General features: G+C 42.3%; 1 protein-coding gene, 1 long non-coding RNA gene and 1 other non-coding gene across 5 annotated transcripts; 2 read left to right on the forward strand and 1 right to left on the reverse strand.

Moving 5' to 3' along the window:
* Positions 1-20751: 20751 nt before the first annotated feature.
* Positions 20752-55164, reverse strand: LOC100581177. The gene is made up of 4 exons (XR_004026213.1): positions 55088-55164; positions 47159-47223; positions 44419-44545; positions 20752-21107 (listed from the first exon to the last, which is right to left on the reverse strand). It is a non-coding gene; the product is annotated as an uncharacterized LOC100581177 (long non-coding RNA).
* On the forward strand, positions 23410-23472 carry LOC115830717. The gene has a single exon (XR_004026269.1). It is a non-coding gene; the product is annotated as a U7 small nuclear RNA (small nuclear RNA).
* A 282-nt stretch (positions 55165-55446) lies between the features above and the next one.
* HEY1 (hes related family bHLH transcription factor with YRPW motif 1) lies at positions 55447-59274 on the forward strand. 3 transcript variants are annotated; one of them, XM_030795224.1, is made up of 5 exons: positions 55447-55730; positions 56006-56081; positions 56204-56299; positions 56560-56641; positions 57519-59274. In XM_030795224.1, the coding sequence occupies exons 1-5, from the start codon at positions 55642-55644 to the stop codon at positions 58100-58102; spliced, it is 927 nt and encodes a 308-aa protein (XP_030651084.1). In that variant the 5' UTR covers positions 55447-55641; the 3' UTR covers positions 58103-59274. The 3 variants fall into 3 exon arrangements, with proteins under 3 accessions (XP_030651084.1, XP_003269523.1, XP_030651085.1); XM_003269475.4 differs by having other exon boundaries at positions 56204-56287; XM_030795225.1 differs by lacking the exons at positions 55447-55730; positions 56006-56081; positions 56204-56299; positions 56560-56641 and adding an exon at positions 56658-57082.
* The last annotated feature ends 84905 nt before the right edge of the window (positions 59275-144179 follow it).

Consider the following 144179-nt stretch of genomic DNA (forward strand, 5'->3'; position numbering starts at 1 on the left):
ATCACTTGAGCCTGAGGAGGCTGAAGCTGCAGTGAGCTGTGATCGTGCCACTGCACTCTAGCCTAGATGACAGAGTGAGACCTCGTCTCAAAAAAAAAAAAAGGAAAAGAAAAGAAAAAAGTAGCTACCATTGATGCAGGACCCACATGAGCAGAGATTTACATACTTTATCTCAAGCAATTCTTCTGACAACACAATGAAATGGGTACTATTTCCCCCATTTTTCAGATGAGGAACTTAAGGTTTAGAGAGCTTTTTAAAATTTATTTATTTATTTATTTATTTTTGAGACGGAGTCTTGCTCTGTCACCCAGGCTGGAGTGCAGTGGCGCAATCTCAGCGCACTGCGAGCTCCGCTTCCCGGGTTCACGCCATTCTCCTGCCTCAGCCTCTCCGAATAGCTGGGACTACAGGCGCCCGCCACCACGCCCGGCTAATTTTTTTGTATTTTTAGTAGAGACGGGGTTTCACCGTGGTCTCGATCTCCTGACCTCGTGATCCGCCTGCCTCGGCCTCCCAAAGTGCTGGGATTACAAGCGTGAGCCAGCGCACCCGGCCTGGTTTAGAGAGCTTAAGCTCCTTCCTGAGGATTACTTTTCCACCAAGTGCCAGAGAGAACTAGCATTGAAAACCAGATCAGTCTACCTCCAAAGACTATGCTCTTAAATTCTCCATTAGTTAGCTCCTCAGAGCAGTGGGATTTGATGCTTTACCAGAAATATCAAGATCCTAAATACATCTTAAACACAATTTGATTTTCAAAGGTAGAAAAAAAAAAAAAGGAATGAAGTTTTACCAAGTGCTTATTGTATCCAGATAGTATGTCAAGGGATACGACTATGTCATTTGGTAAAAAATTAAATTTTATAAAGTATTCAATTCTTGTGGAATATTTTCAAAATACACTTGTCAGTTAAAGTTAGGTACACACATGCAAATCATCCCTCTCAAGTAGACTCACAAACCAGTCAAAACTTTCCCAGGGCCGGGCGCGGTGGCTCACGCTTGTAATCCCAGCACTTTGGGAGGCCGAGGCGGGCGGATCACGAGGTCAGGAGATGGAGACCACGGTGAAACCCCGTCTCTACTAAAAATACAAAAAAATTAGCCGGGCGTGGTGGCGGGCGCCTGTAGTCCCAGCTACTCGGAGAGGCTGAGGCAGGAGAATGGTGGGAACCTGGGAGGTGGAGCTTGCAGTGAGCCGAGATCGCGCCACTGCACTCCAGCCTGGGCCACAGAGCGAGACTCCGTCTCAAAAAAAAAAAAAACAAAACAAAACTTTCCCAGGGCAGAGGGCAGATACTGCTCCCTATTTTATCCACTTTGTGCATAGAATATTTGTCTTAGGCTGATAAATAATTAATGAATTAGTGCGTAAAAATATGAACCTATTTTGAGGACAGCCATCAGAAAGCCTTATTTCTTAAAATGGAAGTGGCTCACCCTGGCAACCAGACATGGAGATATGGGGATTGCTCAATATACACCCAAAGTAGGTTTTATGCAGAAGACTAAGAAAGATGAGAGCGAAAATAAGACAAGGATATGGAGATATTGTTTTTGAAACTTGAAAAACTATACTTTGTTTTTCTAATGTTTAATTCTTCCTATTCAGATTGGGGAAATTAAAAGCTCTTACTTGTTCAAAGTTTTACCCGATGAACATTACACCGACCTCTTTCAGAAATCTCAGTGAATGAGTCTGTCTGTGATTTTTTTTCAGCACTGTGATCCAAATGATATCCAAACATAACATCCCCCTCCTACCCCAGCCCCCTTAGTGCATGTGTGTTTGGTAAATGTTAATGTGCCTGGGGTCTTTGGTATTGGGAAGTTAACATTCATTTTTTTGGTTGGAAATGCAAATAGTTCATCAAAATGTAATGCTTTTGGTGAACCAGAGATTGAAAGAATGAACCAATTTTGAGGACAGTAATCATGGACTTGATTTGCAGCTTAAGAAAGGTCATTTCTGCTGAGTAGTATCCTGAAGCAAATACTACCAAGGGATGCTACGGACTTTCTAGACTTGATATTCTTAAAACTATGGATAAGCATCCCTCTTGAGAAATGCAGGTATTCACCTGCTTAAAGAGAGGTTCGGTACATATGCTATCTTTTTTTTTTTTTTTTTTTTTTTTTTCTTGAGACAGGGTCTTACTTTATTGCCTAGACTGGAGTATAGTGGCACAGTCATAGCTCACTGCAGCCTCAGCCTCCCTAAGTGTTGGGATTACAGATGTGAGCCACTGCGCCTGGCCTGCCGATGCTATCTTAAGGGTGCTTGCAGGCCTCTGGTGTGGTCAGAGCTCATGGGTTGTAAAGTCATAAATAAGTTAACTGCTCCGTGTTTCTAGCTGAATCTCTGTCTGCCCTTATGTCTTTAGGCAAACAGCAGAGAGCGGTAGCCTTGGGAAGAGGAAATAATCACTGGGTTCAGAGTTCTTCACTGCCTGCTCCACACATTACAATTCAGTATCCCAATTAGATTGTTCCAGGGACACTCCCTCCCTTCTTTCCTTCCTTCCACTGACTCATTCATCATTCATTCAACAAACTGATGGAGCCCCTCCTATGGCCTTATAGCAGCCCCATCCGGTGAGAGGAAACACACAAGTAAGCCCTTAGAGTCTAGTGTGCAATCGAGGGTTAGAGCTGTGCACAGCTTTTGGAAGAGCAGAGTGGAGGGACACCTGACTGTTGGCAGTCAGGGGCAAGGAGATTTTCCTAGAGGAAGGGAGCTTGAACTGAGCCTTTAAACTCTTTTTTTTTTTTTTTTTTTGAGACAGATTCTCACTCTGTTGCCCAGACTGGAGTATAGTGGTGCCATCTCGGCTCACCCCAACCTCTGCCTCCCAGGCTCAAGCGATTCTCCTGCCTCAGCCTCCTGAATAATTGGGATTACAGGCATGCACCACTACTACCCAGCTAATTTTTGTATTTTTAGTAGAGACAGGGTTCACCATGTTGGCCAGGGTGGTCTTGAACTCCGACCTCAAATGATCCACCCACCTTGGCTTCCTAAAGTGCTGGGATTACAGGCGTGAGCCACTGCACCCAGCCCAAGCTGAGCCTTTAAGAATACAAGAAAAGTTTGCTAGGAAGAAAAGAAATGGTAAGGCTGTCCAGGCTCTCACACCATGTGTGAAAGCATGGGCATAGGGGTAGAGAGGAGAAGTAGGCAGGGGAAATTGTGGCAGAGGCCAAGAAGGGAAGTAACCCTGCTTGGACTCCAGGTTGTGTGCAGAGCCATGATGGGAGATAAGGTCAGATAAGATTAACAATTGCTAACATTTATTGAACATCTGCTATTTTCCAGGCACTGTTCTAATGGATTTATGTGTTTTGACTTAATCATGGCAACAGCCTTATGAGGTGTATATAAATATTACTACTGTTTTTCAGATTCACAGGGAGATCAAGTATTTTGCCCAAGAGCACACGGCTAGAGAGTGGAGAAGTCTGGATTCAACCCAGACAGATTGACTCCAGAGCGTGTGCTATTCGTGGCTATGCCAGAATGCCCTGATGGCCTCAGGTTTGCCTTGCCAGCTGACAAAGGCGACTCTTTCCTACCCATTGGCTCAGGTTAGAGGTTACAATGACTGTGGAGATAGTTTTCTCGTGCCATTCTCTCCTTCCTTAGACCACAGGGAATGAAGCTGCATGCACCGTTTAATACAGAAAGCCAACACGGAGGGTAGCGACCATATTGATTTTATTCATCAATGTAAATTCAGTACCAAGCCCGGTGCCTGGTACACAGTAAGCACTCACTGAATATTTATGGAGGAAACAACAAATGAATTCATTGATTTTTATCTATTAATTATATGGAAGTCAATTCAGACTTCTTCAGGGTTATGCTTACCTTTACTTTTGAGATGTAAATTAAGAAAAACGAGATTCCACTAAAACCTTGTCACATATATATATTTGGAAATCTGTGAAACGGTCAACCCCAAACCAAAATTTACATAAGATTAACTTATTTCTTTCAAATTTACAACCGATGGATTGTGGTGTGTGTGTGTGTGTGTGTGTGTGTTCCATTTGTAGCATGTGTAGTTGCTTTATCTAATATGTACATTCACTAATTCACAGATGGTTCCAGCTTCCTACCCTTCCAGTTAAAATAAACAAAAAGGAGGGTCCTGAGTGTCTATGATTTTCATAAGATCTATGGAGTTTCTTCTGCAGATGATCAACAGTTGCCTGCCTTGGACTTTGGAGTTCCCAAGAACTAGGTAGGTAATGGAATTGGGTCACACTGACATCCAGGGATGGAATTTGCCAAGTGACATTAATGCATCGATTGCTTCCTATATATTTCAGTGTCATAAACAAAGTTGCTCTTTCCTTTGCAAGAAGAAAAGAGCACGGTGGAAACAGAGAAGTGTGTCTTCTGTTTGGTCAGCAAGGCAGGAAAGGCCTTGTGTGTTCTGTCCGTCAACACTGATAAGCTGTGACATCGGGAGGCTGGGAGGATCCCCAGCTGTTCCACCTACACTGGGTCCCAGGGCGCGTGATCCTGCTCAGGAAGCAAGGGGAGCTCAAACAGGGAAAGATGAGCACCATGAACACAAATAGTCTACTCGGAGTTTCTTAAATTATTTGAGTATCCATATATTTGACTTCAAGAGACCTTTATTTCCTAGGTTTCTTCCTTGTAGCTCAAAGACTATGTGTTTTGAGCATTTCAGTTGGTGCAGCCCCTCTACAAAAGCCTTCCTCCAAAAAGAGTCAAAATCTTAAGGAATCTAGCAAAACTAGAACAAGATGCATCATAATTGGCTTCTATAAATTAAGAAACAATTGATTTTTAATTTCTTAAGTATATTTGTGGTTAAGTATAATGGTATTTGATTTCTTAAGTATATTTGTGGTTAAGTATAATAGTATTTGGTGCATTTTATTCCATTGTGAAGAGTATTAACGATTATAACTAACAAGTTTTATGTGCTTTACGGTTTCAAATGCCTCCTACAAAGTTTATATTTGTTCATTTGGTTCTCTTTAGCCTTCTCTGAAATGAAGAAAACTATCACTATCCTACTTTTAAAGATGAGGAGACTGGAGTTCAGGGAACATACTAGGCTAAGGGTTTTGCCTTAGAGGCAGCCTGTGAAAAGTAAAGGAGTGGGCCGGGCGCGGTGGCTGACGCTTGTAATCCCAGCACTTTGGGAGGCCGAGGTGGGCAGATCACGAGGTCAGGAGATTGAGACCACGGTGAAACCCCGTCTCTACTAAAAATACAAAAAAAAATTAGCCGGGCGTGGTGGCGGGCGCCTGTAGTCCCAGCTACTCGGAGAGGCTGAGGCAAGAGAATGGCGTGAACCCGGGAGGCGGAGCTTGCAATGAGCCGAGATTGCGCCACTGCACTCCAGCCTGGGCGACAGAGCGAGACTCCGTCTCAAAAAAAAAAAAAAAAAAAAAAAAAGTAAAGGAGCAATAACTTGAACCTAGCTCAAGTTCCAAAACCCATTCTCCTCTTATCCACTCAATGGATAAATCAAGAAAAGTGAGAAACTTATTCTTGAATGTCCAACACAGGCTAGGTAATTTTATACGTATGATTTCATTTAGAAACTACAGGTTGGGTACTATTATCAGGGATAAAGAAATTAAGATTCCAAGAGGACCAATAACTTAGCAAATGCTTGGTAAATGAGCTCTTTTAGTAAAAAATAACAGGTAATTCTAGGAAAAAAGATGTTCTTGAACTATATCAGCTTATTGAAATTTGTTAGGAGTGCAAACCTAGGCAGAATATCTCACAAAAGGAAGCTTATTTGTAAAAAGTGGAGATCTGTTGGCTTTTTTTTTTTTTTTTTTCCTGTTCTGAGGAATATTTTCTTTTCCTTTTCAGAAAATCCAGGTCAGGAACTGTATCTTTGCCCAGCCACCTGCAAACAGACTTGAGAACAATGTAAACCACCCTCTGCAGGATATTGATTCTGATGGAGTAAATGTTGATTAAGCAGAATGGTGTGTTTTTTTTAACTGGAGGAATTCCAGATCTTTCCTTAGGCCCCTCTCTCCAGGGAAATAAGCTCTACCCTCAAAAATCTACAGAAAACCTGAGTAAGAATGAAGATTTATGATGGGAGACGCTGGGCAGAAGACGGCTGGCTATCTGGTGGGCTATCTAGAAGCTCATCTTTGTGTTATTAGAGAAACACTCCCGCTCTTGACAGGATATGGTCTGCTTATCACATAATCTTCTCAAGTTTCATTCCCATTCTGCTTACAAATGCCCCAAATATAAAGAGATGCATTTCATCAAGACAGCCTTTTAAAAGGCAGTTGATCCCAGCTGTTGCCGTCTATCTTAAACACCTACCTTTTCACCCTAGTGTGGAGTTTACATGTCGATAAGGGATGTAAAAAAGGGAACTTGAGAAATCTCAGCAGAGGAAAAACACCGAGGCTGTCTCTGGGGATTGGAGTAGGAGTAAAGAGCTCAGGAAGCTCTAAGTTCCAGAACACTCCTCCTTTTCAGAGAGGAGCCCTGGGGCGATGCTGGCCTGCCCCAGGCCTTGAGCTGATCTCAAATACCAGCGACTGGAAACCCTTTTCCAGGCACATAAGCTGAGGGATTCATTGCCTGCTACTTTGGCATTTTCTTGTCAAGAGCTGGTGGTAAAATAGAAGTGAGAGATGCAGGTAGGAACAGGAGAGCCAGACCTGGAAGGTTTTGGCTCACCCATGGACCCTCCGTCCTGGCATTGTCCATGCTCATCCGTGATGAATTCTCAATACCTGATTTCATGACACACATATGTAGACTTGGGATGCATTCCCAGACGGCCAAGTGGGATATGCTGGCAAATGACCTGCAAGTTTTCTCTCACTCCTGAGTCTGCAAGCTCAGAAAGCCAGGGGCTCTTGGAGGTTGCTAGGTCCGGAAGACTTTTATACGGAATACCGAGGGGGGAGGTTAGAATTAAGTATTAAGTGGGCAAAACAGGAGGGGTCATTTCAGAGTCCTGCTTGAGTCCTGGTGCAGCCCGTTGTAGCTGATAGGGGTGGAGGCGGGGAGGTATCTCCTTTGTTGAAGAAATAAACCTGTGACTGTGAATCCAGTCTGCTCCCTCCTAACGACTGGGCTGCAGTGTTTGAAGTCGGGACTGGTGTGTTTCGGGAAGCTGGCTGCATCAGGTTCCCATTAGCCCAGGCGGCCGCACCAGTGGGTTCACACCGCGACATGGTAACAATTAAGCCTTCTGCTACTGGTCCTTACCCTGGGGTGAGGCTTTTTTCTTTTTTACCAATGTGACTTAAAGTTGCCCTGGTTTCCTTGTGGCTCGATTTCCTGCAGATTCCCGTTACTTCATGTCTAATCTTCTGAGACCACTCATTAGACCACACAAATTGTAACAATTGTCTCCAGCACACAGCTCCTGTTCCAGACCCTCAGTGTACCTAGGAAAAAGACTATCTCTCTGAAACGTGAGAGTTACTTCCTGTGTAAATAGACAAATTACAAAAAATCAGAGGCAAAAATATTAGGGAAAATAAATTATACGCCCATACCCTGAGGCATTCTAAAATTATTTTCTTCCTTTAAAAAAAAAAAAAAACAGTGGGTTAGAACAATTATTTCCATTTTCAGTGATGAGAGAGATAATACATGTACAAATGACTGTAGTATGAAGCAGAAAAACAAAAAGATATCATTAAATTCTATGGTTTTTCCAAGCAAGAAAAATATTTCTTTATAGAGAATAAACCCGATCAGAGAAATTGCCATTTGAGCTGAAACTTGAAAAATAGGTGGAATTTGGACACATGGAAGTTGGCGGAAAAAAGAAAGAAGCATTTAGGAGAGGGAACAAAAGCAACAAAAACGTGGGCATTTTCATAGGACTTACTGTAGCTTAAGCACTGATAGACGCTATGGGAAGTAAAATAATGTATAGATGCCTCTCGATTTACAACGAAGTTACGTCCTGATAAGTCTATGGTAAGATGAAAATATTGTAAGATGAAAATGCATTTAGGGGACGGGCACAGTGGTTCATGCCTGTAATCCCAGCACTTTGGGAGGCTGAGGGAGGCAGATCACCTGAGGTCAGGAGTTCAAGACCAGCCTGGCCAATATGGTGAAACCCCGTCTCTGCTAAAAATACAAAAATTAGCTGGGTGTGGTGGCATGTGCTTGTAATCCCAGCTACTCAGGAGGCTGAGGCAGGAGAATCGCTTGAACCTGGGAGGTGGAGGTTGCAGTGAGCTGAGATCGCGCCACTGACTCTAGCCTGAGCTACAGAGCAAGACTCCGTCTCAAAAAAACCCAAAAAACAGAAAACAAAAACAAAAAGAATGCATTTAATATACCTACTCTACTGAACATTGTAGCTTAGCCTAGCCTACCTTAAACATGTTCAGAACACTTCCAGTAGCCCATAGTTGGGCAAAATCATCTGGCAACGCAGTGCACTGTAGAGTGTCAGTTGTTTACCCTCGTGATCCTGTGGCTGCCTGGCAGCTGTGGCTCACTGCCCAGCATCAAGAAAGAGAATCACACTGCTTTCTACTGAATGTATATTCCTTTTGTACCATTGTAAAGTTGAAAAATCTTAAGTTGAACCATTGTAAGTTGGGGACTATCTATAAGACATAGGTCCTGCCTTCAAGAGGCCTTCATTTGAATTGAAGTGATAAAACAAACACAGGATAGAAATAACTTACAGAACAATGTAAGACACCTATGACCTTAAATCACTGCAGACCTAGGTAACATTTAATTGTGGTATGAAGGTGATAATAAATATGATTTCAAGTAGGGAGTTGTCAAAGTTTGGTGAAATAGCAAGACCAGATTTGAGGGGGGTGATGTTTAGTTAGATGCTTAGGGCTGAAGGAAAGTCATTAAAAGAAAGGAGAAAGTGAATGAACTGAGAATAAGGCAGGCTGCATGCTGCAGACTAGTGGTTCTCCAGCTTCAGTGTGCATCAGACTCATCCAGAGAACTCGTTAATAACAGACATGTCCCTGAGCTCTACAGCACACTTTTTGATTTCGTAGGTCTGGTATGAGGTGTGATGAGTTGCATTCTGGCAAGCTCCCTAGTGATGCTGGTGCACCTGGTCTGGAAACTCACACTTTGAGAACTGCTGTGGACAGATCAGCATGCCCAGAGCACGAGCATTTACTTGGGGGAAATAGTGGGAAATCAAACTGTACAAGGGAAGTCCACCAGAGAAGTATTAAAAATCAGTTTGCTGTTAACTCTCTTCATTTTCCTGATAGTTGATTCCTCATCTGAACAAAACCATAAACACTCTTGACTTTTTCTATTCCCACATGGCTTCTTGGTTTAGCATGAATTACTGAGAAAGAAGAAAATCATGGTTTTATGCCTCCAGAAGAAACTACCATGGTTAAAGCTGGATATCATTTCAGAAGACAGGTTCCATGAACCCCTCTGCAAGACGCATATTCTTAAATAGCTTTACCTCTTCCAGGAAGTGTGATCCGTTATGGGATTGGTGTTAAGGAGCTTTACACATTGAACAGACACTGTCAGAGCCAACCCCCTTAAAACCCAAGTATTAAAAACACCAACCAAAGAGACGTAGCAAAATGATGCGCTATTTCATTGCTTTCCTAAGAGATCCACATCACTTACTATCTCAAATGTTTTATAAATAGCAGTTATAACCCTTATTACATTATCTTTTTGCTTTTGCATATTTAAATAAAAACTTATCATTGTTTCCCCCTATTTTTACAGAAAAAAGAAGTAATCCGACGGGGGAAAGATGTCCAAACTTGAAAACTTTTTTTAAATGTCTTTATCCTGTTTGAAGTAAAACAGTCTCATAATCTTCTTTCTACTCCGTGGGGTTTTTAAAATGAGTTTCTCCTGGAGTTTGTTATATTGATGGAGGTGGACATGTTTTCCTGTAGACAGTTTCTTACAAGTGTTTAAAGATCAAGCTGTAATATGGTATAGTCTGTAGACAGAAATGTGTAGTGCACTCTCCAAAATTTTCTTCAGTCCTTTGACTATTGAAGATAAGAGTTGCATAGTATGCAAATGACAGTGATTAGAGAATATCACAATACACACAGTTAATGATTCATATTTATGAAGTACTAATTTCATATAAATACCAAAAATATATACTGATTATACTGTTCAATTTTGAATTGAGCAAATAAACTAGGAAGAGAATTTATTTTATAACAATGAACCATATTTATCATTTATTATCTTTTCTCATGATTTAAAGGGTGAAGGATAACTAAAGTAAATAACTTTTAAGGTATTTCTTTATGTAGAAATAAATGACATATTTCAGTTCCATAATGAAATTAGGGACTGATATGGTTTGGCTGTGTCCCCACCCAAATCTCATCTTGAATCATAGTTCCCGTAATCACCACATGTCATAGGAGGGACCCAGTGGGAGGTAATTGAATCGGGGGGCAGTTTTTCCCATGCTGTTCTTGAGACAGTGAATAAGTCTCATGAGAGCGGGTGGTTTTATAAAGGGCAGTTCTCCTGCACATGCTCTCTTGCCTGCTGCCATGTAAGAAGTGCCTTTGCTCCTCTTTTGCCTTCAGCTATGATTGTGAGACCTCCCCAGCCATGTGGAACTGTGAGTCCATTAAACCTCTTTTTCTTTATAAATTACCAAGTCTTGGGTGTTTCTTCCTGACAGTATGAACATGAACTAATACAGGGACTAAAGGTGCTCATTGCAGTGCTTAGAAAGGGAATTTTGTGGCACAGGTGAGAGGTAAGAAATGATTACATGCATTGAGAGCTGGACAGGAACTTTCAGGGGCTGGGTTGATTGTGGCACCTGCTTGGAAACCCATAGTTGCTTAATGACAGGGTGAGGCCAGAATCCCAGATTTGTCAGAAGTGCTGACTCCTTCACTGGGACCCTCTCTAGACTATACTAAGGAGCAGCTTCTTTTTAGAAGAGAAATTTTTTTGCTAAATTTATCTCAGATTTATTACCTACTGACATTTATTACCTCCCTTACACATTAAGCATCTTAGTAAAAATAACATCTTGAGTGAAAATAAATTGAATACAATAAAGAAAATTTGATTTATCCTCTAACCCAATATCAAAGATGATGTTTTGCCGGGTGCGGTGGCTCACGCCTGTAATCCCAGCACTTTGGGAGGCCGAGGTGGGTGGATCACCTGAGGTTGGGAGTTGGAGACCACCCTGACCAACATGGAGAAACCCCATCTCTGCTAAAAATACAAAATTACCCGGGTGTGGTGGCACATGCCTGTAATCCCAGCTACTCGGGAGGCTGAGGCAGGAGAATGGCTTGAACCTGGGAGGCGGAGCTTGCGGTAAGCCGGAGATCGCACCACTGTACTCCAGCCTGACAACAAGAGCGAAACTCCATCTCAAAAACAAAAACAAACAAACAAAAAAACAAAGATGATGTTTTAATTTTGTTTTCCTTGGCCATGTGTATTTTTCTGTGAAGAAAATTTATTAAATTGAGATTGTTTCCTTTTTTTTTTGAGATTGTTTCCTTTATATTTTTGGTAAAGACAGGATTTTGCCACATTGGCCAGGCTGGTCTCGAACTCCTGGCCTCAAGTGATCCACTTGCCTCGGCCTACCAAAGTGCTGGGATTTTAGGCATAAGCCACTGCACCCAGCAGTGTTTCTTGACTTTTTAATAATTGCCATTCTGAGTGGCATGAAATGGCATCTCATTGTGGTTTTGATTTGCATTTCTCTAATGATCAGTGATGTTGAACTTTTTTTCATGTGTTTCTTGGCCACATGAATGTCTTCTTTTGAGAATTGTCTGTTCATGTCCTTTGCCCACTTTTAATGTTTTTTTTTTTTTTTTTCTCTTGTAAATTTGTTTAAGTTCGTTGTAGGTTCTGGATACTAGATCTTTGTCAGTTGGATAGATTGCAAAAATTTTCTCCCACTCTGTAGGTTGCCTGTTTGCTCTGATGATACTTTCTTTTGCTGTGCAGAAGCTCCTTAGTTTAATTAGATCCCATTTATCAATTTTTGCTTTTGTTGCAATTGCTTTTGGCAATTTTGTCATGAAACCTTAGCCCATGCCTATATCCTGAATGGTATGGCCTAGATTTTCCTCTAGGGTTTCTATAGTTTTGGGTTTTGCATTTAAGTCTTTAATCCATCTTGAGTTAATTTTTGTATAAGGTGTAGTAGGGAAGGGGTCCAGTTTCAATTTTCTGCATATGGCTAGCCAGTTTTCCCAACACCATTTATTAAATAGGGAATCCCTTCCTCATTGTTTTCTGTTAAAAGAAAAACGTCAGCCGAATCAAACAATGCTTACTGGTTTTTGTTTTTTCCCAAAAATCAAATCCATCAACTTCAAATCCACACAGAAAGAATAATGATAGGCTGGCTGGGTGTGCTGGCTCTTGCCTGTAATCCCAGCACTTTGAGAGGCCGAGGTGGGTAGATTACTTGAGGCCAGAAGTTTGAGACCAGCCTGGCCAACATGGCAAAAACCTATCCTCTACTAAAAATACAAGTGTTAGCAGGGTATGGTGGCATGGGCCTGTAGTCCCAGCTATTAGGGAGGCTGAGGTGGGAAGATCACCTGAGCCTGCGAGGTGGAGGTTGTAGTGAGCTGAGATCATGCCACTGCGCTCCATCCTGGGTGACAGAGTGAGACTCTGTCCAAAAAAAAAAAAAAAACGAAAGAAAGAATGATGATATGGCACAACTGAGGAGATGTGAAGGAAAGTGCCAAGAGAAGATAAAAAAAATATTGGGGATAACAGCTGCATCCTTGAGGAGATGTAGCCTCCCAAGAAGACTCTAAGGAATAAATATGGCCTCCCAAGAAGAACTTACATGTTGGCCACATAAGTTCTGGTGCTTGTGTAAAAAGGTACATTCCCTACTAGTCACGCCTTGTCCATGATGTCTTCTCATGGGCTGATCATGAATGTTGCCACAGAACAAAATTCTGCCCATGCTTCATTTGCTTAGAAGTCTTCATTTAAAGTATCTGAGGCCAGGTGTGGTGGTTCACGCCTGTAATCCCGGCACGTTGGGAGACCAAGGAGCGTGGATAGCTTGAGCCCAGGAGTTTGAGAACAGCCTGGGCAACACAGCAAAACCCTGTCTCTACAAAAAATACAAAAATTAGCTGGGTGTGGTGATGGTGTGTGCCTGTCATCTCAGCTACTCAAGAGGCTGAAGTGGGAGGATTAATTGAGCCTGGGAGGTCAAGGCTGTGATGAACAGTGGTCTTTTCACTGCACTCCAGCCTGGGTGACAGAAGGAGACTCTGTCTCAAACAAAAATAAATAAATATCAAAAATCAGAGCCTGGGCAACATAGTGAGCTCCTGTCGCTAAAAAAAAAAAAAAAAAAAAAAAAAAAAAAAAAAATTAGCCAGACATGGTGGCATGCACCTCTAGTTCTACCTACTGAGGAGGCTGAAACGGGAGGATCACTCAAGCCCAGGAGCCCAGGTTACAGTGATTTATGATCTTGCCTGTGAAGAGCCACTGCACTGCAGCCTGGGCAACAGAGCACGAGCCCCGTCTCTAAAAAATGTATAAATATTTTAAAAAATCTATACAAAAAGATAAAAAGGAATGCTCTAGTAAGGAACTGACATGGCTATTGGAATGGGATCCTTCTCAGTCCTAGAAACCCTCCCTGTTTCTCCTAAGCCTTCACTTCCTTACTCTATTCACGTCCCTAGCCTGGTTCTCCCGCTCAGTCCCTTCAACATCTCTCCTAACTCTTGGTTTTCTGATCTCCTTGACTTTGCCCCACACCCAGCCCCCGCTGATTCCCGTGACCAGCTGCCTTCTCCACCCCCCACCTCTGCTGTGGAGCTTTCCTGGACGGAACTGTGCTGTGTGTAGGTGGTGACTCTTCTGCTGTCATTTTCTTGTCCTTAGTATCTCTCCAAATCCCCAAACTTCACAACTATCCTCAGGTCTCCCACTCTGCTGCCTCCGCTTGCATTGCATGTCACAGAAAGAAATAAACATTAAAAAAAAAAAAGAAGGAAAAAGAAAACAAAACAAATAAAACAAAACAAGGCCTGCGGCCTTGGGTCCTGCGGCACCTGCATCTCCTAATCTCTTCCCTTTAGCCCTCCTACACATTCACATCCGAAGGCGTCCCGCATTCTTTCCAACGCTGACCTCACTGCCCCAAACTCTCCCCGCCCTGAGCAGGCACTAAATCCTAGGCCTCTACTCTCCTCCACGACCTTTCTTTGCCAACTATCTTCTTTCCTATCTTCACTATTTTCCTCCTTCCTCCCTTTGACCTACTTATAATTTCTTTTCTTTTTTCTTTCTTTCTTTCTTTCTTTCTTTCTTTCTTTCTTTCTTTCTTTCTTTCTTTCTTTCTTTCTTTCTTTCTTTCTTTCTTTTTTCTTTCTTCTTTCTTCTTTCTTCTTTCTTTCCTTTCTTTCTTTCCTTCCTTCCTTCCTTCTTTCTCTTTCTTTCTCTCTCTCTTTCTTCTTTCTTTTCTTTCTTTCTTTTCTTTCTCTTTTCTTTTCTTTTCTTTTTCTGTTTGAGATGGAGTCTTACTCTGTCACCCAGGCTGGAGGGCAGTGGCACAATCTTGGCTCACTGCAACCTCTCCCTCCCAGGTTCAAGCAATTCCCTGCCTCAGCCTCCTGAGTAGCTGGAATTATGGGCACCTGCCACCACGCCCGGCTAATTTTTGTATTTTTAGTAGGGACGGGATTTCACCATCTTGGCCAGGCTGGTCTTGAACTCCTGACCTCATGTTCCACCCCCCTCGGCCTCCGGAAGTGCTGGCATTACAGGTGTGAGTCACCGTGCCTGACCTTCGCTTGCAATTTCTAATCTTCCCCCTTTTCAAAGATAAAAACAACTTCCTTCACCTTCACTTTCTTCTCAGGCTGCTGTGCTAGTTCTGTCCTTTCGATTCTGCCTATGTGTCTTGAAGAAGGAGCTGCACTTGCATCTTGTGCACCGTTTGCTCCACACAGCCTCAATCTATGTCCACCTGTTGCTTGACCACACTTGGTCTCAGTTACAGGATCAATGAGGGAGAACCACCCGGGCGTGCATCTGGCTGTCCACCTTGCTAGATGTACAGCCTTGGACAAGGCTCCTCTGTGCCCCAGCCTCCTCATCTGAAGAATGGGAATAATGATACTTTTGCTCCTTAATAAACATAATAATGAAATAATAACAGAATGATAGTTTGATTAGATTCTGGTAAGGTTAATACATAAGAGGAGGTGCAAAGAGAGTGAACTAATAATAGACAAAAATAAAAGAGGATTCATTCCATCTCTCTGGAATGCCCTTATCTCCCATCTGATACCCAGTAGGTCCCAGTGAGTCATTCTCATCCCAGTTTACAATCAGCTTCTTCCTCAGATCTCTCCTGACTGTCCACCTCCACCCATGCGAATGGACTCTTTATCCCTGGTACTTCGGGAATTTAACCTTAGTGCTTCTCACGTGGTGCTGTCTTTGCCCTATCTTGCTTGGCAGTTAGTCATAAGCGTGTCCCATGTCCTCCACATCCCTGTGACATCTCGCAGGCCAAGGGTCTGTTTTACTTGTATAGTAGTGTGCTAGAGCAGCCATCACAAAGGACCACAGGCTGGGTGGCAAAAATTAATTTTTTCACAGTTCTGGAGGCTATAAATCTGAGATTAAGGTGTTGGCAGGGCTGTTTTCTCCTGTGGCCTCTCTCCTTGGCTATAGATGGCTGTCTTCTCCCTGTGTCTTCACATCATCTTCCCTTTGTGTTTGCCTGTGTCCTAATCGCCTCTTCTTATAAGCACACAGTCAGACGGGATTAGGGCACACCTGTATGACCTCGTTTTCACTAAACTATCTTTTTTTTTTTTTTTTTTTTTTTTGTGACAGAGTCTGGCTCTGTTGCCCAGGGTGGAGTGCAGTGGTGTGATCTTGGCTTGCTGCAACCTCCACCTCCTGAGTTCAAGTGATTCTCCTGCCTCAGCCTCCCAAGAAGCTGGGATTATAGGTGCCAGCCACCATGCCCAGCTAATTTTTGTATTTTTAGTAGAGACAGGGTTTCCCCATGTTGGCCAGGTTGGTCTCAAACTCCTGACCTCAGGTGATCTGCCCGCCTCGGCCTCCCAAAGTGCTGGGAATACAGGGGTGAGCCACTGCGCCCGATCTTACTTAACTATCTTTTTAAAGACTCTTTTTGGCTAGGCTCGGTGGCTCACGCCTGTAATCCCAGCACTTTGGGAGGACGAAGCGGGCAGATCACGAGGTCAGGAGTTCAAGAAAAGCCTGGCCAGCATGGTGAAACCTCATCTCTACTACAAATACAAAAATTAGCTGGGCATGGTGGCACACGCCTGTAATCCCAGCTACTCAGGAGGCTGAGGCAGGAGAATCGCTTGAACCTGGGAAGCGAAGGTTGCAGTGAGCCAAGATCACGCCACTGTACTCCAGCTTGGGTGACAGAGCGAGACTCTGTATCAAAAAACAAACAACCAAAAACAAAAACGAAAAAACTCTTTTTCCCAAATACAGTCACATTCTGAGGTACTAGGAGGTTAGGACATTGGCAGATGAATTTGCTGGGGGTGGTGTCACAGTTCAGCCCATGACACTTATTTTTGATAGCACACAGTATGTAACATGGTGCCAGCCACATTTGTATCCTTAATTAATTAAACAACCTGGGAAGAAACCAGGGAAGGGGAAACAAGTCAGGAAGTAGAGAAAACTAATTCCTAAAATCTGTTTCCCATACGATCTTGGGGAAATAGTGGAGAAAGCAAGAGAGGTTATTCATCACCTCCAATGTTTTCCTTTCAATCACACATCCTCATACGAGAGGATTATTTCATTAGACTTGGGTTTCCTTCTGCTTGCAAAATGATACCCCTGGGAAGGATGACATAATAAAAAGACAAACTGGAGCAAGGCAGATTCTGCTTTTGTTGCTCACAACGATGAAACCTTTGTGGCCTGGCACACAGTACATGTTAGTGATTGCTGGTTTTACTCTTATTGCTATTACCATGACCATGATTATTATGGATTCTAAGTTCTATGAAGACAATGATATTTATTTTTTCATTGATGTACTCTCTGCCCTCACACAGTACTTAGCAAAAAGTAGAAGCTCAACATATTTGTTAAATAAATGGACATAACCTCTGAGGTTCTCTTTCCTCATCTCTAAAAAGAACAAATATTTATTGAGCAATTACTATATGTGAGGCTTTGTGCTACCTGTTTTAGATGGATTATTTTATTTAATCCTTACAGCAATCGTGCGAGGTAAGTACTGTTTTTATTCCCAGTTTTCAGATGAAGAAAGTGAGGCAAAGAGAGTTAAGTAACTGGTCAAGTTCACACAATTAACAAGCTGTGAGCTCTGACTTTGTTGTATTCAAACCTGAAGTACTAACCAATATATTATATTGCCTCCTTCATTTCTATAAAGAGGATAAAAATTCCCACCTCACAGGCTTGTTGAGAGGAATTAATGGGAATTTGTAAAGTGTCTGATATGCGTAGGAGCTCAATCAATATCAAACCCTCTGCTTCACTCTGCACAGCTTATGTTACTGTGTAGACAAGTGCTATGGGATCTGTCCTCTAACTAAAAACTCTCCCCAAATCCTCTATTAACCCAAACACCCTGCAGCTGCTGCCCCATTTTTCTTGCTTCCCTTCATAGTGAAATTACTCTGTACTGAAGAGATGTCTGTACTTCCTTTCCTCATCTCCCGTTTGGTCTTGATCCCACAAAAATGAGACTTCTGCTTCTCCTCTCTTCTGAAACTGCTCTTAGCAAGATAACCAAATACATCCAACAAGTTCAATCCAACAGCTCTTTCCTGTTTCATTTTTTTTCAACCTCATAGCATGATTCAACAGAGCCAATCACTCCCTCTTTCTTAAAGCTTCTTCTCAAAACTCCCTGATTTTGTTTCACTTCCCTGGATACTCCTTCTTTGTCCCCTTTTCTAGTTCTGTCACCTCTCTTCTAAGTCTAAATGTTGAAGTATCAAAGTATCTCAGGCCTCAACATTTTTTTTTTTTTTTTTTTGAGACAGGTTCTTGCTCTGTCTCCTGGGCTGGAAGGTAGTGGTATGATCATGGCTCATTGCAGCCTTGAACTCCTGGGCTCAAGCTCTCCTCCTGCCTCAGCCTCCCGAGTAGCTGGGACTACAGGTATGCACCACCACACCCAGCTAATTATTATTTATTTTTTGTAGAGACAGCATCTCACTATGTTGCCCAGGCTGGTCTCCAGCTGCTGGCTTCAAGCAGTCCTCCCCACTCAGCCTCCCAAAGTGCTGGGATTACAGGAGTGAGCCATTGCACCTGGCCTCAACTTCTTTATCTATATTCTGCAGCCGGGAAATCACATCCAGACCAGTGACTTAAATGGCATCTGTATGTGGATGGTTCCAAATGTCTGTCTCCAGCCCTCATTTCTCCCTGGAGCTTCAGATTCATGTATCCAGCTTCCCATATGACACTGCCACTTGCAATTGTAATGGGCATCTCAAACGTCACATAAAATACAATTGATTCAGCATTCCCTTCCTTTTCCCAACCCGGACCTCCTACATTCTTCCCCACTCATGCAGTGGCTCCATCTTCCACACAGTTGTTCAGAACAAAGATCCAGGAGTCACCTGTATCTCCCTTATTCTACATTTGCTCCATCAGTGAGTCCTGTTGAAGGGTTTACTGCCAAAACATATCTCAAATCTATCTATCTCAAATCTCCTCCTTGGTATTAAAATAAAATTCAGAGTTTTGGGTAGGTGTAGAGGGTTCCCCAAGGTCTATCCCCCACCCTCTAGGGCCTCCACCATGGTTGAAATCCCCTCATTCATGGTGCTTCAGGCACATCTTCTCTGTTCCTTGAACATGGCTGACCTATTTCTGTCTAAGGGCCTTCGCACTTGCTATTCTTTGTGCCTGAAATTCTTTTCCCCAGATCTTTACATGGCTGGCTCCTTTTTATCATTTAGTTCTCAACTAAAACGTCATCTCCTCAGAGAAGACTTCCATAATCACATTGGTTAAAGTAGCTTTTTTTTTTTCTTTTGAGTTAGAGGCTCACTCTGTCGCCCAGGCTGGAGTGCAATGGCGTGGTCTCGGCTCACTGCAACCTCTGCCTCCCAGGTTCAAGCAATTCTCCTGCCTCAGCCTCCTGAGTAGCTGGGATTACAGGCACCTGCCACCACGCCCAGCTAATTTTTTTTTTTTTTTTTGAGATGGAGGCTCGCTCTGTCGCCCAGGCTGGAGTGCTGTGGCGCAATGTCGGCTCACTGCAAGCTCCGCCTCCCGGGTTCACGCCATTCTCCTGCCTCAGCCTCTCCGAGTAGCTGGGACTACAGGCGCCCGCCACCACGCCCGGCTAATTTTTTTGTATTTTTATTAGAGACGGGGTTTCACCGTGGTCTCGATCTCCTGACCTCGTGATCTGCCCACCTCGGCCTCCCAAAGTGCTGGATCCGGACCCTCCGCCACTTTTTTTTTCAGCGATTCACAGCTGGCAGTGTCTCCTCCTGTTATCTGCCCTCACCCCAAGTGCTGGGATTACAGGCGTGAGGCACCATGACCAGCCTAAAGTGGCTTCTGACCCACAACTGTACATCTCTCTAGTAGTTAGTAAAGTGTTTGGCTGCAAATAAGAACAAACTTAACGAAGGCCTAAATGGATGGAGCTTTATTTGTCTCACACTGATAAAGATGTCCAGGGTAGTTAGGTGAAGGCTCTGCAGGGCTCAATAGTGACAGCGGGGATGCAGCCTCCTTCTTGCTTCCTAATCTGCAGTAGTCATCAACATCATGACACTCTTCCATGTGATGATCACTCCATGATTGCAAGATGGCTGCTGTGCCTCTGGGCATTATATCTTTGTTTCAAACAAGGAGAAGGGAGAGTTTAAAGGATCAAAGTCTTTTCTTTTGTGGCTCTGGGTCTGCATTTTATTGGGCAGGAAAGTGCTCCTCAGGGTATTTTGTTTGGAGCCATGGATTTGTGTCAGGCTGCTACTCCCTTAGCAGTAAGGGAGGTTGGGGAAACAAGCATTTCACCTTTCTGGCATGTACTCTAGAAACTGCAAGGGACAAGGGGGATGTGAATGACCTAGGCCAGCAAATCCCAGCCACCTTTTGTGTCAGATTGTTCTGTGTAATTTTTTTCATAAAATTTATTTTTTATAATTTTTTCATAAAATTTAGCTTTTAATTTTTTTTTTTGAGACAGGATCTTGCTCTGTTGCCCAGGCTGGAGTGCATTGGCACCATCTTAGCTTCACCTCCTGGGATCAAGCAATAACCTTCACCTTCACCTTCACCTCCTGGGCTCATAACTTTCACCTCCCAGGCTCAAGCAATCCTCCCGCCTCAGCCTCCAGAGTAGCTGGGACTACAGGTGTGCACCACCATTCTTAGCTAATTTTTTCATTTTTGTCGTTGGGGGTGTCTCACTATGTTGCCAGGGCTTGTCTTGAACTCCCAGGCTCAAGTGGTCCTCCCATTTTGGTCTCCCAAGTGCTGGGATTACAAGCATGAGTCACCACATCAGGCCCAAAGTTATGATTATGTGAAATTATCTTACTATTTAACTGTTTTCTTACCTATGGAATGCTCTTATTTATGGTAAGCTACAGAAGAATAGAATACAAAAGAATCTCTTTTGTTTGAGGCTGTGACCAGAAATCCCTGGCACATAGTAGGCATTCTATAACCATTTGTTGATTTTCAGATAAGTGAACAAACAAAAGAGAAAATTTGCCTCCATGTTGCAAATAGATTTCTATAATACACAATACATCCACAAAGCACTAGATAATCAAAGTTCAATTATGAACATCCTATGCAAATTGCTGGCATGCCATGAGGACGCTGTTGAATGAGCTGTCCTTTTGATCTAAGGAATAATAGTGGTCCTATTCACCACAGTTGCATTGGTAAGAGTGATGATAGTATCTTCTGTGAGGTCCACACTGTCTCTTCAAGTTATCTTTGTGACAGAGAGCTTGACTAGCAGAATGTTCATGGGTCAGAGAGAAACACAGTGTCTTCCCACAGGATTTAGCCACTGGCCATGTCTGCATTCATGGTCGAATTCACTAGACTTCCTGGACACATACAAGCTCTAGAATATGACATAAAATACCAATGACATATACACAGGCTTGGTCAGGTACATGCCAAATTTCTATGCCAACCCAAAGCTCTATTTATAAGAAAGGATTTTGTAGTGGCTTTGAAGCTCAAGGTTGAACATGGTCACTGTTAGAATCTAGACAGCCTGGTAATGGTTAGTGGGCTAAGAGAGTAGACTCCTTTGCAGAGGGCACTGAATAGCCTCATGGGAGTGCCTCAGCCTAAGGAAGAGCTGGCCTACTAAGTTCAGCTAATCTGAATGTCTTGATGTCCAGCAGGGAGGAAGGAGAGAGTCTGAATATTACTCCTTGTCCTCAGATGAGCTCTTCCTGTACTCATGTCTGGATCCAGAGGAAATAAGACATGTAAGTAAATATGGGAAGTATTTTCGTTACAAAACCTCCAACTACAAAGCACAGTGTCATACTGCTTTGGAGCCTGTGTGACAAGAGGTTATACACAGCGAGAAGGAGGTGTTCTTTCCCTTTCTTCATGGCTTACAGCCATGGCTGTGATGCACAGAGGGCTTCGGAGAACACAGAACCTCCTCAGCTTGTTGAGGTTTCCAGTGCATTAGCCACATCTTCAGGACTTGTTCCTGAGCACACCGAAAACATCTCCAGGAATGCTCAGAAACAAGCAGGAGAGACCTGGAGGGGATGGAGGTCCTACAACAGTGGGTAGGAAGGAGAGCTTGAGATGTTGGTTTCATTATTTGTAATAGGAACCCATTTTAAACATTAGCTCCCATCCCCATCTCAGCCTAATGAAACCCATAGAAAATGGGCTCATACATTTGTTGAACAAATATTTATTGCTGGGCACTGTACTAGATGCTGAAGGTAGAGCGAGGAACAAAATAGATGAAGTTCCTTACTTTCATAGAACTTACGTTATACAGAGAGAGTCTTAGTCTATTTGGGCTGCTATAGCAAAATACCGTAACCCGGATTACTCATAAACAATATGAATTTATTTTTCCCTGTTCTGAGGCTGGGAAGTTCAAGATCAAAGGGCTGGCAGATTCAGTGCCTGGTGAGGACCCTCCTTCCTGGTTCATCGACACTGTCTTTTCTGTATCCTCACACGGGAGAAGAGGCGAGGGTCTCTTGGGGGCCTTTTTTATAATGGCACTAAATCAATTTGTGAGGACTCTACCTTCATGACCTGATCACCTCTTAAAGACCCCACCTCCTCATACCATTATACTTGGGGTTTAGGATTTTAACAAATGAATTTTGGGGAGACACAACATTCAGCCCACAGCAAGGAGAGATAGAAAATTAACAGACTTTGACGATAAAATTGCTGGAAGGACTAAGAATTGGATATAAAAAAGAAAAATTCATTGGGAATATTTCATCAAGAGTCAAAAGAAAAGTTTGGGGAGAATTAATCATAGGAGGAAGATATCAACTATTCTCCATCTGCACTTAAATGACTGCAAGTCTTAACCAGCCTTTCTGTGAGCTACACCAGACCTTCCAATGCCAACCCTCTTTGTCCCCTCTCTGCACACCTAGAGTCTCATGGCCTTTGCCGCACATGTGGCCTGGCATTGTGATTTATGAGTGTGTTGTCTCTGTGGCGGAACTGTGAGCTCTGCAGCACCTCGTGCAATGACAAGCCCATTACAGGAGCTCCAGAAATATCTGGTGACCGTCACTCTGGTGACAGAGTGAATGAATGGAGTCACGTTGCAACAGGTGAGGTTTAGGTCAGACGTAAATGCTTCTTGTCAGGCACATGAAATGCTGAAACAGCTGTGAGGGGGAGGTTGTGGTTCACCCCACGTCAGGCTTCAGCTCAGGGAGGATTAACCCCTTGGCTGCAGAAAGTTGCTGGGAGTGGGTCATCCTCAGCCACTGCACATACTGGAGGGTTGTGAGGTCAGTCCAGCTCACTGTCCACAGAGGACCTGTGCAAATACACAGGGTTTTAGAAGCCTAGCAATAGAGGGTGTTACGATGCATGGGACTCTGATGAATTTCAGGCCAAATCCAGAAAACCAGTTACTACCTTGACCAGAAAAAGAAAAGGTGTGAGTGATCAGTTTGTTAAGTTCTGCAAAATGGGTGGAATTTTCATGAATGACTCTCATTTTACCCAGGCTGTTCTCATCCTAAAAAGTAATATATGCCTTGCAATCACCCCTTCAAGGCAGGTAAAACCCTGATGAATATGCAGAGGCCATTTGGTATCTTTGGGTAATATGAATGCAAGGGAATGAGAATGAAGCACACTGTTTATTTGGCAGCACTGAAAAAGAAGAGTTAAAAAAAAAAAAAAAGAAGGGTTAACAACTCTTGTAGAATTTGTCCAGCAGGCTTTCCAGTTTTTGCTGGAACGCCTCATTGAAAAAAATAAAAAAGAAAGAGAGGACTAAATAATGTGAGCACACCCTAGCCATTGTTTGTCTACTTTGACCAAGAGCATAGTAGAAATGCATTGTGTATTATGATAGATACGATATGATATGATACAGCCCACAGTAATGATGCATCACCTACCTACCTGCCTGAACTATTTGATAAAACAATACTTCATGATGTGCAATGAACTCTAATATTTTCTGTTATACCCTTTTCTTATTTTTAGAAAACACTGGTCATTTCCTATTAAATTGAGTGGGCAGTGGCTGTCAATTTGCAATACATTGCCCCAGGTGACCTTAGAATGATTTAGTGATATGGTTAATTGGAATTGAAATTGCATTCTGTAATGTGGGTTGCTGGAACATCTCAGAGCTTCAGCCGGTGCAGAGAATGTTGATGTTTGTTTTTGTACTGCTCCAGGCAGGTTTAGGAGCCTGTTAACCCGGCACGCCCAAGCCACCTTTGGTGAAAGGTCAAGAGTCTGCGTGAGCAGAGTCACCTCCTGCAAGTCCCTCAGCCTCAAGGAGTCTTCCCTGTCTCCACCCACGAAATAGAAATCCGTCAAAATCTCATTGATTCAGACTCTGTGACAGAATGAAATTTATAATTTATTTAGGGGTTATTACAAATGCTTGTCTCAGAAATGCAAATTTAGTCAAGTAATCATTTTGAATTCCTACACAGAAAATTTCAGAATCTTCCCTCTGTACTCTAAAGTGCTAACTGAGGTTCGGGCATTAAGAAAATGAAACTCCCCCCACCCCCACCACTACTCTTACCTCCCTCTGTCAGGCAGAAGCTGAATCCAAAGAATTTGTAGTGGCCATTCCTTGGGTTATTTAGAGAGTGAACACGAAGTGTTTGAGGCTAGGGGCCTCAAACTATCCGGAAGAAGCCCACCGCACCCCCATGTAAGAAGGGCAGGGCTAATATATAAAAAAATTCTTTTACCAGTAACATTAAGCTGAGAAAAAGGAATGTTTTGAGTGTTAGATATCGGTGTTAATGTTGTCAAGGCAGAGATGCCCTTAAGATCCACTTGGCCGGGCGCGGTGGCTCACGCTTGTAATCCCAGCACTTTGGGAGGCCGAGGCGGGCGGATCACGAGGTCAGGAGATCGAGACCACGGTGAAACCCCGTCTCTACTAAAAATACAAAAAATTAGCCGGGCGTGGTGGCGGGCGCCTGTAGTCCCAGCTACTCGGAGAGGCTGAGGCAGGAGAATGGCGTGAACCTGGGAGGCGGAGCTTGCAGTGAGCCGAGATCGCGCCACTGCACTCCAGCCTGGGCGACAGAGCGAGACTCCGTCTCAAAAAAAAAAAAAAAAAAAAGATCCACTAGTGAGGAAACAGGAGGTCTGGATCTCTTTTGGTGAGAAGCTTAAACCCAAATGGAAGGATTCATCCTCACCTTTGCTCTGGGACCTGGGCAGGCAGGACCTCTTTTTGTTCACCAGTGTGTACTTAGTTATACTTAGTCATGAGGATCTGGCTTAGTCTGCGTACTTAAAAAGCAGATATGGGACAAATGACCGAGATATGTTGGAGTCAATCCCTTCCTGGGAGGTCTGTGCCTTGTAGCTTTCTCTTTATGTGGCGTGAGGGCAGGTGATAGGAGCCAGAAGGTCTACGCTGTCCTTTGACACTGTGATTCTCCCCCCAGATGGTGCCAGCTCCCCAGCATTGGGCTTTGTGTGCACACTTGCCAGGCCATGTGGTGGTCAAGGGTGGCCAGGGCAAGGGGCAAATGTGTGCCCAACCTCTTTCTTTCCAGCCTCTGGTGTGGGCTCTGACACGGAATGCCCTGGAATCCTCCAACTAGAGTGCAGAGATTGAATAGAGAAAGACTCAGCCCTTTGATAGCACCAGGGCTCAGCAAAGGCACCCTTTGAGGAAGGAAGATGGGGTGCAGTAACACCTGCGTTATGATAATGCTGAGGCTTCGGCAAGATCTGCTCTTAGTCGTATGGCTATTCGGCTGATTTTTACTTCCAGTCTGGTATAATTATCTTTAGGCACCCATTCATCTACTGCCTTAAAGATAGAAAAACTCGCGGATTTTTTAAATAGCATTTCCACTCTTGAAGTTTTTTTGTTTTTGTTATTTCCCCCTGAAATGCTGGCTGTGCTTTCAGGAAATTAGACCTTATTTAAAGCCCCAATATGTCTAGTTCTTTATGTTAGGGAAGACATGATGTTTGGAACATATGTAGGAGATTGGCTGAGATTTATATCTGTTTGTATCTATAAGATCAATGCCTGCTGCCTGGAGTATAGCTCCTACAGGGCCGGGCCATGCTTTCTACCTGTGAACTACATGAGGGTCAGCAATTGTGCACAATACAATACATTGAACTACAGAATAGACTGACAGATCTTGTTTATGGGGTAGAGTCACTGTAAATCAGACGAGGCTTCTTACTGCTAGGACTTATGTAATTACCAGGAATCTAAAATGAAACAGTCATGCAGTGTTAAGAGTAAAACCAACTATATCTTCTCAATAAGAGATTATAGTAAATGGATGGCCCTATTTTCTGCAGATTTACAAGATCATTAATAGGCATAAGGCCTATAAGAAGTCTAACCATATATTCACTTTATAGAGGATTTCAGTGTCAAAACTGTTAATAAAGTGAAAATGAAATAATTTCCATGACTATAAATGCCTTTTTTTTTTTTCTTGAAACAGAGTCTTGCTCGTCTCCTAGGGTGGAGTGCAATGGCACAATCTGGGTTCGCTGCAACCTCTGCCTCCTCGGTTCACATGATTCTCCTGCCTCAGTCCCCGAGTAGCTGGGACTACAGGCACATGCCGCCATGCCTAGCTAATTTTTGTATTTTTAGTAGAGATGAGGTTTCACCATGTTGGCCAGGATGGTCTCGAACTCCTGACCTCAGGTGATCCACTCACCTTGGCCTCCCAAAGTGCTGGGATTATAGGCGTGAGCACTGCACCCCTCCTGGATTGCCTTTAAAAAAATATATATATATATATATATATATTTTTTTTCCTCTTGCAATCCCTCAAAAGACTTATGAGTATGTTTGTTTTTTAGTTTTTAAAAACTACATTTAACAGATGAGGAAACTAAAATAGGAAGAATTTAGAATTCAAGATTGTTACTTTCCATTTTTGAATAGTTTTCAAAATGTTTTCTCTTAGATGATCTCATTACATTGTTATAACAATCCTATAAGATGGTGTTATTAGGATTAGTTCTACTGAGGTAGAAAAAGATTAGGAGAAGCTGAAAGCGTGAAGCGCCATACTGCCTTGCTTCTGTCCCCAGAGACATGTGCTAAAGCCAAGGCAAAGTCTTTTGCCCTTGAACCCAGGGGCATGCCCGGGAGCCAGGCTGGACTGCTTGTAGGGCTCCTCGTGACACAGCAGAGGCAGCAATGTGGTAAGTAGGCCCCAAGCTTTACTTGCCTGCCACCAAGCTTTACTTAATTCTCAGCCCTCTGGTTTTAAGCCCAGAGTACAAGGAGAGGCTGGTTCAAGAAAATATGAGATCAGCAAAGGAGAGGAAAAGGAGATTCTTTCTAAGCCTATAGCAGGTCTGGCTTATTTTGCTTCATCAGAGCAGAATAGCTCCTAGGCTGGAGTAGCCCAGGACCCATCCTGAGTTACTAGCCATGAGGGATTTGAAAATCAAAGAGATTATAATTCTTTAGAGGGTGAGACCATACTACTCACCAGTTGGCCCAGGAACAAGCCCTTGATTCATCCATGTCAGCCCTCATTCTCCTTAGGGAATAAAGGAGAGGGGATGAAGGAAGAATATAAGATAGACTTTAGCCCCTTATGGGCTAAAAATCATTCGTGTATTATAACTGAAGATACCAAGGTTCAAAAGATCAGGTGGCTTGTCCCAAGTCATGCAGCTGAGCACAGATAGGCTGCAAACCTGGTCCTCTCACTCCAAGCCCAGTACAATAATGGCATCCATCCTAGCCTTCTGTTTGACCTACAGAATTTCATTGTCTGTTCTCCCACTCCCCATATCCTGCCGAGTCTGGACACATGGAACAGATTGTACACACTCGGCCATTGCCACTAAAGAGCTGTGAAATAGAATGGAGGGAATATATGTGAGTATAAGTTCTTCTGTGCAGAGGAATGACAGGATCTGATATATGAAGAAAGATTTAAAGGAGCTAAGTAGGTGGGACTGAGTTACTTGATGACTTTGAGGGATATGACATCAGGCTGTAAACACGTGAAGGACAGAAATACCTGGAAAGATGAACTATTTAGTATGAAATGTGGGATATAATGAAAGAATGAGCAATAACTAATGGAGGTAATTCTCTTTTCCTTTTTTGTGAGATGGAGTTTCGCTCTGTCGCTCAGGCTGGAGTATAATGGTGTGATCTGGGTTCACTGCAGCCTCCACCTCCCAGGTTCAAGTGATTCTCCTGCCTCAGCCTCCCGAGTAGCTGGGACTACAGGTGTGAGCCACTGCACAAGGCCTCTTTTCCTTTCTCTTAGGGATGAGAGTAGTAACAGACTTCAGGTACCTGATACAATCTTGGAAGTTTTTTTTTTTCAAACAATCCTTTATTCCAATGGGATTAAGTAGAAGAACAAATGAAGCTTTCAATCCCAGCTAAATTTAACAGCCCATTTTAAATAAGCTTTGCACAAATGCTTCTTCTTTCAAATCTTCTCTGTCTACTGTCAACTCTTTAACTCCTGCCTGCACTGATTCTCACTGGGCATATTGCAGTGGTCTCCAGCCATCCCCTTGCTTTGGGATTTGCCAACCCATCTACCCTGCATGTGGCCAAGGAGTAAGCTTTTTAAACCACTTACCAGAACAATGATTTAAAACCACACATCCTGGCCAGGGACAGTGGCTCACACCTGTAATCCCAGCACTTTGGGAGGCCTAGGCAGGTGGATCACTTGAGGGCAGGAGTTCGAGACCAGCCTGGCCAACATGGCGAAACACTGTCTGTATTAAAAATACAAAAATTAGCTGGGCATGGTGATGTGCGCCTGTAATCCCAGCTACCTGAAATGCTGAGGCGCCAGAATTGCTTGAAGCTGGAAGGCAGAGGTTGCAGTGAGCTGAGATTGTGCCACTGCCCTCCAGCCTGGGTGGCAGAGTGAGATTCTGTCTCAACAAACAAACAAAACCCCCCCACACATCCTACTATTGAAGACTTTACAGTGCAAGTAACAGAAAACCTGACTCACACTGCTTAAATAGAAAATTTACTTTCTGGGCACAGTGACTCATGCCTGTAATCCCAGCACTTTGGGAGACTGAGACACACAGATCACTTGAGCTCAGGAGTTTGAGACCAGCCTGGGCAACAGGGTAGAACCCTGTCTCTACAAAAAATCAAAAAATTAGCCGGGCAAGGTGGCATGTGCCTGTAATTCCAGCTAGCTGGGAGACTGAGGTGGGAGGATCGCTTGTGCCTGGGAAGTGGAGGTTGCAGTGAGCCATGATCATGCCACAGTACTCTAGCCTGGAAAACAAAGTGAGACCCTGTCTCAAAAAAAAAAAAAAAAAAGTGCTTTCTAGGTTCATGTAAAAGGAAGGTCCAAAAATGGGATAACTGGCTACAGGATGGTTCAATCCAGTGGCTCAATGATGTGACCAAAGACTGTTTCTTTGTGTCTCCCTGCCATGCCTCCTCAGGTGCCGGCTTCTTTCTGTTCTGAGGCTGGCTGGTCCTGTACTTGCAAGGAGGCCACAGCTTGTGGACTACACACTTCCACACTTTCAAAGGGAGAGAGAAAAAGAGAGAGAGAGAGAGTTCTGTCCCAGAATGCTGGGTAAGAGTTCTAACATTCACTTGATTGGATAGGGCTGGGTCGCAGGCCCAACCTCAAACCTATCTTGTGGCCAGGGGAATGGAAACTGTTGATTGGCTTAAGCAAATCAGGAGCTACTCTGCACCTGGGTATAGGGTTAACTTCACCAGAAGTACCCAGGCTGATTAGGGATGGAAGATTACAGAACATTTATGAGGATATAGGAGGGATTGAAAGCTGGGTGGGCCACTAGAGACCCTCCACAATTGAGCTAGTGACCACCTGCCCCGTCGTAATTCCCATCATACCCACTCACTGAATTCCCACCCTACACCCAGGGTGTAGGCATATACAACAGCCACATGTGACTGTTTGTTTTTCCCTGAAAATCCGCTTCTATGTCTTATCAAGCTATTCTGTAATCTAGAATATGCCACCCACCCCCCAGCATGTTGAATACCTACTTCACCCTGAAGGTCTAGCTCAAAACCCATTTTTCCATGATGTGATGCTTTTTCAGATCCTTCATTAAATAAATATCTTCCTCCTGCATTTTCAAATTTATCTGCTCCTTCACACCACCAGCTGTGCAATTCTGGGCAACATATTTAACCTCTCTGAGCATCAGTTTATTCTGAAAAGTATACTAGTACATATTTCAAGAGTCATTGTGAGGATTTGATAAATTAATACAGTAGTCCCCTCTAATCTGTGAGTGATGTGTTCCAAAACCCCCAGTGGATGCCTGAAACCTTGGATAGTACTGAACCCTATACATATTGTACTATGTTGTTTTGATCTGATGAAGTGACTAACAGGCACGTAGCATGTGGATAAGCTGGACAAAGGGATGACTCACATCCTGGACTCAATGGAGCAGGATAGCATGAGATTTCATCATGCTACTCAGAAGAGTTTGCAATTTCAATTTTTTTTTTTTTTTTTTTTTTTTTTTTTTTGAGATGGAGTCTCGCTCTGTCGCCCAGGCTGGAGTGCAGTGGCGCAATCTCGGCTCACTGCAAGCTCCGCCTCCCAGGTTCACGCCATTCTCCTGCCTCAGCCTCTCCGAGTAGCTGGGACTACAGGTGCCCGCCACCACGCCTGGCTAATTTTTTGTATTTTTAGTAGAGACGGGGTTTCACCGTGGTCTCGATCTCCTGACCCTGTGATCCGCTCGCCTCGGCCTCCCAAAGTGCTGGGATTAGAAGCGTGAGCCACTGCGCCCGGCCTAATTTCAAACTTTTAATTGTTTATTTCTGAAATTTTTCAATTAGTATTTTTAGAATACAGTTGACTACTGGTAACTGAAATCATGGAAGGCAAAACCGCAGATAAGAGGGGAATACACATAAAGCCCTTAGAAGAGGGACTTGAGTCTAATAAGCATCAGTACATGTTTTTATTTTGCATTTTATATACCATTGAGCCTTGTGGTAAACTATATTCATGTTTATCTCTTCAATAGGTTGTGTGTTGCTGGAGTACTGACTAACACATATTCACCAATATATCTTTCTTTGATTGGTTTAACAATTATTTAAATTGGGCTGGGCGCGGTGGCTCACGCCTGTAATCCCAGCACTTTGGGAGGCCGAGGCGGGTGGATCACGAGGTCAGGAGATAGAGACCATCCTGGCTAATGTGGCGAAACCCCGTCTCTACTAAAAATACAAAAAATTAGCCGGGCGAAGTGGCGGGCGCCTGTGGTCCCAGCTACTGGGGAGGCTGAGGCAGGCGAATGGCGTGAACCCGGGAGGTGGAGCTTGCAGTGAGCCGAGATTGCACCACAATACTCCAGCCTGGGCGACAGAGCAAGACTCCGTCTCAAAAAACAAACAAACAAACAAACAATTATTTAAATTGATACATAGCAGTTGTACATATTTTAAGGGTACATGTAATATTTTGATACATGCATACAATGTGTAATGTTGAAATCAGGGAAATTGGGATATTCATCATCTAAAACATTTATTATTTCTTTGTGTTGGAAATATTCCAAATGTTCACTTCTAGCTATTTTGAAATACACAATAAATTATTGCTAACTATAGTTACCCTATTGTGCTATGGAACACTAGAACCTATTCTTTCAATCTAACTGTATGTTTTTTCCCATAAACAACCTCTGTATCCCCAACATCCCCTTTATCTTTCTACTCTCTACCTCTATGACATCAACATTTTTAGCTCCCACATACGAGTGAGAACATGTAATATTTGTCTTTCTGTGCTTGGCTTATTTCACTTTTTATAATGTCCTCCATGCTCATTCGTGCTGCTGCAAATGATAGAATTCCATTATTTTTTATGGCTGAATAGTATTTTATTGTGTATATATATATCGATGTGTATATAGATACACATAGATACACATTTTCTTTATTCATTCATTCATTGATGGACACGTAAGTTGGTTCCATATCTTAGCTAACTGTGAATAGTGCTGCAGTAAACATGGGAGTGCAGATACCTCTTTGACTTGATCTCCTTTCTTTTATATAATATATATATGTATTTTATATAATATATATGTATTATATATATTTTTTTCTTTTACATTATACACATACACACACACATATATATATATGTATCTCAGTGGGATTGCAGGATCATTTGACAGGTGTATTTTCAGTTTTTTGAGGAGCTTCCATACTGTTTTCCATTGTGGCTGCACTAATTTACACTCCCATCAACAGTGTATTAAAAAATAGACAAATGGGCTTATATCAAGCTAACAGGGTTCTGTGCAACAAAGAAACAATCAAAAGAGTAAAGAGACAGCCTAAACAATGAAAGATTGCTGGCCAAGGTGGCTTATGTGTGTAATCCTGGTGCTTTGGGAGGCTGACGTGGGAGGATTGATTGAGGTTAGGAGTTCAAGACCAGTGTAGGCAACATAATGAGACCCCATCTTTACAAAAACAAAAAATTAGCCAGGCGTGATAGTGCATGACTGTGGTTTTAGCTACTTGGTAGTTTGAGGCTGCAGCAAACCATGATTGTACTACTGCTCTGCAGCTTGTGTGACAGAGTGAGACCTGTCTCAAAAAAAAAAAAAAAAAAAGGGAGAAAATATTTGCAAACTGCCCAACAAGGGTTTAATAACCAGAACATATAAGGAACTCAAACAAATCAGTAGCAAAAAACTAAATAATCTGATTTAAAAATGGGCAAATGATTTGAACCGACATTTGTCAGAAGAAGACATACAAATGGCCAACAGATACGAAAAAATGCTCATCACTAAACATCATGTAAATGCAAATCAAAACCAAAATGAGATATCATCTCACTCCAGTTAAAATGAATATTATCAAAAAGACAAAAAATAAAAGACAAAATGAGCTGGGCGTTGGTGGTACATGCCTCTAATCCCAGCTACTTGGGAAGCTGAGGCAGGAGAATCGCTTGAGCCTGGGAGACAGAGGTTGCAGTGAGCCAAGATCACACCATTGTACTCTAGCCCGGGCAACAAGAGTGAAACTTCATCTAAAAAAAAAAAGAAAGAGAGACAGAAAGAATATGGAAGGATGATGCTATGACAAGCACAACAAGATTTAACAACAAAAAATAAAAAATGCCAAGAATTGCTTGAACCCGGGAGGCAGAGGTTGCAGTGAGCCATGAAGGCACCATTGCACTCCAGCCTGGGCAACAGAGTGAGACTGTGTCTCAAAATAAAAATAAAAATAAAAAATGCTAGCAAGGATGTGAGGCAAAGGGAACGCTCATTAACAAATAGCTTTGGGTACCACTAAAACTATGTGTTAAATACTGGGGTACAGAGAACAGAATATGCTCACTGACTGCCCTTTTTAAGGCCTGACACATTCCAAGTGCAGAGTAGGCGATCACCAAATACTTGTAGAGTCTAATTGAAATCAGGACTGATGGAAATAACTGTATTTCTTACCAAGGTGGCCCCAGTGTATCCAAGTGAAGCCACACCATAAAGGTTGGTCCAAAGACTGATAGGAATAACTTGGACTCAACTGAAGTTGCCGTCATTTGGGATTACTGCCAAGGCAGCAAGCAACCAGTGCAAAGGATGTCTCAGAGATAAGGATATGAATGAAATGATATGACCACCAGGAGGTGGTTCCAAAAGCCCACTCAGTAGAAGATCCATTAGGTCAGAGGAGTTGATAGTTGAGGTTTGTGTCTTTTAGGATGAACTGAGGCATGGTGTCACTCAAATTTTGCCCTATGACTAGATAAGGAAGTCTTGTTGTGCTTGTCATAGCATCATCCTTCCATATTCTCTCTGTCTCTCTCTCTCTCTTTTTATTTTTAGATGAAGTTTCACTCTTGTTGCCCAGGCTAGAGTACAATGGTGTGATCTTGGCTCACTGCAACCTCTGCCTCCCAGGTTCAAGCGATTCTCCTGCCTCAGCCTCCCAAGTAGCTGGGATTACAGGCATGTGCCACCAATGCCTGGCTCAGTTCGTATTTTTAGTAGAGGTGTAGTTTCACCATGTTGGCTAGGCTGGTCTTGAACTCCTGACCTCAGGTGATCCACCTGCCTCATCCTCCCAAAGTGCTGGGATTACAGGCATGAGCCGCTATGCCTGGCCCATGTTTTTTCTTACTTTGTCTTCAGGCCTACTCAAATGAACCAAGGCATTTTGGAATTAGTTAGGAGACTTGGGAGTAATTCAGATGAGAGACCTCATTGGTAGCCTGAGCAGGATCATTATTAGTAATGGGGATGGAGAGAGGTGTATAGGTTTCAAAATACTTAGGAAGGAGAGTAGACTGGTAACATGGTTTGGCTCTGTGTCCCCACCCAAATCTCATCTTGAATTGTAATCACCATAATCCCCCCGTGTCAAGGGAGGAACCTAGTGGGAGTTGATTGGATCATGGGGCCGGTTTTCCCATGCTGGTCTCATGATAGTGAATAAGTCTCACAAGATCTGACGGTTTTAAAGAGGGCAGTTCCCCTGCACTTGCTCTTCACTCCCTCCTGCTTCCTTGTGAAGAAGGTGCCCCTTTGCCTTCCGCCATGATGATAAGTTTCCTGAGACTGCCTAGCCATGCTTCCTGTTAAGCCTGTGGAACTGTGAGTCAATTAAACCTCTTTCCTTTATAATTATCCAGTCTCAGGCAGTATTCTTTATAGCAGCATGAAAAATGAACTATTACAACTGGACTTGATGATTATTTGAATGTGCAAAATATATCAGTGAGAGTGCTTTCTGTTGCAAAAAATTGAAACCCTTTCTTGTGCTGGCAAAAACAAAGAAAAAGTATTATCTCAAATAACAGATTTACCACTGGGACCAGCTTCAGGGCTTTTGGGTTCATCAGCCCAACGTTCCTTGTCTCTACTCTGCCATCCCCAGCATTGGCTTCATCCTAAGGCTGGTTTTCCCATTAAATCAATTCGTGGCCACCCCCAGTGACATTTTTTGTTGTTGTTGTTGTTCAGATAGAATAGGAGGGAGAAATTAGCCTCTTTTTCCGAGAAGTCTGGGGCAAGCCTCTCTTCATGTTTCATTGGCTAGACTAACTTGGAGCTGCCCACCTCAACCAATCACTAGCAAGGAAGATGACACTACCGTGGTGGACTCACAATCATGGCTTAGGGGAGGATGGATATTGGGAGAGGCAATCACAATGTCCGGTAGCTTAGGCAACTAGGTAATGGAAGTGCCATTTACTGAGTAAAGGAATCTGGAAGGAAGAATTGGTTTGGGGAGAAGAGGATGAGCTTATTTTTAGACTTGCATCATGATGTTTGTTTTCACTTCATATAGGATTTCAAAGGGTACTTGGACCTTTGGAGAATTTCTGAGGACATAATTCTTGGCGAAAAAGAATATGGGCCCAACAGGCTATCCACTCTTTTAGGAGTCTTCTTCCATTGCCAACCTGGATTCTATCCTAGATGTGGCAAAGACAGTCCTGCCACACTGTGAAAAAGCCATGTGTGAAAATTTTTCTGCTTCCAAGGGAATGCTCGATTACTCCTTACAAAATCTTCTCAACCTTATGCTGGAAGCTCAGATGAAATACTGAATGTGTAAAGTGTCTGTGACATTTGTTATCATTTGGTAATTTCAGCTTTGCTAATTCAGTCTTTACTGGACTTTCCCACTTCCCAAATGCTGCTTGTGCAATTATTATGCTATCATGAGGAGATCGCAATGCACTGCAAACATTTGCTCCAAATGCAAGGTTTAATTTACGGTGTGTTTGGAATTCACAATTACCTAGCAAAGAATAATCTTAGATCTTGAGAAGCAACATAGTGTAGCGGTTAGAAACACAGATGATGCAGTCAAACTGTCTGGGTTCAAGTCTCAGCTCTACCTGTATAAGCTGTATGACATTGAATCAATTACTTAATCTCACTCTGTACCTCACTTTCCTCATCTGCAAAGTGAGGACGATGGTGACGATAACAGTAGAATCTATTTCACGGGCTTATTAGCAAGTTAATTATATATGAAATGCTTAATAACGTACCTGGCACACAGGAGGCACTCTTTGCTAGCTTGGTTGCTGATTATGTTTAAAGAAATAAATCCTTAAGGTAAAATTCTATACTGTTCTTCCTTTTATCAACACTTTCTAAACCCAATCGCATGCTTAGGTTTTGATTAGAATGTTTCTTTTAGGACAGCCCTGTAACTTGATATAGAATCAAAAGCCCATCCCAGAGGGTGGTGCTGACCTTTAAGGCTGCTTAACACCAAAGCTGCCGTCTCTGGGGCTCCTCAGGACTTGGCTCCATCTCAGCCACAGGTGGCCTTGTTTAACTGATTACATTCAATTAAAGAGAAGGTCTTAATTTGTCTTCCTAGCACTTAGAATTGGCTAAGATGTTTGACATCACTTCCTGAAGCTAAGATCCCCTGCTTCCTCTTTCCCACAGAAGAAAAGCAAAAAGAAACAGAGATTCAAATGGAGGAGGAATATTCAGTCTTTAAAAATGTTTAATGGAAGATTATTTCTCCCTCTTTTGCCTTTGATATATTTATAAATCACTTATATAATAAATAATACTGGGGAACCAGAAATACCTGCTATAAGTATTTTAGAATATTTTCTTCCAGGTTTTAAAATTGCATTTATAGACTGTATTTGACATAGTTGTAATCAAAGTGTGGATACAATTTTTTATTCTGAATTTTGTTTCATTTAACTTCATAAGTATTTCCCATGTTGCTATTAATTTTTTGTAAACATTTGTAATAGTTTTGTGGTATTTCACTATATTTATTTATTTTTCCAGTATTGTACACTTGGTTTTAAAAGTATATCTAGGCCAGGTGCAATGGCTCAGGCCTGTAATCCCAGCACTTTGAGAGGCTGAGGTGGGCAGATCACTTGAGGTCAGGAGTTCGAGACCAGTCTGATCAACATGGTGAAACTCTGTCTCTACTAAAAATACAAAAATTAGCCAGGTGTGGTGGTGGGTGCCTGTAATCCCAGCTACTCGGGAGGCTGAGACAGGAGAATCGCTTGAGCCCAGGAGGCGGAGTTTGCAGCGAGCCCTGCACTCCAGCCTGGGTGACAGAGTAAGAGTCCTTCTCAAAAAAAAAAAAAAAAAAGTATATCTAATGTCTTCATTTTTCCCCAGTATTTTTGGTGTCTTATTTAGGACCCATTTTAGGCAATGGAATATCTAGGTAAAGGGTGTGAACTTTTTTTGGTTTTTTTGGAGACAGTGTCCCTCTGTCACCCAGGCTGGAGTGCAGTGGCATGATCTTGGCTCACTGCAACTTCTGCCTCCTGGCCTCAAGTGATTTTCCTGCCTCAGCCTCCTGAGTAGCTGGGACTAGAGGTACATCACCATGCCCAGCTAATTTTTGTATTTTCAGTAGAGATGGGATTTCACCATGTTGGCCAGGCTGGTCTCAAACTCCTGACTTCAGGTGATCCTCCTGCCTTGGCCTCTCAAAGTGCTGGGATTACAGACGTGAGCTGCCACGCCCGGCCAGGTATGAACATTTTGAAGGTTCTTGATTCACACTGTCCATTCTAAAATGTCTGCCCTAACTTACCTCCCCAGCAACAATGGGTAAGAGTGCCATCAGCAGAAGAGAAATAGATTTTATCCTAGTACTGTTCAGAGGAAGCTGGTAGGGTTATCGCCTTCCCTCCTTAATCCTTTCCTACCCTTTATTTTGATTAACTTAAAAACAACATGTAACATAAATGTTACCATTTTAATCATTTTTAAGTGTACAGTTCAGTAATGTTAAGTATATTCACATTGTTGTGAAACAAATCTCCAGAACTTTTTCATCTTGCAAATCTGATACTATGTACCCATGAAATAACACCCCTTTCCTCCTCCTCACAAACCCTGGCAAGCACCACTTTGTGCTCTGTTTCTGTGAATTTGACTACTTTTGATTCCTCCTGTAAATGGGATCATACAGTCTTACTAAGGTGCTTTTCGGGCAGCATATCTAGGAATTACAGCAAGTCCTTGAATAACATTTTGTTCAATGTTGTTTTTTTACAACATTAATGAGAAAAACATGATTCCTGGCCGGAGCCACTGTGTGTGGAGCTTGTGAATTCTCCCCACGTCTGCGTGAGTTTTCTCTGGGTCCTCCGGTTTCCTCCTGCATCTAAAGATGAGCATATTGGGTTCATTGGCAGGTCTGAACTCTTTCTGTCTGAGTGAGTGTGAGTGTGTGTGCATGCACCCTGTGATGGATGGTGTCCTGTCAAGGGTCAGTTCCCGCCTTGTGCCCTGAGCTACCTACCTGGATGGGCTCCAGGGGCCTGTGACACTGAATTGGAATAACTGGGTAAATAATTATCTTACTAGTTTTTGTTTATCTTTCTTTTCATTTTTTCTCCCTTATTGCCAACAATATTAATCTTTCTTAGATGTATGTGTAGCTCACATTTATTCAATGTTTACTATTACAAGTACTTCGGGTCTTTATTTAGAAGTTTGTTGATGTTTTTGTAACCAGAAACATGCTGTGGAAACTTAACTCTTGCTTATATCAATTAGCCAATGGTAAAATTGGCTTCTTTATACATTTCACTTGAAGTCGCAGCTTCCAAGAACCTATTGATGATGTTAAGTGAGGACTTACTGCATTTGCAAAGTGGTGATCATACAGGTGCTTGGTGTGACAGGCAAACTACACCGCCTTCCTATCTCTTATTGCTACTGATTCCATCTCTGGTCCCACCCCTCCCATCTGAGCTCCATATACATATATCCACATTCCTCTTGGATATCCCTATTTGGATACCTTCCAGTCACTTCTACCACAACATGGCCCGAACTAAACTCATCATTTCACTCCATGTCAAACCTATTCTTTGTCCTCCAGGTTGCTTATCCCATCATCATGCATCTAGGTGTACAACTTGGAAACCTGGAGTCGTCTCGCATTTTTTCCAGTTGCTTACTGCCAAAGTCAAGATGGCCCCCATGCTCTGTCAGTTCCACCTTTGAAGTATCTCTTGAATCGGGCTCACCTCATTCTTCATTTCAGTCTCTTATATCTCTTATTGCTGAATCATTGGGTTAGTACCCAGTCTCCTCTCCCTGCCCTAGCCTGAGACCCTTCAATCCCACCTCTAAATTGCTGCCCAAGTAATCTTTCTAAAAGACAAATTTAATTATTTTGCTCCTTTGCTTTAGGTCTGTTACGATAAAGTCCAAACTCCTCAACAAGACTTTTCATGGTTCCTGTCTCTCTGGCTCATCCATGCCTACCCCTGGAGCCCTGTGCTGCCACTGGGCATACCTGCTTGCAGAGTGCCTCATACTCTGTCACTGACCTGGTGGCCTTTTGTACACCCTGCTACTTCTTTTTTTGGAATGCCCTTTCCTCCCTTCTTCTCTTGGACAATTGTTACTTGTCATGTAAGTGTCAGATAAATGAATCATCCCTTCTCCAGAAAGTTTCCCAGATTCCCCTGCCTGGGTCTGTGGCCCTTCTCTGGCCTCATAGTCTCAAGTACAGACCTCCATTTCTGAGTCATCCTTAATTGTTGCTCTGCATATATACCTGCCTCCTCAACTAGATTTGTAAGCTACTTAAGGATAGGTTCTGGATGTTTTGTCTCTCTGCCTGTAGCCCTAGCCCAGTGCCTAGCGCATAGGAGACGCTCAAAGCATCCTTGCTAAATGCATGTTGGAGTTACTCTTGACCTCATTCCTCCACCACTTTCCAAAAGAAAGGACAAAATCTCCTCCCTTATTGCTACCACATATAAGGTGAGTTCTTATAAATGCCCACTTTCCTCTCGTTTATAGGGAAGTATGGATATATTATGGTATTTTCAAAGTAGAGACTTCCATAAGGAGAATCAGAGCGTTCCTAAATCTTGCAGCCCAACAAGAAGCCAAAAAACATAGCACCATTTTCTTGTAATGGGCCCATGTATATTTTTCAAACTTAACTACCATCCTCCGTTAGTCTCTGACACCTCACCGCACCCCTTCTAAAAGTGTAGTGCCAAAATGAATAGAACTCAGAAGCTTAGGTCCAGGGGCAAGTCACCGACTCAAAAGTCATGACTTGCTTCACTTTTTTTCTCTTTTCCTAGTGTACAATGATGCTTGTGCTTGCTTTACTCAGAGGGTAAAGACAGATTTTTAAAAACTGAACATGAATGGAGGAAATGAAAAAATTCCTCCATTATCCCAATCTTGACGAGATTAACTGATCAAAATTGTGAACAGCATTTTGTAAAGCATTAGAGATCTAATGTGAATTTCTCATTTAATCCTGTTTCTTCCACTATTCCCCGCTCTTACTCTCCCCCTTCCGCTCCCCAACCTACCCCCTAACCCCAGCTTTTTGGTTGCTATTGCAATTCAGTGGCATTTGTTCCGCAGTCAGCATTTCTTCCCCTTCCCTTCCCTTCCCTCTCCCACCCTCCTGGGAGGGCAAGAAGGAGGCGCAGAGGAGGAGAGAGAAAGAAGCCCCAGTAGTATTCAGCCTGCCCGGCTCCCTACAGGAAGTGATCTTTCTGCTTTTAGGCCAGCCACACGCCTCCCAGCCAGCCAGCAGCTCTAACTAATTAGCACACGTGATGGGAATTGGAAACAAAGTCGCCAACAATAGGAGCGTGGGAACCCGAGCTGCGCTGCAATTACAGCGCCCCCCTCCCCCTGCCCGGATCGGCGGCGGGCGACGCGCCACCCGCCCGCCTAGGGAGGGACCGCCAGGTCCGGGCGCCCGGGGCTTCGGGCCGCGTCCGTCCAGTGGATCGCGCCGCTCGCCTCCGCCCTGTGGGGGTCTGCACACAATAGGGGGAAAGCGTGTTTAGGGAACCTCAGCGCTGGCCAGGTCACGCGAGAGGTCAGTTACCCTTTGTTGGGAGAGAGCGAGGGAAGAAAGACGGTCATCAAATATCCGCCTTGTGACAGTTTAGGGGCCTGGACAGCTCAGGAGCCCGCGGGCCCACCGTAGGGACTTGGGACTCTGCGGGACGTCTGCCTAAGGGCTGTCGGGGCGCCGCGGGGAACGCGCTTTCTTTATGGTATATACGAGAGACATGGACCCTGCTCTTTCCGCGTCCTGCTGAGAGGGGGCTGTTGCGGGGGCGCCAAAGAGCGGCGACAGCGGGCAGGACAGCGAGGGCCAAGAGCCAGGCGCTTCTAGCCTGGGCGCCTCTATCCTGGGTTCACCCTAACTAGCCGCTGGCTGCCCCGTGCGCATGCGCCTAGCGGTCGCCTCGGCCAAGGTGATTTCAGAGGTAGGCTGATAGAAACTTGCGTCTGAAGTTTCCCAGCAGGCTACATTCCGATGATTTTTTTTTTTTTAATAACAGCTTCATTTAGAATTCACATACCACACAATTTATCTATTTAGTGTATGATTCGGCTGGGCTTGGTGGCTCACGCCTGGAATCCCAGCACTTCGGGAGGCCAAGGCGGGCTGGGCTGATCACTTGAGGTCAGGAGTTTGAGACCAGTCTGACCAACATGGTGAAACCCCGTCTCTACTAAAATACAAAAATTAGCCAGGCGTGGTGGTGCGCACGTGTAATTCCAGCTATTCAGGAGGCTGAGGCAGGAGAGTTGCTTGAACCCGGGAGGCGGAGGTTGCAGTGAGCTGAGATTGCATCACCACACTCCAGCCTGGCAACAGCGTAAGACTCCGTCTCAAAAATAAATAAATACATAAAATAAAAATATTTTTAACAGTGTATGATTCAACGGTTTTTAGCATATTTACAGATACGTGCAACCATCACCAGTCAATTTTAGAACATTTTCGTCCTCAAATCCCCCATAACGCTAACCTCTCCCATTCCCTAGTTCTAAGCAACTACTGATCTATTTTCTGTCTCTTTCAGATTTGCCTATTTTAGACATTTCATATAAATGGAATCATATATGTCATCGTTTGTGTCTGGTTTCTTTCAGCATGTTTTCACGGTTCATCCAGGTTGTGGCATGTATCCTCAGTTTTCCCTTTTTATTGCTGGGTATAAACACATTTTGTTTATCCATTCATCAGTTGATCGGCATTTGAATTGTTTCCACCTTTTGGCCACTATGAATAATGCTGCTATAAACATTTACATGCAGCATGTATGAACATGTAAACATGTGTGAACATGTTTTCATTTCTCTTGGGTAAATAGATAACTTAGGAGCAGAATTGCTCAGTTGATAGTAAATTTATGTTTAACTTCTAAGGAAACTGCCAAAATGCTTCCAAATTGGCAATAAATTCCCAATCGTGAGGTTTTAGTTTTTCTCCAGCTTCCCACCAATATTTGCTATTGTTTGTCTTTTTGGTTATAGCCACTCTAGTGGGTGTAAAGTCAGTCGTAAACTATAAAATTAGGAGATTTGATGAGCCCTAAGCTCCTTTCCAGTGCTAAATTTCTGAGGCATAAGAAGTGGATCTTGCATACTATATTCTAGCAGGGTCATGAATGGCAATTTACTAAATCAGCTGCCAAAACACAATAGTATCACTATTTTCTGTGAAAATTGAAGTAGAAATAATTATTTACAAACATGTATCTAACTGATATCATAGAGCTGTCCAAGAAAGCCCCAGTTAAAAGCCGACTCCTTTTGATACTCTTCCTGCCCACACCCCAACTCCACTCCCAAATCTCAGCTTTTACTGTCTGTAGCAGACAAGTTATTTCCAGGCTATGTGATTAAAAATGACCCTGTATATTCAGAAACATCAAGTGGCAGTAAAATGTTACTCTAGGTTGTGTTGCCCAAACCCAGAGTTATTTTCTTGCAGCCAGGATGTTTGATCAGGTTTCAAGTTTATTTAGATATAAGCGTAATTTCTCATTTGTAGGAAACTACTTTTATAATAACAGTTATAATGTTTCTGTTTACATGATTGGCTGCAGATCACCAAAGGGGTGGGTTACCATGTAACATTAAAAAAAATTCAGACACTATGTTGCATTTATGGCAATAAAAGGGGTGGAGAGAATCCCCTCCTGACTTAACCTAGTCTTTTCCTTTCCTTCCCTTTCCCTTCCTTTTTTTTTCTGAGATAGGGTCTTGCTCTGTTGCCCAGGCTGGAGTGCAGTGGTACAATCATAGCTCACCATAACCTTGAATCCTTGGACTAAAGCGATCCTCCCACCTCAGCGTCCTGAGCAGCTGGGATTACAGACATGAGCCACTGTGCCTGGCCCTGTTTCTTAAAGAAATGACCCTCATGATCTTACATTTATTTCAATGTAGTATATTTTTTCAATAAAGATACTGCATATAGCGGTTGAAATATATTCTGGTTAGAATAGGTCATTTTAAATTCAGATGACAAACAAACATGGCAAGTGATACATTTACTGCATCCTCACCTTGCTTGGTTTTGCAGTGATTCCAGGTCTTGGCTGCATATTAGAATCACCTGGGAAGCTTTAAAATCATACTTATGCCCGATCCCAACCCAAACTAATTATATACCAATCTGGTTTTCTTTTGTTTTTTGAGAATGGAGCCAACTTCAGTATTTTTTTGCCAGCTCTCCAGTAGATTCCAAATACAGCCAGGGTTGAAGTTGGTCTTACCCAGTGGTTCTCCAAGTATGGTCCCAAGACTGACTGCATCATCTGGGAACTTGATTGAAATGCGAATTCTTGAGCCCAACCCAGACTTACAGAATCAGAAACTCCATGAGAGGGGCCCAGCAATCTGTGTTTTAATAGTCCTTCAGGTAATGTGTGCTGAAGTCTGACAACTACTAACATAAGTAGAAATTCTCCACTTTGGCTGCACATGGGAGACACCTGAGAACTTCAAAAACTACTGATGCCTGGGTTCACACCCCAAGAGATTGTAATTTTAATTGTTTTGAGGTGTGGCTTATGAATTGAAATTAAAAAAGCAAGCTCCCCAGGTAATTCTAGTATGTGGCCAAGTGGTGAATCAGAGCAAAAACAGCAATTCCTAAAGTATGGTCCCAAATATCCAGCATCAGCATCATCTGGGAATTGTTTGAACTACAAATTCCTCAGTCCACTGAGATCTACTGATTCACATACTCTGAGCTGGAGGGGGACCCCCAAATCTGTGTTTATTATTAAACTCTCCATGTAATTCTAATGCTCACTAACAGTTGAGAACCACTGGTTTAAACATTGCAGTCCTAGGGTCTGAATCAATATTCCATTTTTGGGGGTGGATCATTGTGCATTACAAAATAATTTTGAACTACAGGCCCTGGAGGAACACAGTTTCTCTGTTAAAATAATTTATATATATTCTTAAATTCTCTTATTACCATTGTAATTTACACCTTATTTTTGATTATTTTGTCTTTGTAGATTTGAAGGCTGATCTCATCTATGCTTTTATATTTGTTCATTTATTTAGGTTTCAGAGGTCTGAACATTTCATTTTGACATAGGGGAAATAATGGCTTCCTTTCTTCTCTATGGAGCCCTTCCCTTGGGAAACATTTTGAGAGTTCATGGTTTCTCAAGATAAGCAGCAACTGTCTTAAACATCAAACCATTACCATCAACAACAAAACCACCTAAAAATTCATATTGCTCAATTTAGGAATTTAACATATATCCTGAATTAATTAGGAAATTGCAAAATTCTTATGTAAAAGAGCTTGGCTGATTTCAGAGATGCATAGCTGAATACTGTATAACTCATCGTGATCTTTTGATGGATAGCCTTGAAGTCAAGCAACTCCTTTCCTCCTCAGTTACCTTCTATTAGAGCCAGGTTTCTCCATCAGCAAAAACAAATGGTTTTCTAGAGCAGTGGTTCTCAATGTGTGGTCTCTGGGCCACCACCAGCAGCAGCATCTCCTCCTCCAGGTGATTCTGATGCCTGCTAAAAGTTGAGAACCAGTTTTACAGCAAGAAAACTGGGAATGATTTTTGACTCATTACCTATCAGGGCAGTATTTTCTCCATCCAATAATACGCCAAGTATTGCTCAATATTTTTTCATAATTCCTTTCCCTTATTCTTTCCATTCCTGAAGCCATAGGCTTAATCCAGGTTCATTCCTAGCAGGTTCCCAACTCCAGGACTTTTTCCCTCTATGTGGGTATTCTTTTTGTATCACCTCAACTGTGTATGATGAACAGTCAAAGTCTCCCCCTTCTGTTTATAAACCTAACTAGATTGTCTTATTCCATTTCATGTTCTTTGTCCTCATGGTCTTCATAATCACTTTCCAGTGGGCCATCCCACTGCTGCCCTGTTTTCTTACGAGGCCCCCTTCTCCTCAAGTGTAAGGCACAGACCACCACGACCCTCTCCTGCTTTCTGTCTGAACTCCATGAATGCTGCAAATAAAGGTAATGGGGAAAATGTCAACAAAGCGCTCTTGGTCCATTGTACTGAAGTATCTAATACTGAACAATTCTTTCTTCAGTCATCATCTGTGAACATATTCTTTTTTTTTTTTTTAAGATGGAGTCTCACTTTGTCACCCAGGCTGGAGTGCAGTGGCGTGATCTCGGCTCACTGCAACCTCCGCCTGCCGGGTTCAAGCGATTGTCCTGCCTCAGCCTCCTGAGTAGCTGGGACTACAGGTGCATGCCACCACGCCCAGCTAATTTTTGTATATATTTTTTTAATTAGAGATGGGATTTCACCATATTGGCCAGGCTGGTCTCAAACTCCTGACTTCATGATCTGCCCACCTCGGCCTCCCAAAGTGCTGGGATTACAGGCATGAGCCACCGTGCCCAGCCTATGAACATATTTTTACTCTCTGTCTTGCACTAAAAAATGTGGGCCCCAGAGACCAGATCCCATGAGTAAACACATGAAAGAAGCAATATAAAAACTATTCCTAGAGATCAAGATGGAGAATCAGAGAGAAAATGCTGAAGAAGATGATACTCTAATGTGCTCTGGTTCAGTGTTCTCTAAGGCTTTTGCTATGTGCATACATGTGGGCCCAAGAGTGTCTACTTCAAGAAGGCAGAGTATTTACAGTCTCCAATACAGTGCCCGTGTAGAAAACATTAACAATCGTAAAGCAAGATCATGTGTTTTTGTGTGTACATGTGAAATTAAGAAATCAATTCTAGTCAAATTTCAAGGAAAAAAAAAGCTCAAAAAGTGTTGCAAATGAGCAATAAATAGTACCAGGACAGTAAGATAAGTCTTTGTGTTTTAAACAAAAAATTTTAGAAGAAACAAAAGTGGTTTGAATTAAGTACTAAAAAAATTTAACATGAACTGATAGCAGAGTGAAATTTCGGTTAGTGACCAATTTAAGGAACACCTATTAACATTTTCAGATTTTTTAACACCAAAAAATATTAAACCAACTCTTAAAACTGGGTATCAAAATTATTTTACATATATTTTACAGAGAACAGAAACTTTTAACTCAGTGCTGCGAATTCTCAGAAAACTATGTTTGAAGGTTCAGTATTTTTGATAAATCTTTTCAAAGGCCCTTTAAATATTATTGTGCTAATGAGCATGGACTGAGACAATAACATGTGATGGCACATATGAGCAAAGACAAATCAAGCTGTCTTCAAAACTGAATATATTTTGCTTTTTAAAAATTAGGCCAGGTGTGGTGGCTCATACCTGTAATCCCAGCATTTTGGGAGGCTGAGGCTGGTGGATCACTTGAGACCAAGAGTTTGACCTGCCTGGGCAACATGGAGAGATCACTGCTGCACAAAAATTTAAAAATATTGGCTGGGCATGGTGACATGTACCTGTCGTCCTAGCTGCTCTGGAGGCTGAGGTGGGAGGATCACTTGAGCCCAGCAGTTTGAGGTTATAGTGAGCTATGATTGCACTACTGCAGTGTGGCCTGGGCAACAGAGGGAAACCCTCTCCCCCAACCGCCCCCCCCCCAAAAAAAAAGAGAGAGATATTATGGCATGTATTTGAAAAATTCTACCAACTCATCTTTCTGTCTCTATTACTTTCTTTCCTCAGTGGAAAAATACATTACTTTTATTCTATATACTATGTATTAGGATTACTAAATACAGTGTTACAAACATAAAACCCAAACAGCCAAATTATGGAAGTATTTTTATAGTGTTTTTAGGGGGTAAAAGAAAAGGTGATTCAAACACACAGTCTACTGAGATCGAAGGAAATGAGCTGTGGTCTTCAGCGCGTACTCTGAGGGAGGACGAGCATGCAGTCCGCTGCACTTGGGAAAGTTGTTCACGGAGGGACAGTTGCAAGGCTGGTGAAAGGAAACCCCAGGAACAATGAACTCTGGGGATTTGGCTTGAGAGGTAGATGGATTGAAAGCCTAAAGGGGTCCTAGGCTCATGTGTATTGTGCATTGGTGATAGGGTCGGTAGGGCCAGTTTTGCACAGTGGGAATTTCCGGCAGAGACAAACCACCCCTTCCTTTCACTGTCATTTGACAAGAAGCTCAAAAAGGACAAGAACAAGAAAGAAAATTACAGACTGAAAATGCAAGCTCCTCTTAAATGGTGGTACTTACCAGAAATACCAAGCTCTTTGTCATTTATTTGGAAAGAAATTTGTCTTATTTCTTTAATTTATCATCTATAATGGATTTGAAAAAGAAAAGTCATTGAAAAATAGAAAAATATATATTGCTCTAAAAATAGGGCTTTTTAAGTGGCAAAAATTTGTATCTTTTATTTTGCTCCTTCAATTACTGGCAAGTAAAATAGAACACATTCTAACAGCTAGGAGCTAGAACACTTATCTATAACAAAAATGCCTACTTACAAAGACACATTAAGATTTTATAAAAGTTTTGAAGTAGGAATTGTCTTAGCTCAGGCTGCCATAACAAAATGCTATAGACTGTGTGGCTGAAACAATAGAAATTTATTTTCTCATAGGTCTGGAGGCTGGAAGTCCAAGATGAAGGTTCCAGCATGGCCAGGTTCTGGTGAGGGCTCTCCTTCTAGCTTGCAGATGGTTGTCTTCTCACTGTGTTCTCACATGGGGCAGACAGGGAGAGACAGAGGGAAAGGAAGAGACAGGGAGAGGGACAGAAAGACGGCACTGGGAGAGAATGAATTAGCTCTCTGGTGTCTCTTCTTATAAGGGCACTAGTCCCATTGTAAAGACCCCAGCCTCATGGCTTCATCTAAACCTAATTATCTCCCAAAGGTCCCAATTCCAAATACTATTACATTGGGGGTTAGTGCTTCAACATATTAATTTTGGGGTAACACAATTCAGGAATGATATCTAAACATGTTTCACTTCTTTCATATCTTGTAACTAGAATGTTACCTGGCCCCACTAGCCTTTGACTACAACTGAGGTCACATTAATGCCTAAATTCCAATGATTCTTAACCCTTCCTGCCAGACTATAGGACTTTGGCCCCTTTCTAAGTTCTCAGCCCCGCCTTGGTAATGCCTCATTGATGTTCAATGCTGTTTGTCAATGACATCTTTGTCTTGAAGGCCTGTGCACTGCCTCTATAGCTAAGTCCCAGTCATCACCATGTGTCGTCAGAGTGCCATTTGGCAGTGTGTATGCACATGTGTGTGGGGGGCATGGGGTGGTGGCACAGAATTAACCTGTCCCAGTTCTCTGCAGCACACTGTCACCTGGGTGCTGACGTAACATTATTATTGTTATTTTTTTACCAGAATTATCTCCCATATAAATAACTCCTTCAGCTTTTGGTCCTAAGCCTTTTCTCTAATATGACTCAAAAATCTATCCTCTCAAGATAAAATATTTGCAAACTATGCATCCAACAGGAAACTAATATCCAGAATTTACATGGAACTCAACTCAACAACAACAAGAAACAAATAACCCTATTCAAAAGTGGGCAAAGGACATGAATAAACATTTTTCAAAGAAGACATCCAAATGCACAACAGGCATATGAAATAATGCTCAACATCACTAATGATCAAAGAAATGCAAATTGAAACCACAATGAGATACCATCTTACACTAGTCAGAATGGCTATTATTAAAAAGTCAAAAAATAACAGATGTTGGTGGGGATATAAAGAAAAGAGAACTCATATGCTGTTGGTGGGAATGTAAGTTAGTACAACTATGGAAAACTCTATGGAGGTTGCTCAAAGAACTAAAAAATAATGACCATTTGATCCAGCAATCTGACTACTAGGTACATATTCAGGAAAAGAAATCCTTATATCAAAAGGATACCTGCACACATATATTTATCATAGCACTATTTACAATAGCAAAAATATGGAATCAACCTAAGTGTCCATCAATGGATGACTGAATTAAAAAATGTGGTATATATACACAATGAAATACTATTCATCCATAAAAAATGAAATCATGTCTTTTGCAGCAATAAGGATGGAACTGGAGGCCATTCTCTTTAAGTGAAACAACTCAGAAACAGAAAGTCAGATGCTTGTTCTCACTTATAAGTGGGAGCTCAATAATGTGTACACATGGACACAGAGTGTGGAACGATAGACATAGGAGACTCGGAAGGGTTGGGGATGGGCGATGATAAATTACTCAGCAAAAGTTATATTTCAGCACTTGACTTAGTAATAATTTGTATTAAGTTGGTTTTCACTTGTGATTAATTTTTTTGTGGGTCAGTCATCTTTAACCAAAAGCAAAATGCATCCACCCTTATACTATGACAAGTTCCCAAAGTGTGTTCCTTGGTATGCCATTTCAATGGAATATTAGCACATGTTATGTGAAGAAAAAAGGTGCTGTAACTGGTGAGTTTGGGAAGTGCTGGGTTAGACAAATGTAAATAAGGCTTCTTTACTAAGAATGTCTCTGAGCTTTTCATGCTGTAACGTGCCCCGAGACCTTACAGGTGGTTTTCCAGATGTATTTGGAAACAGATTCTTTTATTTACAAAGCATCTTGAGAAATTAATGTTCTGTGAAATGCATGTTGGTATTTTAAATATATATATATATATATTTAAAAAGATGGAGTTGCTCATTGTGAAGGAATTCACTGGCAGGCAGAGAGGCTCAGGAAGGCTCAGGAAGAAGGCCAGGAGTTCCAGGCTTGATGGTCCAGCAAGGCTCAGGAAGAAGCATCCCATATTCTTCACATCATCATCATCATCACCATAACTTAAAAGCATAAGGCATAACATTTGGCACTTGAAAAAATGCTTTGTCTCATCTTACCTTTCAAAAAACAAAATGAACGCCGAGCTATTATTTTATGGATGAGGAAACTGAGGTTCAGAGGGTAAAGGTGTGGTGACAAGCTCAAGGTCACACAGCTAGTAAAGAGTGACTTGAACCCAGGCAGGTGATTTGAAATCCCTGCTTTTTCCACTGTACCATACCACTGCCTGTTAGGGTTCCAATTAAACAATTCCTTCAAGGCAAACACCAAGGCATCTCACATCTGACCTCAATTAGGAAAGTTGATAGTGGAAGTGCACTTTTGCATGGCATGACATGCCACAAAGCAATCTGGTGTTTGAGATGCTGCATCTAGAGAAAGCAGCAAGCATGAGGAACAAAGGAAAACTGGCACTTAGTCAAAATTCCTTGTGTTCTCATGAAGGAGCCATCTCTGAACTCCATGAGTACACTCCTTACTTATACATATATTTATAGCACTACATGCTCAGGAGATGTTTCTAGATTCAAAAGGCAAAACTTTCACTAATAATGAATAGCAGATGCTTATATTACTCGAAATAATCTAGTGCTCTTAACAAGAAGCACTGTTTCCTTCTCCTGATGTTAAAAGGATATTACTTTCTAGAGATTCTGTTAATATATCCAATTACTACATAATTATTTATACTGCTTTTCAACCTCATTAGATGTGTAACAGTATCAGAAGAAAACACAAAAGTAACTTAGTGCTCAGAGTTTATATACTCATGGGCAGAGCAGGTATATTAAAAGCCAATAATAACAGATGCTGTTTATTGGGTGCTAACTAGTGGCCAAGTATTGTTGTAAAGTGCTTCATATAATTGATCATATTTAATTTGTGACATTGGAAAATAACTATCATTAATATCACCATGTTTTTTTTTGAGACAGAGTCTCGCTCTGTCGCCCAGGCTGGAGTGCAGTGGCACGTTCTTGGCTCACTGCAACCTCTGCCTCCCAGGTTCAAGCGACTCCCCTGCCTCAGCCTCCCACGTAGCTGGGATTACAGGTGTGCGCCACCACGCCAAGCTAATTTTTGTATTTTTAGTAGACAAAAATATCTACGAAATTTCACCATATTGGTCAGGCTGGTCCTGAACTCCTGACATTGTGATCCAACCACCTCGGCCTGCCAAAGTACTGGGATTACAGGCGCGAGCCACTGCGCCCAGCCAATATCACCATTTTACAGATAAGATTATTGAGGCTTAAATGTCATGTGGTTAAGAAGAACTTGTGAGCAGCTTGATAGAGATTGTGGCTTTTCAGCCTGATTGCTCTAGGCCTGGCTCAGTGCCCAGCACTAGGAGCTTTATACAAATTTGTCAAGCAAGTACATAAGCAAGCAAGCCCTAAAGGTTTCAGCCAGCCACTGGCTAGCTTTACCTAAAACTTGTTTTGACAAAGACCTTTGCCTCAGAATGGATACAACAATTACACTAAGAGGTTAGAGAGAGAGGCAGCCCCTTCTTTCTCAGAGCTGCAAGTGTAGCCTCTGGTCCTCCTGAGCACCATGTCCCATGCCTGTTCAATTGAGATCATCTGCACCCGCCAGCAAACTGACAGAGACAGGGCCTCATGAAGGGTATCCAAATAGGGACCTCCACAGCGGCCAAAACTCTAATGAATGAATAATTGACGATTCGGGGCTTCCTCAAGGCCAGTCTCACACCCAGCTACTGGTTGCATCCCTTCCAACAAGCTGGCCACCCTAAGCCTCTTCACAGAGAAATGCTGCAGCTGGAGTTTGAGGATGAGCTGTTCCTCCCTGGAGGTTCTACCACTTTTCCTCTGGAGAGGCCCCCACCTGGGCCTGGCCTTGCGAGTGAATTCCTAATTCTGGAGTGTCTTTCTCTTCCAGGACATTTGGAGTATCTCTTCTGCAAGGGAACGCAGATAAAAGCAGCCTGCAGAACGGTAAATTAAGTAACTGAACCCAGACTCTACAAACCAGGCAAGAAAATAGGCCTTTGAGCAAAATAAAAAAGGGTGATTCTTCAGGACAGACGAATTATAAAAGGCAACACTTGCTCACTTCCCCACCCCCAAATGGTAAAAGGTCCTTTTCCTGAGGGGCCAGGCCTGGGCAGTCCCATTTAAGCTGCAGAAGGGGTCAATTTGCAGGACGTACCTTGCATTCAGGGTAGCAGAGACGTTTAAAGTCGTTCTTTGCTCAAAGACTCCAGGGGTAAATCCCTTCTACATAGCAGATGGGAGAAAATTGGGCCCGGTGCCCTCAGTGTAACTCTCTCCTCTGATCCTACCACTCAAGGAAGGGGTCTCCACCCCTTCCTTCCTGGTTATTACTGAACCACCTAGTTCACCTCTTCTTGATCTTAAGTCCCTTCCAAACTCAGAACAGGCCTTCCCAGACCTCATAAAGGATCCTCACCCCCTCGTTTTTCCTTGCCAAGGAGTGCTTCCAAGGATTGGAGCACCCATAACTATTTTACTGTGTATTCTCTGTCTTCTCCCTAGGATGTGAGTTCTAGGAGTGCAGGATGGATGACTTTTGGGTCACCTTTGTGTTTTCAGGCCCTAGCACAGCACATGGCACATAGAAGAATACGTATTTATTGGAAGCACTGAAAAATCAGTCAAAGTTAAGAAGCAGGGCAACCTCATTTTTACTTTTTTTAGAGGCAGAGTCTCATTCTGTTACCCAGGCTGCAGTGCTGTGGCATGATCATAGCTCATTGTAGCCTCGACCTCCTGGGCTCAAGCCTCAGCCTCCAGAGTAGGTAGGACACAGGCCACCATGCCTGGTTCATTTTTAAGTTTTTTCTAGAGATGGGGATCTTGTCATGTTGCCCAGTCTGGTCTAGCACTCCTGGCCTCATGCAAACCTCCCACTTCAGCTTCCTAAGAAGCTAGGACTACAGGTGCATGCCATGCTTGGCTAATTTTTAATTTTCTTTTTTAAGAAATGGGGATCTTGCTATGTTGCCCAGGCTGATCTGGAGCTCCTGGACTCAAGCAATCCTCCTGCCTCGGCCTCTCAAAGTGTTAGGATTACAGGTGTGAGCCACTGCGCCTGGCCATAGAGAACCTCCTTTTCGACAGAAAAGTAATCATGAACATGTGAGCAATATTTCATTTGGATGCCAATGTAGAGTTAAGCGTCCCTAACCCCATCCGGTCTCATCTCACTCAACATCTGCAGCTTGTCCACGCCTCTCCACGGCAGCAGAAATGAGCCAAAGCAGGAAAGTCTGACTCATTGTAGGTGCCAGAGGCTGGGAAAATTTATAGAGCCAGAGGGGAAGTAGACACACTGGTTCTGGGGAAGGGTGGCCTGTCACTTTGGGGAAAGAAATGGAAGGTCAGAGTGACTTCTGGAAGGCAGAGGAGAGCAGGTGGGATGGTTTCCTATGCCTGGACCATCAGTTTCTGGGAAGGAAGAGGCAGGGAGCAGTGATGGATGTCCTGGACTGAAGACTGGGAGGGCCAGGAAGGAGCCTTAAAATTTGCACTTCCAGAGAGAAAGCCGGGTGGTGGGATTGACCTTGGACTAACAACTCACAGGCAGCATGTGGTGGAGTTTCAGGAAGCCACAGGTCTGGGTGCCAGCAACAACAAACCCAGGATGGCTGATGGAAGGGCCCAGCCTAGACAGGGAAGCAGAGGGGCTGCATGGAAAGGCTGAGGGCTGGATGTGATGTGAAGTGGAATAAGCTTCAGCGGGAGCCAGGAGGTTGTATTTCCCGTTGGGGGCGGTGATGGGGGGATGGGGGTGCCCAGAGAGGGACTATGGATTAGGCCCAGGCCGGCCACTCAGAGTGCTTGGCATCCAGGGTGTGTTAAGATGGCATTGAGGCCGAGCGCGGTGGCTTACGCCTGTAATCCCAGTACTTTGGGAGGCCAAGGCAGGCGGATCACCTGTGGTCAGGAGTTTGAGACAAGCCTGGCCAACATGGTGAAACCTCGTCTCTACCAAAAATACCAAAAACAATTAGCTGAGCATGATGGCGCGCGTCTGTAATCCCAGCTTCTGGGGAGGATGAGGCAGGAGAATTGCTTGAACCCGGGAGGTGGAGGTTGCAGTGAGCCGAGATCGTGCCACTGCACTCCAGCCTGAGCGAGAGAGTGAGACTCCATACCAAAAAAAAAAAAAAAAAAGATGGCATTGAGATCAATAAGGAAGTCTAGAAACCAGGAAGCTTTTTGCAAAGAGAAAGCGCCTTTTGTTATCCTCACCGATGGATATTAAGCTTTCCCTCACAGACAGGACTACAAGCTCCAGAGTGGGTATGAGACGAATGCGAATTGCTCTGCACCTTTGTAAGGGACAGAAGACCGGATTTTCAAATTTAAAACAACCATTCTGTTTCTGGAATCAGAAATCAGTTTCGAGATTTACAACTGTATTTTAAAAAAATTCTGTCTTCTTAGTGGACTCGGGGGGGACTTCACGTAGCACCCAGTACACGCCACGCCAAGCCACCGAAGCCAGAGGTGTGTGTCTGGGGCCAGAGACGTGCATTCCCTCAGCAAGGCCGGCCTCAGACGCAAACGCCAGCACCGGCACCCTGTCGCCCGCTGAGAAGATCTGGCTGACCGGGGGGGGGGGGGGGGGGGGGGGGGGGGGGCGGGGGGGGGAGGCGGCGGGAGAACAACAAAAAATCCCAGCATAATGATTATCCCCAGGGACCGTTGGGTTTTTTTTTTCCCCAAGGCAGCCGAGAAAACAAGTGCTCCACTTCCCCGGAAATGAGATGCACAGGGGTATTCATTCCATTCCGCGGCTGGGAAGCCCCTGCGGAAACGAGTCTGGCTGCATGTGCGGCCTCGGTCCCAGAAATCAAAAAGAGCGTCCCCTGAGCCCACAGCTTGCTCCTCCGTGTGACCGGCCCCTGGGCTGATGGCCACTGTGGACGCGCCCGGCGCCCCCTCTCCCGGCTCCCTGCCGGTTCCGCAAAGCCGCCGGCGCGCAGTCCGGCCAGGTGCACCCGGCACGGCCCCACCAACAGCGCGCGCCTCCAGCCGCCGGGCACTGGCGGCCACGCGGGCGAGATTTACGGTGGCGGTAGGCGGCGGCTTCCGAGGCCTGCCGGCGCCCGGGCTCCGATTACAGGTTCACACTGGGGGCCCGGCCCGCGGCCGCCCAGCCCCCGCCGGCGCGCCCTCGCGCGGCCCGGCTCCCCGCCTGCCCATTCTTCTCCATTCATGCGGACGCCCAGCGCCGCCGCCGCCGCCGCCGCCAGCGCGGCCGCCGCCGTCGCCGTCGCCGGCCGCCCGGATTGGCTGGCGGCCGCGGCGCCGGCACTTTCCCACGGCCCGCGGCGCGTGCGGCTCACCGGCGGCGCTGCAGGCGCGGCCCTGGCGCGCGGCCAGGCCAATCGGGGCGCGCGGGGCAGGGAGGAGCCGCGGCCGCCGGCGGGCTTGTGTCCCGGCCCGGCCTCCCGCGCCTCCCCGCCGCCCGCGCCTCCTCTTTCCCCTGAGTGCAGGCCGGGCAGAGCCCCCGCGGAGCCGACGCACCGCCGCCGGGCAGGGGCGGGCGCGGAGGGCGGGGGCGCGGTCCGCTCGCGCCCTCGGCCTCGCTCCCGCCCCTCCCGGAGCAGCTGCCAATCAGCGGCGCGAGAAACCGGATTGGCCGGGGGGCGGCTGTTGCCCTGGAGCTGCCGCCCCGCCTCTCCGCCCCCTCGCCCGCCTTCCCGACTCCCCCGCCCTCCCCAGGGCCCTGGGAAGGGGCTCAGCGTGGGAAAGGATGGTTGAGTTTTAACCAGAGGCAAAGCGTGAGCGGGATCAGTGCGTGCGGAACGCGAGCAGCCGAGAGCGGAGAGGCGCCGCTGTAGTTAACTCCTCCCTGCCCGCCGCGCCGACCCTCCCCTGGATCGCCCCGGCAGCCAGCATGAAGCGAGCTCACCCCGAGTACAGCTCCTCGGACAGCGAGCTGGACGAGACCATCGAGGTGGAGAAGGAGAGTGCGGACGAGAATGGGTGAGCTGGCGGCGGCGGAGCGGAGCCAGAGCGGGAGGCGAGCGAAGGCCCGCCGCGGTGACAGCGGGCTAGGACCCTTGGCGCGCCGGTGCCCTGCGCTGACCTCCGCGCGTCGCAGGCTGGCGGCAGCCTGCGGCCAGGGAACCCCTAGGCGCCTTCCAGCCCAAGTGGCAAAAAAAGTCTGAGTGCGGGGAGGGTGTGGGGGCGACCTCTCAGATCACCTCTCCTCGTTTAACGGCGATTTCAGTTTTTGTTTGTTCTTTTTCTCTTTTCAGAAACTTGAGTTCGGCTCTAGGTTCCATGTCCCCAACTACATCTTCCCAGATTTTGGCCAGAAAAAGACGGAGAGGAGTGAGTCTTTTTACACTCTCCTTTTATTTTTGTTATTGGTTAATGGAAATAACCACCTTTTTGTCTTTGAAATTTACAGTCGTAATGGTAATGCCTTCCTTTGTTTTGCTTGCCTTCTGCAGATAATTGAGAAGCGCCGACGAGACCGGATCAATAACAGTTTGTCTGAGCTGAGAAGGCTGGTACCCAGTGCTTTTGAGAAGCAGGTAATGGAGCAAGTAGGTAAAGCTCTCAGCATAGCTATCTGCACCTTCTGAATCTTCCCCCCAGTAATCTCATCCGCCTTGGAAAATAGCTGTGTTGCTTGTGCCTAGATGAATTCATACACAGATGCCAGCATATTTTGTGAAGACAACTGATTTTGCTTTAGTCCATGCTTTACGATTTACAAAGCATATATATTTGTATATCTGCATATTTTAAGTTGTTCTCCAAAGGAACTTGTGCCAAATCAATCTTTTGCCATTCTCATCTTTAGGGATCTGCTAAGCTAGAAAAAGCCGAGATCCTGCAGATGACCGTGGATCACCTGAAAATGCTGCATACGGCAGGAGGGAAAGGTACATCTCCTAGACCTAGTGGGGGCTCTGAGTGGTTGGCATAGAGTGAGCAGCGGCTGAAGGCCAGGATTGGTGCAGTAGCTGCTTGATTTTTCTTTGGGGGTGGGGAGAGAACGGTGTGTGCAGTTCCGTGTCAGTACATTTTCAGATGCACATAGAATCTTCTCCAGTGAACTCACCACCCCGACCCTCTGCAGATTGAGCTAGTGCATCTTTTGGAAAAATACCTATTATTTGTGAGGTCTTCAAAAGTTGTGACAGCCCTGATTCAGATCAGGTAGCTTTCACATTTGTCCATTGCTATTTTGAGAAAAAGCATTTAAAAACAATATATGGTCTTATTTTGGTATATGGGATTTAAAAAAAAAATGTGCTGCCACATGCCTCTTGAGGAAAGAAATGTATTGTGGTTAAGTAGAGGCAACCTAACAGGAGACCAAGGTCTGTGTGTCTGTCTCTCCAGCAGGAAAATGCTTTACTGAGGTCCAAGTGCCTAAAAGCTCTGCGATGATAACTTACATCTGTGTGTCTAATGAATTTCACTGCTCTGTGGTTTCTCTGTCCTTGATGTATTTTTTGTTGTTGTTGAGGGAAAACATTAAAGGAATGAACAGTTTCATCTGCTGGTAGGGTATAATTCCAATTTCTGCTCTGCAGCTTCTAATTGGGCTTTGAACTTGCATTAGCAAACACATTCTGCTTATGTTGATTCATGCAAAGATTTTCGTCGACTCCAAAATATTTAGACTTTCGGAAGAACCCTTGACTGTTGTGTTTTAAGGGATGCAGGTATCTGCTAGGAAGGGCTGTCTCTGGGACTGAAGAAACGAGGGAAACGGGCAAAGCCCTGAGATTTTTCTTTTGTTCTGTTCTTTAGGTTACTTTGACGCGCACGCCCTTGCTATGGACTATCGGAGTTTGGGATTTCGGGAATGCCTGGCAGAAGTTGCCCGTTATCTGAGCATCATTGAAGGACTAGATGCCTCTGACCCGCTTCGAGTTCGACTGGTCTCGCATCTCAACAACTACGCTTCCCAGCGGGAAGCCGCGAGCGGCGCCCACGCGGGCCTCGGACACATTCCCTGGGGGACCGTCTTCGGACATCACCCGCACATCGCGCACCCGCTGTTGCTGCCCCAGAACGGCCACGGGAACGCGGGCAGCACGGCCTCACCCACGGAACCGCACCACCAGGGCAGGCTGGGCTCGGCACATCCGGAGGCGCCTGCTTTGCGAGCGCCCCCTAGCGGCAGCCTCGGACCGGTGCTCCCTGTGGTCACCTCCGCCTCCAAACTGTCGCCGCCTCTGCTCTCCTCAGTGGCCTCCCTGTCGGCCTTCCCCTTCTCTTTCGGCTCCTTCCACTTACTGTCTCCCAATGCACTGAGTCCTTCAGCACCCACGCAGGCTGCGAACCTTGGCAAGCCCTATAGACCTTGGGGGACGGAGATTGGAGCTTTTTAAAGAACTGATGTAGAATGAGGGAGGGGAAAGTTTAAAATCCCAGCTGGGCTGGACTGTTGCCAACATCACCTTAAAGTCGTCAGTAAAAGTAAAAAGGAAAAAGGTACACTTTCAGATAATTTTTTTTAGAGACTAAGGGTTTGTTGGTTTACTTTTTTCTTTTTTAATGTTTTTTTCATCGTCATGTATTAGCAGTTTTTAAAAACTAGTTGTTAAATTTTGTTCAAGACATTAAATTGAAATAGTGAGTATAAGCCAACACTTTGTGATAGGTTTGTACTGTGCCTAATTTACTTTGTAAACCAGAATGATTCCGTTTTTGCCTCAGTTTGGGGAATCTTAACATTTAGTATTTTTAGTCTGTTTTTCTCCTTGTATAGTTGTGGTCTGTTTTTAGAATTAATTTTCCAAACCACTATGCTTAATGTTAACATGATTCTGTTTGTTAATATTTTGACAGATTAAGGTGTTGTATAAATAATATTCTTTTGGGGGGAGGGGAACTATATTGAATTTTATATTTCTGAACAAAGCGTTGACAAATCAGATGATCAGCTTTATCCAAGAAAGAAGACTAGTAAATTCTCTGCCTCCTATAGCAGAAAGGTGAATGTACAAACTATTGGTGGCCCTGAATCCATCTGACCAGCTGCTGGTATCTGCCAGGACTGGCAGTTCTGATTTAGTTAGGAGAGAGCCGCTGATAGGTTAGGTCTCATTTGGAGTGTTGGTGGAAAGGAAACTGAAGGTAATTGAATAGAATACGCCTGCATTTACCAGCCCCAGCAATGCAGTGAATTTTTAATCACACGGATCTCAAATTCACAAATGTTAACATGGATAAGTGATCATGGTGTGCAAGTGGTCAATTGAGTAGTGCAGTGGAACCTGTTAAATGCATAACCTAATTTTCCTGGAACTGCCATATTTTCTTTTAACTGGAAATTTTTATGTGAGTTTTCCTTTTGGTGCATGGAACTGTGGTTGCCAAGGTATTTAAAAGGGCTTTCCTGCCTCCTTCTCTTTGATTTATTTAATTTGATTTGGGCTGTAAAATATCATTTTTCAGGTTTATTCTTTTAGCAGGTGTAGTTAAATGACCTCCACTGAACTGGGTTTGACCTCTGTTGTACTGATGTGTTGCGACTAAATAAAAAAGAAAGAACAAAGTATTCTGTGGTGTATGTCTTACATACCTTGGCCTTTCCCCCTCTTGGCTAAGAAAAGATAAACTTTCCTTGGTTTTCATTTTGCCTGATTGGCTTGTATATTTACCAGTTTCATTATTCTTGGACTTCTAAACTGTGTGAATTCGTGCCATTGAATAAGGTGACTTCATTACAATGCAGAGCTTTGCCCTGCCTCCTACAAGGGGACATAGCCCTTTTGCTCTCATGTCAGATGATCTGGCCCTAAACTGGCCATCTGTGGATTAGGAAAGCTGAAATCACACTGAGACAGGGGTTGAAAGGAGCTTGGATGAAATATTTTAAAACTGTGTTGACTATCTGACAAATACTTACTGAGAGTACCTACTATGTGCTCATTTCTATGCTGAGAGAATGGAAATTTCTTTCTTTTATTAACTTTTTTAAATGGCAAAACAAGAAGACCCAAATGTTGCTATCCCTGAGACCCCGTGCAGGGGCTCGGGAATCTGTGGACTGATGAGCAGTGGCAGGCTGTAATTCTGCACCTGCACAGCTCCAGGAGTCTTCACTGGTCTTATTTCCAAGGAATGTAACTCTTTAGTTGCATTGGACTCCTGAGCTGTGTAGTGAGGAAGCTGACATATGCTTTAGGTTAGAACAAAACACTGCCAGCATGGAGGATGTATTCTGGGCCCCAGGGGAGAGGAGTGTCTTCCCATTGCCTTAAAAATAGCCCTCTGCCAATTAATGAGTGCTCCTAAGGAGTTCGTCTTGATCCTGAGGGCGGTAGGGAGGAGAAGGAGAAAACTCATGCTGGCAGATGATAAAATAAAGCCTTCCTTTGCTTTGCCCAAACACGGAGCTCCTCCTCCCATCTGGTGAAAAAACACAGTCAGAAGGCAAAGAGAAGTTTGGAGTTTGAATTTGAGCTCCGACTTTGGTGTCCATGTGAAGGGATGAGAGACTGTGGCATTTTTGTGATTGTGGGTTTCCAATCCCTTCAAAGCTTTCTCTGCATGGCCTCAGATGTTGATCCCTCTTGTGATGCACAGCTCTGCTCTCAGCATTGCCTGTGCCACGCAGACACTCTTTCTGTCATAAGGCTGTGATGGAAAGCGTTATGCTAATTTCTGCCAAGTGTCAGTTTAATTTTAGCAACCGCGATTTCCAATGACATTATAGCATTACTGAACAGCATTGTACTTCGACTATCTCTTACTGTTACGTAGGTTTAGATGGCTGCTAATGTGGTAAGAAGTGAAGCCTCTCATTTGCTGGCTCTGCTGAAAGAGCTGTGGAACTGTAAAACATGTAGCATGTTGCACTTGTCTCATCAATGATAGCTATATCTGGTTAGTACTTTTTTCTTTTAGTGGGAGGCCTGGCCGGTCATTTCCAGATTACACACTTTTCCATGGAAATATTCTGGTTTCTTTTCAAGCCCTTTCAAGGTGAAAAGTATCTGAGGATGGTGCAGGTGGAGTGTGAGCTTCCTGGGAAGCAGGATGGAGTATGACTATGTACCAATAGTGTATAGAAAAATCAATTTAGGAAAACTCCCATTTCTATTCTGAATTGATGCAATTAGGAAAAAAATAACACCAGTGTTATCAGGGCCAGCATATTTTTGTATTACAGGTACATTTGTAATACATCCACCTGTGTAAACACATTTTTTCAGAGAATGCATAAGTTTACCTTATAAAGAAAATAAAATGCATTGGTTATAAAGAATCTTGAACGGCTTCAATAATTACTCATTTATTTTCATTTAATGTATTACCATGAATTAATATGATGAAGTAGATAGATGGGCAGAATTCTAGTATTTAAAAAAGCCTCTAAAAATCCAAGGAATAATTGTTTCCAATTTATTCAGTCTAGTTAAATTAGGATGTGATTTTTATCCAGGTTTTCATTGCCCCACTCTGTGACTCACTAAAATCAGGGTATTTTAAATATAGATTACTTAAATTTGAAATCCCTCAGGAAATGTTTTATCTCCTAGTTATACTTTTCCCCAGCCCTTCCCATCTATACCAGTATCACAGCTTTGATGCCTTCATTAGTTTCTAGTGATGATTTATAATTAAAATCACTTCAGAGCTAATATCACCTGAAACACTGCTCCAAATGTGGCCCAATTTCATTTACAACTGGAGTCCCAGGGACTGAGAGCATCTTGGAAAGGGGACCAGAATTTTAGCTCCTGCTTTTACCTAATTGGGTGACACTGGATAAGTCATTATGATTCTCTGAACCCCACTGTCCTCATCTGTCAAATAAAGTGGCTGGACCGGGTGAGGGTCCCAGGTGCATGTGACAGGGACAGGCACTACTGGGGAGGAATGCAGTGGCATCAGGTGAGTGATGACCCAGGGAGCACGTCACACATTCCCAGCACCCGTTCTGTCTCCAGGTCTGGCTGAAGGGTCTCGCCGATTGTTCCTATGCAGAAATTTTAGTCCAGCGTTAGCAGATCTTTCAAGTTTCCAAGGGCATCTCCAAATTTGGATTTTTTATGTGAAATTGTCCAATTTTTATTGGTTGGTCACTAATTCACCCAAACCTGTCTTCCAGCAAGACTGAGCAATGGGCAACAACTATTTCTCAGCTTCCAGGGCTCTAATCTGAATGGCTCTCTGCAGGGCTAGAATTTTCTAATATCTTTGTCATCCATGCTTTGAATACGCTACAATAAATGGGTAGACATAAGCTAAAATAAAATCAACACTGCAGTCTTTAGGCAGCTGTAGGTGATATCATGTAAAGATTATGTGCAGAGTTTTTAAAAAAATTACCTCTGGGCTGTTCAATTTCCTCAAGGTAAAATAAAGCAAGGAGAGAGGTTTCTGCTTCACAGAAACCTCTTCCAAAGGTGTTCTCAACTGGGTCCTTGCGTTCCCTTTACCATGGAGGAAGACGAGTTCTCAGCCTGGCAGCCTGAAATGAAAGAGCGAGTGTGTAGCTCGCTTGTGACTCAGCACACTGAAGTACTAAAAGGCGCCATCTGATTTCAGGAAGTAAGACGTCTCAGCAAAAAGCAAGCTGTTTTGAACTTCAACTTGAAATATAATGCCTGCCTTGATCTTGATGAGCTGCAGGGTTTTTCTCTCAGATCCTTCAGTGTTCTGCTCTGGGGTGGGGGTGGGGAGAGGCGAGAAGAAAGCCAAGGAAAAAGAAACCCAGGCCTTTCTTTTTGAGCTGTCTATAGGTATTGACAGGCACTTGCTACGGAATTGTTTCCCCAAGCCTGTAAATCCCAGCAAAATTCAAGGTAAACAAATGTCCCTAAGAGATGGGTCTGAGGAACACAGACAGGTTTCTGGATTTTGCGTTAATCCCCTGCCACATTATGCTTCTTTATAGTTTGGTTGTAAAATTTCCTGTTGAATTTACTCCTATGTTGGTATTTTTTGTTACAGTCAAGTTAAAAGACCATGCCTAAATTTGAAAACTCTTAATCACAGATGGTTGGTAGGTTATCTATGGCTTGATGTAGCAGAAGAGACTTGAAAACGTTGTATTTTAGCCAGAAAGAGACTGGTGGTTACCTCTGATAGAGCTGATACCTAAACAGTTTCTGTAGCTACTTTTAGTTTTTTTTTTTTTTAAATGCCTCCCCTGGGCATGGTTTTGTTTCTGGTGCTTAGGGATGTTCCACAAATGCAGCACTGAATCATAAAATTAAAGAATGACATATCTGAGGCTTTGATCATCCTCCTTGACCTCATTTCCTACCACTCGCCCCTCCTCACTGCTCCAGCCACACTTGCTCTCTGCTGTTGTGGGAACATGCTCTACATGTTTGCATCTCTAGGCCTTTGCATTGGCCGTTCCCTCTGCCTGGAATGCTTTTCCCCCAAAGGTCTGCTAACCTATCTGTAATCTCTACTTGGGGCTCTGCTCAAAGGTCACCTTCCCCACCAGGTCCTTCCTTATAACTCTATTTAAAACAATCATCCCACTCTCACTCTCTCATCTCCACATCTGCCTCTCCCTACCTCCCTTTCTTCTTTTGTTTATCTCCACCATACATAGCATTATCTGACAGAACAGATATTTCATTGACTGTTTATTATCTGTTTTTGCCTGGTTTGTTCACTTCTACAGTTCTGTCACTTAAAATTGCCTAGCACATTAGAGGCTCTCAGTAAGTATTTGTTGAATGAGTGAATGAATCCTATCCACCCCCTTGGTCTCCACTAAGAAGCAGAGCAGCTGGGCAGGGTGGCTCACGCCTGTAATCCCAGTACTTTGGGAGGCAGAGGCGGGCGGATCACCTAAGGCCAGGAGTTTGAGACCAGCCTGACCAACATGGAGAAACCCATCTCTACTAAGAAAAACAAAAAACCAAACCAACAAAAAAACAAAATTAGCCAGGTGTGGTAACACATGCCTATAATCCCAGCTACTTGGGAGGTTGACTGGAGAATTGCTTGAACCCGGGAGGTGGAGGTTGTGGTGAGCCAAGATTGCGCCATTGCACTCCAGCCTGAGCGAAACTCTGTCAAAAAAAAAAAGCAGAGCAAAAGAGATCCAGACAGGCAGGTCTTTATCCTCCAGCCCCCACCTTCAGTACTCCCAGGGAAGGTAATTTTATGTTTCACTTCAGTACTTCCTCTTCACTGTTACAAAATTCTGCTTTTATTTGTTTATTTTAATTTTGTTTATTTTTATTTTTATAGAGAGGGTCTTGGTATGCAAACTTCTGGACTCAAGTGATCCTCCCACCTTGGCTTCCTAAAATGTTGGGATTACAGGTGTGAGCCACTGCGTCCAGCCAAAATTCTGCTTTAAAAAAAAAACCAAACTCAAACATCATTCTTCAAGTCTATTTCCTTATTTATTTATTTCCTTATTAATTCCCACTGTGTGCCTAGTGGGAATGTAGGGATATTGGTCACCTTTCTTTTTTTTTTTTTTTTTTGGAGGTGGAGTCTTGCTCTCTGCCTCCCAGGTTCAAACAATTCTCCTGCCTCAGTCTTCTGAGTAGCTGGGACTACAGGCACCCGCCACCATGCCCTGCTAATTTTTGTAGTTTTAGTAGAGACGAGGTTTCACTGTGTTGCCCAGAGTGGTCTCGAACCCCTGAGCTCAGGCAATCCGCCCGCCTCAGCCTCCCAAAGTGCTAGAATTACAGGCGTGAGCCACTGCATCCAACCACCTTTCTTATATTCCCCACAAGAGCCCCCACTCTCCTCTGAAGACATAGGCTTTCAATTTATCTTCACTTCCACCTTCTCTCCAGTTAAGGTGTCTCAGTGTTTTTGACCTTCCCCCATTTTATTACAACCTTTGGGATGGGGGTGGGGGAGCATAGCAACTGTATTTTTATTTATTTTACTGTATTTTATTTTTTCAGATAGTTGCTCTGTTGCCCAGGCTGGAACGCAATGGCACGATCTCAGCTCACTGCAACTTCCACCTCCCAGGTTCAAGCAATTCTCCCACTCCAGCCTCCTGAGTAGTTGGGATTACAGGCATATGCCACCACACTCAGCTAATTTTTGTATTTTTAGTAGAGACAGGGTTACGTCATGTTGGTCAGGCTGGTCTTGAACTCCTGATCTCAGATGATCCACCCACCTCGACCTCTCAAAGTGCTGGGATTACAGGCATAAGCCATCCCGCCCAGCCAACTGTATTCATAAAAATGGAGAGAAGAACAGAAGTTCTATTATGAGAACAGAGTATATACCACTCAGGGTTTATAGGACAGCAACACAGATGGAGTGTTTAGACTAAACGTGAAGAAGTTAAAGAAACTAAGATATAGTCTGTGATAAGTTGGAGGCTGAAGGGCGACTAGGAAATTATTCCTTTCCATATGTAAAGACAGGGTCATATGAAAACAGAGGCCAGAGGTTCTCAGGTGGAGACCCACATCCTCGCACAGGGCAGGGACCTGTGGGGTTGAGATGGGGAGGGGCCTGCAGTTCTGACCATGGTTCTGGCCATCAAGCAGCCATGGGTTTGTAACAGGATTTTGAGTACAGCTTTTTCTGTTGTCTGGTAATAAGCTGAGTGCACAGAAGCGGCAAGTACCTCATATTCTAAGGAACCCAAATCCACTTGGGACCCAATATTTCTGACAGGATTTTTAAATAGGAGCCTAAACTATCCTTTCCATGTTCAACAATAGCCCCCATAGCTGAACCTCATCCCAGCTCACATAAGAAGATGGGGAAAGGGATGAGAAAGGAGATCATGGACATGATGAGGAGTGGCCTAGCTTCTCCCCTCCCTGTAGGGAGTAGGTGAGTTGAAAGTTCTATGAGGGATTACAGTGGCTGCATGAGGCTCCAGGATTTATAGAAAGTGGGTTTGAAGCTTGTGCTGCTGTCAGAGCTGAAGGGAAACAGCTGCCTCTTTCTCTTTGCAGGGTGTGGTTCTTGGAAACGCAGGGGATTAGGATGAAACTCAACATCCCCCCTAAAATACCACGCACATCACCCACTTGGAAAGCATCACATCAGTAGAGGCCTCCGGCAGCAGATGGAAAACAGAGCCAAAGTGAGAACGCAGGTTCCTGGCAGCCTCCTCCAACTTATGTGGGAAAATGTTTCCTTCCCTCTTTTCTCTTCTCCTGTCCTCAGTGCCAGTGTAGTTAACGTTGGGAAGGGAAGGAATGGAGGAATACTAGACTCAGAACTGGCCTAGAACATAAATCCCCACCCAGACCCTCTGAGGTGCTGGAAGAGGAAGAAGAGCTGAAGGGTAGACAATGTCCCTTCCCGCTGTCCCCGATCCCCGAGTCCTCCTCCCACATTTAACTGATGACAGGATGGGGAAAGTTTTAAATGAGAAAGAGATTGACATGTTAAAATAGACTGAATTTTTGTTTATGGAAAATGACAAGGAAATTCTTTGGTCTGTCCAAAACATGATTAAGAGAAAGCAAAGGGAGATTTGTCAGAATGTGGTTGAAAGCAGTTATTGTAAAAATAAAACAACCCTCAAAAGCCCCACTATTTCTTATTCCTCACTCAGTGGAGAAGTACATGTTTAGTCCAAGAAATGACACCCAAGCAAATGGAAGAAGCTTGTGCACAGGATTGTCATATCCGAGTTGATAATTTTGGGGAAGAGTGAAACATGGAAGAGATAATGGAAGAATTAATTTTTGAAAGAGAAGGTGGATTTTTTATACTATTAAGCAATGAGTTTAATGTTCATACAGGGCAAAGTTTTAAGAGGAATTATTAACATGGTCACCTGGAGCATGTATTAAAAAAAAAGTGATGCCCAGGCATGGTGGCTCACGCCTGTAATCCCTACACTTTGGGAGACCAAAGTGGCAGGATTGCTTGAGCTCAGGAGTTTCAGATTAGCCTGGGCAACATGGTGAGACCCTGTCTCTACCATCCCCCGCAGCAAAACAGAACAAAACAAAAAACAGTAGCTGGACATGGTGGCATGCACCTGTAGTCCCAGTTACTGGGGAGGCTGAAACAGGAGGATCCCTTGAGCCCAAGGGTTCAAGGTTGCAGTGAGCTATGACCACACCACTGTACTCCAGCCTGGGTGACAGAGCAAAACCCTATCTCAAAAACAAACAAATAAATAAACAAATAATAAATAAAAGTGATGAAAGCCAGCAGCTAACAAGAGTTCACAAAGAATAAGCCATGCCTTACAAACTTCCATTCCTTTGGAAAAGGCTTACTGTGCTGGGCTATCGGAGGATACTGCAGAATAGTGTATCTGCACTGCTGTGAGGCATTTGACTAAGTGTTTTACCATTTCCTGGAACAGTACTAGAAACGTGAGCTGCATGATGGGACAGTTAGAAGGCTCAGGAATTAGTTAAGTGACAATAATTCTTCATTTAGTGTTTGCATCACGCCCCGCATTGTGCTGGGGGCTTTACACACATTGTCCGTAATCTTTAAGAATGGTTACTCTGAAAGATCAGTGTTACCATTTCTGTTTACAGATGAATAAACTGAGATTATGCAAGATGATGACACTCATCCAAAATCTTCCAACAGTTATGAAGCAAAGCTAGAATTTAATGGCAAATATGAAGTCCACACTTTAAAAAGCTTAACACTCAAATTTAACTTATCAGTTGATTGATTTTTCACTTGGCAAGAGTCTCCTGTGATATTTTCTAATGATTACAGTAGCCTGAAAGTGAAACAAACTTCTTGGGGAGAAGATGAGTTCCCTGAGATACAGGATATTGAAGCAGAGTTTGGTCCAATGGTCCAACCCTGAGTGTTGTCAATGGGCTTCACTAGAGGTTCTAACCAAGGCTTTCCAAGGGTGATGGATACATGGATACAGATGTTTTAAAGGCATCAATCTCTAGATGTTGAATTACCACATGTACGCAGTTCTTGACTTTCCAGTTCAGCCTCCCCACTGCTATGCTCACAGGCAGCCTTTCCCCTTAATTATAAAAGTGGTGGGAAGCCATACCCTTCACCCATCCCAAATGTGCAGACTCAGAAACTTGCAGGATGCCAGACAAAGGGACAATTCTAAAACTTGGTTTCAGGAAAATCTTCCTTCGTGATCATTGAGAAACTATAATCTCACCACTGGCTTCCTGTTTATGCCCATTTTACACATATTTTTGTTATGGATGAAACATGGGTTAGAAAACAAGGTATTCAAATGTTCTAAATTTAGAAATATTGAAGACAAGGGTGGTGGGAATGATTGCAATGATCATTTAATAACCTCGCCTCTTCTATTTTCAAAATGTTGTCCAAGACTGTATCTTTCTCTAGAGTCAGTAAGAACAAAGCAAAGACATCCTCAGTCAGAAATGTGAATGCCAGAGGGGAACAATGCACACTGGCATCTGTTGGGTGTGGCATTGGGGGAGGAAGAGCATTAGGAAAAACAGCTAACACATGCAGGGCTTAATACCTAGGTGATGGGTTGATAGGTGCAGCAAACCACCAGGGCACACGTTTACCTATGTAACAAACCTGCACATCCTGCACATGTACCCCAGAACTTAAAATAAAAATTAAAATAAAAAAAAAAGAATCATGAATGCCTAAATGACTTCTTTTCTCCTTTCATGTAGGTAAACTGAAGCAATTCTTTTCAGTTAATCTCAACACTCATTCTTTAGGTCTTCTAGGTAGAAGAGAAAGTGGTATAACTAAGAGTTCCTTTAATAAGACTTGGTAAAAATTTTTTTTTAGCATATTTCCCAGAAATTGAGAAAGAGAATGACTAGTGACTATGTAACAAATATTTTTGAAAATTAGGTACTTTCCAATTCTTTGCCTTTGTCAAAATGAAGATCATCCTAAATTGTCAGCTACTAGAACATTACTAACAATTTTGATTATGGATCATCTAAATATGATTATTGGCAATATTAATTTATTTATACATGAACTACTTGAGAGGGAGCCTATTCATTTTAGTTAGAAGATATGCACATTCAATAACATTTTACTCTCAATAATAAAGTTATCAAAATATTATTTTATTAATTGTATAGTAATAATTGTAATAATAACTCAATCCAGAACCAACCTTCCTTCTTTCCTTCCTTCCTTCCTTCCTTCCTTCCTTCCTTCCTTCCTTCCTTCCTTCCATCCATCACTTAGAACCTTATGGTCTTAATAAAGAAAAACTAAAACATTGAATTTGTATGCAAATCTGTATCAGAGAGAACTATAATTTGTGATCAAGAAAATACTTTCAAGCATAAAATTGTGTTACTAGGATAAAATTCAGTAGGAACATGAAATGGCAATAGGAATTCAAAGAGAAAAAAATGATGTAAATTTCCCACTATCCAAGAGGAACTTGTGTTTGTATTTTCAAGAAGAATAATGGCTGTTATCAAATCATTATGATATTTAGCTTTCATTGGATGCCTTTAACATTTTATTAGATGTCAACATTAAACCCTAAAAGTTGCATTTTTTGGCCACCATTTAAACTTTAGAAAATATTTTAAATGTCAATTTTATTTTGTTGTATTTTTAGCTTTATCAGGGTATAACTGACGAACAGAAACTGTATATATTTAAGGTATATAACTTGATGTTTTCAATGTATGTATATACATTGTGAAATGATTATCACAATCAAACTAATAAACACGTCCATCACCTCATATAGTTACCTTTGTGTGCATGTGTTGAGAACACTTAAAATTTACCCTCTTAGTGAATTTCAAACATGTAATGGGGTATTATTAGCTATAGTCATGATGCTGTACATTAGATCTCCAAAACTTATTCATCCTGCATAACTGAAACTTTGTACCCATTGACCAACATCTCCCCATTTTCCCCACTGCCTCAACCCCTGAAAACCACTATCCTACTCTGTTTCTATGAGTTAGACTATTTTAGACTCCACATATAAGTGAGATCACGCAGTGTTTGTCTCTCTGTGTCTGGTGTATTTCACTTAGCATGATGTCCTGCAGATTCATTCATGTTGTCTCAAATAACAAAATTTTCTTTTTTTTAAAAGGCTGAATAATATTCCTTATATGTATATATTTAATCCATTCATCCATTGATGAACACTTAGGTTGATTCCGTATCTTGGCTATTGTGAGTAATGTTGCAATGAACATGGATTGCAGACATCTCTTTGAGATACTGATTTTATTTCCTTTGGATATATACCTGGTAGTGGGATTGCTAGATGGTATGGTAGTTTTTATTTTTAATTTTTTGAGGAACCTCCATATTGTTCTCCATAATGGCTGCACTAATTTACATCCCCTCCAACACTGTGCAAGTGTTCTCTTTTCTTCACAACCTCACCAACATTTGTTATTTTTTGTTTATTTTGTAATATCCATCTTAACAGGTGTGAGGAGTTAATGCATTGTAGTTTTAATTTGTATTTCCCCGATGATTGGTGATAAATGAACATTTTTTCCATATGCCTGTCAGCCATTTGTATGTCTTCTTTTGAGAAATGTCTTTTCAAGACCTTTGGTCATTTTAAAACCAGGTTGTTTTCTTGCTACTGCGTTGCTCAAGTTCCTTATATATTTTGGGTATTAACCCCTTGTCAGATGTATAGTTTGCAAATACTTTCTCCCATTTAGTAGGTGGCTTCTTCACTGTTTTGATTGTTTCCTTTGCTGAGCAGAAGGTTTTTTAGTTTGATTCAGTCCAACTTGACTATTTTTGCTTTCGTTGCCTTCACTTTGGTGTCATATTAAAAGAAATCATTGTCCACACCAGTGTCAAGAAGATTTTCCCCTATGTTTTTTCTAGAATTTTATAATTTCAGGTTTCACATTTAAGTTTTTAATCCATTTTGAGTTTATTTCTGTGAATGGTGTGAAGTAAGAGCCCAGTTTCATTCTTGCGCATGTGGATATCCAGTTTTCCCACCATCATTTGTTGAAGAGACTATTCTTTCCCCATTGTGTGTTCTTGGCAGCCATGATGAAGAATAGTTGACTGAAGATGCATGGATTTATTTCTGGACTCTATATTCTGTTCCATTGGTTTATATGTCTGGCTTCTGCTTCTGCTGCTTCTTCTTCTTCTCCTTCTTCCTCTTCCTCTTCCTCTTCCTCCTGCTTCTTCTTTCTTCTTTTTTGCTAGTACTATCCAGTTTTAACTACTGTAGCTTTTGTAATATATTTTGAAATCAGGAAATCTGATGTCTCCAGCTTTGTTCTTCTTGCTCAAGATTGTTTTAGCTATTTGTAATCTTTGGTGGTTCCATATGAATTTTAGGATTTTTTTTTCTGTAAAGAATGCCATTGGGCATTTGATAGAGGTTACACTGAATCTGTAGATCACTTTGGGTAGTATGGACATTTTAACAATATTATTTTTTTCATATGTCTTTGGAGAGAGGGTCTCACACTGTCACCTAGGCTGGAGTGCAGTGGCACAATTTTGACTTACTGCACCTTGACCTCCCGGTCTCAAGCAATCCTCCCACCTCGGCTTCCTGAGTAGCTGTGACTACAGACCCATGCCACCATGCCTGGCTAATTTTTGTATTTTTTGTAGAGACAGGGAGTCTCCATGTTGCCCAGGTTGGTCTTGAACTCCTGGACTGGAGCCATTCGCCTGCCTTGGCTTCCCAAAGTGCTGGGATTACAGGCATGTGCCACCACGCTTAGCCAACAATTAATTCTTCTAATCCATGGGAATATGGAGTGCCTTTCCATTTATCTGTATCTTCTTTAATTTCCTCATCAGTGGATTTTAATTTTCAGTGTGCAAGTCTTTCACTTCTTTAGTTAAGTTTATTCATAAGCATTTTACTTTTTACTTGTTTTGGTTGCTATTGTAAACAGGATTGCTTTCTTAATTACCTTTTGGACAGCTCATTGTTTGTGTATATAAACACCACTGATTTTTTTATGTTGATTTTGTATCCTGCAACTTCACTGAATTTATTAGTTCTAACAGTTTTTTGGTTGAATCTTCAGGGTTTTCTACATATATGATCACATCATCTGCAAAGAGATTATTTTACTTATTCCTTTCCAATGTGGATGTCTTTAATTTCTTTTTCATGCCTAATTGCTCTAGCTTGGTCTTTTAGTACTATGTTGAATAGAAGTGGTGAAAGTACCAAAGGAACTTCAGCAGCTCGGGGGCCCAAGCCTGACTTGATGGGACCCACAATAACTGTAGTTCTTCTTGTCATGTCTAGACTCATAAAGTATTGTGCCATGGGACCTGAGACAGGGCTTTCCCAGCACCTAATAACACAACTCAAAATGTGGGAGTTTAATGCTTAACAGACACACTTAGAGTAATGAGAGTCAGGAAAATGGAATGAACCAGCAGATAAACTCCATTCCTTTCCTTCTACGTCATACTGTGTTGAGTAGCAAGAGTTTCTTATGATCTGCTTGGAAGACCTCCTTATTGACTGTGAACAATATGTAATGCTTTCTTCTGAAACTATGGCCTTCTGGGCAATGTGCCACCTTTTCTCCTTCAAGGACACATTTATTTTTCCTTCACTTTTGCAACCCTGGCATTGACTCTCCCAATAAAGTCTGAGGACTTAAGCTTTGTTGCAGGCTCTATTCTTATTGTTATTTTGTAGAGGCTAGGGTCTCACTATGCTGCCCAGGCTAGCCTTGAACTCCTGGCATTAAAGTGATCCTCCTGCTCATGCCTGTAATCCCAGCACTTTGGGAGGCCAAGGTGGGAGCATCACTTGAGTCTAGGAGTTTGAGACCAGCCTGGGCAATATGGCAAAACTCCATCTCTACAAGAAATACAAAAACTAGCTAGGCGTGGTGGCGCACACCTGTAGTCCCACCTACTTGGGAAGCTGAGGTGGGAGGATCGTTTGTGTCCAAGAGGCTGAGGCTGAAGTGAAGGAGATTGAGCCACTGCACTCCACCCTGGGTGATTGAGTGAGACCCTGTCTAAAACCAAAAAACAAAAAACAATGCCCCACATAAAAAGAATTGTAAGAAAAAGGATCTCTTTAATGCCTATAAATTAATATCATTCAGGAGAACATCCTACTTTTCTCATAGCTCTGTGCTACGTAATGCACTAATTAAAAAAAAAGTCAGCCAAGACTAGTGTAGAATAATATGATAAAAAGTATTTTTTAAAGAAATACAAGAAACATATTAGTTTACTTTAGCATGGAAAATGCATTTTATTTATTTATTTATTTATTTATTTATTTATTTATTTAGAGATGGAGTTTAGCTCTTGTTGCCCAGGCTGGAGTGCAATGGTGTGATCTTGGCTCACCACAACCTCTGCCTCCCAGGTTCAAGCAATTCTCCTGCCTCAGCCTCCCGAGTAGATGGGATTACAGGCGCCAGCTACCACGCCTGGCTAATTTTTGTATTTTTAGTAGAGACAGGGTTTCACCATGTTGAGCCAGGCTGGTCTCGAACTCCTGACCTCAGGCAATCCACCCGCCTCGGCCTCCCAAAGTGCTAGGATTACAGGCGTGAGCCACCATGCCCAGCTGATCTTATTGTTTATAGTATCTATTTATTATTTCTTCTTTCAAATAAATTTTATTGAGGTATAATTTCCATACAATAAAATGGGCCCATTTAAAATATACATATCAATGAGTTCTGACAAATACCTATACCCAGATAAATAACTGCCATCGCAGTCCAGATCTAGAATATTTGCATCAACCCCAAGCAGTTTCCTCATGACTTTTTGCAGCAACACTTTCCCACCTTCAGCCCCAGGCAGCCACTGGCCTCATCAGCTTTCACTTTGTCATGATAGGGTAAGTTTTGTCTGTTCTAGAATTTCATATAAATAGAATCATCATCTGATGCATGTGTACACACACACACAACATCTAGCTTCTTTGGTTTTGAGATTCATTCCTCCACTTGAGTGTACAAGTAGTTTGCTCCTTTTTATTGCTGAGTAATGCCATTGTATTAATATGCCACATATTGATGGACATTTGCATTGCTTCTAATTTTTGGGTATTACCACCAAAGCTGCTATGAACATTCATGTGAATGAAAAAAAGAAAACAAAAGTGTTAAGAGTGGGTATCCTTATACCACATCTTAGTGGAAAATCTGTCAGCTTTTCCTCATTGGTTATGATGTTAGCTGTGGGCCTTTCATATATTGTCTATATTGTGTTAAGTTCTTCTATACTTTTTTTGTTGAGAGGTTTTTTTTTTTTTATCATGAGCTAATATTACATTTCGTCAAATGCTTCTTCTATTGAGTGGATGTTAGTTTTACAATGTAGAGATAGTGTCTCCAAATTGTCCTGTACAATACGCCATCCAAAAGCTTTAGCGTCCCTGATCTAGATGGCCATAAGCCTGAAACCCTTTTATTATGAAGTGTCTGGAACTAAATTTGGTTTAATTCCAGGTTACCAGCTAAAACACTGGGCATGTTACTTAAGTTTTTTAAGCCTCAAAATACTTAAGTATTTTGAGAAATAGGATACGAACAGAGCCTTTTTCATGGAGCTTTTGTGAAGTTAAATAGGGATAATGTGTCTAAGGTATGCAGGCTTGCCCCTCAGTTTTGCTTAGGCTCACCAAAAGCTCTCTTCTGCAAGGGGGTGGGGGTAAAGTGGTGGGTAGGGAAGTAGGGGAGTAGGGAACTGGAGCACAGACAAAAGATCAGGGAATGGAAGCTCCTCATTGTGGGATGTTGGGAGGCAGAGGGTTCCCTGTGCTCTCCTGTCCACTTTCTCCAGAGCTGGTGGAAGGAAGTGTTACCAGCTACCCAGAGACCCTGGAATCCCTGCTGTAGTAATGGAATTCCTAGCAGGCCAGAGCATCCAGAATGTTCCTATTGATGTTTTAGCTGGACAGTTAAACTACCACCAGATGGAATGTCTTTTGGATGACACAGCCTGCTTTTCAGCTTCCTGGCTGGCCAACTACAGAGGTTCATGTGGGTCATTTCATTGACCTCATAATAATTTGCTCCTGCAGTTTTTGGGGTACCACTTACCATATTATGACAGAGTTTTATATATCAGAAATGCTAGAGTTGGGGGCAGGAGGACAGAGAGGGGAGGAAAATGACCTTGAGGGGAGGAGAGCGGCCTATGGGGATAAAATTAAGCTGCAGCTGCTGTTAATCTCTCTTTAGGAAGGCTTTCTCAAAGAAGAGGACTGACTGCAAGATTTTTATTTATTTATTTATATTATCATTTTAAATTATTTTAGTGACAGGGGTCTCATTATGTTGCCCAGGCTGGTCTTGAACTCCTGGGCTCGAGTGATCCTCCCATCTTGGCCTCCCAAACTGCTGGGATTATACGTGTGAGCCCCTATGCCCAGAGGGATTTTTTAAGGACACAAATATTTAAAATTGATTTTGAAGTTGTTTTTCACCTTCTGCCATAAGTATGCCTTTGTAACCCTAAATATACAAAAATGTCCTGTTAACAATGCTTCTGGACAGTAGCTCTCAACTGGCTGCATATTAGAGTCACCTAGGGAAATTTAGATTCTCGAGGGCCAGTTCACACAGCAGACCCAATAAATATAAAGCTCTAAAAGTGGCATTAGTATTGTAAAAAACCTCCCAGGTGATTTTTAATGTGCAGCCAAGATTGGCAACTGCTGCTTTAGGAAAATGAAAGAAGGAGAGTCGTGTCTAACAAAACGTTCATGCAACCAGGGAGAAGCCGGTCGCTGAAAAGGAGGTTGGTTTTCAAGCTGATCCTGAGTATGGCCGAGCAGGGCCTTTGGCCCTTTCCTTCTTTCCCCAGGAAGCTTATATTAAAAGCAGCAGATTCTGTCCAGCAATTAAAGAGAGTGGGTAGGACATAAACTCTGGTCCTCACTGATTTTCACTGTTATTTCCTTTGAGTTGATCTCCCTATTATTTTTCTGTGGAGTTGGAGCTTGACTCCTTTCCAAAGACAATGAAATCTGGTCACCGACTCAGCCAGCTGGGACACTGCACTCTTGCCCATCTCTAGGCGCACGGTTTCTAGACATCTTCCCGGGGAAGGGTGGTCCATAGCTGTGAAGGAAACACAGGCGTGAAACTGGCTGTGTGCAACTGAGCGCTCCCTGGAGAGAAAGGCCATTCGAATGAGAGCTTGGTTAAGTAGTAAAATGGCTAAAGAAAGAGTCATATGGGTTTAGTCCAATGCCTAATAAAAAGTCCCAACTGCCCTGGGTTCTGCAAAATCCAGCCTAGACAAAATCCAACTTCCTCTCTTGTCTCCTCCAGGCCAGTGACTTCTCTCTGTTTTGTGCTCCTGTCTCCCTTATGTTCTGCATCATTCTCTTGGTCACTGATACGGTTTGGCTGGCTCCCCACCCAAATCTCATCTTGAATGGTACCTCCCACAATTCCCACGTGTCGTGGGAGGGACCCTGTGGGAGGTAATTGAATCATGGGGGCGGGTCTATCCCATGCTATTCTCGTGGTAGTGAATAAGTCTCACGAGATCCGATGGTTTTATAAAGATGAGCTCCCCTGCACAAATTCTCTCTTCCCTGCCACCATGTAGGATGTAACTTGCCACTCCTTGCTTTCCACCATGATTGTAAGGCCTCTCTAGCCATGTGGAACTGTGAGTCAATTAAACATCTTTCCTTTATAATTATCCAGTCTCAGGTATGTCTTCATTAGCAATATGAGAACAGACTAATGCAGTCACTTAGCTGGAAACAGGGATGTGTGACTTGGCTAATCAACCACTTCAAGTGTGTATGCTTTGTTTTATCACTAGACTGAAAAATTAATTTTCTGAGGACTTGGGGTTTGTAAGACCTCCAAAGTCGATGAAATCTATTTACTGATAAATATTTTGTACTCTTTTCATTTCTTCTTTTTCTTCTTTCTTCTTCCCTTCCTTGCCATAAACATAGCTATTACCTCCACGTTTTCTCCTGCCCTCTTTATTTTATTATTTTATGACAAGAACACCTAACATAAATTCTACCCTCTTAGCAAATTTTTGTTAACCATAGGCATCATGTTGCATAATATATCACTAGGACTTATTGTTTATGTAATTTTAATTGTCACCTGCTACATTGGTGACCTTCAGACTCTTTGGCTCTGATCCGCTCCCCTTTTCTAGAGTCCCATGTTCTGTAATAATAACAATATCAACAACACTGACATCTGTAGCAAAGATCATTGTACGCCTACTGTAATACTCATTCTCTCCTTTTTAAGTGAGAGAATCTCCATATTTTATACAGGGCAGCAATGCGCCCTGTCTTTGAAGCCTCCGCTTCATTTTAGGTATGATTATGGAATTAAATTCTACCTGGTTAGCTGTCATCAGAAGTGCTTTTTGAAAGTGGAGGCAGAGGGGCACTTTAATGCCCTTTCTGCTTCTTGCATACGGGTGTGTTGGCTGAAGCTCCAGAACTATGCTGGATCATGAGGCAATGAGCTAAGGATGGTGGAGCCAAGAGAGAAATATCTGGGTGTCTGATGTCCCCAGCACTGCTCTGGACTGATCGCCTCTGGAGTTTTATTGCACAAGAGAAAAAGACACATTTATGTGTTTAAGCCATTGAATCATTTTGGCTTTTTAGTTATCTAGCTGAATCAAATCCTATAATTGGTGACATTATTGACTAGATCCTATGTGTCAGGCACCGTGACTCTTTATGTATATTTTCTATATATATATAGAAAAGCTCTTTATATATATTTTCTAATTTAATCAACTAATCTTTTAAGAGAGATTCTATTATTAGTCCCATTTTATAGATTTTAAACATTAGGCTTAAAGACGTTAAGTCACTTGTTCAAGATCCCTCAGCTGGTACATTCTGGGGCAGTATTTGAACTTAGGCAGGCAGAGTTCAGGAATCTGACCCTCATTTCTGGTATCTTGAAGACATCACTCTTTAAGTTGTTCCCTTGATATCAAGAGCTAAGAAGATATATTTTCTTCCTAAATTAACCACAACTCTGTTTTCTATTTCTCTGTTACTATTGATAGGGCACAGACATGCCTGCCAAAAGATTTTAAAATCTCCCCTCCTCAACCCTCCTTTCTCAGGAGATGAAGGCTGGGAAGAGAATTAAGGAAATGATCCAAGGTGATGCTCCTAGACTTTCGAATTAAAGGATTAGGTTATTTTTTTTTTCTTTTTTTAGGTGACTATTGATGTAGAGTTTACAGCCTTATTTTTCAAAGTAAGAAAATTAATAAAGTGCAATCTGCCATGAACATCATTTTACAAAAAAGTAAATTTTCATGAGAGAGAAAATGATATAATTATTAAAAAGAGCAGTTCTTTAAGCCAATTAAATTAAATTACAAGGTTAGCATTTTAAATACACTGCATTATCTTTTTATTTATTCTTCTCTCATTTTTCCAGGGACTAGTGTAAATGCCATCAGGATTTGAGAAACCTTTATTTAAGATTGCAAAGGAGGAGAAAGTGCTAGAACAGTTGCCTCAAGTTGCAAACCAGGCCGAACAATGATGAACAAGTGTGGCAAGATTGCTATTTGACACCAATATCCATTCTCCTTTTTTTCCTTAGTAAAAGGACCCTGGCTTCTATTTGGAGCAATATGCCCAGTTAAAGGAATATGTATACTTTCCTGCAGGTAGGTCTGGCCAAGTGACTAAATTCTGGTCAATGAGATATAAGCAACATATTAAGTAGGACTTCTAGGACAGCACTTAATTGGGCTCAGCTGCAAAGGGGACCCACTTGTCTTCCCAGGCTTTCTCTCTCTGCTAATCTAGGAGAATACTGTGGCTGGCATGGTAGATTGCATCTATCATGGACTGAGGATGGCATTGCTGAAAGGTGGCCTCCCGTGTCCCTGATGACACCTTGGAGCCCTGAAAATAGCCTGCCTTTGGACTTCTTTTACATGAGAAGGAATTTCATCTTGTTTAAGATACTATTCTCCTCCTCCTCCTCCTCTTCTTCTTCTTCTCCTTCTTCTTCTTCTTCTTCTTCTTCTTCTTCTTCTTCTTCTTCTTCTTCTTCTTCTTCTTCTTCTTCTTCTTCTTCTTCTTCTTTCTTCTCCTTCTCCTTTTTCTCCTTCTCCTTCTCCTTCTTCTTTCTCCTTCTCCTTCTCCTTCTTCTCCTTCTTCTTCTTCCTCTTCTCCTTCTCCTCTCCTTTTCCTCCTCCTCCTCCCCATCCCCCTCCTCCTTTTCCTTCTCCTTTTCTTTTTGTTTTAGAGATAGGATCTCCCTATGTTGTCCAGGCTGGTCTTAAACTCGTGGACTCAAGCGATCCTTCTGTCTCCGCCTCCCAAAGTGCTGGGATTATAGGAGTGAACCACTGTGCCTGGCTTTATTTTTTTCTTGTTACATGTTTCTACTGCTAACCGACATAAAGAGATAAATGAAAATCCATTTGGACAAACCAATCATAGTAGTGTTAGAAAGAATTCAAGAGATTAACTGTTTCATTTATTGGGAAGAAAATCAGAGCCAGAACCGCAAAGTGACTTGCTCAAAGTCACATCATTCAACATTCCTGCTACAAATATTTGTTGAGCGTGTTCTGTGTGTAAGGCTCTTTGCCACAAGCTGGGGTCACAAAGATGAAGCAGGGCATGAATCTGGCTATACCCAGACTCACAAAATGGGGCTAGAGGGATGACGGCCTTTCTCCCTGCATTGTGCACCCAGCACAGTCTCTGGGGTGGGCTTTATGGTAGGTTCTGTCCAGTGACCCCAAACCAGGGTCTAGGGTCTCACTCTGGGGAAAGATGGGTATGGGTCAAAGAAGGAGGGTCAAGGAGCCTATCACCTGGGGCTGTCTTGTAAGTTGGAGAAAAGCAAAAGGAGCAAGAGAAGAAATTATAGCATTTACTTTTGTTGTATTCAAGACTAAAGAAAATGCACACAGAAAACCACACAGACTTCCATTTCTCCTGCAGTAACGTGCAAACATGAGTGTCAAAGCACCTCCAATCACAAATGCACACTCATAAGTGCACATATTCCCAGGAAACCTTTGCAGGATTACATTTCTTTTGCTCCTTTAAAAACATCTCGTGTGTTTGGGTGCATGTTTATGCGGTTTATGTGGAAAGGGGGTGGGGTGGAGGCAATAAAACAATACGGTTTCTGGGGGCCCTGGGGAGAATTTCTGAATTCCCTGGGATAGGAAGTTCCCTAAGAAAGCAGGAGCCACTTAAATTCCCACCAAACAACAAAGCTCATGCAGCCAAGATAAAAGGAGAGTGGGGGAGGAGAGAAAAAAAAACACACACACAAAACACCTCTCTCTGGTTTAGGGAAGCAGGTGCACCCAATACAAACAATATTATTTCTTCTATTATTTGTAGAGTTTAGGAACAAAACAAAACAAAACAAAACAATACTCAACTCCTCCCCTCCAGGGTGGGGGGAACCTCCCAAAATGCTCAACGCAACAAGATAAAAAAGGCTGTTTCTCACCATATGTAACAGCAAAGAAAATAAATTTAAAACTAACAAACACAAAGAAAAGCCCTAGACTACCAGACAATTAAGAACATTGGGCTAAACCAAGTTTAAAGGACACGACATTTTACCTTTGTGTGTTTGTGGTCAGCCTCCCATACTGTCATCAGGGTTAACGAAGCTTAAGTGGCGCATTTCCCTGCTACTTACAGGCTATCTGCAGCTTTAAAACAATCAACTGAAGTTCTGAGTCATTTCTGTTTGTATTTATACTGTGCTTGCTGCAAGTATGTAATGCATCAGGGGAATGTGGCCATCAGGAACACAGGTAAAATCAGAAGCAGGTGTACAGTGGGGCTCCATGGCCCCCCACTTGCACGGACTCCTTCTGGAGCCTGGGAGGGCTCTGGCAATGTGCCCACTGGTCATATATTTTGTACGATTTGTAAAAATAAATTATTTTTTCTTGGCAGGTTGGGGGAGGAAAGCATCAGGATAAATAGCTAATGTATATGGGGCTTAATACATAGGTGATGGGTTGTTAGGTGCAGCAAACACACCACCACGGCACGTGTTTACCTATGTAACAAACCTGCACATCCTGCATATGTATCCTGGAACTTAAAATAAAATGGTGGTTCATGCCTCTAATCCCAGCACTTTGGGAGGCTGAGGCAGGTGGATCACAAGGTCAGGAGATGGACACCATCCTGGCCATCCTGGCCAACATGGTGAAACCCCATCTCTACTAAAATACAAAAAATTAGCTGGGCATGGTGGCTGGCGCCTGTAGTCCCAGCTACTTGGGAGGCTGAGGCAGGGGAATCACTTGAACCTGGGAGGCGGAGATTGCAGTGAGCCGAGATCCAGCCACTGCACTCCAGCCTGGCGACAGGGCAAGGCTCAAAAAAAAAAAAAAAAAAAAAAAAAAAAAAAAATCAAGAAAAAAATTATTTTTCTGCACTTTATGTGGACCCTCAAATTGTATCAATTTCAAGGGCTAGAAAACCTGGATCTATCCTGAGTGGGCTCTGTTCAAACTTCCACAAAAAGCTTTTTCTTACAGAAAAATAAATCCCTTCAGTTCTTAAGGTGCAGGAATTATAATGACATATGCACAGTGTGTAGCCAAGGCTGGAAGTCCCATCTGACAAGCTACCCTGGGACAAAAGGTTGGGGAATGAGAAGATTGAAGAACTGTTACTTGGGGAACTCGGGTGAATTTGGGTGAGAGGTCCCCTTGGATAAAGGTAGTAATGTTGGAGGCTTGGATCTTTTACCTACTAAAACCCTGTAATTCTTGTGCAGGGATCTGGGCTAGCTCTTTGGCATTTTATCACATAGTATTTTAATAATATTTTAACCCAAAATTTCCGGCTTGAGGAATTGCTCTTCATTTCTGCTGCAGGGTCGGGTGGGGACAAGAGACCTCAGTCAGATAACCCCAGCTGGCTCTGCCCAAGCATGCAGGCAGGGGAAGTAGCCGATTTATGGAAAGGACTCAGGCACCTTCCGGAAAGCACTCAAGAGGAGAGGGAACTGAGAAAAACAAGGACAAGCAGCCTTGGAAAACGAGGCGTTGTTTAGAATACAACCAGTGTCTGTTGTTTAGATTCTCTTCCAGCTCAGTCCCCAAGGACTCATGCCAGGGCCTCCAACAAAGAAGGCCCAGAAAATTTAAAAGGCATTTTACTAGGACCATATGGCGCTGCGAATCCCAGGCTGAACCGCAACCTAATGTGATCTGAGAGGAAAGGTGTTTTCTCCACAGGTCACTCTCAAAGCTGGGTGGAGAATGGAACAGCCTAGACCCCAAGAACAGAGTCTTCTGAGCACAGAGGATCTGGAAAGGATTCAGGGAGGACAAGACACCCTTGTGGTCTCTGCAGCTTTGAGGTGACACAAGCAGCGTGGTAGCAGCTGCTAAGCAGGAGAGGAGAAAAACATCATCTTGAGGCTAGAGGAACATGTGACCCATCCCTGGGCCACTAAAATAAACTGACTCAGAAAAATTGGGCTTGAGAGTAACTACCACAACTGGCACAACAACATCGTGATGATGATAGTTTATTAATCTATACCATATCATAATGTAATCATTCATAACAGTATATGATTGCCATGGGCCAGGCATTAGGTTAGCTCGCTGTATCCCTCATCTCCTTTAACCTTCCCTGAAAAATGAGGTAGGTTCTGTTATTGTAGCTGGTCTACAGATGAGGATACTAGAGAAGGCAAGTAAGTTGCCTAGAACTAGCACATACCTAGTAAGTAGTGGGGCTGGAATTCTAACCTGTATGTCTCAATCTTGAGCCCACCTTCTTAACTGCTATTTACATGGTAGTGGGAGCAAATGAAGCCAAAGAAATAGTGTTTTATTCCTCTTATTGCAAAGTTATTTTCACTACCAGACTGCTGGTATGACCTGGAAAATATATAATATTACTATAAAAACTAATGTGATCATACATCTATTCATTCAAAAACATTTATTGAATGCCTCTAACTGAGCTCTGGCCTGTGCTGACTGGCGGAAGCTCTGGGCTATCCTTCCACTTTAAGGAGTTCTCATGTTAAAATTCTAAAAAATCCATGTGATAGCTGAGCTCTTAGATGTTTCCTGTTACGAATTTTTTACATTTTCTCCCTTCTAGGCATTTTTATTTTGCATAATCATAGCTTTTGCCCAATTCAATCTGAAGCAGAAACCACCTTCTTCATTGGGTATGTTTAAGCAATTGGACCAAGGGTAACCTTAGTTTATTTCTAGAAAGGCAGGCCAAATTGTGAAGGTTGAATTGTGCCTCTCTGACTGAAAGGAGGAAATTGAAAAAATGTTCTGCCAAAACGTGCTTACTGATTAACTGCCGTTGTATATATAAGAGTCAAGGTTTATTGTCTGCTTGGAGAACTCAGTCATATATAACTAAAAGTCATCAGCCTGTACAGGTAACTTATACTGATTAGTGAATATTGCATCACTGTTCTAGCAGAGAGGAACTTATTTTAACTTCATAAAGGCTGAGAATTCTTTTCTATATACCATCCCTGCTGATAAGATAGAATCTATTGAAAATGTAATGGTTGCTCCAGAATTTCCACAATTCAAAACGTGATAGCTGGTGAAGGTTTGCCTGCTGAGTGAGAACATAGTTTGGCATTTAAGTTGTCCTATTGTTTATGACTTATTTCACGGAAACATTGACTTTGGAAAGGCACAAGCTGCGATTCTGACCATTGGGGGTGGGGGAATCAAAAGTTTAGGGGGAACCTATTCTGTTCTGGATAAAAATAGTCCTACTCACTCTATTGCTTTGCAAGGAAAACATCAATTAGATTGAACAATGTTCCCTGCAGAACGTAGATGCCACGTTGTCTCTGGATAACTCCTTTGAATTTGCTTTGGACTGCGTTGTGTCTTCTGTTGGGAGGAAATTATCAACAACAAGAGGAAATCCTGTACTAGTATTGAATAGTCCTTATTTTAAAGGTACTTCCCTTCTTGTGGGAATTGTATGTAATCAGAACAACACCATAAAATGTCTGAATTATTGTACAAGGTTTGACTTTCAGCCCTATTTTTTTTAAAGATCAACTTATTGTGCTTGAGATAGAGTCAATTGTTGGGCTAGAGAGTATTCTTCTCGAGCGGCATGAACCTCACCAAGGTGGGGTGGAGGTTAAAGCAGCGGCTGCAGGAAGCAGGAGGTCCTTAGAGACACTCGTGTATTCTAGAGCACACAATGACTAATAAATGCTAAAATTACTCTGGAAAGAGCCCTTTGAGTCACAAACATTTGCCCCTTTCTGAGCACAGCTGACATAGTTTCAAGCTGGGGGAAACTGGGTAAGGCTGCCTATGATTCTCTGTCTTTTGGTTTGGCCCTGCCAAAGAATGGGGGGATTTGAGACAAATGGGTCTTGACCTGGGGTAGAAAAATATTTCACTTACTTTTCTCCTTCTGAGAGTAGCTAAGTATTACCTGTGGGCAAGAAGCTGCTTAGAAACAGAAGGAGCCCAACCAGCAATTCCACTCCTGGATATTTATCCAAAGGAAATGAAATCCCTATGTTGAGGTATTCTGCACTCCCATGTTTGTTGCAGCACTGTTCACAATAGCCAAGATTAGGAAACAACCTAAGTGTCCATCAACAGACGAATGGATAAAGAAAATGTGGTACATATAGACAATGGAGCACTATTCAGTCATGAAAAAGAATGAGATACTGTCATTTGTAACAACATGGATGGAACTGGAGGACATTATGTTAAATGAAATAACAGGCACAGAAAGACAAACTTTGCATGTTCTCAGTCATTTGTGGGACCTAAACATGAAAACAATTGAAATCATTGAGACAGAGAGTTAGAAGGACAGTTACCAGAGGCAGGGAAGGGTGGAAAGGGGTGGGGATGGTAGAAATGGCTAATGGATATAAAAATATAGTTGGAGAGAATGAATAAGATCTAGTATTTGATAGCGCCACAGGGTGACTACAGTCAACGATAACTTATTGTACATTTAAAAATAACTAAAAGTATAACTGGAATGTTTATAACACAAATAAATAATAAATATTTGAGGTGATGGATACCATATTTATCCTGATATGATCATTATGCATTGTATGCCTGTGTCAGAATATCTCATATGCCCCACAAATATATACACCTAAAATGTACCCATAAAAATAAAAAACAGGCCGGATGCGGTGGCTCACGCTTGTAATCCCAGCACTTTGGGAGGCCGAGGAGGGCGGATCACGAGGTCAGGAGATCGAGACCACGGTGAAACCCCCTCTCTACTAAAAATACAAAAAAAACTTAGCCGGGCGTGGTGGCGGGCACCTGTAGTCCCAGCTATTCAGTGAGGCTGAGGCAGGAGAATGGCGCGAACCCGGGAGGCGGAGCTTGCAGTGAGCAGAGATTGCGCCACTGCACTCCAGCCTGGGTGACAGAGCAAGGCTCCGTCTCAAAAAAATAAAAAATAAAAAAATAAATAAAAAACAAAAAAAGAAAATTATATAAAAAAGAAGGAACCCACGAGAATAGTCTTTAGCTCAAAATCTTACTTCTTTGGTTCATGAAAGTGATACGCAGTGTATAAGGGAGATGCCTGCTACCATGGTCTGGGTGCTGCCCCATAAACGTAATGCTTCTTGAACTTTCCTGCTGAGGCACTCCCAGCAAGAGGAGGATAAACTGGTACACTTTGAGGTGCACTTGGCTCAAAGCAGCCAGGTATAAGCACAAAGTTCTTTGAGTTTTGTCTCTTATCTTAAAATTCATGAGGCTCTGGTATTCCACTCTATCGTATATCAATGTTGACTTCGATATAAGTTCAATAAAGCTTCCTGCAATGATGGAAATGTTCCATATTTGCACTGTCTGATACGTAGTCACTAGCCACATGTGGCTATGGAGCACTTGAAATGTTGCTGGAGTAACTGAGGAACTGAGTTTTTATTTTAATTACTTTTTTTTTTTTTTTTTTTGAGACGGAGTCTCGCTCTGTCGCCCAGGCTGGAGTGCAGTGGCACAATCTCGGCTCACTGCAAGCTCTGCCTCCCGGGTTCACGCCATTCTCCTGCTTCAGCCTTTCCGAGTAGCTGGGACTACAGGTGCCCACCACCACGCCCGGCTAATTTTTTTTATTTTTAGTAGAGAGGGGGTTTCACCGTGGTCTCGATCTCCTGACCTTGTGATCCGCCCGCCTCGGCCTCCCAAAGTGCTGGGATTACAAGCATGAGACACCACGCCCGGCCTAATTACTTTAAATTTGAATAGCCATACATGGCTAGTGACTCCCATAGTGGACAGCACCGCACAAATGGATACATTTAGCCTCAGATTTCTTAGTTCAACAGTTATCTCCCAGGATAAGTACTGGCCTAACAGCTCAGTCATGGTCTGCCCATGGGTAGATCTAGAAATGCACAAGCCAGTTGCAATGCTGACTACCTTGCCTTTTCCCCTTGTGGCTCTTGGACTCCAGACAGAGGTGAACACCCACCTGCTTGCAACTTCTCTGTGTGTTGGTCAGCTCAACTCTTTCCTCCAAATCTCCTCCCAAGTAGCAACCATGTGATTTCAGGAAACCCAAAGCAACTCTTAAGAAGGGCAACGTGAGTGATCCTTGCACAGGGTGCTGACCTGAAACCTGAAACCTGAAACCCTTGTGGTCCTGTTTTTCGTTTCTCAGGGTGAGGGTGCCTTGCATTTCCACCAGGGAGCCCTGAAGAATAGTTCCTGCTACCACTGTCCTCTGCAGAGAGCATCCTGCAGTTCCCACTGCGGGACTGCCGCTGCACTTAGAGCTTGCCAACGTTCTTCTGACTTCCAACATCTCTTCAGCGGCGGGTGTGCTGGTTTCCCTTCATATTCCTCGCTCATGGAAAGACATAACCTGACTTATCGGTAGACTGGGCCATTCTCAGGTACTCTTGAGCAGTCTGCCAGATTTCTTTCCTTTTTTTTGAGACAGGGTCCCACTCTGTCGCCCAGGCTGGAGTGCAGTGGTGCGATTTCGGCTCACTGCAACCTCTGCATCATATGCTCAAGCGATCCTCCCACCTCAGCTTCCCAAGTAGCTGGGACTACAGGTGCGTGCCACCAGGCCCAGCTAATTTCTTTTTTGTGTGTGTGTTTTAGTGGAGATGGAGTTTTGCCACATTGCCCAGGCTGGTCTTGAACTCCTGGGCTCAATGATCTCTGCCCGCCTCCACCTTCCTCCCTGCTGGGATTATAGGCGTGAGCCATCACTCCCAGCCTTGCAGGATTTCTTTCTCTTCTTACCAGTCTCATGGATTCTGTTCTGTAACTCCCAGCCCCCACATCGAAAGGGTAAGCTCAGAGCAAGGAAGCCTAGAGGCGTTTTATACCCCCCACTTTCTGAACAATTCTGATGACTATGTAGTTAACTCAAAAGCACTGGGGAATAAAGCATCCTGATTAATAGACAATTTTAGCATACTGAAACTAACTATACCTGCCAAATGTAAGTTAGCCAATTTCCAGAGAATTCAGCACAATAAAACAGTCTTAACAAGGAAGCTATGTTAAATGGAATGCAATCTTTCTTTGGTGGCTTAGAAGGCATTTTGGGGTCTTGCAATGCCTTAGAGTCCTCATTATGAACAGTAATTACCCTTCAGTTGTGCAGCATGGAATAATTATGTTTATCTTAGTTTTCCAGTGGGTTGGATTCAAGATAAACAGATGTTTGCTGCAAATAAAACAATTTCTAATATTATTTCTAATACTAATTACATTTTAACTGGGCTGTATGTGAATTAAAATTATTATGTTACATTACTAACATTAATATTGTTCATATGGAACATTTTAAAATCTACTTATATGTTCTAGGAATTAAACTAAAAATGTGAAAACACTCCTTTTAAATAAAGGTGTTTTTCTGGCCAACATGGTGAAACCCTCTCTCTACTAAAAAAAAAAAAAAAAATACAAAAAATTAGCCGGGCGTGGTGGCAGTCTCCTGTAATCCCAGCTACTTGGGAGGCTGAGGCAGGAGAATCACTTGAACCTGGGAGGCAGAGGTTACAGTCAGCCCAGATCACACCACTGCACTCCAGCCTGGGTGACAGACTGAGATTCCATCTCAAAACAAATAAATAAGCTAAGCTAAACTAAACTAAACTAAACTAAACAAAGGTGTTTTGATGCAACAGGTGCAATCTAGAAAGTTGAGTAGAAATCAGGCTTTTGAAGAATGAATTGTGTATAAGAAAATGTATTTTTTAAGATGATGAAAATAATGTGCTCATCATAATAAATATGAAAAACATTGAAGTAATTTTTTAAAAGGTCTGTAATCTCATCACACAATAAATAACAACTGAGTAACAACTGTGTTTATTTCTCCCAGTGTTTTTACTATGCATGTATGGTAAACAAGTTTTTATATTTTTATAAAACAGATTTATATGAAATATACTTTTTGTTTCTTTTTTTTTTTTTGAGTTGGAGTCTCGCTTTGTCACCCAGGCTGGAGTGCAGTGGTGTGATCTCAGCTCACTGCAACCTCTGCCTCCTGGTCTCAAGTGATTTTCATTCCTCAGTCTCCCGAGTAGCTGGGACTACAGGGTGTGTGCCACCACGCCCAGCTAATTTTTGTATTTTTAATAGGGGTGGGGTTTCATGACAAGTTGCCCAGGCTAGTCTCAAATTCCTGACCTCAAGTGATCTACCCACCTTGGCCTCCCAAAGTGCTTGAATTACAGGCATGAGCCACTGCCCCCGGCCATATGAAATATATTTTCATATCATACTTATTTTATGTAAGATGTTGCCATGTCATTGAAAACCATTTTAAATGGAAACAGTGTAATTTATTTAACCATTTCCCTTCTTTGACTTGTTTTTTTCACCTTTCTCACTATAATATATAATGATGCTGTGAACATTGTGTTCATACATTTTGGAGTACATCTCAGGTTATTTTCTCAGCATATATTCTTAGAGATATTATTTGCAAATAATGTGAACATTGTTAAAGCCTTGACGTGTCGTGCACAATTGCTTTCTAAAAAGATTGTACTAGTTTACTCTTCCAGCCACTGCATGTGATAATGTCTCCTAGCACCATCTGCAGGACAGGAGACAGTATACCTAATGGTCACAGCTGAAGCAATGGAACCTGAGAGGTTTGGGTGGGCTGGCCTCTACCGTTTTGTAGCTGCAGAACCTGAAGCAAGTTATTTAATTGTGAACCTCAGTTTCTCAGCTGTAAATGAGTTGACAGGACTAAATGAGGCAATGATAAATCACTTAGCACATTATTCGATATATAGTAAGACTTTATATTAGGTATAAGAATTATTGGTAGTAGACCGGGTACGGTGGCTCACGCCTATAATCCCAGCACTTTGGGAGGCCGAGGTGGGTGGATCACGAGGTCAAGGGATCAAGACCATCCTTGCCAACGTGGTGAAAACCTGTCTCTACCAAAAATACAAAAATTAGCTGGGTGTGGTGGTGCATGCTTGTAGTCCCAGCTACTTGGGAGGCTGAGGCAAGGAGCATTGCCTGAACCCAGGAGGCAGAGGTTACGGTGAGCCGAGATCGTGACACTGCACTCCAGCCTGGCGACAGAGCAAGACTCTGTCTCAAGAAAAAAAAAAGAATTAGTGATAGTAAAAAGATCTATTCTGCCATTCTAATGGACAAAATGATATCTCATATCATTTTATTTTGTATTTAAAAACCTTAAAATTAATAATAGTATTTACTTTTATATTATTACAAAAGTAGTCCTAGAAAGATTAGGAAATACAAATCAGCACAAGAGGGGAAAATTCATAATCTTTAAAATCTCAACTTTTTGCTGAATTTGCATTGCACTTGCTTTTTAGAGGATGGTGTTATTTTATGGACAGTTTCTTAATTTATTCCATAGTTATTGTTCCATTCTTTTTATGTTGCTACTTTTCCTGTGTCAATATCAGTAATTAAATTTTCCTAGACAAACACTCATTTTATAGAGACTTCAAAATTATCTAGTATGGAGGTGTACATAGTATTCTCTTTAAGATATCTCATAATGGCAGTGCTATTTTCTCATAAATTGCATTTATGACCTGATGTTAGAGAGCGGGAGGGATTGAAATCTTCCTACCTTCTTTCAGATGGTCAAGTTTACTCTGTTTTAAGTGGCTTTGCATTTGTGGGCCAAGGAACATGTTTCTACGTCCGGTTCCACTGGTCTTGAAGTCCTTGAAAATGCCTCCCTATTCTGGTGGTCACTTGCATGTGGCCCCCATCTTCAATATGCTATGCTTTCCTTTCTTCCCTACCCTCCACTGGCTTCTTCACCTCCACCCCCATGACTCACCTCCCACTACTTTTCTGGGAAGCTGGGAGATGCTGTCTCTGTTAACCTGATTCTGTGCTTTACCAAAACCCAGAATATATCTTGAAAAGATATTTTAAAAAGGAAAGAAAATGATATTTTTCTCTGTTCTCTTAATTTATCTAGGTTAAATGCATTTTACTATGATTAATACAGAGGGAAATTAAAAAAATTAATCTTAAGAATTTTACAGTTTGCTGAAAAAAGAAGACACATATATACATGACTGTAATTCAATGAAGAAAGTGTGATGTGCTATAAGAGAAGATGCTAGGTGATATAGTTTGGATATTTGCCCTTGCCCAAATCTCATGTTGATTTTTTTTTTTGAAACAGGGTTTCACTCTGTCTCCCAGGCTAGAGTGCAGTGACTGTGATCTTGGCTTACTGCAACCTCCATCTCCCAGGCTCAAGCCATCCTCCTGCTTCAGCCTCCTGAGTAGCTGGGACTACAGGCACATGCCATGGTGCCTGGCTAATTTTTGTATTTTTGTATTTTTTTTTTGTAAAGATGGGGTTTTGCCATGTTGCCCCAGCTTGTCTTGAACTCCTGAGTTCAGGTGATCTGTGCACCTTGGCCTCCCAAGTGGGAGGCCTCCCATATCATATGATATGATATTATGATATGATAGTTCATATCAGTTATGATATCATAACCCAGGCAGTTCTCATGAGCTCTGGTTGTTTAAAAGTGTGTGGCACCTCCCCCACCACCCACTTTCTCTCTTGCTCTTGCTCTACCATATGAAATCCTGGCTCCCTCTTCTACTTCTGCCATTAACGTAAGCTTCCTGAGGCCTCTTCAGAAGTAGATGCCAGTACCATGCTTCCTGTGCAGCTTGCAGAACTATGAGCCAATTAAGCCTCTTATCTTATAAATTGCCCATTTTCAGACACTTCTTTATAGCAGTGCAAGAATGGCTTAACACAGAAAATTGGTACCAAGAGTGGGACATTGCCATAAAGGTATCTGAAAATGTGGAAGCAGCTTTGGAACTGAGTAATGGGCAGAGGCTGGAAAAGTTTGGAGGGCTCAGAAGAAGACATGAAGATGAGGGAAAGTTTGGAACTTCTTAGGAAACTGGTTAAATGATTGTGACCAAAATGCTGATAGTGGTATGAACAGTGAAGTCCAGGCTGCCAAGGTCTCTGATGGAAAAGAGGAACTTATTGGGAACTGGAGCAAAGGCCACACATGTTATGTCTTAGCAAAGAGCATGGCTGCATTGTGTCCATTCCCTAAGGATCTGTGGAAGTTTGAACTAAAGGGCGATGATTTAGGGTATCTGGCAGAAGAAAGTTCTAAGCATCAAAGCATTCAAGATGTGACCTGGCTGCTTCTAACAGTCTGTGATCAAATGTGGGAGCAAAGAAATGACTTAAAGTTGGAATTTATACTCAAAAGGGATGCAGAACATAAAAGTTTGAAAAATTTGCAGCCTGGGCATGTGACAGAGAAAAAAAACGCTTTTTCAGGAGAGGAATTTAAGCAGGTTAAGGAGCAACCACTTGCTAGAAATGTGCATAAATAAAAGGAAGCCAAATGTTAATATCCAAGACAATGTCCCTAAAGGCCTTGAAGGTGTTTCAGAGATCTTCTCAGCAGTCCCTCCCATTGTAGGCCCAGAGGCCTGGGAGGGAAGAATGGGTTAATGGGCCATGCCCAGTGATCCACTGCCCTGTGCAGCCTTGGGACACTGACTCCCACATCCCAGCCACTCCAGCTCCAGCTGGGGCACAAAGGGGCGCAGGTACAGCTTGAGCTGCTACTTTGGAGAACACAAGCCATACAGTTTGGCAGCTGCCACATGGTGTTCAACCTGTTGGTGCATAGAGCACAAGAGTGAAGGGTTGTCAGCCTCCACCTAGATTTCAGATGATGTGTTAGAAAGCCTAGATGTCCAGGCAGAAGCCTGCCACAGGGGCAGAGCCCTCACAGAGAATCTCTGCTAGGGCAGTGCTGAGGGGACATGTCCGGTTGGAGCCCACACACAGGGTCTCCACTGGGGCATTGCCTAGTGGAGCTGTGAGAATGGGGCCATGGTCTTCCAGACCCCAGAATGGTAGATCCACTGGCAGCTTGCTGGCTGTGCCTGGAAAAGCCACAGGCACTCAACTCCAACACGTGAGAGCAGCTGTGGAGGCTGCACCCTGCAAAGCCAAATGGGTGGTGTGGCCCCAGGCCCCGGGAACCCATCCTTGCACCAGTGTGCATTGGATGCAGGATATGGAGTCAGAGAGATTATTTTGGAGTTTTAAGATGTAATGACTATCTTGCTGATTTTGAACATGGCGCCTGTAACCCCTATCTTCTGGCTGATTTCTCCCTTTTGAAACAGGAATATTTATGCAATGCCTGTACCTCCAACATATCTTGGAAATAACTAACTTGTTTTTGATTTTAAGAGTTGCAGGTGGAAGAAACTTGTCGTGTCTCAGATGAGATTTTGGACTTTTGAGTTAATGTTATAATGAGTTAAGACTTTGGGCAACTGTTGAGAAGGCCAACAGTTGATTGCATTTTGCAATGTGAGAAGGATATAAGATTTGCTAAGGATCAGGGGCAGAATGATATAGTTTGGATATTTGTCCTTGTCCAAATCTCATATTGAATTGTAATCCACAATGCTGGAGGTGGGGCCTGGTGGGAGATGTTTGGGTCATGGGGGTGGATCCCTCATGGCTTAGTGCTGTCTTTATGATAGTGAGTTCTCACAAGATCTGGCTCCCACTGTGCCATATGAGATGCTAGTACCCCCTTCACCTTCTGCCATGATTGCAAGCTTCCTGAGGCCTCCCCAGAAGCAGATGCCAGCACCATGCTTCCCATAGAGTCTGCAGAACTGTGAGCCAATTAAACCTCTTTTCTTATGAATTACCCAGTCTCACAGCAATGCAAGAATGACCTAATACATTAGGGGAATTTCAAGGGAGAGCTTATTTTCAACTGTAGAGATTAAGTTTTCATAAGAATTGTCATTTGTGCTAAACCTCAAATGATGGATTGGATATGACAAAGCTGTGCTTGGGGCAGGAAGGGCATGCCAAGAAATAATAGCAGGTACTAGGTCCAGAGGTAGCAGTGAGTGCTGTAGGTATGGGAGATATTTGATGGTTCTTCTGGGGAGGTGTGTGATGGTTCCTCTGGAAAAGTGTTTTGTGGTTCCTCTGGGGAAGTGTTTGGTGGCTTCTTGGGTAAGTGTTTGGTAGTTTCTCTGGAGAGGTTTGGTGGTTCCTCTGGGGAGGTGTTTGGTGGTTCTTCTGGAAAGGTGTTTGGTGGTTCCTCTGGGAGATGTTTGGTGGTTCTTCTGGGGAAGTGTTTGGTGGTTCCTTGGGGAGGTTTGGTGGGTCTTCTGGAGAGGTGTCTAGTGGTTCCTCTGGAGAGGTATTTGGTGGTTCCTCTGGAGAAGTGTCTGGTGATTCCTCTGGGAAGGTGTTTGGTGGTTCCTCTGGAGAGGTGTTTGGTGGTTCCTCTGGAGAGGTGTTTGGTGGTTCCTCTGGAGAGGTGTTTGGTGGTTCCTCTGGAGAGGTGTTTGGTGGTTCCTCTGGAGAGGTGTTTGGTGGTTCCTCTGGAGAGGTTTTGGTGGTTCCTCTGGAGAAGTGTCTGGTGGTTCCTCTGGAGAGGTGTCTGGTGGTTCCTCTGGAGAGGTGTTTGGTGGTTCCTCTGGAGAGGTGTTTGGTGGTTCCTCTGGAGAGGTGTTTGGTGGTTCCTCTGGAGAGGTTTTGGTGGTTCCTCTGGAGAAGTGTCTGGTGGTTCCTCTGGAGAGGTGTTTGGTGGTTCCTCTGGAGAGGTGTTTGATGGTTCCTCTGGAGAGGTGTTTGGTGGTTCCTCTGGAGAGGTGTTTGGTGGTTCCTCTGGAGAGGTGTTTGGTGGTTCCTCTGGAGAGGTTTTGGTGGTTCCTCTGGAGAAGTGTCTGGTGGTTCCTCTGAAGAGGTGTTTGGTGGTTCCCTGGGGAGGTTTAGTGGATCCTCTTGGAGGTGTTTGGTGGTTTCTCTGAGGAAGTGTTTGGTGGTTCCTTGGGGAGGTTTGGTGCTTCCTCTGGAGAGGTGCCTGGTGGTTCTTCTAGAGAGGTGTTTGGTGGTTCCTCTTGGGAGGTGTTTGGGTTCTTTGGGGGAGGTTTGGTGGTTCCTCAGTGGAAGGAGTGTTTGGTGGTCCCTCTAGGGGTAAGTTCTCTTCGAACATGTGTGGGGAGGTGAATTTTCTTTATTCTACAAAGAAACATTCTCTGTCTCTCCGTTTTCTTGAAACACATGGCCCTCTCAATCCATCCCCTCACCCTTAGTTTTGAATAAAGACATGGATTTTAAAAGCTAACATTAATTGTACCCTTACTTTGTGCCAGACACTCTTCTAAGTGCTTCTAAATCTTTTTTCCTCACAGCCACTCCACAAGCTTGGTACTGTCCTTTAACAATGGCGTTTTGAGGCACAGGGAGGTGAGTGAAGCTGGCTGAGGTCAAACCTGTGATCAGAATGGTGGCCCAAGGTTTGAACCCAGGCAGTGTGTGGCTCCAGAGCCCTTTGTTCTTCACCATTGCATGATGTGATTGAGGGTAGAAAAAATGCCTGGATTACAAGTTAATCAACTGAGCAAGCACAAGTTTAAAAGGCTGCTTACACTTGCCCTCAGTGTCCTGAACCAAGCTGGAGTTGGGGGGCTCATGGGAGGCTGGAGAAGTTATGCCCTAGCTGGGAGGCACCCTTGCCTCAGCTCTAGCTGGTGGCTGCCATGTAGGAAAACAGGCCACTGTCACCAAAAATTTCAAATTTTGAAAGAAGCTGGAAACCTAGATTTTCATGTGAAATCTCTTGATTGTTAAATGGTGGTTGAAATGAGTTTAAACATAATGATGTTATATAAGGTACAATTCGTGGGAAGTAATTAAGTGTTGTCATGAGTTGTGATTGATTCCTATGCCTCCCTCCAATTCATTGCCAGTTCTCCTTTTCTTTCTTTAATTTGGCTTTAGCTGTCTTTTGTGCATTAGGATTTCAGTTAGACAAAGTGATAAGAACCATAACATTACATTGCTTATAAGGAATGACTGATGCTTGAGTTCTTTGAACAGCGGAAGATGAATATTGGAGTAGTTTTATATTAGCACACTGTATAATTGTAATTTCAAGGTACCATTATTAAACTATACAGTGTGAGGGAGTGGTGTGATTCAGAAAATTCTCTTAAAATTGTTACCTCAAATTAAAAAAAATAACCCCCTTAGGCATAGCCTTCAGCATTTTTCCAGTTTGGGACTGTATTAGTCCATTCTTTCACTGCTATAAAGAAATACCTGAAACTGGGTAATTTATAAAGAAAACAGGTTTAATTGACTCATGGTTGTGCAAGCTGCACAGGCTTCTGCTTCTCAGGAGGCCTCAGGAAACTTACAATGATGGTGGAAGGGAAAGGCTTCTGGAAGCATCCATGTTTTACATGGCCAGAGCAGGAGGAAGAGCGTGAGGGGGGAGGTGCCACACACTTTTTAAACAATCAGATCTTGTGAGAATTCTATCACAAGAACAGCACCAAAAAAGGGAAATCTGTTCCCATGATCCAATTACCTCCCACCAGGCCCCACCTTCAACATTGGATTATAATTCGACATGAAATTTGGTGGTGGGGGACACAGATCCAAGCCATATCAGGGACTATGGTAATACCCTGCTCTTCATTCAAATAACCCCCTCACCCCTGCCTCTCTCCTCTGGCCTCCCCTTTCTTCTGGTCCAGGGCAGAAGGCATGTGGTGTTGGACTTCTGGTCTCATTATCTCTTTCCATAGCAGAGAAGCAAAGGATTCTTTTTCCTCTTTTATTTTTTGGGTGGTGTTGTCCAACCCCAACCAATGTACCTTAAACTTTTTATGTTTGTTCTACAGGAGATTACAGGGTCCAGGCTGTGGGAGCTTTTTGTTGGAACACATAACATTTCCATCAATAAAATTAGCTTCCTATAAAACAAACAAACAAATAATCTATACTAAGATGGCCAAATAGGAGACATTTGTGGACTGGACTTGGCCTGCAGATCATCCATGATTATCCCTACGTAAGTGTCAGACAGGCCAGTTCAGAGGCCACCATAGTGGCCCAGGGAGGGGGTAAGGAGGGCCTGGGCCTACATCCTGGCTATGAGAGGAGAGCTCTGCTGTATGTCAGGAACCTCCCTCTTTTTCTTAGCATAAAAGGAAAGCCAGGCATAATTATACTGGTTCCTTGTGCAATAAGCCTTTTCTGACACCCTGGTATAGCAGAGAAAATCCTTTTTCCCCTGTCAGATGTCATGTTAACCCAACTGTTCACAGCCCAGTCCAGGCTCACTGGAAGATGGACATGGAAAGAATGGAGACTGCACATTTGTATTTAGCACCATGTTCAGAAGCACCAGTGAATGGGAGTTTGTATCAGTGATTTTACCTGCGGGGTTTAAATTTATCATAGCAGTGATTGAGTGATGATACTCATCAGAGGATAATACCATTGTAAGATTTTCATTACTTACATTTCCTGAAGAAGGGGTACAAGGAAGGGGCACACCATACCACGCACAGCCACATGATGTTATGGACTGAATGTTTGTGTCTTCCCCCAAATTCGTATGGTGAAACTCTGATCTCCAAGTTGAAGGTATTTGGAAATATATTTGGCCATTGGGAGATAATTTGGTCCTGAGAGTAGAACCCTCATGATGGGTTTAGTGCCCTTATAACAAGGGACAAGACAGAGCTTGCTTCTTTTCTCTTTTTTTTCTCTCTCTCTACTATGTGAAGATACAGCAAGAAGACATCCATCTGCAAACTAGGGAGTGGGTCCTCACCAGACCTGCACCTTGACCTTGAACTTCCCAGTCTCCAGAACTGTCAGAAATAAGTGTTTGTTGTTTATGCCACCCAGCCTATGGTATTTTTGTCACGTAGTCCAAGTGGACTCAGACACAGGAGTGTTGGTCAGCAGACAGAAAGGAGTGAGGGTGAAGCACAAGCCAGAGCCTCCATTGTGTTTTCTGCAGGAATGGCAGGGCAGCTGGGAGAAACAGTTTAGGATTGGCTGCTTCCGATACTTCCAGTGGGTTTTAGGAATGAGGCTGTCCTTAGTTGTCTGGTACCTGGCTTTTAGTGGATTTTGGGCAGGGGGAATATTGACTTGACATGTGAGGTCAAGGAGGTGGTTGTTGGGTAAATAAAGGAGGTGGCTGTGGGGTATGGACTCAGGACACTGTTTGCATATGAAGGGTGTATAGTAAGGCTAGTTTATTATCTTGGAAATAACTTGGTCATGGGAGGGCAGTCTCTCCCTGACCAGCTGGGCCCTCCAAGATGTGAAAATATTATAAAATATAGAAAATAAAAAATACTGGCCAGGCGCAGTGGCTCATGCTTGTAATCCTACCACTTTTGGAGGCTGAGGTGGGCAGGTCGCTTGAGGCCAGGAGTTTGAGATCAGCCTGGCCAACATGGCAAAACCCTGTCTCTACTAAAAATACAAAAATTAGCTGGGCCTGGTGGTGCATGCCTGTAATCCCAGCTACTTGAGAGGCTGAGGCAGGAGAATTTTTGAACCCAGGAGGTGGAGGTTGCAGTGAGCCGAGATTGCACCACTGCACTCCAGCCTAGGCAACAGAGCAAGACTCTGTCACAAAAAAAATATGATCAATATAGAGTTCCATCAGGATTTTTGCACTTCCAATAGAAGCACAAATTAGTTAAAGGGCTAACTTCTTTCTTTTAATAATTGTTTTCTTTTAAAAATGGACATTTAACAAGCAGCAGTGAAAAGGGCTAACTTTGAAAAGAGACCTAAGCATGTTTTCTATCTTGTAGGTCTTGCTTCATTTAGACGAGATAATGAGAATAGACGGGAGCTTGTGCAATTTGTAGTCAGCTTCATTTCCTGGTTCTCACACACCAGCCTGACATTGTTGTGTTTGGATTCACAACATGGCCAGGGGATGTTTACATCCCCACCCAGACAGCTGTGCTCATTGAAATAGAAGGAATGATGATGATGATGTTTATTTCCGGAATGGTAAAACACTGAAACCCTTGGTCTCTAAAAATAGGTCACTGTTTTACTTAGAGGTGAACTGGCATTGTTTACCTAAATGCAGAAGTGTCTGACAATGGTTCTCCAAAGTTAATTTAAGTTGAAAAAGGTCTCATGTTACTTCAAAAGTGTCAGAAATGGTAAGTCTTTGAAATTCTGCAGATTTTTATTCCTGGCATAATCAGAAAATTTGGAATCACAATTACAAGACTGTTTGCATGTATTTACTCTAAATTGGCCAAGTTTGGGAAATCATGAATGTAGCTGGTTCTTATGAGTTCTCTAAATCAGAACTGCTTTGTTGATGCCTGAATGCTGACCCTGAAAAGTTTCTAAGGCCACCTTAACCCTAGACTTGACTGGCCTATTTAGGAATAAAACAAAGTGTGCAGAAGAGTCCACTTTACCAGTGACGGTCCTTTTCTTGTGGTTCTAGGGAAGCCAGATAACTCCGTGGGATTGCCTTCAAAAACATTGCAGAAATCTCCATTCTGCAAATCTAAAGATAAAACTTCATTCTCTGGACAAGCTGAGCTCTCATGCAAGAGTGCAAGGTTGGTGATTATTTGTATAACAGCAACACTGTTTTACTGTTTAATGCTCCCTGGACCTAGCATCAATGTCCCCAACCCCTATAGCTGTATTTCTCACACTGAATATATTGCCCTCACTATTCCAAGAGCTTCTATTGGAAGTATAATGAGAGAAGAATTTGACAGGCCTCAGGAAACTTAATATAAATGCAATAGTCCTTTTCGTCACCCACCTGCATTGATTATTAGTGGTTCTCCCCCTTCTAGCGCCTCTCCTGTCTGAGCAGCCCACGCACTATTACTGGGTCAGTGTTCTGAGGCCCATTTCTGCTTCATGAACTTGCAACAGGCTGGCATTTCAGACACTGAAAGATCTGCTCAGTCCTTTAATCTCCAGCATCATGTTCCAGCACATCAAAACCTGAACTGTCTCTGTGAAGTCGTCTCACCCTCTTTCTGGGTCTCCCTGTTCCATCCCTATCTGGAATGTGGGGGATCAGCTGTCCACCCATGTAGACCTACAAGGCCCACTCAAGCCCACTGCTTCCATCAACCCTTTCTCAACCGCTCCTGCTTTCCTCCCCATGAACCTTGCAATTTAGCAGTTACTTATTGTTTTATATTATTCTCTGAAGTACGGAAGTTTTTTCCCCCAATTCAAAGAGCTGGTTTCATTTGTATTAGTCTATGTCAGAAAGAGTAGGAGCAGATTTCACCAAAGAGCAATGGCAGGGTGGTTCAGAGCTCAGGAAAGATTTGTAGGATATCTCTCCAGATGCTTACACAGAGGCATTGCCCAGAGGGACTTTCCATGGCTCAGAGTCAAACCCTCAATCTTGCGGCTCAGAAGCTTAATTTTATTCATTTGTTCTCTCAGCATGTTCAGTCTCTGAAGGGCAGACTTATAGTAACCGAGCTTATTTGTAAACTGAGCAACCAAGCCCATTTTTAAGATCCAGAACCACTGAAGAAACTCAAGCAGTTCTCTTGGCGCTTGGCTCTTGGCTGGTGAACTCTCCCTCTGGGGGCCTATAGGAGGTCCCAATTATCGTTAGTGGTTGCTTGTTAAGTTAAAAAATCTGCGTGTTTTATGCCCTTGAACTGTAATCAGCTGGATGCACCTGTCGCCTCACAGATCTACATTCTGTTGGAACCACAGGAGCCAAGTGCTCAGTGCAGTCACCCTTTCCCCTTGATGTGCTGGATGGTCATTACCATAGTCTTGTGGCTGGTTGACCAGCTGTGCTACGTCCCCACTCAACACTGCAAATGACATATTCATGGAGCTATTCTAACTCCTAAGGTGACTTGGCCTATTTTTCCAGGCACTGATTTTACATTTTGTCTTTCCAAGCTCAATCTTGATTCTTTTATTTTAAGATGAGGGTGGCTTCCTGAAGCCTCTGAGTACTGACAACAGTGTGCTCTGCTGCCAAGGCATCCTGCCTCCCTATGGAGAACATGGAGTAGTCATTTAATACCTGCCACCCAAGGGACTGGATGGAAGAAGGGCAGGCTTCAGAGGATTTATACTCTGAAGACAGTTATGTTTGATCTGAAAATGAAAAAGTGGTGAGTATTTCTTAGGTTGTCAGTCGATCCTAAACTATTTGAGTTGAAAAGGGGACCTATAATAATGTTCCCTCCCTGGCTATTTTATTGTGCTGGGAATCTCCTCTTTATGCTCTAAGCCAAATGTTCTAGATCATGGGTCAAGGATGGAAGAGCGCCAGCCACCACCTCTTGGACTATTGCATCCGTGCTCAGCTCTCAGGGGAAGCCTTTGCAGAAATGTCTGCAGTAAAAGAAACACATGCTTTCCAGCAGTTGACCTGGAAGTGGTTAGCAGTTTCTTTAAAGGAGTGAGAAAGAGAGACTCGTGGGTTCAAGCCTCAGTCCCTGGGCTATGAAGATGGAACTAATGTAACCTCTTTGGCTAGAGATCATGGCAAGGTCTCTGCAGGAGAGGTAGCACTCTGCTCTCTTTTCTTGTTGTTGTTTCAAACAGGACATGACCTCCAGTAATTTAAAGGCTGTTTTGATTTCTTCTTCCTTGAGACAGCTCATCCTGCCTCTAGCTGGTTGCCTGTGAGGAGGAAGAGAGAGGAAGGAAAATAACGAAAGAGGGAAGGAAGTTCCTTCCCCACATTGAGTGACCCGGCTCCGGCCCCAGGACATTTAGGGATTTATTTCAGCATGTTCTCCCCACCCCCACCTCCCTTTCCATTTCCCCTTACTCAGCCTCTCCAGTTCGTCACAGCTGGCCACGCAATCTCCCACCTGCAGCCTGGGCCCAGCCTCTTTCCCAGACCAATCTGGGCTTGAGGCAGGAAGCAATTAAGCAGACCTATCAAGTCCCTCCTTACTTCCAGACATCCTCATGGATCCGCTTGCTAACCAAGGATGCATGTCCCTTTGCTAATGCTTGAGCTGCTGCATTGCACTGGGGATGGCAACAAGCCCTCCTTGTCCCCCTGCCTCCTGTCTGCTGGGACAGAGCACCTGCAGCTGAATTCTCCAGCCAGAGCCTGCCCCGCGCAGCGTGTTCTAGTTTCTGAATCCACCATTCTGCTTGGGGATGACCTCAGAGAATTCTGAATCCAGGAAACTTCTTGTTCCTGCAGGCTTTAGCTCTCCTCTCAACTATCCATGGTATCCCTATTTTTTGACATGGATAATCAAGATTTTCTCAGTCTTGTGTAGAGTATTATGCAAATGCAGCTTCTCTAGTTCTTTACCAACCAAAATGCTCCCTGTAAGTTCTTCCTATATTGAAATTCTGCAGCCACTACTGCCATTGCCCTTCTGACTGGGACTTGTCTCACGGTGTCCTTGTGGATGTCCTTAAACCTGAGCCCTGATTGCCTTCCCAGATGCTACTGGCCTGCTTGCCAGGGCTTCTGCTGTAGTGGACCCTGCTTTCCCATTGCTGGGCTCTGCCCACTGCTGTGATTACTAATGTCGATCAGCCCTGATGGTTTGCCTGAGCTATCCGTATAGTGCTCTATTTCCCAAGACTCAGTAACAGTTGCTTGCAGGGGGTGGGGGCCAGGAGAAGGATAGGGATTTGGCATCTCTTAAGCCGAAAATCTTTTTTTGTTTTTGAACACAGGGTCTTGCTCTGTCGCCCAAGCTGGACATCAGTGGTGCCATTTCGGGTTTCTGCAACCTCTGCCTCCCTGCATCAAGTGATCCTCCCACCTCAGTCTCTTGAGTAGCTGGGACCACAGACATGTGCCACCATGTCTGGCTAATTTTTGTATTTTCTGTATAGATGGGTTTTTTCCATGTTGCCCAGATTGCTCTCAAACCCTTGAGCTTAAGCATTCCACCTGCCTCGGCCTCTCAAAGTGCTGGGATTACAGGCATGAGCCACTGTGCCCAGCCAACAATTTCTTTTCTTTTCTTTTCTTTTCTTTCTTTCTTTCTTTCTTTCTTTCTTTCTTTCTTTCTTTCTTCTTTCTTTCTTTCTTTCTTTTTCTTCTTTCTTTCTTTCTTTCTTCTTTCTTTTCTTTCCTTTCTTCTTTCTTTTCTTTTCTTTCTTTTCTTTCTTTCTTTCTCTCCTTCCTTCCTTCCTTCCTTCCTTCCTTCCTTCCTTCCTTCTTTCTTTCTTTCTTTTCTCTCTTTCTCTCTTTCTTTCTTTTCTTTCTGGATATGGGTCTTGCTATGTTGCCCAGGCTGGACTTGAACTCCTGCACTTAAGCCATCCTCTTGTTTCAGCCTCTGGAGTAGCTAGGACTATGGGTACTTGCCACTGTGCCTGGCTAAGCTGACAACCTTTAAATTCTGTTCAACTCTTATTTAGTGGGGGTAGTGACAGAATGAGGGAGAGTGTTTTCTAATTTTTACTTCAGAACTTTGTCTTCTTTTGTGGAAAAGGGACCAGATCACATTTTGCCCACTCTGTAATGAGCTCTGTGTAGTGATCTGAGTTAAAGTGGGCCATGCTCTCAGATATGGTTCAGTAAGATTTTAGCATTCCTTGTAGCTCCAGACAGCTAAATGGGGCTCTGGGCCTCTCCAAGAATCCCTGGCACCTGGGCATGCCTCTCCCATCACGGAGCTCTCTGCAATATGTTGTGCCAGCCTCTGTCAGTGACTCCAGCTATTTCAGTTTTCCTGTTAAAACACCTTGCCGACCCACTAGTTGTGAGATACAACAAGCACTTTGCAAAAGAACGGCAGCTGTTAGAAATGCAGAAACATTCAGACGTCTAGTCTGTCCCTTGGGGATCAGTAGAGTTTTTGGTACTGATTTCTCCAGGGCTTTCTCCAGTTCAGATTAAAATAATCCTTCAAATGAGCCTTCCATCACACCCCTTGGGATATGTTTGTATTCTCATAAATTTTACCATAAAGACAATTTGGGGAAAAAAAGTCATTTTTGTTTCTTTTCAAGAAAATTGATTTTGACATTTCTGTCCTTACGGGAAGCTTCTGATGGAAGAATTGCTGTGCAGCTGAAGGACTCTGTTATGTGGAGTGGACTCAAAGGCCCTCAAGAAAATAAAAGAAGTGGCTGAAGTCCTTTGAGAGAGGATCTGTTTTATGATAGTCTTTGAAAAGAGCATAGATACAGATATGACTGGTCTCAGTGGGTCCAACAGGGTGGCCTAAGGTGGCCAGTTGTGTTTGGAATCTTCACACTGAATGCAAGGTGGGGAGCCAGACTGATCATCAGGCCCTTTGGTGCTCAAGGACTCCTTCAGTAGGACATGACGCTGAAAACGGGGGGCCCTGGGATCAGACAACCAGCATCCGCGTCTGACTCCACTAGGAAAATGTCCCTTGTTCTGTGCTCCCAAAGCAGTCTGTCCAACCTCAGTTAGAACAGGTATTGCATTATATTATAATTAGGCATTTGCCCTTTTCTTCTTTAGACTGTGCTGTTTGAGAGCAGTAACTATTTCTTATACAACTGTCTGGATTGTAACGGCACTTGTAAATATTTGTTGGTCAACCCTTGTCTCTGCACATTAATAAGTTAAATTATTTAAACTCACAGCAGTTTTACGGAAGAGATATGATCAGCCCCACTTTACAGAATAGACTAAAGTTTAAGTTACTGAGTTACTTACCCCAAGTCCTGCAGCTAGTAGGTGGGACAGCCAGGTTAACAGCCATCAGTAAGAACCCAGAACATGATCCCCCAATCAACTTGACACCAAAACTCAAGGTCTTAAGCCAGATGCTGTTTTCCCTGTCGAATCATGAGCCGTGCTTGGCAGGCATTCAAATCTTGCTGTTGACTGATGTGATGTGCTTTTTTGTCAGGTTTGGCTAACTGGGTTTCCCCTACTGTTTTCTAACTTCTCTGATAATAAAAATATATTCCTTCCATGCTGCTGTTATCTGAGCTCCAGAGATTCCCTCCCCCATCAAATCTGTCTCTTTCCCAAGGAGTTCTAAGTTTCCTAGTAAAGGACATTTAGTTGTTTTCTACTTCTACTTTTCTGATCATACATTTTTAAGTTTCTTTTTTGGAGTATTTCATATCAGTTTTGGATACAAATAATACGTTTCCTGAGAAATATGGAAACGTTGGCCCCTATGGGAAAGTGTGATTTGGCCCTAATTGGTGTCTTTTATGGCCTCCAGGGAGTGCTAACATGGGAGGCTGCATGGGCTATGGCTCCACTGCAGGTCAAACCAGGCTCAAGTGGGAATAAGCATGACCTTATTGTTTCCAGACCTTTAGGGACAGCTAGTGTGCCCTTATTAATGGGATCTAGTTGTGTTGTGAGTTTAGGGGACAGTAGGGTGTGGGGAGCCAGAGTTGTGGACACTGGAGAGCAGGGTTAGTAGACCCCAGTTGCACATCTATTTTAATGAGCTCAAAAGATTTCAAACTCTCTGGCTTTGTGTGCTGACACACCCTGGGGTGAGGTGTGGAAAAATCATCATGGCTCAGCAATTGAAGATTTCGGAGGTAGAATGAGAGGCATGAGCCTGCTGACTGGGATCCCAGTACATCTGGAGCTGAAAGATGTGACTGGGCCAAAAGGGGCTGGTGTGCATGAAGTCTGGGAGATCGAGTAGAGAAATCTGCCACCTGGTTAGTGAGTCCAGCACTTCTCACTGGTTGACTCATTAAAATTATCTTAGTCTTGTCCAATGGACCCACTTGCCTTTTCTGCTAGATAAAGTTCACAGCCTCCATTGGTGGATGAGAAGGTGGGAGAGAGGAGTGCAGAGCCAGGAAGCCCAGTTTACTTGTAAAAAAAAAAAAAGAAAAAAAAAAAAAAAAAGAAAAAGGAAGGCTGGGTGCTGTGGTTCAGGCTGTGGCTCACACCTGTAATCCTAGCACTTTGGGAGGCTGATGTGGGCAGATCACTTGAGCTCGGGAGTTCAAGACCAGCCTGGCCAACATGATGAAATCCCGTCTCTACTAAAAATACAAAAATTAGCCAGGCACGGTGGAGGGTGCCTGTAATCCCAGCTACTGGGGAGGCTGACGCAGGAGAATTGCATGAGCCCCGGAGGCTGAGGTTGCAGTGAGCCAAGGTCACACCACTGCACTCCAGCCTGGGTGACAGAGAGACATTCTGTCTCAAAAAAAAAAAAAAAAAAAAAAAAAAAGGAAAAGAAAATAGAAAAAGGAAGTTCAGTGTTGAAGCTACCTGGGCAAATCTGTGAAGAGAGAATTTAGTCAAGGGACTACTAAATTAAAAACAATAGCATAACACATATATGTGGGCACACACACATGCATGCACACAGCCAAGCCCATATGCTGTATGTTGAAGCCTGAAATCACTGCCGAATTTCTGTCCATGTGTAAATTATTTTACTGTTTGCAGTAATTGATTCAAACCTCCAGCATTGCTAAAGCGTGTAGGATCTTTTTCCTCTCTTTACTTGAGTCTCATTGGATTGCTGCTGGTACTAGTCGGTTAGCTATTTGCTAGCTGGTCCCCAGCAACTGGTTTTATTTTTTATTCTATTGATAGTGTGAACTGTTTAACTGATGACTCATACTAAACATTTGCTGAATGTAAGGTGTTCTGCTGGAGAGTTGACTTGTATAGTTGACAGCTCTGAGAGTCAGGTATTATCATTCCCGTTATAAGAAGAGGAAACTGAGACTTAGAATGTTCAATGGGTCATTGGAAAAGGGTCATTGGCTCATTGTTTTAAATGACTCATTTAAAAATGCATAAATAGGTTCTTCTATATCAGTCAAATATTTTACATCATTCTTTTCTCTCCTAGAACTTGTATCTCTTTTCTTTTCTCTAATAACTTTATCTTAATGTCACATACTTTTATGCTTGAAAGTTTTCTGTTGATCACCCTATTGTATTTCTCTGCAACATATGTGTATTTTGTTCCTATGAATAAAAGGCTTTAAGTGTTTTTTTTTTTAAAGATCTTTTATATTGGATTATCATTATAGGCGTTACTGGAGTTAAATCAAAACAATACAAATAATTTAATAACTTTAAAAATTTAATAAAACAAAAGCAAATATTCTTTAGAAATACAACTTTTAATGAGTTGACTCTGTTGTATACTTATGGCACCCTGGTTAAAATAATTGTCTGAATAAAATAAAAACTGTCTAAAATAAAATAATTTATTTTAACAGTTTTGGGTTATACAGCATGATTAGATGCTGGATAGGTAAGAGGTAAGACTGTTTTGAAATGAGCCAAAAAATGTTCATGAAAGGGATGTTGGGAAAGGATGACTTCTACCATGGGGGCCTTCCCTGACAAATCAGTTTTAGAAAAGTGGATGTTGAGATATGGAAGTTGAATCCCTTAGAACTACCCATGGCCTATAGCCCTTAAAAAACGTAGTGTTGTGAAGGTAGTGGAGAACATTAGCAAAGTCATAAAGAAGGTCTGCTTCACAGGTGTACGAGCTGTGCTGTTGCATAGGTCCCAGGCTCACAGGGGTCCCGAATTTGGTTTAATGCTCTGTGGTCACCATCTTAAAATTCTTAGTGATTTTTGAACAAGGGACTCATATTTTAAATTTTATTTTAATGGGGGCCAGCAAATTATGTGGCCATTATAGGTCATGAATGTTTGATATGGGAAAACCTTGGCAGAGGAAATAAGATGGTACTTCCAGAGCCATCTGGAGCTAGCTTGCACCATCCTGTGAGAGCTGATTTATTAAATATTTGGGAATTATGAGAGCCAGTCATTAAATCTACCACTTTAGGAATATTTACACTGCAGATAAAGTTCAAATGTTACAAATCAGGCTTTTCCCTGAATATTACACCACTGTTTATTAGTCGCTTAAAGGAAAGGGGAAATAATGTAACAACTAAAAGTTGACTGGTCATACTTTGTGATTGACAACTAAAACAGTGAGATTAGGAGAAATAATTACAATAGCTAAAATTAGTTGATATCGTAATCATCAGGTACAATGCTAGATGCATTAAAAAGATTATTTAAACCTCAAAAACCTCTATGAGGTGTGCTATGGTGTGAATGTTTGTGTCCCCCCTAAATTCATATGTAGAAATCCTAACCCCAAGGTGATGGTATTAGGAGGTGGGGCCTTTTGGGAGGCAATTAGGTCCTAAAGCAGAGCCCTCATGAATAAGATTAGTGCCCTTATAAAAGAGACCTGAGGGAGCTTGTTTGTCTTTTCCAGGTGGGGACCCAGCACAAAGACACTGTGTATAAATCAGGAAACAAGCCCTCACCAGATACCACGTCTACTGGCACCTTGATCTTGGACTTCCCATCCTCCAGAACTGTGAGAAATAAATTTCTGTTGTTTATAAGTCACCCACTCCATGGTATTTTGTTATGGCAGCCTGAACAGACTAAGATAAAATATGACTATTCTCATTCTACAGATAGAAAAGCTGATGAGCAGAGAAGATAATTAACTTGCCTAATGGATACCTAGCTAGTAAGAGAGAGTCAGTGAGCTGGGACTTAAATCCAGAGGCTGTGTTTCTGACATCCCACATTAAAAGCTATTTCCCATGTCTCCACTCCTGACCCCAGTAAAGCTATTTCCACCCATATCTTCTCCGCCAGACAATCTCATAAGCCTCCTGACCATTAGTTTTGCACCACAAAATCTTCAGGTCTGTTCAATGTCTCTTGGGTTTCCCTGAGGCTTTAGCACTAACCCAGTGTATCCATAATCATTGCAAATCCTAGCTGAAGCATTTTTATCCACACTCATTTTTGGTGTCTGGGCTATTACCAGCACTTGTTCTGATCTGGCCTATTTGATGTAGGCTAAACAATATGTATTTACTTTGACCTTCACATTCACAAATAACCCAAACAATGCCAAATAATAGTCCATATTGTACGTTCATTAGTGTTATGACTATAAAAATCCTAGAAAGTGTACATTCCACATTCATACAGACCTAAGTTCAAATTCTAGTCCAGTCACGTATTAGCTGTGCAATTTTGGATGTTACCACTGTCTCTTATGTGTCAAATGAGTATTTTAATAGTCACCACCTCATAGGATTGTTGTGAGGATTAACTGAGATAGTTTAAAAACATACAGCTTCATAAACACTAGCTACTATTTTTCTCATTGCTAAAAATTAAAACAACAGAGACAGAAATAAAGAAGAAAACTAAAATAATTTGCAAACACACAAACCTGAGATATTATTAAGATTTTAACATATTTTCTACTGTTTATTTTATTTGTAAAACTTGAATCATATGTTTGCAGTTTTGTATCCTCCTTTCACTTAATATGATACATATTTCCTTTTTTTGTGTTTTTGAAAAGATTTTATTTTAATTGTGTTAAAAAGCATATAACATAAAATTACCATCTTAACCATTTTTAAGTATATGGTTCAATAGCATTAGGTACATTTACGTTGTTCTGCAACCGATCTCCAGAAATGTTTCGTCTTGCAAAACTGACTGTACCCATTAAACAACTTCCCATTCCCCTCTCCTTGCAGCCTAGATGTTATTTTTTTCTTTTTCTTTTATTTAAATTATACTTTAAGTTTGGGGATACAGGTGCAGAAACTGCAGGTTTGTTACATAGGTATAGAAGTGCCATGGTGGTTTGCTACACCCATCAACCAGTCATCTACATTAGTTATTTCTCCTAATGCTATCCCTCCCCTAGCCCCACATCCCCCAACAGGCCCCAGTGTGTGATGTTCTCCTCCCTGTGTCCATGTGTTCTCATTTTTCAACTCCCACTATGAATGAGAACATGCAGTGTTTGGTTTTCTGTTTCTGTGTTGTTTGCTGAGCATGATGGCTTCCAGCTTCATCCATGTCCCTGCAAAGGACATGAGCTCATCCTTTTTTATGACTGCATAGTATTCCATGGTGTATGTGTGCCATATTTTCTTTAGCCAGTCTGTCATTGATGGGCATTTGGGTTGGTTCCAAGTATTTGCCATTGTGAATAGTGCCACAATAAACATACATGTGCATATGTCTTTATAGTAGAATGATTTATAATCCTTTGGGTATATACCCAGTAATGGGATTGCTGGGTCAGATGGTATTTCTGATTCTAGATCCTTGAGGAATTGCCACACTGTCTTCTACAATGATTGAACTAATTTACACTCCCACCAACAATGCAAAAGCGTTCCTATTTCTCCACATCCTCTCCAGCATCTGTCGTTTCCTGGCTTTTTAATGATTGTCATTCTAACTGGCATGAGATGTTATCTCATTTTGGTTTTGACTTGCATTTCCCTAATGACCAGTGATGATGAGCTTTTTTTCATATGTTTGTTGGCTGCATAAATGTCTTCTTTTGAGAAGTGTATTTCGTATCCTTTGCCCGCTTTTTGATGGGGTTGTTTGTTTTTTTCTTGTAAATTTAAGTTCCTTGTAGATTCTGGATATTAGCCTTTTGTCAGATGGATAGATTGCGAAAATTTTCTCCCATTTTGTAGGTTGCCTGTTCACTCTGATGATAGTTTCTTTTGCCATGCAGAAGCTTTTTAGTTTAATTAGATTCCATTTATCTATTTTGGCTTTTGTTGCCTTTGCTTTCGGTGTTTCAGCCATGAAGTCTTTGTCCATGCCTATGTCCTGAATGGTATTGCCTAGGTTTTCTTCTAGGGTTTTTATGGTTTTAGGTCTTATGTTTAAGTCTTTAATCCATCTTGAGTTAATTTTTGTATAAGTTGTAAGGAAGGGGTCCAGTTTCAGTTTTCTGCATATGGCTGGCCAGTTTTCCCAACACCATTTATTAAATAGGGAATCTTTTCCTCTTTGCTTGTTTTTGACAGGTTTGTCAAAGATCAGATGACTGTAGATGTGTGGCATTATTTCTGAGGCCTCTGTTCTGTTCCATTGGTCTGTATATCTGTTTTGGTACCATGCTGTTTTGGTTACTGAAGCCTTGTAGTGTAGTTTGAAGTCAGGTAGCATGATGCCTCCAGCTTTGTTCTTTTTGCTTAGGGTTATCTTGGCTATAGGGGCTCTTTTTTGGTTTCATATGAAATTTAAAGTAGCTTTTTTCTAATTCTGTGAAGAAAGTCAATGGTAGCTTGATGGGGATAGCATTGAATCTATAAATTGCTTTGGGCATTATGATCATTTTCAGGATATTGATTCTTCCTATCCACGAAGATGGAATGTTCTTCCATTTGTTTGTGTCCTTTCTTATTTCCTTGAGCAGTGGTTTGTAGTTCTCCTTGAAGAGGTCCTTCACATCCCTTGTAAGTTGTATTCCTAGGTATTTTATTCTCTTTGTAGCAATGGGAGTTCACTCGTTATTTGACTCTTGGTTTGTCTGTTATTGGTGTACAGGAATTCTTGTGATTTTTGCATATTGATTTTGTATCCTGAGAGTTTGCCTAAGTTGCTTATCAGCTTGACAAGATTTTGGGCTGACATGATGGGGTTTTCTAAATATACAATTATGTCATCTGCAAACAGAGACAATTTGACTTCCTCTCTTCCTCTTTGAATACATTTATTTCTTTCTTTTGCCTGATTGCCCTGGCCAGAACTTCCAACACTATTTTGAATAGGACTGGTGAGAGAGGGCATCCTTGTCTTGTGCTGGTTTTCAGTGGGAATGCTTCCAGCTTTTGCCCATTCAGTATGATATTGGCTGTGGGTTTGTCAGAAATAGCTTTTATTATTTTGAGATATGTTCCATCAATGCCTAATTTATTGAGACCTTTTAGCATGAAGGGGTGTTGAATTTTATCGAAGGCCTTTTCTGCATCTATTGAGATAATCATGTGGTTTTTGTCATTGGTTCTGTTTATATGATGGATTATGTCTATTGCTTTGCATATGTTAAACCAGCCTTGCATTCCAGGGATGAAGCTGACTTGATCATGGTGGATAAGCTTTTTGATGTGCTGCTGGATCTGATTTGCCAGTATTTTATTGAGGATTTTTGCATTGATGTTCATCAGCGATATTGGCCTGAATTGTTGTTGTTGTTGTTGTTGTTGTTGTGTCTCTACCAGGTTTTGGTATCAGGATGATGCTGGCCTCATAAAATGAGTTAGGGAGGAGTCCCTTTTTTTCTGTTGTTTGGAATACTTTCAGAAGGAACAGTACTAGTTCCTCTTTGTACCTCTGGTAGAATTCGGCTGTGAATCTGTCTGGTCCTGGGCTTTTTTTGGTTGGTAGGCTATTCATTACTACCTCAATTTCAGAACTTGTTATTGGTCTATTCAGGGATTTGACTTCTTCCTGATTTAGTCTTGGGAGGGTGTATGTGTCCAGGTATTTATCCATTTCTTTCAGATTTTCTAGTTTATTTGTGTAGAGGTGTTTATAGTATTCTCTGATGGTAGTTTGTATTTCTGTAGGATCAGTGGTGATATCCCCTTTATCATTTTTTTATTGTGTCTATTTGAGTCTTCTCTCTTTTCTTCTTTATTAATCTAGCTAACAGTCTATCTAGTTTGTTGATCTGTCAAAAAACCATCTCCTGGATTCAATGAATTTTTGAAGGGTGTTTTGTGTCTCTATCTCCTTCAGTTCTGCTCTGATCTTAGTTATTTCTTGTCTTCTAGGTTTTGAATTTGTTTGCTCTTGCTTCTCTAGTTTTTTTAATTGTGTGTTAGAGTGTTGAATTTAGATCTTTCCTGCTTTCTCCTGTGGGTATTTAGTGCTATAAATTTCCCTCTAAACACTGCTTTAGCTGTGTCCCAGAGGTTCTGGTACATTGTGTCTTTGTTCTCATTGGTTTCAAAAAACTTATTTATTTCTGCCTTAATTTCATTATTTGCCCAGTAGTCATTCAGGAGCAGGTTGTTCAGTTTCCATGTTGTTTTGTGGTTTTGAGTGAGTTTCTTAATCCTGAGTTCTAATTTGATTGCACTGTGGTCTGAGAGACTATTATTTTCGTTCTTTTTCATTTGCTGAGGAGTGTTTTACTTCCAATTATGTGGTCAATTTTAGAATAAGTGTGATGTGGTGCTGAGAAGAATGTATATTGTGTTGATTTGGGGTGGAGAGTTCTCTAGATGTCTATTAGGTCCACTTGGTGCAGAGCTGAGTTCAAGTCCTGAATATCCTTGTTAATTTTCTGTCTCGTTGATCTGTCTAATATTGACAGTGTTCTAATTTTATAAAACGTTACTTTAAAACATACTTTCTGGCCAGGTGCAGTGGCTCATGCCTGTAATCCCAGTACTTTGGGAGGTCGAGGTGGGTGGATCATTTGAGGTCAGGAGTTCAAGACCAGCCTGGCCAACATGGTGAAACCTTGCCTCTGCTAAAAATACAAAAAATAGCCAGTTGTGGAGGGTGCCTGTAGTCCCAGCTACTCCGGAGGCTGAGGCAGGAGAATTGCTTGAACTCAGAAGGTGGGGGGTGCAGAGATTCGAGATTGTGCCGATGCTCTCCAGCCTGGGTGACAGAGTGAGACTCTTTCTCAAAAAACAAACAAAAACAAAAGAAAACAAACAAACAAACAAAAACCCATAGTTTCTTTTTTTTTTTTGAGACGGAGTCTTGCACTGTCGCCCAGGCTGCAGTGCAGTGGCATGATCTTGGCTCACTGCAACTTCTGCCTCCTGAGTTCAAGTGATTCTCCTGCTTCAGGATCCCGAGTAGCTGGGGCTACAGGCGTGCACCACCATGCCTGGCTAATTTTTTTTTTTTTTTTTTTTTTTTTTGAGATGGAGTCTCGCTCTATCTCCCAGGCTGGAGTGCAGTGGTGCAATCTCGGCTCACTGCAAGCTCCGCCTCCCGGGTTCACGCCATTCTCCTGCCTCAGCCTCTCCGAGTAGCTGGGACTACAGGCACCCGCCACCACGCCCGGCTAATTTTTTGTATTTTTTAGTAGAGACGGGGTTTCACTGTGGTCTCGATCTCCTGACCTCATGATCTGCCCGCCTTGGCCTCCCAAAGTGCTGGGATTACAAGCGTGAGCCACCGCACCCGGCCGCCTGGCTATTTTTTGTATTTTTTAGTAGAGACGAGGTTTCACCATATTGGCCAGGCTGGTCTTGAACTCCTGACCTCAAGTGATCTGCCCTCCTCGGCCTCCCAAAGTGCTGGGATTACAAGCGTGAGCCACCGTGCCGAGCCAAAAATAACCATACTTTCTAATAGCTGTGTAGTATTTAGTCTTTAAGTGGACCACAATTTTGGAATATTTAGGATGTTTACATATTTTGGTACTATAAGGAATGCAGAGATAAACATTCTTGCTCACGTCATTCTTTGAATCTCTGATTATTTTTTGAAATAGAACGCTAGGAGTATTTGATGAGTTAAGTGGTATGAACCATGCCAAAAATTTTCGATACATAGCATTGACTTGGTTTTTTAAAAAAGGTTACTATTTTACATTTCTATCTGTAGAATGAGTGTTAATATTTGAACAGATCTTTACTAACCTGATATGCAGGAATAACATATCTCTGCCCATAAGGGGACTTCCTTCCATCTGATAGCCTCTGTCTTGTTCTGATTCTGCAGTAAAATAAACCTTCCCTGTGAAAGGCTAGACCCAATCCTTTTCTTTCTTCCTTGGCCTCACACTGTACGCACACAGGGGATGGTTCATTAAGGGAATGTCTCAGATTGCTTATGGTAAATAACTTGGCTTTTCTAGCCATTTCCAAAGTGAGGGACAAAAAGAATCTTGGTCCTAGAGAAAAGTGTGTTAGTTACTCTTTCCTGTTGCAGGGGAGACAGACAGTTTTATGTGTCAACTTGATCAGGCTACAGTACCCAGTTTCTCCATCAAACACTAATCTAGGTGTTGCTGTGGGTAGATGTGATGAACGTCAAACCTTTGGCTGTGGGAAGGGGTAGTCATCTCTTTCTGCCACATTTGAGTGAGCTTGCATATAGCTGTAGATACTCGTCACAGTCCTTGAGTCCTTGAAGAAAGCCAGCCTGAGATGAGGTCAATTCACAGAGCATGGCAGAACCAAGACAATTATAGAGAAATTGAGTTTGATCCCTGATAGAACTGTGCTTTAGCCTATTCTATCTATGGATTTTTACATGAAGCAATGTATCTATTTTAGTGTTTAACCCACTTTGAACTTTGAAATAAACTTTCTAAATAATACACTAAAAAAATCAAACACCTAATTATGACTTTTCCTGATTTGAAACTTTTTAAATATCTCCTATTGTTCTCAAGATAAAATCCAGAATACTGCCTCTCCAGCCCTATCCCACACTGCAGCCTCTATTTGCACCTTACCTTGAACTATTTGGAGATACATTTATTTCCCAGGTTGTATTACTCTATCTGTCATTTTCAGACCTTTGCACACATTGCTGTCTTTGCTTGGCATACCTACACTTTTTTCCTGAAAGCTGTTTGTCTGCGGCAGTCATTGTTGATGCATAAAGTCACCATCTCCCATTGCCATCTCCCACTCTAGAAGTTAAATTATTTAATGTCTATACCCCCAAGTTTCCCTAGTGGCTAAGGAAAGTCATGTAATCTTATTATGAGCCACAGGTCATATCAATACATTTATTGGGGAGGTGCTTCTGGGAAAGATTTTTATTAACCTGATGAAAATGGGACGGATGTAGCTGACTCAGTTCTTTCCCTGCTTCCTTGGTGTGATGCCTGGAGCTGGGGCAGCCTTTCTCGACCATTTGGCAACAAACATGAAAAAAAGGTCAAGAAACACACAAGATGGCCTGCAACACATTGTCAACTTCTCACCAAATGTAGCAGCTACTTAACCTCCAGAAATCTTACTATTTGTTAAAGCTGCTGTAAGTTAGAGTTTCTGTTACTTGCAGCTGAAAGCATTCCTAAATTCAGTTTATCTGCTTACATGGCATTTCCTCTTCCCAGGGCCCCAAGATGGGTTTAGGACTCTTTTCTGAGCTCTTATAGCAAGCTCTGCCTACTTCTACCATACCACTCATTGTTTACTTGTTCTTTTTTTCTCTCGATAGATCATAAAGTTCCCAGAGACAGGAGTTGTGTTTAATACACACTTATATCTTCAGCACTTACACAGTAGATGCTCTATGATAGTTACTACACAAGTTAATAAATGTTGTTTATCAACATATTCCCTAGAGGAAAGGTAAAGCAAAAGTTGGAGGGTATCTCTATATATCCCTTCTCTCTAGCTACACTCTCCTTTATAGCTTATTTATTAAGGAAGTGCCCTTTAAAAGGAAGATCACAACTTCCACGGGCCCTTGAGTAGAGGAGTCCACCTTTGCTCCAGTAGCCCGAAACTGACCTGAAATTTTTTCATGTAATTTAAATCTTGCTTCAAAACCTTTACTGAGTCCAAGTCTGCGATCTCATCACCAAGGTGGATCTTGCTTTTAAAGTACTCAACTGTTCTGCATCTCAACCCCAACCCTGAATACTAAAACTCTCATTGCTGCCTTTTTTGATTACTAGTGCCCCATCTGGTATGATGTGTTTGCATCTTTTATACTGTATTACATGTGTGTTGAGAAGCCTGATATTTATCTATAAACCCATCTTAACTGTGAACTCAGATAACTTAAAATGGAAAACTCAAAATGGTTTCTTGTTTAAAGCTTTATTTTGTTCCATTCTGTTGTAACATGCAGAGGAGTGAGAAGATGAAATAGAATGCTGCTGACAATTCTGCGAGCAATGAGTGACATGCTGAGTCACCAGGGAGAACAGAATTTGCAAAGTAATGTGTCACCCCTGGGGGCTCATTGGACATTGCTACTCTGCCTTGGGCATCACTGACTAGACAGCATTATTTGACCCATTTTATGATAACCCATATTTACCTTAAATAATCCATTCTGTGATCTTTCAATGGAAAACATACTGCTATAGAAGAATGAAGACATGCATTAGTTTCAGTTGGGAGAGGGCAACACCTTAAGTATTTCTGCAGTTTCTGGTCTGGTAAATGTGTCATGCAGTTTATTTTTCAAAAAGCGACACATAAAACACTTAATTCAATTTAACAACAAAGTTTGGCTTCTAGGCAGTTTCTTGTGTGTGACTTCAACAGGTTTTCTTCAGTTGACTACGGGCATTTCTAAGGGGCATTGCATGAATTAACAATGGTTGCACAGAGAAAATTAAGTGTTACCTCGCTATTTATATTGTTATATCCCTTGGTGCAAATCCCAATGGAAGACCTGCTTCTCCATGAGCTATTCCTAGAAGAATATCTTTCCAGTTCCGTGATACTAGAGACAGAACTTAAAACATATGAGGGAAAAATGCACACTTGGGCTTTTCGTTCTTTATTATCTCAGTGGAGTGGTCATGCACTCCTTTTTCCAAAGCCATAAAGCTTTTGCTGCAGTGAAAATCCTTCCTCCTAGGTTGCTCAGCAACAGCTGCACTTCAGCACATGAGGACTATTTCATGCTGGTTACAGAGAAAATCCTGTGTAGAATGGGATGGTGCACTTAAGAATCCTCTATTTCTTGTGTTTATTCAGATTAGTAGCTTCAGCTTGGCCCTGGATTATTGGGAGGCAGAAGGCCCTGCTATAGTCTTGCCTGATCTCTAGCTCTGACTTGATTGAGGTGGGACATATGTGGGAGCTTGGTCAATGCTACCTTAGGAGAAAAATTGGGAAGTGGGCTGAATCTGCTTTCAGACCAGATCTGTTTTAATTTGTGATCTTGTCTCAAAATTAATTTTTAATTATATCGTAGTACCCAAATACATTCTCCTTATGAAAATGGAATGTTAGGATGAGTCTGAGGTCCCCTTGATCATTCTTCCCGGGTCTCCCCACTCCCAGAGGTCACTGTTACCATCTGTGCATTGAGGATCCTTCTGAAAACATTTTGTGTGCATTTACATACATGCATGTGTGCTTTGGGACATCACTTTGTGTGTATGTACTTGTGTTTATTTTACAAAAAGGAAGATTATACTATCTGTTTTGCTTGGCCACTTGCTTCTTTCAATCAACAATATTTCCTGGAAATACATGTATATAATATACATGAATTCATTCCTTTCTTTTAAACTATTGTATTGTTTTCTTGGTGTGGTATATACGCAGTGGTTGACTTAGCCCTTCTGGCTTTGATGATCAGGTACACTGTTTCTAGTTTCATTCCTCTCTCCTACCTCTTGAAGTTGGTCACTAACCACTGCGCACTAACCACTGCGATCCTGGTACCCACACATTGTCCCTGCAATGCCTTAAAGGACTAAATGAGCACACTTGGGACACCTCATGTCATGGAGATCTTCCCTTCCATCCAATGGAAGAAAAACATGAGATTAAACTAACTTACTGGGGGGTCTTTTTCCATTTCAGAACTTGGGATGGCTCTCTGCTTTCTGCAATAGTGGTTCTCAATCTTTAGTAAACATAAAAGTTGTCTGAGATGCTTATTAAAATGCAGATTCCCAGGCTTTACTTCCAGGAGGTCTGGAGTGAGGTCCAGGAATCTGCATTTTAACACATGCTTCAGGTGATTCTATTGTAGGTGGTACCTACATTTTTGAGAGCTGATGTCCCAATTACAATTTCTTCTTGATTCCTACCCTCTCCCACGAGGCCTACCCTGTCCCTCTTCTCTGCTCACAAATTAGACTCCTCTTTCCAGTCTGTAGATGAGCTTATGCTTCTGAACTTAGCTTATTTTGTTTCCTCTGCTTGGATTTCCCTTTTCATTCCCCCATTCTCAATTCCACCTGGTAAATTTCTACTCATCCCTCAAGGCCCAATTTAAATGTCACTTTCTCCACAAAGTCTCCTTCATTCTTTCCCGGTGCTCCCCTTTCCCTTGGTTCTTTATTCTGTTGCTAATAAAACGTGTGCTTGTGCACATGCATGCATTTTTAATGTAGTTATATGAGGTCCCCATATGTGGCTGTTAAAGCTGTGCACTGCACAAGCCTGGGGGGCATCATTCATATAAATAATGATTGTATATTTATTTTGAAAATTTCTGGCAGATGGCAGTAAAGTGTCTTAGTCAATAATAACTTAATTGTACATTTTAAAATAAACCAGAGAGTGTAATTTTTTTTTTTTTTTTGAGACGGAGTCTCGCTCTGTCGCCCAGGCTGGAGTGCAGTGGCGCAATCTCGGCTCATTGCAAGCTCCGCCTCCCGGGTTCACGCCATTCTCCTGCCTCAGCCTCTCCGAGTAGCTGGGACTACAGTAGCCCACCACCACGCCCGGCTAATTTTTTGTATTTTTAGTAGAGACGGGGTTTCACCGTGGTCTCGATCTCCTGACCTCGTGATCTGCCCGCCTCGGCCTCCCAAAGTGCTGGGATTACAAGCATGAGCCACCGCCCCTGGCCAATAATTGAATTGTTGTAACACAAAGGATAAATGCTTAAGGGGATGGATACCCCATTCTCCATGATGTGATTATTACGCATTACATACCTGTATCAAAACATCTCATATATCCCATAAATATATACACCTATTATGTACTCATAAATATTAAACAGTTTTAAAAAAATGTCTTGAAAAAGGGGCAGCTTTTTCAAATTTGCACAGTGTACCATTTGGGGTGGCCCCAAAGCTGTTTATAGAGTCTATTGTCTTCCTAGACTGTGAGCCCTTCAGGAGAATAATTAGGCTGGCATAATGATCTGTGAAGATCTGTGAAGAATTGGGCTGGCATAGCCATTGGCACACAGAAATAAAAGTCAACACTTACTGAAAATTTACTATGAGTTAGACATGTTCTAAGGACTTTTCACTATTTAATTTATTAAAGTTATTTAATTCTCATAACAGCTGTATGAGATCACTGCAATTGTCATCCCATTTTAGAGATAGCAAAACTGAAGCACAGGGAGGTTAAGTGACTTGTCTGAGGTCACACAGCCGGGATTTAGCCTAAGAAGCCTGATTCCCTTCCCAAGCTCTTGACTATTCAAATATGTTTATTTGAATTATTGTTTCTGACTCCAAGCTAACTTACTTACTTTTTTATAAGGTAATACTTTTAGGCACTTTACTATGTTGGCATCCTTAGGCATGGTGGAGGAACAGATAACTTAATACTAACTGATATGTGTATAGCCTCGTACACAATTCCAAGATATATTTACATATAGTGACTGATATGGCTTGGCTCTGTGTCCCCACCCAAATCTCATCTCGAATTGTAATCCCCGTGTGTCAGGGGAGAGACCTGGTGGGGGTCGATTGGATCATGGGGGTGGATTCTCCCCTTGCTGTTCTCGTGATAGTGAGTTCTCATTAGATCTGATGGTTTAAAACTGTGGCACTTTCCAACCTTACTCTCTCTCTCCTGCCACCATGTAAGATGTGCCTTGCTTCCCCTTCACCTTCCACCGTGATTGTAACTTTCCTGAGACCTCCCCAGCAATGTGGAACCATGAGTCAAGCCTCTTTCCTTTATAAATTACCCAGTCTCAGGTAGTTCTTTACAGCAATGTGAAAATGGACTAATACAATGACAAAAATAATAATGGTTTCCATTTTTTAAGTCCTCCTGTATGCTAGGTATCTCCCTACAAGATTCATTATATGTGTTCATTATTCAGTTTAAAAATACAGTTACATACAAAAATAGACAGTATTAGTTTCTCTGAACAGTGAAGGAAATTGAGGCTCAGTGAGGCTAAGTGATTTGCCTAAGGCTACCAAGTGCAAGTGCTGGCTGTGACCCCAAGCTTCCTGACTGACCACCTTTGATTCACATTACCCATATGATGGAGGCGGAAACTGAAGCTCAGAGCAGCTCAGAGCCTTATCCGTGTCTTATGGTTCAAAAGCCCATATACTTCACACTATAGCATGTTGACCCTTAGAGTGGCTTGCTATTGAAACCAAACTGCTCCAGTTGCTGTATTTTTAACTCTGAGTTAGTTGCAAAACTTAATCATGATCAAACTATATCTTACAAATGATGAGTTTGGAGTTTCAATGACTTGCCCAAGATATATCTAATAATTGGTTAAGCAGGGACCTGAACCTAGGTAGTCTGTCTTCGAATGTATCATCAACAGCTTATAACCCAAGTTTTAGACTGCAGAAAGCCCCCTTTCCTCCTGAGCCTCACTACAGAGTCACCCCAGAGCTGCCATGTCCATCCATCTATGGCCAGTAACCCACAACACTACCCAAAACGTCATAATCCTTTTTGTATTTCAGGTGACAAAATAAAGAGATACATGTTGCTTTTCACCAGACTAGAATGACAACAGCATGCAGCTGGCTGAGATTCATCTGGAAAACCGGAACGTTCTGGTGGAGGCGGAGGGTACTCTGCACATAGCAGGGTTGCCTGGACCCCAAGAAGGAGAAGTGAATTCACTGTTGGTTGGTGGCTGAAAGCATTTCTTAACTCTTCATATGATTGTACTGATGAACTAAAGAATATAATCCATGGTAGGAAACTTCCCATGGGTCTTTGCTACTAAAATTACCTAAGTTACCCCTGACTCCTCTATTGGAAAATGCATTGCCAACTCAGTGAAAATCTTATGTCATAGGCAGTTAAGCAGTTTTTTTCCCCCTATTTTATCATGGGCAGAGACCAATTTGGAGATACATGCATTTGAGTCACAAACAGCATTCCCAGCCTGAGTTATTTATGCTCAAATTCCTCAATGTCTAGTAACAAAAATGTCTCTTCTCATTAGGAATGTCAGAAACAAAGAGTTTTCCCCGGGAGTCTAAATAAAATCACACATCTGGATTGGAAATTTAAAAAAATTGTCCAGATACTTCTACATAGTTGGAAGTTTAGCATAATACAAACATTTAGAGTGAGCTTTTCCCCTCCAGTCACAGAGTTATTCCTGTTCCTTTGTAGATAAATGATTAAATGTTATTACAAGGTAGAAACTCCAATTGTGAAGATGAACTCTGAACTATTGAGCCTTCAAGACTTCATTCTGTAAGAGTCAATTCTAGAGAGTTCTTGATGATCAGGTTGTAGAGCAATGTATTCAAAAACCATGAAGCAAATATTCAAAACATTCTGTGGCCTGGCTATATCCAGGATCAATTATTCACAATATTGGGAGAGACTACTACATCAGTAATCTTGTAAAAATTCATAAAGGGACTTCAGCATGCAACTGAGGCTGGGACCCACCATAGTGTAAACCGTGTTACATGTGTGGTGGAATATTGATATTCTCAGCTTTTAGGGGGCTACAGCCCCTGTGCAGGAGCAGGTCACCTCTGGCCCTCAATCCTGCTTATCTGGGTTGTGAAGACATATGATTATTTTCTATGTGGAATAGGCTGAGAGCACCTGGTGATTTAAAATCAACCCTTTCATTTATAGAAAGTGCTATGGTCTGAATGTGTCTCCAAACTCATGTGTTGGAAATATAATTTCCAATGCAACAGTGTTAGGAGATGGACCTTTTGGGAAGTGTTTAAGCCAGGAGGGTTCTGCTCTCATGAATGAATTAATGCTGATATAATAAGGGCTTGCAACAGTGGGATCACTCTCTCTTGCCCCTTCTGCCTTCTTCCCTGTAAAGACACAGCAGGAAGACCCTCACCAGATGCTGGCACCTTGATTTTGGACTTCCCAGCCCCTAGAACTGTGAGAATTAAATTTCTGTCATTTATAAATTGCCTAGTCTCAGGTCTTTTGTTATAGTGGCACAACATCAATTAAGATGAGTCATCAGCCCGAGTGCCATGAAGTCAGTGTAGGCAGCCATTAGGTCAATCAGGTAAGCTGGTGGGTTCCAACAGAGGGTGCCTACTGTGGATGTGCTTTGTTTCTTTCTCTCTCCACCACCCCCATCACCTCTCTTTTCTCCTGTCTGCTGGCCTGCTTACCTGTTATTCAATTTACTTACTTATATTATTTTGCCAACAGTTTTCAGAGGAGAGTCTTAGGAAAACATTATTATAAATCTTTAATAAGTATAAGAGATGAGCGATTGTTTGAATGAACTTAGCACTGTTGCTTAGGCACCTCCTCCTCTGGATTTACCTATGGGAGTCCCTTAATCTGGAATTCTATTTTTCACACACTTTCTTGTGTCTTGGGATTTACTTACTTGATCTCTCACTGGAATCCTCTTACCTATATTTCCCCATATACACACCTTTCCCATACTTCCTGATTCACTTACAAATGCTGTCTTCTCTGCACACCCCTGCAATCAGAAATATAATCTCTTGCATTTTTGAACTGTTGTAGTACTTTGCATGCTTTTTAATTTTATTATTATTTTAAACTGACAAAACTATACTAATGGTATATAACATGATGTTTTGGCATATATATGTATTGTGAAATGGCTAAATCAAGATAATTAACCTAAGCATTACTTTTCATACTTACACTTTTGTGGTTGCATCTTATGCCTTAAAGCACCTATCACTTTGTAGAGCAAGCAGGTGGGTGTTTGTATACAGGACTTATCTACTGGTGATGGATATTTTTGGTGGCCTATCAAGCTCCCATTTTCCTTGTGGCAGGTTTCATTTTCCAAAAGAAGTTGCAACAACAATTCCAGTGTTACATATTCTTCCAGAACCTTGCCACTGAGCAAGGAAAATTCACTTTTCCTCTTTTCTGTCACAAGGTCAAAGGGTAATCCTGTCCCATTTGCTACTGATTGTTTCAGGATTCAATTCAGATCCAAATACAAGAGAACAGGTTTGTTGGGGACTCCTTAGTTTGTTTTCTTTTTCTGGGAAAACTTCTGGAAGCAACTTTTACCCTCTTCTTTTAGATCTTGTCATGTGCAGACGTAGGGTCTAGAACTACTACACCTATATCATTACCAGTCTGAGATGAGTCTTGCTCATGGAAGAGAGCAGAGGCCAAGAGTATTGCAGAGGAATGGAGCTAGAGTCACTGGAGCACACCATTCCCAAAGCCCACCCTACTGCAGTTCTTCCCATCATGTGAGTATGTCATTAGGGCCAGGCTTCAATGTGAGTCATGTGGACCTAAAATAACAATGGCATAAGTGGAATGGATGCTTAATTCTTTTTCATGTAAAAGGCTGGAGGAACTCAGAGCAGGGCTAGTGTGGCAGCTCCACTTGGTAAAGTCCTCACAGACTCGGAATTCTTCCAGATCATCACTCCACTATCCCTAGGGTATGACCTTTATCCTAAGGTCCAAGATAATGACCTCTGTTTTCCAGGCAGCTAGAAGGAGGAAGACATAAGAAAGAAGAAGGTGAAGTGTATGTGCACTCTGTCTCTTGAGGAAGATTCTTAGAAGCTGCCAAATAGACTTCTATTTATATCTTATTGGCTAAAGCTTAGTGTGAAGGAGGCTTGGAAAAGTAGATTTTATTCTAAGTGGCCAAATGCCTAGGTGATAATTAGGAGTTATATGATTATGAGATATTGGGGGACAGCTCAGTCTCTGAAACGGTGAAGCAATAAATTTCTTTCCCATTTAAAATGAGTTTATATTGGACTTTCTATTAACTTGTAGCCAAAGGTCTTGATTAATACACCCTCTTTCTAGCACATAATCTAGAATACTTTTCTTCTTCCAGTTTGTTGACCCAGTTCAAGTGCAGGATCCTGGAATTTACAGACAGAATAGTTGTGTGCTTTCCTTCTCTTATATCTTTTAATAGACAAATTATAATAGCACAAGATAGTCTAAGTCAGGAATGGGAAAAGCTTTTATATTAAATGCCAGCCTCGTTTCACAAGCCCTCCAGGAGGGCAGGGACCAAATTCTGTATTGTCTGCTGCTACAGCACAGCACCTATGACAATGCCTGGCACATCATAAGTGATCAATAAATATTTGCTGAGCAAATGAATGACTAGATAAACTCTGATTGATTCATGTAGGTCTCCTGAGGAGTTGTTGTTGAGGAGGGCTCCAGGGCTTTGTCTGGGCTGAGCCATGATCCATTCCTGGTATCTGGTGAGCTCAGTGTGGGGAATGCCAGGTATTTGCTGGTGCTTGATGGAGAAATATCTCCAGTGATTCTTTATAGCAGGTCTGTTCTGTGCATCTTACACATTGTATATAGACTTATATTTCAATTAACAACCATCTTTTCCCATAAAATTACATTTTTTCCCCATAGGAAACCTGCCATAATAACTTGCACATGGTAGAATCAATAAATATTGAGTCTCAATTGTGTTTTTCAAAAACAGTGCTCTGTGTTCACCGAGCAATCAATGAACTGCCCAGATGTGTTTTAATTAAATACTCCTACAGATGCCTTCATGCATATTAACGCCAATTAGCATCTTTTAATCCTCACAAAAGAAATATAATCAGTACATCACAACTTGTTGGCAATGCTAAACTGAAGGAGAAGCAAATACTAGCGAAGGACTTGAACCAATCAAAACCTGTGTAAAGAGGGTTTTTGTTTGTTTTCAAGGAAAGTAATTCAAAGTATATATTAAGCATCTAGGAGCAATGACAACAACAGAAATGTCAAAATAGTCATGGTGAATGAAATGCTAACAAGAGCCATGTGTGTAATGTGACTTCCCGGTGGGAAAGGGCAGGGCTATTTTGGCTGGAATGTCTCATGGAGGAGGGAGAGCCAGTCCTTCTCTTGAGTCTTTTAGGTACAATTGCTTTGAGAATGCCGGGTCCAGTTTTTAGACTCATTTGTCCCTATCCTCAAAAAATGATCATATGGGGGGAATAAAGAGAAATGCACATAGATAATAATAGTCAATAATAGTCGATATTGGTAGAGGTCTTTGTATGTACTGGCTGCCACACTACATACTTTCTATTTATTCTTAATTTGGTCCTCACTACAAGCTCTTGAGGTAGCTGCTAATACTTTAAGGAATTAGGGATTGATTTATGATGAGAAATATAAGGAGAGAATCATGCATAGCTCAGCTGGGAAGGAACAAGAAGGATGTCAGCAATAAGACCAAGCCAGGAGTCACTTGTATTTGACCTAGAACATGAAGAGAAGAGATGTATTTCAGAAAATGAACTCAGGCTGCATGCTGACACAACACTTTAATGGTAGTAGAATAGCTGAGATTGGGCCTCAGAGTCATCCCCTTTTGAGATGCTGGACTGTATTGTCATGGAAGGGATGGTCAGCTCAGTGGGTGTTGCCTTCTTCAGTAGCAGTCACATGCAGGATGTGACTCAAAAAAGAAAAGAAAAGAAAAATTACATTACAGTGCTGTGAACAGCAATGGGAGAAATGAACATGCCAGACAGATGCACTATGGCTATTTTATAATTTTTTGTGGCCTATGAGTTACTGGGAAGGGCCAGAATGTTGCAGGAGAGTTCACCAGAACTTTGTCTTAGTCATTGTGACAAAGTGGGGAGAGTAGTAAGTAGTGGAAAGAGTCTCACAAATCCCCTCAACACTAGTAGCTCTTTCATCGCCTTCAGACCCCATATGCCTCGTTATCTTGTCATCTTTCTGCCTGGAAACTTCATGGGGAACTCAGAATATATTATGAGCAAAGCTATAATACCAAACTCTGTGCTGGAGTACTTCTGCCCAACAGCCTGGGAAAACTCCTAACATGATTGCAAGGGTGGGGCAATACTTAAGGGTTTGTGTCATCGGGGTTGAGGTGTGATTAAAGGCGGGGTAGAGGTGCTGCTTGAAGCCCAGTTGCCTTTCCTAGGGAGGCTCTGGGTTACTCTGGGCCAAGGTCTGCAAGTCATTTAAGAATATCTAATTCAGTGCTGCCCACAGGATGTTAGATTGTGGAAGAAACTCTGGAGAGCAATTTCAATGGTGGAAGGAAACAAGGCATATGTAATGAGGAGTAGAGGAATCACATAATATTGAGGAAGTAGAACATGGGGTAAGAAGTTAAACTCTGACTGGATGCGGTGGCTCACTCCTATAACCCTAGCACTTTGGGAAGCCAAGGCAGGAGGATTGCCTGAGCCCAGGAGCTTGAGACCAGCCTGGATAACATAGGGGGACACTACAAACAAACAAACAAAATTAGCCAGGAGTGGTGCCACGTGCCCATAGTCCCAGCTTCTCGGGAGGCTGAGGCAGGAGGATTGCTTGAGCCCAGGAGTTTGAGGCTGCAGTGAGCTATGATTATACCACTGCACTCCAGCCTGGGCAACAGAGCAAGATCTTGTCTTAAAAAAAAAAAAAAGAAGTTAAATTCTGCTTCATCCTTGGCGATTTCTCTTCAGTGTCATAGCACCTGCTAAACTTAACTAACCAAATAAGAGATGTGCGTCCCTCTCATGATAAGAACTGATGGGCTTTCACTTACAGATAAATATATATGAAACATAATGTGGTATTTGCTCCATACTCTCATAGATATTTGAACTAAAATCTCTATAAAATGAGAGTGGTTGAAAAATTAATGCTTTATGAGATTCCTAAATAATTAAAGGGTTAGATTTGATGCTAACAGGAGTTAGTAACACAGAGGGGTTGGAAGTTGGAGCCAAAGGCTGCAACAGTGCCTCCTGCCACATCATGTGAACTCAGGAACCCTATGAGAAAACAACTGGGTGCTTACATGATTTGCCAGCCACCAAACACACATTGGGATCTCTTCCCTCTCTGCTTGTAGGACTCTTGATCATTCAAGATCAATATTTCCAAAGAAAACAAAATCATTCATTGACATTTAGGACTCTGTGGTTCTGCGCCCACTAGTGCTATTGTCACCAAAGACTAACAATGATCTTTGGGGAATTGTCAAGACTTTGATGAGCTCCTGTGCTCAGGTGCCAATCTGCAAACCTGAATGCTCCAAGGGCAAGAATTCAGGAGGACTTAGAATGGCCAAGGGATTCAATTTTGGCAGTGAAAATTCTTCCGTCTCCTGGAGTTTTTACTCCGGAGTTCCTGTATATTTCAGCAGAACTTTTTTTGTGACTTGGACATTGGGAATGAAATCAGATCATGGGATCAGCAGTGTTTTGCCAGTGATCTCAGTCCTATGCCTGAGTCCTTCTGCCTCTTCATTCTTTCTCTTGCCCCTCCTTTATCTTCAGGGTCAGTGTAACACAGGCATTTTAATTTTAGGAATACTCAGCCTGCCTAAACTGGACTGATATGTGAAGTGTCAAGGTGCCCAGGAGGAGAACTAAGTGCTGATTGACGGCCGGCCTGCAGCCCGAGCTGCAGCCTGGCCCTGCAACAGCCTTCATTAACAGAAGCTTCTTTGAAGAGCTTGATGTGCTCACTTCCAGATTGTCCCTTAGGCCCAGCTATGGTTCTTCAAAGTCTAAATGTCAGCGCTTGTTCTGCCTCTAGCCACATGCTAGAGATGTTTTCTGTTTTCCTCAGTCTGTTTTGTCTCTGGTGCTATGGAAATCCTCAACTCATTCAACCAGGAATTTAGTTTCTCATCCTCTTATTCAGTCGTGTGGTTGGTAGGTTTCAAACAGGATTAATACAGCCTCTGAGTTTAACCAGGTTTCCAAGTTGAAATGTGACACTGATTCCATCACACAGGTACAGAAGCAAGGGATGGGAGGCCGCTTCTGTGGACAAACTCAGGGACGGAGAGAAGTAATAATGAGTTTGGAGCCTGGGACTCCTCTAATGGGAGGAAAGAGCTTGTAACTTTGAAGACGAAACTACTGTGGCTCCAAAATAAGCAGAAACATGATCCAGTGACTTCATTTCTTCTAAGAATCAATAGAATAATAAAAAAAGAATTGATTCCATTTTCAAAACAACAGAAAGATTTTTCTTTTTTTCTTTCTTGTTCTCTTCCCTCCTCTGCTGCCTCTCTTCTTTTCTTATTTTAACTCTCTTATATCCTAATGTGAAAGATCCAAGGAAAGTTATTTCTTCATTGAAAGTAGATCTGTGCAAATTATTCATTACACTTTATGATGCCCTGAGTGCTCTGTTTATACTGCACTGCTCTTTTATGATGCTTATCAAGGATTATGGATCTAGAGATTAGGAAAAACAGTGTTTGGCTTTTATTCATTTCATGCCATCCACTGCCTTGGGTGGCGCATTTGATAGGCAAGAAATAAAACTTGGAAAGGTGTGGTGTACCAGGTATTTAAAACTAAATGTAACCATCCATGGACACCCTAAAGCAGAAGCTTTGCCTAATATGTTTTCATGCCCTAGAATCTCACATAGTGTCTTACATAGAGTGGATGCTCATTCAACTTTAACAGTGGACATAGAAGATATTAGTTTCAACTGCTGGTCTCCTTCGACCTTCAGTGACCTCCTGGAAGAAAGGAACTGTGTTTTAGAAAAGCAAACAATCCCGAAAAGAACAAACAAGCAACCCCTCCAAAACTTTAGGTTCCACATACTGGGTACCATATAGCAAAATAATTAACCCATAGTACATGTCTTGGGCTCGATAAGCAATGAAAAGGTTGATTTTTATGTGTATAAACACCTCTGGGTTGCTTTTGGGTGTGTATATAAGTAGAATGGCATAGAATGTCAGGTAATCTATTTTACTAAAAAAATTTTTTTTAAGTAACAAAAGGACCCTTACTGTGCTTAGGCTATAACCATCTAAATGTGTGCTACTAGTTTGGGTAATATTTTAGTTATAATCCCATATGTTAGAATTCAATGTCTGTCACTTGTCAGCTTTTTTTCTGTAGAATGCCCAAGAAATCTTTAAGCTGTGAACAGGTAGCATCAGAACGTCAGTGTTGAATGAGCCTCTGTGCAAAGCCCTGCCTTATACACCATGTGTGAGGGGTGGGCAGGGCAGGAGAAAGAGCAGACACCAAATAGACCATCACAAGAAAGGTCTTTTTGCTTCAGGAGTTTACCATATTGCTGGGTGAACAGGAAATGCACACAAACCCATCATCTCTCAACAACTATGTTATATATGGTTGTTTACTCATTCTTAGCTTTCCAGTAACCCCAAAGAAGGTGTTTTGAGGCTGTTACTATTTGTTTTCTGGAATCAAGGAAAGATAAATGAAGTTTCCTTAATGGAACTGGTATCTATCTGCATGACTGTATTTTATACACACACACACACACACACACACACACACACACACACACACACACACGGTTTTCTTTGGTTAAGGTGGATCCCCTTTGGCCTTGGCCTTGGTTTGTCACATTCTTTCACACAAACCTGACTACTAAAGATAGCAGGTTTTTCTGACAGCTCCTGGCACCCAACAGCTTTCAGCAGGCGTGGTTTCAATTTATATTTAGTCTCTTAGACGCCCTTAGCAGGCTTATTCGCACCATGAGGTGAATGAGGGTGGAATGGCCAGGCCATAAATCATCTTCCTGAACATGTTCTCAAAGAGTCACTTCTAAAGGAGCAGGATCAGGCGACCTGTGTACTACTTTCTACTAACAAGTTCAAAGCCCTCGTAGACAAAGGCCAATTGATCTCAGCACACTTTCTCTTTGGAGGAAGATAGGGTATCCCATTTAGAGAGAGGGAAACTGAGACACAGAGGTGAAGTTACTTTCCTGAGGTCATGGGGAGCTCATGGCAGAAAGGAATAGAAGCTTCCATCTGGCTGGCCTCTCTGTTACAGCCCCCTGCCTCAGCTTGGGTACAGTGAAGCTAATTTTGATTCAGATCGGGTTCCCCGATCTACTCTTTATCCAACAATCGGAGTGAGTTCTCCATATTTCAATCTGCTTCCCTTGGATGCCAGAAGGAACTTTTGCACTTTGGGGCTTCTGCTAAATGAAATACAGAGGTTTAATCCGGGAGAGCTGATTGTTGGGCCATCATGGCCTCTCAGCAGCTGTGTGTGTTGGGAAAGTCACTTTATTGTCTGTGATTTGGTTTTCCTATGTGTAGAATGGGAAGGTAATCCTGACGACAGGGCCGGGTTCCTGTGAGGGCCAAATGGGATAATGCACCAGAAAGCCTTTTAAAGCTTTTAACAAATTGTTGTGTGCATTTTTTTCTTTTATTTTTATTTCTTTGTGTGAAATCTCCCACAAAGTATGTGTTTATTTTCATAAAATGGAAAACTTTATGCAAACAGAAATATATATACAAAGTATTGAACCCCCATGGGAATATTAACTTTCTGTAAGAATCTGTCTACTACTCACTTCTTTTGGAATATTTTGAAACCAGGATTCTTCCTGCTGTCTGTTTCACCTACTGAACTCCACCCTCCTAAGGAGCTTTCTAAAGAGCTTTGTCTCCTTATTGCTATGGTCAGTGGCTTTGTCTTTGTGTTGAAACTGCTTTTACAAGGATTATGACAGTGAGAGAAGTCTAGCATGGCCGACTCCATCTTGCTTCTAGCCTCACAGGCTGGCTACTATGCTCATTCCTGGGCCTAGGCCAAGCTAACCATGGGAGGAATTTAGTTGATAGTTTAACTTGAAAATGAGGATGATAATAGTCGTTCTCTAAAACGAACCCCCTTCTTTCTCAGGGACAAAAACTGCCTTTGTAAAACGAATGAAAGGCCATGAGATTATGGGAGGGCCTGAATTTTACTAAAATGTAGGTGTAGTTTCTCTGATCCCTTACTGCTCAGGAGTCATGTGGCCACAGGTCACAAGATTTGTAACTTCTCCAGTTGCTCCTATAGATAACATCAGTATTGTAGAACCTAAGACTGGTCTTTTGAGATATTTTTCAGACCAACTCCATCTGGACTTATGACTCAAATGGTCCTGTGGTCAGTCTCCCACCCAGAGATGGACTCAGTGCATGAGGACCATTTTCCACACCCCTGTGATTGCATCCCCAACCCATCAGCTGCACCATTCCCTAGTCGCTTGCCCATCAAATTATCCTAACCTCTGAGCCTTCAGGGAGACTAGTTGAGTAATAACTCCATCTTCTATGTGGCAGACCCCGATTTAATGAAACTCTTTCTCTACTGCAATTGCACAGTGAATTGGTTTTTTCTGTGCACTGCGCAGGAAGAACCCGTCTGGCCATTACAGTGTGCATCCTTCCAGGAGAATGTGCTTCTGATACTTTTTACGTCTTCTTGATTACAGTTACTTATTTGGATTTTACCAAAAAACCCATGAAATATATGTACACAGTGACAGATCAAACTATATCCAGAAGTGTATAAATAAAAAGTTAATCAATTTCCCTTCCCCTCCAATTCTGTCCCACTTCAGTAATCAAAGTTATTAATTTGGTGGCATGATTCCACTCTTTTCTCTGTGCTCATGCAAATGCATTTAACTGTGCATGCATAAATATGGGTTTCTCCCCCTTATTTTTTACAGAAAGGAAATCACATTATAAATATTACTTTGCAACTTACATTTTGCTTTAAAAATATAGCACATCCCTTCAGGTTAAAACAGATATTATTTTTAATGGATACACAATATTTCATAGTATGAATATACCATAAATTATGCAATTATTTTCTTATCTGTGACAGTTTTTCAAAGTTGAGGTGCATCATTGGGTCAATACATTTTGGAATGTATTAGGTGCCACAAGGTAACTGTTAAAAAGATTGCAGCCTTTCCACTCCCACCTGCAATACATTAAAGAGCCTGACTCCCCACACCCTGGCTACCACAGATGCTGTCAATACTTCTGACAGGCTTTAATTTACATTTCCTTGATTATGGAAATACTCATAATGAGTATTTTTTCAGATGTAAACTGACTGTTTTCAGTTCCATTCCTGTAAATTACTGTTCATAGTCTTTGGTCTTTTTCTACGGCAGATTTTTTCATATTAATATTCACTCATCTGCTATATGTAGTTTAGATGTGTTATGGTCTGAATGTTGGTGTCCCTCCCTGCCAAATTCATATGTTGAAACCTAATCCTCAATGCAATAGTATTGTACTGCAAGAGGTTGGGACTTTAGAAGGCGATTAAGCCACGAGAGCTCTGCCCCCATGAGTGAGATTAATTCTCTTCTAAAAGAGGCCCAAGGGAGACTGTTTACCCTTCCACCATGGAAGGACACATAGAAGGCACAAGGAACAGGCCCTCACCAGACACTGAAGCTGCTGGTGCCTTGATCTTGGACTTCCAGCCTCCAGAACTGTGAGCAATAAAGTTCTGTTAATTGTACATTATCCAGTCTAAGGTATTTTGTTATAGTAGCTCAAAAGGACTAATTCAAGATGTTTTCTCCCAGTCTACTGTTTATCTTCTATTATTTATGGCATCCCTTGCTGCATGGGAATTTTTAAGCCAATTGCTCTCTCTTTTCAGAAATCTTTTTATTATCTTTGCTGCTTCAATATTTCTGTTTTCCCCCTCTCTCCTGCACTCTTCCTTTTTCATTTATCTCCTGGTTTCCTCTTCTTTTTTTTTTCTCTTTCATGTTATCCAGTAGCTATGAGTTCTGTCCTCATGGTATTTTTTTCTTCTCTCAAAATTTGGAACAATTCTTTGTCATTTCTCACCTTTATGCTGATGACATCTTTATCTGTAACTCTAGCACCAACCTCTAGTCCTAGGTGTTCAGTTCCCCATGAGGCATCTGCACTTGGATCTTTCTCCCTCACCTCAGACAACTTGGGTAAGAGCAAATTCTTTGTTTAACCCCTTGCCAAAAGCACTTCTTCCCACCAACTTCTTTTCTGTATTCTTTCTCAATATAATTAGTTATCTGTCACCTGGACTTGTGATTTTGCGTTCTTCAATTCTTATCCAACTCACTTAAGGGTTTTCAACCCAGTCCTTTCCTCTCTCTGCCCAATGCCTCCTCCCTGGTCTAACACCTGGCACTTTGTGAGGAAATACTTCCATTTTTAAGGTGTGCGATTCCTCCTACATGGACACAATGTTTGGTGCAGTGTATTAGGAAATACTCTGGTACTTGGAAGAGTTAAAAACATGGTTCAAGATGAGAGTTGTGGGCATGGGGATCCTGGACAGGAAACCTCACTGGAAGAATGAAGTCATGTGTGATGCCAATCACCTGGGGAGCAGGTGAGTCCTAGGTATGTCCAGGTAAATGAGAAAGAACTTCCACCAAGAAGGATCTTCTCTAAGTCAGATATCCAGGTAGTTGCTCCCATTTTGCATGTTTTAAAGATGGTTTTACCACATGAAAGAGGCTGGAAGGTGAGGGTATCAGGCAGGAAGTATTCAGGGATATCAGCCCTTGGAATGAGTAAAGTGTTCTGAGGAGATCATGAGGAACAGGGTAAGCGAGCTAGAAAAGGATTAGACCTTTATGTTTCATAAGTCGAATTGGTTTTCTTAATATTCTTCCTGTGTTTCCACTTTATTCTCATTTACAAGTTGTTTTTTTTAAACAAGTTTTGGCTTGTGTCAGCACTGCTAAGGGGACAGGGCAGCAGACTGCTACTGGGATCAGTATGGTAATGTTAACAAAAATGCTGATGGATGAGCTCAAGGAAAAAGGGAAGGTACTGAGTGAGAGCAGCTAAGTACTTGGGAGGCAATGCAGTGAAGCAATGGAGGATGCAGGCAGCACAGCTAGACTCCGGCTCCACCACTTGCTAGCTGTGTAACTGATATGGTTTGGCTGTGTCCCTACCCAAATCTCATCTTGAATTGTATCTTCCATAATTCCCACATGTTGTAGGAGGAACCTGGTGGGAGATCATTGAAACCTGGGGCTGGTTTCTCCCATTCCCATACTGTTCTCATGGTAGTGAATACATCCCATGAGATCTGATGGTTTTATAAGGAGTTTCTGCTTTCGCTTGGCTCTCATTCTCTCTTGCCTGCTGCCGTCTAAGACATGCCTTCTACCATGATTTTGAGGCCTCCCCAGCCACATGGAACTGTGAGTCTATTAAACCTCTTTTTTTTTTTTTAAAAAAAACAAATTACCTAGTCTTGGGTATGTCTTTATCAGCAGTGTGAAAATGGACTAATATAGTAATCTTCAGCAGGTCTCTGAACACTTCTGTGCCTCAGTTATCTTATCCATAGATGACAATAATAATAATATCTACTTCATGTTTCCTGGGAACGTTAAATGAATTAGTATGTCAAGTCCTTAAAAATACGGTGACTAGCATATAGTAAATATTTGCAAGTATCATTGTTATATCACCTCTCCTTTGTAACAGGAGACTATGCTTTGGGTACTTAATTTTGGAGACTCTGCAACTTACTTTGATAAGGAAGATGACATTCTTCTATATCCTTCATTCCCTGAAAAATATACTAACCTCCCATTTGTCACCCTCGCTAGATTTTCTAGGCTCTAAACCAAGCTTGTCCAACCTAACTTATTTTGTTGCTGTTGTTCTGTTTTTTTTTTTGGTTCATTTTAGGCTTTAAGCAGCCTGAAGCCATGGTTTATAGTTTCTGTCTCTAGTGATAAGCAGAAAAGAGGGATGAGGAAGGGGCTTTACTGGCCCAATTGGAAGCAGAAACTAAGAACCCATGACTGTATTCTCTCCCTTGGACACGCTTGCAACCACAGATTGCATCTTATCACCAGAATATCCTTCCTCAGAGTGTACTTGACCCTGGATTCATTCTGTCTGTGAACATCATCTTTTTTCCTCACAATTTTCTTTGTTGAGGTTGGTCTCATATACAATCCTTGTTTCTACTTCTTTGACTTCCTTAAGAATATAAGAATATTCCTTTACCTAGAATGTTCTCCATTGCCAACCACCCTCCACCTCCACCTCTGCACCTCCCTCTACAAACGCTACCGATTCTTCCGGGCCTAGTGTAATCCAAACTTTTCCAGAAAGTATTCTATGGCTACCTTAGTTTTCAACTAGTGGGTCATCTCTACCAGATGTTTTGTTGGCACCTTGAGCACAACGTATTTAAATCTGAGGACTTTAACCTCCACTTTTCCCATTCATTTTCCTACAGTTTTTCTCCTACTGATGCCAACCAGGGTGTGAGTTGAAGACACCGAATTGAGATCCAGTAGAAATTAAGAACACCCAATAGAGACACATTGTCCTTGACACTTCTCATCCCATATTCTCAACACTAATTGGCTATCATGTCATCTTGGTTCTATATCCTAAGTGATTACTCCATCCCTCTCACTGGCTTTTGTTTGGACTATGGAAATACATTCCTAATTATCTCCTTGCCTCTGATCATGTTCCACGGCAAACAATCCTCCTTGCAGCAATTAAAATGATTTTTTGAAGATGCAAATGTGATTGTCTGAGTCTCTTTTGATATTCAAATGCTTCCTATTGTGTAAAGCTGAAATCCCCCTCCTTTTTTCTATCTGGTCTCACCCACTACTGTGATTATGTCCCATGATTGCTCAACTTTGATTGTGGTTCAGCTATGACTGAAGCACGATGCCATTTCCTCACCCTGTATTTTGCACAATCAGTTCCTTCTACCTGGAAGACCCTTCATTTGTGAGTCTACTTGGAGAACACCTTCAAGACTCTCCTCAAATGTCACCTTTTTTGTGATATTTCTCCTAGTTCTCATGCCCACCTTAATGATTCTATCTATCTGCCTATCTATAAACAAATAGTCCAATCTTCACTGTTTTAAAATTATATGTGTGTGTATATATATAAATTATTTTTTTCTCCTCCTCTACCTCCCTGTAAGAATATATGTATATATAACTACACACACACACACACACACACACTCTCACACACTGCATTGAAAGTAAATGATTTGGGTTGGATGCGGAGGCTCATGCCTGTAATCCCAGCACTTTGGGAGGCCAAGGTGGGAGGATCACCTGAGGTCAGGAGTTTGAGACCAGACTGGCCATGGTGAAACCCCATCCCTACTAAAAATACAAAAATTAGCTGGGCATGGTGGTGCACACCTGTAATCTCAGCTACTCGGGAGGCTGAGGCAGGAAAATTTCTTGAACCCAGGAGGCAGAGGTTGCGGTGAGCCAAGATTGAGATCGTGCCACTGCACTCCAGCCTGGGTGACACAGCAAGACTCTGTCTCAAAAAAAAAAAAAAAAAAAGAAAGAAACTAAATGGTATGTTTATAAGTCTGCCAGTCCCCAACCAGACCGTGAGTTTCTTGTGGGTAATTGTGGGTTATTCGTATTCTTCTTATCTAGCATGTGCTTTACATATCATAGGTGGTCCATTAATATTCATTGAATAAGTTAATAAACAGAACAAACATACTCTTTACAACTGAAGTATAAAGTCTGCAAGGGCAACCACAGTGCCTTTTCCATACTTTTCGTCTCACTCATGCTCTTCACTTAGTAGGTGATCAATAAATATTTATTGACAATCTCTGTGAAATTCTGCCACACAGAAAGTGTTTTATAGTATTTGAAAATGTTTTAATGCATATATGCCATGCTCTCATAATTAGATTTACATTCTTTCAGGATAGGTGCAATTTATATATATGAGTGAGATGGAGTCTCACTCTGTTGCCCAGGCCAGAGTGCAGTGGCATGATCTTGGCTCACTGCAACCTCCACCTCCCGGGTTCAAGTGATTCTCCTGCCTTAGCCTCCCATGTAGCTGGGATTACAGGCATGCACCACCAGGCCTGGCTAATTTTTGTATTTTTAGTAGGGATGGGGTTTCACCATATTGGCCAGGCTGGTCTCAAACTCCTGGTCTCAAGTGGAATCCCCTGCCTTGGCCTCCCAAAGTGCTGGGATTACAGGCATGAGCCACTGCGCCTGGCCAAGAGCAATCTTTTATACATTGCTATCCCCACAGTTACTCATGCAGTGCTGTTGAATGAATGGCCACTGATTGAATAACCAGGTAGCAAAGCCTGGATTATTTCCTTCCAACTTTTATGACATTTTACTTCCTGGAACAGTATCTGGTCTCTCCTATTAATGGTTTCTGGTGAAAATGTTGCCAAGGCCTCTGGGAACACTCCTCTTTGGGCCCAGCACAGGCTCTAAGCTCTTTATGCAGGTCCCGATGTGCTCTGACGGGGATAACATCTCTAGGTGTCTCAGATATCACTCTGAAAGCACCTGGTCATTGACTTTCTCCAAGAAATGGCAGTGCTCCAGGGCTTGCTCATTTTGGCTGGTGGTGAATCAAAGGGATTCCCAGGCAGCCTGTCAAACTTGGGTGGCCATGTTCAATTCTGCCTTAACCAGCAGAGAGCTCTTTGGTGTTTCCTTATCTGCCAAACAAAAACGATAATTGCCTGTCATCTATCTCAATGAGTTGTGAGGAAGCTGAACAAGACTATTCAATATGAAGGAAGCACAGGTTGGAAGTGCTTGAACAGCATAAGTACTGAATAAAAACCAGAAGATTCCTTCTCATCCAGTATTAATACCTGCTGTGACCTATAGCTGAGTGATGGAAATTATAAATGATTAGGAAGTGGAGATTTGTTCCATTAGATAAGGATACTTAGAGAACTATGAATATGAAAAGCCTTTTTTCTTCCATTTTAATTCATTTAAATCCAAACACGGTATTTGTCATCTTCGAGGATTTTGTATTTATTAGTAATGTAAAAAAAAGGAATAACATTTTAGGTCTGAGTCCTCTATTTCTTAACACAGGAGTGCCTCCTTACAAAATGATGCCCTGAGGCAAAAGTGTGGTTGTCACCTGTGATCAGATATTGCCCCCTGGTGGTCGAAAGTGATCTCACATTTTTCTCAAGAAAGGGAATGAATCCAAAGGAAACAGACCAATCTCTCTCTCTTTTTCTCCCTGTCTCTCCCCTTTCTCTGCCCCACCACAACTTCTTTTCCTACTTACTGTTCTTCCTATATACACCATGTTCTTTTACACCATCATATCTGCCATGTACACTTTTATCATTCATTCCTGGATAGACTTACTTGTTCAGTTTATCGTCAAGGAAACATTTATCGAGTACCTACTACGTGCCAGGCATTTGTCACCACCTCAGACAGGAATTTTTGGGCCACTTCATCTTAGTTGACCTCTCCCTTTTCTCTCTAATAGAGCATGGTTCTCATCATTTTCATGGCCATTTCCCCAAGTTGTGTGAACGTTTATACTTATTTGCCGTCTACCTCCCCTCATCATTTGACGTCTATGAAAGCAAGGAGCATGTCCATTTTGATCACTATTGTGTACTGAGCACCTCGACAAATATTTGGCACTTAACAGTTCCTCAATAAAGTTTATGGAGTGAATGGGTAAAACCTAAATCATTTCAATTGCAATATGATAACTGTTGATAGAGGCAAACACAGAGGGTTACAGGAAAGCGGAGAGCCAGCCAACTTGGGGAAGTTGGAGGACATTAAGGTATGTTCAAGACAGGTTCCTGAAGGAGGCCATTGGATGTCTGAGAAGCAGGAGGAGGCAGGCAAACAAGGAGGAAGAGCAAAAGCATCCCAAGCAGAGAGGACAGCATGAGCAAAGGCACGGGCCTGAGGAAGACATGGAGTATATGGGATCTGTGAGTATTGTTTGGTAACGTGGGAGGGTGAAGGTTGAGGGAGGTATGGTAGGAGGTGAAGCTGGCTAGGAGGACAGAGATCAGGTTGTGGAAATTCCTGTATGCCATGCTTAAGACTTTCCGGTGAGTAACTGGAAACCTTTGTAAGAGCATGAGATAGCTACATTTGCTTTTTAGATTTGCTTTTTTGCAGATCACCATCTGCAAGACCTCAAAGCTGAGGATCAGGTTCTATTCATTTATGTGCAGGGCCTGGCATGCAGGAAGCACTACATACATGTTGAATGCAAACATGAATTAGAAAGAAAAGGAGTGTTTTTTTTTTTTAGTAGAGACGGGGTTTCACCATGTTGGCCAGGCTGGTCTCAAACTCCTGACCTCGTGATCTGACTGCCTCAGCCTCCCAAAGTGCTGGCATTACAGGTATGAGCCACCAGCGTGATGGCAGGTGCCTTTAATCCCAGCTACTCGGGAGGCTGAGGCAGGAGAATCCAGGAGGCGGAGGTTGCGGTGAGCCGAGATTGCACCATTGCACTCCACCCTGGGCGACATGGTGAGACTCTGTCTCAAAAAAAAGAAAGAGAAGGAGTGAAATAAGAGCAGTTATGAGGGGGATGGTATATTGCAAGTAGAAGATAAGAGAATGGACACATGTTTGTGTGTAGAAGAAAGAACAAAGGATAGGGGATGAAAGTGAAAGTTTTCTCCCAATGAGTAAACTCGGTGGTAGATCCTCAGTGAATGTTTGTTGAATGAATCAATGAACCTTAGAGCTAGTTACTAGAGAAATATGGAGCTGAAGTTGTTGCAATGAAATTCTAAAGATTCTGCAAAGTTTGCTGCCTGCCAAGCACAGAGCCAGTTGCATTAAACAAGTTCTACTTTTGTTCTGGGCTTGTTGTATTGCTCACTCTGTAGAGTCTTATTGTATATGCCATTTAAAGACCTAGACCGTTGATTTGCTTGGGTTTAACTTTCACTTTATAAGGTGTCAACTATGAAATAAGTAAGGAAACTCTCCTGAAATCTGGGTATCTCTCCCAGAAATTGGCCCCTACCTAAAATTTACAGGTTTTGTTCTTGGTGTGCTATTATGAAAATTAAATTTTGGCTCATTCATGGGGTAGAATTTTTATCTTAAATTTATAGATAGAGCAAAACCCATTTTGGGGTAGTTTTTACATATTTTTCTCTTTGTAGAGACATTGAAATTCATGGGTTTTAAAATAAATATATTACATAAGAGTAAGTTTCACTGTGTGGCAAAAACCTTCCTAGATTTCATTGCAGTTGCTGGAGGACATGAAAACTTAAAGGTTCAGCACAAAAACACAAAAAATACAAATATTCTGGATTTTATAAAACTCTTAAGGAATGATCTGGTTTTAGTGAGGTTTCTTCTATTTTAAGTGTATTGAATTCTTTAGTGATAACAGAGTGGGAGGAGCCTGGTATGAGGCTTGAAAAGAAGACTGATTTGAATTTAGACTCCAGAGAGTTTCTCTTTATGAAAATAACTTTTTGGGTGGCATTTAAAAAAATTCCTAATAGTTATGGCCTTTAAAAAGATGATTAGCATGGCCAGGTGCGGTGGCTCACGCATGTAATCCCAGCAATTTGGGAGGCCAAGGTGGGTGAATCGCTTGAGCTCAGGAGTTTGAGACCAGCTGGGCAACATGGAGAAACCCCATCTCTACTAAAAAATACAAAATTACCTGGGTGTGATGGCAGATGCCTGTAATCCCAGCTACTTGGGAGGCTGAGGTGGAAGGATTGCTTGAGCCCAGTAGGCAGAGGTTGACGGAGTGAGACCCTGTCTCAAAATAAATAAATAAATAAATAAATAAATAAGACCATTAGCAATCACAATAATGTCAGAAACTACTCTAATTATGCCAAACAGAAAGAGATTAGAAGAAATTAGGTGCTTTACTAGAACTTTGGAAGTGCTGAAAGAATGAAATTCAGAAGGCAACCACTTTAACTGTGATCCAGAAAATCAAGAAGTTCCTGCTGCCACCCAGGAACCAGGAGATGGTAGGAAAGGCCACCGTCATGGCACAGTTGTGCTAAAGTGACAGGTTGTCAGGGAAACATAACTACCTAAAACAAGCTTGTCCAACTTGTGGCCCATGGGCTGCATGCGGTCCACGACAGCTTTGAATGCAGCCCAAGACAAATTCATAAACTTTCTTAAAACATTATGAGTTTTTTGCATGATTTTTTTAAAGCTCACCAGCTATCCTTAGTGTTAGTATATTTTATGTGTGGTACAAGATGATTCTTCTTTCACTGTAACCCAGAGAAGTCAAAAGATTGAACATCCCTGACCTAAAAGACCATGTTTGCTGAAATCCACACATTCACTGCCAATTACGAGAAAGGCCTCTGCTCCCCTTCCATCTTCCAAATCTGCTGCAGGTACATGGCATTGCAAGAATCTATAGAGTATCAGAAACTCCAGTAGCAAAGAAGACAAGGAAATGCAGCTCACCGACCTTTAGTCCCTGGGAAGACTATGAGAGGAAATGGAAATGATGCTGAATGACATTAAATGATATCTGGCATATTCATCAATAATAATTAAAATAGTTATAAATTTACAGATTTTTTATATCAACACAGTATATCCTTGACTAATTTTTCAGAAATTGAAAAGTAACTTTTATGAGTTCTTATATGTCTAAGAATATCTTTATTTTGAACTCACATATGATTGATTATTTGGATGGATACAGGATCTTAGGTTCAAAATTATTTTCTCAAGACTTTAAAGATACTACTCCATTATCCAGTAATGGGATGGCTGGGTCAAATGGTGTTTCTAGTTCTAGATCCCTGAGGAATCGCCACACTGACTTCCACAATGGTTGAACTAGTTTACAGTCCCACCAACAGTGTAAAAGTGTTCCTATTTCTCCACATCCTCTCCAGCACCTGTTACCTGACTTTTTAATGATCACCATTCTAACTGGTGTGAGGTGATATCTCATTGTGGTTTTGATTTGCGTTTCTCTGATGGCCAGTGATGATGAGCATTTTTTCATGTGTCTTTTGGCTGCATAAATGTCTTCTTTTGAGAAGTGTCTGTTCATGTCCTTTGCCCACTTTTTGATGGGGTTGTTTGTTTTTTTCTTGTAAATTTGTTTGAGTTCTTTGTAGATTCTGGATAGTAGCCCTTTGTCAGATGAGTAGATTGCAAAAATTTTCTCCCATTCTGTAGGTTGCCTGTTCACTCTGATGGTAGTTTCTTTTGCTGTGCAGAAGCTCTTTAGTTTAATTAGATCCCATTTGTCAATTTTGGCTTTCGTTGCCATTGCTTTTGGTGTTTTAGACATGAAGTCCTTGCCCATGCCTATGTCCTGAATGGTATTGCCTAGGTTTTCTTCTAGGGTTTTTATGGTTTTAGGTCTTACATTTAAGTCTTTAATCCATCTTGAATTAATTTTTGTATAAGGTGTAAGGAAGGGATCCAGTTTCAGCTTTCTACATATGGCTAGCCAGTTTTCCCAGCACCATTTATTAAATAGGGAATCCTTTCACCATTTCTCGTTTTTGTCAGGTTTGTCAAAGAGCAGACAGTTGTAGATGTGTGGTATTATTTCTGAGGCCTCTATTCTGTTCCATTGATCTATATCTCTGTTTTGGTACCAGTACCATGCTGTTTTGGTTACTGTAGCCTTGTAGTATAGTTTGAAGTCAGGTAGCTCGATGCCTCCAGCTTTGTTCTTTTGGCTTAGGATTGTCTTGGCAATGTGGGCTCTTTTTTGGTTCCATATGAACTTTAAAGTAGTTTTTTCCAATTCTGTGAAGAAAGTCATTGGTAGTTTGATGGGAATGGCATTGAATCTATAAATTACCTTGGGCAGTATGGCCATTTTCACGATACTGGTTCTTCCTATCAATGAGCATGGAATGTTCTTCCATTTGTTTGTATCCTCTTTTATTTCATTGAGCAGTGGTTTGTAGTTCTCCTTGAAGAGGTCCTTCACATCCCTTGTAAGTTGGATTCCTAGGTATTTTATTCTCTTTGAAGCATTTGTGAATGAGAGTTCATTCATGATTTGGCTCTCTGTTTGTCTGTTATTGGTGTATAAGAATGCTTGTGATTTTTGCACATTGATTTTGTATTCTGAGACTTTGCTGAAGTTGCTTATCAGCTTAAGGAGATTTTGGGCTTTGACGATGGGGTTTTCTAGATATATAATCATGTCATCTGCAAACAGGGACAATTTGACTTCCTCTTTTCCTAATTGAATACCCTTTATTTCTTTCTCCTGCCTGATTGCCCTGGCCAGAGCTTCTAACACTATGTTAAATAGGAGTGGTGAGGGAGGGCCTCCCTGTCTTGTGCCAGTTTTCAAAGCGAATGCTTCCAGTTTTTGCCCATTCAGTATGATATTGGCTGTGGGTTTGTCATAAATAGCTCTTATTATTTTGAGATATGTCCCATCAATACCTGATTTATTGAGAGTTTTTAGCATGAAGTGCTGTTGAATTTTGTCGAAGTCCTTTTCTGCATCTATTGAGATAATCAATATAAATCATGCTGCTATAAAGACACATGCACATGTATGTTTATTGCAGCACTACTCACAATAGCAAAGACTTGGAACCAACCCAAATGTCCAACAAAGATAGACTGGATTAAGAAAATATGGCACATATACACCATGGAATACTATGCAGCCATAAAAAATGATGAGTTCATGTCCTTTGTAGGGACATGGATGAAGCTGGAAACCATCATTCTCAGCAAACTATCGCAAGGACAAAAAACCAAACACCACATATTCTCACTCATAGGTGGGAATTGAACAATGAGAACACTTGGACACAGGAAGGGGAGCATCACACCCCGGGGCCTGTTGTGGGGTCGGGGGAGAGGGGAGGGATAGCATTAGGAGATATACCTAATGTAAATGATGAGTTAATGGGTACAGCACACCAACATGGCACATGTATACATATGTAACTAACCTGCACGTTGTGCACATGTACCCTAGAACTTAAAGTATAATAAAAAAAGTATGTATATATATAAAAAAAAGAAAAAAAAGATACTACTCCATTATCTTTCAGCATTTAGAGTTGCCAAAAGTTCAGAGGCAATTTGATTTTTATTACTTCATAAGTAAGTTATTTTTACCTCTGTTGAAATTTAAAGGATTTGAAGTTTCAAACGTGAGCATTTGTATGGGTATAGTCTCTTTTTATTCACTCTGTTTGGCACTTGGTGGGTTCTTTCTATTCTCTGACTCACGTTGCACTAGTACTAGAACATTTTCTTCTGTTATTTCTTTATTTTGTACACGAACTTCCCCTCTCCAATCTAAGTGATCTAGAAGAGCTTTTAGATGAATGTTGGAACCCTCCACCCATCCTTCTTTCTTTTTAACTTTTCTTTTAGTGGGAGAGATATGCTCTGTTCTTCATTTGAGGATATTAGCTATTATTATTTCAAAGCCCTCTGTTTTCTTCCTTAAGCCAATCTTAGATTTTCTGTTCATTTGTTTTTGTTTCTGTTTGTTTTATTTTAGTGTCTCTATTTTATAGCATTTGCTTTTCTCAAACATTGTGATTCTCTGTGGCATGCTTTTCTTTATTTCTGAGCTTTTGTTTGCAGGCATTTGAATGCCATTTCTATTTAGCATAAACTTCACATTGTGAATATAGAGAGGGGGAGAGTGTGCTGTGGAGAGGGAGGGTTTGTTCGTGGATATGTGGACTCCTATGCTTCTTTGGTGTGAATAGCTATCTGAGGCACTCCTCTGCCTCTGCGTCCTTAGGGCTTATACTTTTAGGACTGCTTTAGTGTGAGTCCAAAGAGTGATCACTGCTCAATGCTCAGCAAAACCTGGAAAGGGGAGTCAGTTGGATTGGATGCTCAAGGAACACGTTCTCAATTAAATATGCACTCATATCTGATTGCTTTATCTGTTACCTCTTGACCCTGGGCTTAGGGCTCCCCCAATTGTATATACCTCTGCAATACATGGCTTCCACCAGCTGGGTTTCTCTATAGATCTGAGTCCATCTGTCTTTCAGAGGTTGCTCAAAATTTCTGGCCTGGTTATAGAACCTTTGTTTTCCATTACTGCAGTGAAATTATTTTATCTTTAAATATCTTTG

This window comes from Nomascus leucogenys, chromosome 16, assembly GCF_006542625.1.
Source record: "Nomascus leucogenys isolate Asia chromosome 16, Asia_NLE_v1, whole genome shotgun sequence".
Lineage (NCBI taxonomy): Eukaryota > Metazoa > Chordata > Mammalia > Primates > Hylobatidae > Nomascus > Nomascus leucogenys.

Coding starts and splice junctions, on each gene's coding strand:
- HEY1 (XM_030795224.1), top strand. CDS start 55,642: ATGAAGCGAGCTCACCCCGAGTACAGCTCCTCGGACAGCGAGCTGGAC. Junction 56,082..56,203: donor CCAGAAAAAGACGGAGAGGA/GTGAGTCTTTTT, acceptor TGCCTTCTGCAG/ATAATTGAGAAGCGCCGACG. Junction 56,300..56,559: donor AGAAGCAGGTAATGGAGCAA/GTAGGTAAAGCT, acceptor TCTCATCTTTAG/GGATCTGCTAAGCTAGAAAA.